This window comes from Poecile atricapillus, chromosome 1 (genome assembly GCF_030490865.1).
Source record: "Poecile atricapillus isolate bPoeAtr1 chromosome 1, bPoeAtr1.hap1, whole genome shotgun sequence".
Lineage (NCBI taxonomy): Eukaryota > Metazoa > Chordata > Aves > Passeriformes > Paridae > Poecile > Poecile atricapillus.
In genome coordinates, this window is record NC_081249.1 from 97,168,267 (window position 1) to 97,290,162 (window position 121,896).

At 40.0% G+C, this 121,896-nt stretch overlaps 1 long non-coding RNA gene across 1 annotated transcript; it reads right to left on the reverse strand.

The window, feature by feature from the left end:
• Positions 1-62,820: 62,820 nt before the first annotated feature.
• Positions 62,821-121,149, reverse strand: LOC131591016 (uncharacterized). The gene is made up of 3 exons (XR_009280231.1): positions 121,006-121,149; positions 117,654-117,709; positions 62,821-63,001 (listed from the first exon to the last, which is right to left on the reverse strand). It is a non-coding gene; the product is annotated as an uncharacterized LOC131591016 (long non-coding RNA).
• Between the last annotated feature and the right edge of the window lie 747 nt (positions 121,150-121,896).

Genomic DNA, 121,896 nt, shown 5'->3' on the forward strand with positions numbered 1-121,896 from the left:
AATCTGCATTTCATTTCACCAGACTTTTTTAATCTATTTTTCTACTCTGCCAAAAGGGGGTTTATCTTCCTCGTTATGTTTTATGAATTCCTCAATTCCCAGCAAGAATCCCAGCAGTACCAAGTGGACACTAATGGTCCTGCAACCCACGGATGCAAAAGCAGTCATCTGCATGGATGTGCTCCCCACGTTGCCCCCAACCCAAAGAAACCACTTCCTGTTCCCACTTATGCAGCTCTGGCTGTATATCCTCCTTTGTAAACCACACCAGCTCTCTCTTACAACTGCAACTGTTAAGGATATTTTTATTGTTGCAGTCCAAAGTAAGTCCTCCACCTCCTGCAGATGTCCCCTTTTTTTTATTCAGTTTTATTATCTGCATTCATCTACAACTTTCAAAAGCCTAATGGTAAACTCACTTTTCCTCTGTCCTACTCACACAGCTAGGTGGTCCTAGAGAGGGAAAAATTTAGATTGGCAACTGATTCCTGAAATGTTTCCTATTATTTTGCTTATCTTCCTGTAAGTGTGTTCAGAGCAAATGTTTAGTACAGATAATGTAGTTACCGATAATGGATCCTTGATGCTGGGGGACTTGCAGTGATTTACCTCCATCAAATTAAATCAGAACAGGTGTTGCCAGCTCAGTTCCCAATCAGAAGGTGAGCAGGTGCCACTAAGTTGCATCTGGCAGTGGAAACAAATCTTTGCCAGAGAGAGAATTGTTGAATGAGATGGTTTTTAATTTAGGTACACAACCTAAGCAATTAGGAGCAGCTTTCCAAGGGTTCTTCTGCACACCCCTCTTGAACCTATTTAAGAAACAGTGGCAGAGGGACACTGTCAGAAAACAGTATTTGGATTGGGGAGCATTGCAAATATTGCCTCTGCCACTTGAGGCATTTTCTCTCTCTTTGGTAGGGAGACAATGTAAATATGCTTCAAAGTAAGTTTCCTGGTGTTGGAAAGGCTGAGGAGGGCAGATGCTAGGGCAGAGAAGGGAGAACATTGTGACAAGTTGCAGTGATTCCACATATTATTGGCTGTGGGTCTGTTTCTACACTGCAAACAGCCCCCCATTAGAATGAAAATTCATTGCAGAAATGGAACATGTTTCTTAGGAATGCTCTGACCCTTCATCATAGCCTGTGGGTGGTTTCAGGGCTAGACCTGAAATGAGACATGTTTCTTCCTCAGAATACCTTGGGCCATTACTTCAGTAATGAGCACAGTGTCTCCATATTTGGATAAAATCAGTGTTTTTGAAAGCATGGATTAAGTTCTCTCCCAGCTGTATGTAAAAGCATTTTTGACTAAGTCATTTTCAACCAAACAGTGTTCAACCAGGGCAGTAAATCACACAAACAATGTTAATCACTTTTCATCATGTTAATGGCCTTAAATCACCTCAGAAATTGCTTCACCTAATTTTATTTCACTGGGGCTCTACAAGGGGGTCCAGCTGCAAGTAACCACTCTCAGAATCAAGACTGAATCACTACAACTGCCTCAGTAAAGGTAAGAAGGCAGATCCTCAGATCATATAAATCGGTGCAGTCCTGCTGATGTCTGTGATGTTCTGGTGATTGATACCAGCAGGGCTGGTAAAGTAAGGTCTGCAGTTTTAAATGCCTGCTGTTAATGGGTCCCATGGTAAATCAGTGGCTGACTTGTTAGTTTTTCTTTAAAATGAACTCAGGAGGTACATTAATGAGAAAAAAAAAAGTAACATCAGCTTAGCAAAGCAGTGGCCAACACAGGTAGCAGAGCAGTCAATAGAGTTCACATTTGCATTTAGACACAGGGCCTGGTTTGTTAGCAGAGCAATGCTTGTGCCAGTACTCCAAGGGTCTCGATAAGGCCTGTCCCCTACACCAGCCCTGTGCTACTCTGAGCTTGACCCAAGCTGAGGATATGACCGTCTCTGACTGGGATCTCCCCTGCATGTCTCTGGACTCTTGAGAATTAAAGGCTGCAATGACTTCCTTTCTACTTTTCAGCCTTCTTAGAGTCAAGAAACAGATGGCCTTGAGCACCCTTCCAGTGAAACTGGCACAAGAACACACAACAGGTTCACTCTACTGGACCTGGATGGGGACGAGCTTCCTCACCCTGTCAGGTTTTTCAAGAATTCCACTATTTTTTCTATGTCTAACCAGGGATGAAAGGTCCTTTTAAAACTTGGATGAAAATTTCCAAAATAAAATCAGGATGGGGCCAAGCTAAATATTTTACTTTAATAATGTTCAAACGGTTTATTTAGATTGAGACCTTTCAAAGCAGTTGCCTCTCTTTAGTACAAAAGGAACGTGGGGTTTTTGCTTGTTTCCTTCAATTAGAAAATAAAACTTTTCACTTTTAAAAATGTCAAAACAGCCATCCTTCATCATTCAATGGTCCTTTTGCAGGTTTTTTTAAGCTGAGAGACTCGTTGAGATCAAACCATTGCTATCAATCAGCTTCAGTTTTGACAGATGACTGAGGTTTTTTCATTGTATGTGAAAGGAAAAGAAAATTTTAGTCCAAAAATTCCTGACCACTGCTGGCAATTCTTACCTCAGTTTTAAAAATCTTCTGCCTTACATAGGTTTCAGCCCAGTTAAATGTGGCTGCAGTGGGCAGTGGAAATGCAGGAAGTGCAATTTTTTTCTTTAGTTCATTTTAAATGAATACTTTAATCTTTTTCTTTTTTTTCTTTTATCAGTGACTAATATGATTTATAGAACCACTAAGTGATTTATATTCTGTTTGCATGATTTAGTGTCCTGCGTGAATGCAGTTTGGTTGAAAATGGCTTAATGAAAAATGGTTTCTTTATGGCATAGATGGAGCTTAATCCATGTTTTCAAAAATCATTCTGATTAAAGCCTTATAAGGATCAGGCCAAGACAGTGTCTGTTGCCAAGGTATCTGCTACAAATATGGTTCCCAGGGAAAAACTTAAAGGCTTTATGTCATGAAAGAAGAAAGAGTTACTTTCTGAAATGTAGTGTTGACGAGAAAACTTTATGGATTTCCAGCTCAGACAGCAACAAAGCAAAGCTTTAAGAGGAAAAAAGGGAAATAAAATCAACCTGATTAAAAAATTAAGAAAGCCTCCTAAGACCAGCTCACCTGATGTTTTATGCCAAGTAAGTTCACTGCCTGTTTCCTAGTTTTTCAAATTCTGTATGCTTGGCCTTGAGGAGATGATGTGAAGCTCCTGACCACAGTTTTCGGCCAGCTGTCCTTGGATGGGTGTGTGAAATTTTCAAATAATTTTGGGTAAGGTTTTATAAAATGGGATACTCATCCAATGACTTTGTCAGGGCATGGCAATTAGTGACACTTTTCACTTACAATTGCCTCATCTTAATTTGAGTATTTGTTTACACCTCTTCTCTGCTAAATGCCACAAATATCAAATAGATCCTTGAAGGCGTTTAAGGCTTCATGAGGTGAAATGGAGTTAGAGTATTTATGGTTTTCCTTCAGTTGGAGGCTGTTCTACGAGGCAGGATTTTCACTCAAATTTACCCTACACTCAATGAAGATTTTACTTTTTCTTGGTAGTACAAGCCAAAGTTTAAGGACAACCGAGCAATTGCACTTCTTCAGCTGTGTCCACTGAGAGCAAGTTGGATGCAGGGGTGTCAGCACAAAGCAGCACTTGATGCTGGCATATTTTGTGATCATCCCCCACGAGCAATGTTTTTTACCTGCTGGCTTCATTTTTGAACACCAACTTAATGATGCAGGTGGGTATTTATTTTGGTTTGAGCTGTTCTATTTTTTCATTGTTTTCAGGTCAAGCACCCACACAAGGATGTTTTAAGTGTGTATCTGATTTTGATACACACAATATAAACTGTAATTCAGCTGATCTCAAATAAAACACATTTCTGTGTATAGATTGATGGCAAAGTAGCAGAATTCTCTACTTAAGGGATGCTGCAGCCTGTCAGCAAGCAAAGCTTCCAGAACCTGGGTCTCCAAAGCAAGAAGAGCAGTATTCCCACAGTATTCCCCATTGGCAGTGGCTGCCCTGCTGCACCGCTTTGGCACAGGCTTTGCAAGCACAGTGGTGCTTCTAATACCAAGGCCTAAATATTCTGATTTCTTCCAGACTTTCCTGAGGAGAACCACAACGCTCTCCTCCCTTCCCACACCACTGGTCAACTTCTGGGCCCTCTGGGTACAGCTCTCTGAACAAGGGTGTGTTGTTCTGACTGCCTATGCCTTTAGAGCTGAGGTGATCTACCTATACACATGAGATCCATGTTTCCAGATGTTCATCAAACATCACAGAGTGTCCAGAAACCACAGAAAAATGGGCCCCATCTGCTTTACCTCAGAGTTTCAAGGTGGAAAACAAGACATAGCAGGGGAAATGAGGAAGAATGGTACCTTGTCCTACTGCAGCCTTCTGCCAAGGTCACACAAAGACAATCTCTGATCAGACTTGCCAGAGCTGTGTCACACGTAACCGGGGTGTGACTGTGTGTCCAAAGACATCAGAGCAGCAACACCAGTGATTCTGCCCAAACCCTGCTACCACTCTGCAAATAAATGCAATGCTCTTGAAGCATCTGTAGGGAGTCAACTGCCCACTAACCTACTCACCTTTAATTATTCAGCTCCAGGTAATTAAGGGCATTCTCCCATCCTTGGAGCACAGATCTTTGCTCCTGCAGCAGTTTGGTGAGGGGGCAGCACTGCCAGCTGCAGAGAGGTGCTCCCCTGCCTGCCAGTCATACCTGCTGCTTTTCCAACCAGCATCTTGCTCACCCAGCTGCAAATCAGAGTGGTTCTGCCAAAGAGCAATGTGCAGCAGGTAACAGGAATAGACCAAGGCTTCATGATTATTGTTTTTTCACAGCCTTATAGCTTGCTTTGCCACGTGCATCTCTGCAAAGTGATTCAGAGCAAAGCTGGCAGAAAGAGTGTTAAGTCTGTGCATTTAATGAGGTGGTGGTGTGAGTGATTATGCAGGGTGCAAGTGGTAGAGAGAGGCTGGAGCTTGTATTTGCACTTGCTTTATGTGGCCTTCTATTGTTTTTACAGTCCCTTACCCTTCAGCAAATGCAGTTGAATGACTCTTGGTGCACAGGAAGGGAAAGTCACAGCTGGACAGTGGAATTGCATCTGAGACATGTTTGTGTGGTCAGGAGAGGACAGTCAGGCACACAGGTGAGATTTCCACAGGTAACCAGGATAAGCAACAAATAGAAAAGATTAAGTGTCAAAGAGGGCATTGTCTCCTAAAATGGCTAGTGAAAAAAATAACTAAGTAGTAAAAGAATTTTAAAGACGTTTATCTTAACATGCAAGGCACAGGCCGCAGTTCAGAGAAACGCCTTTAGTTAAGCTGCACGCCTGCTGATCTCTAAGCACATGTTTAGATGTCATCAGTAAGGATGAACATACCTGCCTCAGTGCTGTCCTGAGGAGAGGCTTAAATAATGAAGGAAATGGTGAGATTATTTTCCCTCTGGCAGCAGAACTTTGATTCACTTTTCACCTTCTTTTTCAACAGTCTGTTTATTTTCATTGAGCACTGGTTTGAATTCTTGTGTTTTGGCAATAACAGTCTTGACCGTTCCTCATTCCTTGTGTTGTTCTCCCCCACCACTGCCACCTCTGAAGTTAAGTCTGTTTTTTGTACTTTCTGTGTTTGGAAGTGGGGGAGTGGAGGAGTTGCTGACAGAGGTAGCCAGTGATGGTTACTAAATGTGTCTGCTTGGTTGAAAGTAAAGAAGCATATGACAAGTATTAAAGGAAACAAAATGGATTATTTGTTATTCCTGGGGGGATTCTACCCTTATAGCAATGCCCCAGAAATCCAGCTGGAATGTTAAATAAAAGCCAAAGGCCCCCCACAAGTGTGTTACAGAGAAAAACTTCTCACAGTGAGGGCCTTTGAAAATTAGAACTCAAAAATAATATTCTATAAAGGAAAAATTCTCCTAAGAAAACAAAAAGCAAGGAAATTTAAGGCATAATAAGGACTGGTCACAGTACTTAGGTTGTGCAGGATCTATCAAGCAAAATGCTGTTGACACAAACCCCTGACTATTTTCATTGTACAAACACACATGCTCACACTTTATCTGGAGTGGCCTTAAGTTTGTCTTGAGATCACCAACTGAGCTTTTAAATTAACACAGGATGCTCACACTGCCATGGGCTATCCTAATGGCCTAACAGAAAACTGCTCTTTGCATACAGAAAAGGATTTGGGAGTGCTTTCTAATTCCCTTTCTGTCTCCCTGAAAGGCACCAAGAAAGTTAAGAAAATATTAGGGAGAGGAAGATGCACCAGTCAATATTCTGAAAAATTATATGTATTAGTTTTTTTGGGTATTTTTCCTATGCTCTTGAGGTTACCCTATCTGCCTTCTCCTCCCAACTGATCTTCATTGTCCTGCATGTCAGAGCACTTCCTTTAGTAAAGAATAATCTTGCTGTGTTGATTTAACACCAGCAAGGCTCTGCCTCATTAAACTCAGTGAGAATTCATTAATAAGATACAAAGGACATGGGTCTTTCCTTTACAGGCCAGAGGATCAGCATGTCCTAAACACAAAGCTGTGGAACGACAGACCTGGAAAGTTATTCTTATTCTAAAAGTAGACAGAGCATTAATGGGAGTTGTACTGACTTATCACTTTGTTGATATGCTTCAAACATCCTCTGTGTGTGAGAAAATGGACCACCTTTGTGTTTGCTGGGTCACAACCTTCTCTTTTGAGATAGTCGCCAATTCAGATGATGTTGTGTCAGTGACCAGACAATTGGATTGGCCATGACATGAAGCTTGTAATGAAGCTTGTCCCAGTGCCCTCAAGTCTTTGAACACAACCTTGTACTGGGCTTTTCTTCTGGATGCAGCTCTCTTTGTAATTATTTTGTCTCAAGCTTCCATGAAAAGCATTCATGCATTTTCAGAGGGCTGCACAGAATGATGGAAGGCACATAAACTACTTGTGTCAGCCTCTGTCAGGTCCCACCGCTGGGAGAAAAAGGGGAGAAAGTGCATTCTTCCCATTATATCGTCTGGTGCCTCCCATCCATGCCTTTTAAAAAGTCTTGTTAGACTAGATTTGGCTCCGTTCCATTAAAAATATCTATTGTACATGTTTGATTTTGAGAGAAAATGAAAAAATCCATAAGTAACTGTGCAGTGGCTGCCAGTGACTGAGTACAGAAGGGGTGCCACATCTGCAGACACACAGATTCTCTTCAGTCTGGAGTGAAATTTGCCCACCAGATGAACCATCATGACAGTGGATTTGTACACATTCCTACCAAGCAGTGAACTGACACTATCAATCCATTTCATGTGAGTCATGAACAAGTCTTCAGATTGAAAGGGATATTTTGTTATGGACCGAATTGAATCAGTTGACAGAGAATTTACAAGACCTACTCTTCATTTCCAACCAGCTGATGGCTAATCTGGATCATTAGACTTTGTAAAGTAATAAATACTTGCATAGTTATGAACTTAGTACCCTCAGTTCAAAATAAACGAGGAGTATGTGTGCTAATTACCTACAAATAAAGCTATAGTAATATATTAGTTCCTCAGACTTGCAAATTAACACAGACATTCCAGAGAAAAAAAGACAGATTTTCTCTCCACTTCATCTTAGCTACTTTTAAGAGCTTTAACCAGGATATTATGGTTGTGCTGTGAGGAAGACACGATACCCCAGAGCCTTAATGACACTTTATATGAAATTAAGTGTACTTCAAACTCTTCTTTTGCATGAGCTCACATCTGTCATAGAACTTGACATGGAAAATATCCTCAGTAGTAAAATACATTCAGTAGTATAAAATTATGGTAGCCATTCAACAACCTTTTAATAGGTCTACAGAAAGAGGCTTTAATCCACTTTTTAGTGTTCAGAACTGAGTTGCTTATGCATGGCTTTTTGTTTATTAATTAAAATTGATGTGTCTTCTTCTGCAGAACTCATAAATGGATCAGAGATTTTATTACAAAATAAGTATTTGGACGGTAGATGTTCCAGGGAATGTTAAAGTTCTTAAAGAAAACTTGTTGGTTATTCAGTGAAATGCATCAATACTCTGCCAAACCTGTAATGAATCAACACCTCAGCATGAGATTAGGAGTATCCATATTCTACTAAACCTGCAGTGTGTTGTCCTTTGGAGTAGGCATAAAATCCATGAACACACTGACTATTGGTCATTAAAGAACCCCAGGAATCTTTAGGCATAAAGACCTTGTAACAGATGGTCTGGGTAAAAAATTCTAACTCATGTCTGATACTCATCTGTTGGTATAAATCAGCACTGTTGCTGTGGCTTTGGTAATACAGCAGAGATTTGCATCAAAAGGCTTCCTGGCCCTGGCTGCCTAAACAGTAACCTGTTCTTTTAATTTGGTATGTTATTTCTTCTCCCTTCCTCTACAGGAAGCAGCTTCCAGTGTCTACATCTATGGATGATGTATCTTTTACAAGGAGTGTATCTTTTAATCGTGTCCTTATTCCTTGTGGTCAGGTTATCTCCCATTTTCTTTATGATGTAGGAACTTTCACAGAGAAAAACTAATACAAATAAAAAGGCATGATCACCCGAGCTTAAAGCAAGTTTTTTTTCTTTATGCATCAGCAGGGAAATAGAGGCCTGAAGTGAATGTCAAGTTCTACGAAATCACAATGTTGGGCATTGTAACACTCAGTCATCCTGGTGTATATAATTCAGCAAATTGCAGAGCAATGCATAGCCAGTCTTCAAGTCTCACTCACTGCTACTGAAAAATTGTCACCCATAAAAAGCTACCTAAGTGCTGGATATTATTCTGGAGTATTTAGGATGTATGGTTAATTTCAGGGTAATGGTTATATACAGCATCTCAGATACTATTGCTGATAACTGAGCTTAACTTTTCAATAGCTGGTACATCTCTGAGGAGGCAATGCCCAACTATACCACTGAGAACCATCTGAAGATAAAGCCACCTGCATGCAATTTGGTGCTAAACCGTAACTTAGCATTAAAAGTGTAGCCTTCTGAGGTTTCAGCAGTGTGGTGTCATCTGGAACTGTCTGCAGTGCAGAAGTTCCTAGAGAGTTTTTGCAGCACTTCCAAGGGGAATAAACAACTTAGAGGCATTACCTACAGCCTAGCTTAGACCTGCTTTGCAGCAGCAAGGGAGCTGACCCTTTCACAAGCATATACAAGTTACAGGTTTGTGAATGCTTATTCTGTCCCTTTTCTCTTGGGTTTGTTGGAACCCTGGGGACCCTTCTTCTAAGGAAGCAGATTTAGACACAGCCATTTAAATCAGTAAGATAAAGCTAGACAGGACTGATGTTTGCCTCTAGGTTCTAGATAGCAATTTACAGTTAAATTAATCATAAGTAATATCAGTAATAGCATCTTAGCACTTCTCAGGATAATGAGTTGGCTCACTTTAAATTACTGATCATTTTATCAAGGCAGCATTTGCAGTGACAGCTGCAGTGGATGCTTCCTATGGTAGTGCCTCTTTTATATGGCCTTTGGTGATTAGGACCAGCACACTGCCTCACAAGGGCTGCTTTCAAACAGGCAGAAATGGGAAAATGATGGTTCCAAAAAATGGAAAATCTGCAAATGCAGTCCTGGACTGTAATGATGCTCTGGCAGTAGCAAATCAGAATGGTACTCTAAGGGGGCATCACACTGGTTTCTCCAGGACATTGCTTGGCAGCAGAAGAGAGCGAAGTTACCACCTTCACTTTATAACATTAATTTTATACCGAATTATTATAAAATCCATCCCAAGAGCTGCATCAGTGGCACAGAAGTTGCTCATGCCATTCTTCTCCTGGTGTATGACACTGTGCTATTAGGGCCAGTGGACCTTCCAGAGGAGAGAGATGAATTTCACCCAAGAACATTTAGCATTAAATAACTTTCACAGTATTATTATTTTTATTACTGTAGTGCATGTAAGTTATAGTAATAGAACAGACCCCCACTGTGCTAGGGACCTTAAAAACAGAGTATAAAAAGACACTGTTTTCCCAAAAGAGTTTCAAATTAATTATCCTTCTTCATTCCGGACACAGTCTCTGTACCTACAGCAAAGAAAAATCTTGTTTGCTTATTTATTTTGCTTGATTCAATTTAGAATAGACAGTTCAGTTTATTTTTCCATTAAAAAGATGATGCCAAGCTGAGTGCTAACATACATGAACTGCAACCCCTTTGTTTTTAATAGGGGAGGAAGGAGGTAAATGCTTGTGATTAATTTGGCTCATCCTGGTTGAAAAACAATAAAGATTTGTCTTAACTGGCCATAAGTAGAGTGGATACTTTAAACACAAGCAAGCTACCTCTCAAGCTGTGGATGATAGATTATCTGGGATATGGTATGAAAAATTAGCCAACACATTTACCATACCCTCTAGGAAGGCCTGTGATTAAATTTAACATAGCTGACCTTGTTGTCCTAAGTCTAATGAGCCAGAATGGATAGAAATGTCCTTGATCCAGCTGGTGGTTTTTAGTGTCAGGCTCTAGTCTTATATAATTTATCCACTTTAACCCTAGCACTGGTGCAATTGCTTAATGCACTGGCCTGTCACCTTTCAAATGGAGTTTTTGGTCTGCTTGATGTAAAGTGAAATTAGACTCAACTGCTTGCTGAGGCAACAATACATGGCTTCAGCCTAAGACAGCAAAGTCAGGGTTTTACTCTGAGACCTGTACTGGTGAAAAGGTGAGGGCTGAGCCCTACCCAATACACTGAAATTTGTTTTAGGAGTGAAGTCTTGAATACAGTTTCTGCAGGAGGTTCCTGTTACAGCAAATACTCACTTGTGCTGGGATAATTCTCTTTTGTGACTGCTCTTTCAGATAATATATCCAATTTCTACAAATTTGTGCATGACTTAACCTAAGTATTGTGCATCATGTATCCAGCACATGCTATCCAAAACAAGCAGAAGCAAAAAATTCTCAAACAAAAGGATTACAAAATGCATTTTTGCTGCCTGAGTTACATTTCCAGTCTAGAGCTGTAGTCTTCAGTCTGTTAAATCTGTCTCTACAACCATGAAACAAGCATGCAACTTTTTGTAGCAAAAATTTTAAGATTTTTCTGGTGTGTCAGATCTTCCACCGTGAAAAGATATTCAACCCTTCCTTGTGCAGATCCTTCCCAGAGTTGCAAGAGATATCTGGCTCTTCCCAGCCAAAACCGGCCAAGGACCCATGGGCTGTGTTTAGGTGAGACTCACAACATTGCACACGTTGGTGCAGCTCAGGGAGGAGCTCTGCAGAACGGTGAGGGAAGGAAATCAAGCCCCAGCAGATACCCAGCCTTTCCTCTGGGCAGGTGGGATGCAGGAAGGGGCATGGAAGCTGCCACTCAAGCCACCAGGAAGTGTCCCATGCTGGCACTTTCTTGTACTCAGGGGCCAACAGACAGCAATGCAGGATGCACTTAACTCACAGTGTGGAGGATATTCCTTCTAACAATAGCATAAATCATACCTGTGTTTTTACAGCCCACAGGGAGCTAATAGAGTGAGGCACAGTACTATCATGGCCACTTATGCAATTTCTTCTGCTTCTTATACTCGAGACCAGCAGAAACCTTTAATGAAACCCTTGGTTTCTGTCTTTTTTCCCTGTCTCTCATACCATGCCTTGATAGGATATTTCCTGAAGAAGGCATGGGTAGTTTTCCAAAAGGCTTGACCCAGGAACCCTTCCATTAGCTAGTGCAAAATTGCAAGGGTTTTTTTCTACCCTAAAGCTGCAGTGAGGATGTCCCTCAGTTCCTTACACTGAAGCAAATTTTAAATGCCTTCTGAAGTTGGGGACATTCATATTTAAAGCTATTCACTTAGTCATAAGAGCAGTTGTAAGTTTTTCAGTGGGGTTGCATTTAAGCCTTGAGCCATCCCCTGGGCACTTTGTACACCAGATGAGTCACAAGAGAAAATTTGACAAACTTTTCAGCAGGGTGAATCAAAGCAACAATAAATCAGCTGGCTACTAGAAATAAATATCGTTTCTGAGTCTACCTCTGCGCTGGAGCACTTCACAAAGCATATGAAATGCTCACGCATCCTTCTTGCTATTCCACATTTTTGGAGTCAGAACTGGCTCAATATTAAAATCAGGTTTTTCCTAATTCTTACACTGTCTGTAATTCAGAATACAGATTCAAATAGGAAAAAAAAAATTTACTAAGATAATAAGTTAGTGTTTTTATAAAAAAATACATTAATTCAAAAGAGTTTAGACATATATTTCCATGCTTTCTTTCCTGCTGCTGATGATGTGATGGTATGTGTATGTATGTGTGTGTGTATGTATATATATATATATATGTGTATATGTGTGTGTATGTGTGGTTGGGTTCTTTTTGCCAACTATTTGGAAACATTCTCTTAGATTTCTACAGAGTATCATTGGCCAGACCAGTGCCTAGATGCATTATTGCACGAAGCAGGGATCAATAACATGGCAGAAGCTACAGGGAGCTGCCCCTGACAGCTGCCAGAGCATGCAGCCAGTATCTGCCCCTGGAGAAGTCCCTCCACACTCAGTCTTCACTGGATGCAATATAAGGCACCCGGTGAAACAGATAATTAAAAGACCACTTTTTTTTTGCCTCAGGAAGTTGTACTATTTGAAAACAAAACAAGGCAGAAGCAGGAGACATCAACATCACAAACCTGAATGGCAAGAGAAACCTCTGAGAAACACCAAGGTGGCACTCTCAAGCAATGAAGGTGATCAATGGCCTAGGATGAAATCCTCATTAATGGTAGAATGGTCAAAAGAATTTCTTTCTTGTCTTGAGGTGATGGTCTTCATAGAGTGAGGTTGAGGCATTTGTAGAACATTTTAAAGATATTTAGGTGTCTGATTTAATTTTTAGATTTAGAAATGGCTCTACATGTCTTTGACCCTGCAGTTTTGAAATCACTGATGTTCAATCATTGACTTAGTGGCATAGAGATTAAAGCTTTGCAGCAGAAGAAAGATGAAGTTTCCAGTATTGATATTAATGTGCTATCTACTCTCCATTGAATCTAAATTACAGCTGCAGAGCAGGATCTTTACTCCTATTCTTTTTTGCATAGTAAAGTTATGGCAGGAACAAGTATGTTGCACAGGTATAAAGGCATAGGTGTATTAGAAGAATTAGTTTTCTGTATTTTTTGGGAATAAAAATACTGTAAGCAGTATCATGTCTAAGAAAGCTTTGGTTTTCAGATAGTCTCAGGCTCTGGTAGCTTAATTTTTCTGTCATTTCTTTTTTAATTATGTTGGTTATGGGAATCCAAGAGTGACTTTTTACTGTTGTTGTTATTCTCATTGTCTTGCCTTGGCTTGTTCATTTTGCTCTTTTGGCAGTCAGTAAGAGTAGTGCACATCTTCCCCGCAGTTTTCTTGAGCCTGGGCTTAGAAAAAGCTTCAAGAGGCTGATCATTTTTGTTCTTTGATCCAAGTGGGGTTTCTGTCTAAAGCTGAAGAGGTTGCTCTTACTCTCCAAGTCAGACTCTGAAACACTGCAGTAGAGTTTCCATTCTCATACATAAATGGCAAAGGACCTTGACAAACCTCCTTAATTCAGCGGAAAGACTCTCTTTGACTTCACCAGATCTGGATCAAAGACAAATTAAGGGGGTGTTTTTCTTGCTAGGTAGCATTTCAGTGTTGATACCGTAACTGTCAGACTGAAGGAGATGATGGAAGGAGGGATACTGAAAGTAAATGTCAAAGGGATAAAATATGGGTAGATTTAATTTAATTTTCCTTCTTTGTTGGGTCAGTTCATTTTATCTTGAAACTGAATACAAGCTCAGCTCACAGATCATTGCAAAATCTTCCAGACATAATGTGATTTGGGAAAATAAGTGGTCCACATTTTCTTGATGTGACAACATATGGGTATTAGCATTTTTTCATTTCTGCAATCAATATAAGTAAAATATGCAGAAGGAAAACAACTCATGCAGTAGGACTTGGATTATTTTTTAATACTGTCAAGATTTTATCAGTCAGCAAATGAGATAAAGAAAGGATAAGTCAATTTGAAATTACATTGGACAGCAGCGAAGCAGACTCCCTCCTCTCAATTTGTGTCAGCTTTTGGATTTCTTTTGTAAAGAAGTCCTAGTATTTTAGTAAGCACATGGAATGGAAAGAGAGAATGAGTCTGCATTGCTTCTCTGCAATCCCTCTGCAAGAGCTGCTCTTTTAATTTCCCAGAGGTTACCAGCATACTAACTTTTTTTTTGTGTGTGTGTGTGCGTTTTAATTTGAATTATGAAGAGTAGGAGCAGAGGGATCATGTTCAAAAATCCTTTTATTTTGCTCCTTGAAAAGGAAATTCTTCACAATTAAGAAATTCTAATTAAAGTCTTTGTGTGTCTGTGTGTGTGCGTGTGTGTTGTTGTTCTTTTTTTTCTTTATTTTTTTCACTTCATACCTCAGTTTCTTTGGCATTGCCACAAAAGATAAAATTTTCTGTGTAATTGGATTATGGCATAGGAAAAAAAGGTAGTGGTCCATATTAACTTACTGTTTTAAATGTTCCCAAGCATTTGTCCACCTGAAATGGTTCAAGCATAGCAGAAGAATTAAGGGACTGTAACTTGACTTTGCTGTAAAGGAAACATTAGGACACTCTCCTGTTCTCCAGCAATCAGTACAAACAACAAGCAGAGGCAAAAAATACTAAGATACAATTAAGGAGATACAATGCATGTATCTCAAACTTGTAGTTAGGGCTGACTTAAACAGAATTTAATATACCAGACACATTGCATTGCAAGTGAATTCTCATTCTGCCAAAACACTAACAGATGTTTAATCAATAAGATGGACCATAAAGGGCAGCACAATTAGTAGGTCTGAGAAATGTTCTCCTGTGATGTTAGAAAGCTGTAATCATGGACCAGATCTCATAAGTGTTTTGCACAGATGACACATAATACCAGTATGCTAGCTTATAGAAAAGGCTGCATGGCACTTTTAATACAATTACAGGCACAAAGACACAACAACCCTGATCTTAGAGAATCTTTTTAAACAAATATCAAAACTGTCTCTGAATTAAGGGAGAAAAAAAAAAAAAACAACTGAAGTCAGCTCCTTTGACCCAGTTCCCTGATGCATTTTTTGGTCACATTTTTGCTGAGATGGGCACAAAAACCAACCCCCACTTTCCTCAACATGCCTCCCCTTATTTCTTATGGTAGAAAGCTCAAAACTCAAAACCTCCTCAGGATGGGAGGTCATGTACAGCTGATGTAAGCCATGGTCTTGCCAGCATGAGACAGGACAGAAGGGTAGCCAAAGACAAACAGACAGAATAGCCAAAGCATCCTGAGAGTGCTCTGATTTTGCTTGAGGGGCAACACTTCTAGGTCTCACCAACATTGTGTTTTTGTATTACATACTCCCATGTGATTGGGACCCCAGCTAATCAGCACCCCACCATAGTCCCCCTACCATCTGTTACTTAGCTTCCATGGTAGGAGGGAGAGGTTCCCTGATCCTGGAGAAGCACAGGAAGGAGAATATTGAAGTGATATTTTGAGTCCTTGAGTCCTTATTTTTTTTGACAGTGAAATCATAATGTTGAGCAGAATGGCAACTGGGACCATCACTGGGTTCATGGCTGTGGTGAGAGGTTTTTTTAACCCATTCTTCCCCTCAAAATTTTCTGCCTTTGTCAGAATATGACTAAAAAACAGTGGAGGAAGTTCAAAAAGACATTATCTTTCTTAAAAAAATAATTAAAGTCCTGGCTGTGAATCTTGGTCTTGGGTTTCTTCAGCAGTAAGAAGCCATTATTTAGACAAACATTCTCCCATCCACACCACATTCAGAAACATAATCCTCCAAATTGCTGGGATTTCAAAAATGTTGCCTTTGTGCATGAATTTGAACTTCCATATTTAATGGTTTAAAGGAGTCAATACAGCAATGTTGAGTAGTCTGGATTTTCCATACTTAACCTGTAATTACAGCTCCTTACTGAAAGTTATAGCTGGGCTGCAGCCCTTCAAATCTTAGATTAATCAGACTCAGCTTAGCGTCCCTGCCTATAAATTCCAGAAAGTTAGATTTATTTCAATATAGTGAATCATGAAGATTTTGGCAACAGCCTGAAGAGTATATTTTTTCCATGGGAAAGTGAAGGAAGAAATATGGTTGGATGGATTATGTAGAGGGGAAAAAAAGACCCCTTCAGAGGCATGTTCTACAACTTAATTAATAAATAGTCCACTGATTGGCTGGTGCAGTGATAGGCTTCATTGTAGCTAATGAAGCTTCATCAATGTATGCCAGATGAGAATCTGAAAAATAAGTCTTCATGTAAGATTTATAAATAGTACAGAGGAAATACGTTGTCAGAAAATGTGAACAGTAGCCCTATTAATGCATCCTTTTAATTTAGTTATTCCCAAGGAGCATACATCTCAGTGCTCTGGGCCTGAAGTAATGGGGGTCATTTTTATCCCGTGATGGATGTTCCAGGCACATCCCATAATGTGTGTCCCATGAAGTGCAGCTGCAGGCTAACCCATAGGCACACACCAGTGGGTCGGTGGGCAGAGGGCTGGGACAGGTACCAGTGCCTGAACCTGCTGGGCACAGCTCCCTGTGGGACTGCACCCTTCTCCCAGCCAGCAAGGACCCCCAGCACTCCCTGGGATGAGCACCTTCATCCCTACCTCTTGTAAGAGTGGCACCTAAAGGAGCGGGGACCGCAGTCATCAAGTGGGTGTCTCTTTGTACCATAAAACAACTGAAACAGCAACAGCTGGAGAGGAGGACTGTGAGGAGAACAGGGAGGATACAGAGTGCCTGTCTTCTGAGAGCAAACTGGGAAAAGCTTGGACTGTTTAGCCTAGCAAAATGAAAGCTGAGATGGGATCTGATTGCTATCTATAAATACATTACGAGGGTAAACACCAGGGAGGGAGGAGAGCAATTTAAGCCAAAGGACAATGTTGGCACGGGAACAAATGTGTCTAAACAGGCAATGAATAATTTTTGGCTATGTAATAGAGAAAAGTTTCTGAGCATTGGAAGAGGGAGACTCTGGAGCAGCCAGAGGGGACAAGCTGGAGCTTAAATCCTTTTGAGACAGCATACTGACATGGCACAGAGATGTGCCAGCTGTGAGCTGGACCTGGTAACCCAAGTCATCACTTTCCACCCTCTGCCTATCCCTTCTCAGTCATCAGCAGGTGGAGGGATCTGCCCCTCAGCTTTGTCTTCTCAGAGTCCTGCTGTTGTTCACTGGGAGTGTCAGCAGCCTTCAGGTGTTAGGCAAGCTTGGTTTGGGTAGGAACTGTGCTGTCTTTTATATGTTCTCTGTAAGTCAGAAATTTAAGTTACCCTGTGAATGAATATATATATTTTTAAACAGGATGCCTTTTTAAATGGTATCAATTTTCTTTAAATTGAAGTAATAAAACAGTTGAAAAACTCAGAAGTTTGAAAAACTGATGAAGAATTTGATGCAATTCTGACGCTGATTTGTTTTCATAAAAGCCTTTTTGGAAGCAGTCAGACTAACTATAAAAATATTTTTGGATTATTCTTGATTGTTTGTTTCATGACCTTGCATTTTTTCTTTCCAGTCAGTATATAAAAACATAATCTAATTTAATGTACTTCATGAGAACAGACTTAAATCCAATTTTCGTGTATGGAAGCATCTTCTAATATTTGAGATGGCATATATTACTTGGGAAAAATAGCTGGGATTTTCTTACCTCTGTTTTGCTCTTTGATAGTCTTTGCTGTTCATACCTATATGTTTGTAATTGCTTATGTGTACATATATGTGTGTCCATACATTCAGTTAGATTTTATGTGTTAATCTTTTTCTGAATGCTTTCAAGGAGACACAAATTCGTCCCCAATTGAATTTCAAATTTTCAACTATCAGCCAAAGATACCAAAAACCAGTTCAGATTTTAGCACATTTTTAAAGCTGTCAGGACCCAGTTTTGTTCAGTAACTCTCTGCTTAGGACATTTACCTGGTAGGATGTAGGCACAGATTAAGCCCCTCTCTGCCCAAGGGCATATTAGGGCCCCTCAGCATCTCTTTTTCCAATAATGTGCCCCAAGGCTTAGATTTGCACCCTGTTGAAAAGTCTGGGGATGGAGAGCTGTTCTCAGCCCTTCCTGTTGGTGTTATTCCATTTTGGATAACCAACTGTTTCCCTGATGTTTTAGCATTCTGACCAGCAGCTGCAGAATCACTTGTGCTCCCTCACCAAATATTTAAATATGCTATTCAAAGTGGAGCAGTTTGAGCAAACCAGCCTGAGGGAGGCCAGCTTCAGTGTGCACTAATAACTTAGCAGTTGAAAGAGAGACTTACTTGAGAAGTAAGAAACCCTAGGTCAAATCATTGCTCTGAATCTGTAAGGTGAAAAATAATAATAAAATTACCTAATTTAATCTGGTCCCTATATTCACCTATGAAAAAACGGTTCTTTATTATTATTATTTAATTAAACCAGTATTTTATTCCCAGCTCAGCTGCCAAACTGAACATTTTCTGCTGATGTGTGATGGGTTCACATGGAATATTTCATGATGCTGCAGTACCATTTTGTCCCATCGATTGCCTAAGCACAGCAGCTCTGTACCACTCCACGCATTGCAAGTCTCAGGACGTGCAGGCAGTACACCACGCTGTACAGTAGGCAGACATTTGAACTGGTTTTAGTTATCTCAGGTATTGAAGCAGAATAGCCACATTAGCATGATACAAAAGTAGAGTAAATTAGCCCTGGAAATGTTGCACCCATTACTGTCACTACCAATTACAATAATTAATGTTATTCATCTCTAGGCAGCGGATTAAAACTGAACTAACCCATTAGTAACTGAATGTCACTGCAACTGGAAGGTTGTTGGATTGCCTGCGTGAAGGTGGTGATTTCATTTCAGTTCCTACTGGCAAATGGCCATGTTCTTTAAATGAATAATAAATGAATACACAACAAGCAAAATCTTGGCTCCCTGGAGCCCTCCATTAACTGAAATGGTGCAGGACGCAAACACATCTGTGTCAATTATTGGAAACTTTATCATGATACCATATATTCTGGGTTTTAATACAGAAAGGAGTCAAGGATAGAATGGATCATGGAGACTGAGGGGCTCTATTTCTCCTTCAGGAGATCCCTCTAGAATTAGGGTGTTCAAGTACTCATTTATAAGTTTTTAGCAGATGAATGAATGCCTGCTCCACTGCTGCTTGTTTGCACTATTTCCTGTTTGTTTATTAAATGATCACTTACAATGAAGCACGGGACACAGTCTGGGCAGAAATCACCCCTCAGTCACAGCACATTGCATTACTATAATAAGATTATTTTATGCATTTCTGTGTAAGCACACACTAATCAGTTCTCCAGGACTGTTCCAAAAAATAAAATAGAGCTTAAGTTTTACAGACCCATTGTAATTTGCCAAGCATGAGAAAGAAAACCTTATATTCAATTCTATAAATAGGTACTGCAATTAGACAATAGTTAAGTTTCTTCAGATTATTTATTTCATTTGTCTGTAGTGTCTTTTCCAAATCTGATGTTTTTTAATCCTTACACTCTTAGCTCCTGTTTAACATATCCATTGGCAAGCTGACATGTTTTGACACCCCACCTCCCCATATGGTTTCCTCTTGCTTGCCCCTTGGTGAATGAGAAACAAGCAAGGAGAATTAAACTGTCAAAGGAAGAAAACAAGACTCATGCAATTTATTAAAGAGAACTATGAACAAGCTCCGTCTGGGGGGAGGTTATTGTTGGGGTGGCTTTTTGGGAAGATTGGGTTGGATTTTTTTTTTGTTGTATTTTTTAACATGACTCTTTCTACGCAATGTACAGGACTATAAATGGGCCAAAATTTTAACCCAAATGTGGAACTGAAAATATCTAGATACTAGTTTGCAGAGAAATAATTATATTTGTGGTGTCTGTTGCTAGAGCCCATAGTGAAGGTGAGAAGTTAATCTTGTGGTCTTGCTAGAAGGGTGCTGAATGGGAAATAGTTACTTCTCTGAGCTACATACAGTATAATTATCATGTTTTGGGTGAACCCAGAGCAGAAACAACTTCCTTTGCATCACACTTATTGGATGCCTTGCATGCAATTCCTTCAGGAGAAGATAAATTCATATGGAAGAAAATGTCATTTTCATTTTCTTTTCAGATGTGGCACCAAATTGCTGTGTTTTTGTCCTCTTTTTTTGAGCTCCTCAGCATATAGCCATGTCCTGTTCCTCTCTAGGCTGTCATGTAAACTGAGCAAGGCACTTTCAGGTGTGGAATTTGAGGGAAAATCAATAATGAAATCATTAGAGCACAAACCTCTCAAATGCTCAAACTTCCAGGTTGTAGTCCATGAACTCCCAGGACAGGATAAAGGTGTAAATAATTATTAGACTGCTACTGCTTCTCAGAAGCTTATCTCTGCATTTTTTCTACAGCATTAAGAGAGACACAGCTTTCTAATTGCATTATATACATTATGTTACATTTCAGTCTTGGTAAAGCAAATTAATCAGCCATGTCTAAAAATAATGACCGTGGATCTTTAAGCTAACTGCATCCCAGCTACCTAAAATCTTACTCCTACGTGGTTTGCAGCATCGCCCATGCTCATAGACAAGCAAGATGTTCATGCTGCAACATTTAGACTCTGTAATTCTTTCAATATGTGAGGTGCTAATCTGCTAAAATGCTCCTGATAATCATTTTTTCTATGCTTTATTTGTCCTTATTAAATTACTGAAACCCCTGGGCTGAGACTTTCAAATATTTGCCTCTGTCCTACACAATCCTCTTTATCTCTAGGACTTTACCCATGGGATGGAGCTTTAGATCACAGTTTTAGTTACTGAGAAAGATTTATCTGTGTCAGCCAAGGTAAGCACCATAGGTCTGTCGAGGAGGCTACGCAAGAGACAAGACTCCACAGCGGGGAGCTGCACAAGTGGCAGGGAACATGATGGTGACAAAGTTACACACATCTCTAGTTCCAGCCAGAGGAAGATGGCTTTAAACTCTTTGTGGGACCTCATTTGTGGATACTGTCAGAATGGAAATGGTTTTTCTTCCATGCACCCTGCATTCATCATCTCTGCACAGGTCCTGCAGACCTTCAAGATCCAGCTGGTAAACAGTGCCTTTGCCTGTGCCAGTAAGAATATATTAGATTGTTGAAGGGGAGATTTGAGCAAAAGGGTATTTTTCTCCCTGTGTTACAAGAAAAGGATATACCCCACACTTTGTGCCAATTGGAGAACTCTCCTGAGACTGCATTTTATAAAGGTGTTTGTTTATTCTCCAGCAGAAGAGTTACCCAGAAGACAAGACTCCTGACTCAGTTGTTCTCTTAGTGCTGCCAATTCAGTGATGCAAGTTTAGTAAGCTGCAGAGAAATCTCACTGGAAAGATGGATAGAGAAAGACAAATTGAGGCTCTGTCAAAGACAGGGAAGGAAGATTTTTGTTCTTAATGCAGCAGTAAATCCCACATTGTAGAAACTGCAAGTAATAACAGCACCCCATATCTCTACAGTGGCACTACCACTGTAGTAGGGAAGCTCTCAGTAATCCTTTCAGCTGCTTTGTTCCCTGAAGACCCCAAAATGTAGCTGAACCCACAAAGTCCTTGTTGGGATTTTCTTTTTCTGTTGCCTCTTTTTACAAGACACAGCTGGCAGTTCTATTCAGCACCCATGAGTACACAGTTGCAGTTCCTTACTGCAATGTTTCTGTCTCCATTGTCACCCTGCTTTCTGTTGTGCTGCTGTAAATGAATCAATTTGTGCAATTAGTGCTGGAGCTGTAAAGTGCCCAATAACAGGGAAAACAGGAGCCTGTGAACTGAGGAAACTAGGTACATAACCAGGCTGGGTGGGGTCATGCTGCATTTTCTTCATGAACAAAAGGAGAATTTACTCATTGCAGCTTCAAGGTATTTGGAAGTATTATAACAGTAAAGAACTCAGCCAGATGATTCTGTAAGTATCTGGAAGTTCCACTGATAGTAAAATTAACATAGATTTTTCAGGGTCTGCCTTTTTACTTTAGTGTGCTGTGCTTGAGAGTCAGCAGAACTGGTGTTTAAAGTGGTCATTGGCTAAAATAAAACTCAAAATAAAATAAAACATAAAACCAAGACTGTCCAAGGACATTTTTACTTAAATAAATGGAAATGTTCAGTCTTTCTTCCAGTAAAATATGGCAGTCTGGGCACTCTGCTGGCACAATGGAAACAGTGTGAGAGAACAGAGTGCAATTTGACTGCTGCTAGGCTTGCATTTGAAGCCTGCAATAGCTGGAACTTATAGGTACCACAAGCTAGATGTAAGTTGTACATGAGTGATACCAACAGCATGTGGCAGAGATCCAAACCTTCAAGAACACATGCAGAAAATGCAGGGCCACAGCTCAAAGTGATGGAACTGTTTTGTGTTGTCCAGTTTGGTGAGGATGAGGAAGCTTGTGCTAAAATGCTATCCTGACCTTTATAGAGGATCTCAGACTGACATATTCATGCACAGCTGTCTGCATTTAAAGGATACAGCAGCAGTACCCACTAAATAAGGTTTTTCATGGTTTTCCATTTAATTCAGTGTAACTGCTCAAGTGTGTAAATGTTACTCAGCTGTATGTATAGTGTCAGGACCTCAGACATGATGGACAAGTTCATTATAAATAGATCAAAATATTGATGAAGCTCAAGTTGCAGTTGTAAATTTTGCATTAGTTTTTAAATATTCAGACTACTCTCACACTTAGAATAATTGCTCTAAGATAACAAAGCAAGTCTAATGTTGATGACACATCTGTTCACTTCTTGACACTGGAGATGGAGATGATGTGATGGATTCTTTTCAAGCACCTATAACCCTTCTTTCTTAATGTTGGTATATTGGAAACCAATATGGATGGAAAGCAAGAATTTCAGGACATCCACTTTAGGGCTACAAGGTTCAGAACCAAACAACCCTGATTCAGTGGTAGGGATACACATGCTCCACACAGTGTGAATAGTTGCTCACTACAGAACTGATATCTAATGCTGTAATACAGGACCTTTTGAGATTTTCTTCGTTCCTCTTTTCCTATTTGTCTTATGCTATCACACAAAATCCATTTAACTAGAGATAATAAGGGTGCATGGGAGGTAGATTCCTGGATTGAGCCGTCATTAATATATCAAACATCCATTCTATTTCAGCTTTTAAGAAGAGAAACAACTTCATGTATTTAGCCTTGTACTGACCCACAGCTGACACACGCTGCCCCTCCCAGCATCACCAGGTTTAAAGATGTTCTGATATTTATGAATGCACAAAATCACATGACTCATTTATCTCCAGACCTGAGGCCCCATTATCATGTCAGCTTGCTTGCTCAACCTGAAATCCTTACAGAGAGAAATTAAAGAAAAAGCTGTAACAGAACAAATATCCCTTAATCAATTGCCCTATGACACCTCTCACTCAGACGCTGGCACTTGCAAAATGAATTAGTGTAATAAGCTCAATATGTACAGCAGATGGCATGGACATTATAATAAAAGTAGATGAAATAAAACCTCAAATAACTTGTAATGATTTATGACTATTGATCCCACTAAAGATTCTTCTTCCTTCAGGGATGGGAGTAAAGAAGGAAACATTAGCTAAGTCCTTTCTTATATATGGTGTATATATTTTTTTCTCTTCATACTGAAGTGTAAAAAGCACTGAATCTAGAACACCTCTAAGCATTCAGGTAAAACCCCTTTTATATAAAAGTTTAAATAAATTTTCTATTTGAAGGAGTTTAAATAGGATTTCAAAGTGATATTTAAAACAAAACTGCTTTATGAAGTGATTTTTGAGTGGGGGGAACAACATCGCTAAATCTCTCAGCTTTATGGGGCATATCCATCTGCATCAGTCACATTGCATTATGTTGTTTCACAAAATGTCATAACATCTCATAGGACATATTTTTTCTGAGAAACATTTTTACCTAAATGGTAGGGTACGCAATTCACAAGGAAAGTGAGATTAGCTGGCAAGGTATGACAATATAGAGCTGAAGGGAAAACAGAAAAGCCAAAGACAAGAAACTTAATTCAACTTTCCCTTAGAAATAACATATTCTGAAGAAAGGGAGGGGAGAAAATCTAAAAAACAGTGCTCCTGCACACATATTAGCAGGCGATAAAAAAATGTCTAAGCCTTGATCTATGCAAGTTCAATCTCAGATCCCAGCTCAGAAAATATTTTCTCCTAATGGGGGCTACACATACGTCATTGTGATTGCTACAGTGAGGAGTTTAATTTCCAAAGCCCAGAAAATGAAAGAAATAACATCTATAAAAAGTGTAACTGAGTTATCTGCTGGTTATGTGCTTCTCAGTACAGGGAACTATTTGCACAGCTTAACTCTGTCTTTAGGCTAGCATTTGTTTAATACAACTGACCTCGAAACTACTTCAGCACAGAGGGAAAGTTACGCACTAAATTAAAGCTGTCATGCAGACTTAGGACCTTGTTAAATTATTTAACCTATTAGCTAAGATGAGAATTAATTTAGGTAGAAGGAATTTACCCCTGTTAATTTACAGACCTTAACAATGGATCATATTCAGCATACAAGTGAGTTACATGTGGGGTTTTTATTCAACCAAACACCACTGATTTACACAAACAGATGTAATTCTTTTAGGAGAAAGCCTTTCAGACCACTTGGACAGGTCCCACTGACAAAAATATGGGATTACTGATTACTGCTGATAAAGGTTTTATAAGATTATGTGATTTGCCATACCATTCAGAACACCATGTGTGAAATTGGGTGGTGACTGAAAATTGACAGAATTGGTATTACTGGGTTTATTAACAGTTTCAACAAGCATCTGAAGTCCCTAACTGAGAAGCAGCACCTTGTTACACTCAGTGCTGTACCAGCCCCTCAGAGGGTCATCTGTTGAAGGGCAGTGCTTGTCTGAAATGTGTTTTACACACCCAGAGGCAAATTAAGGCTGTTTGAAGGAGGGGAGAACCCATTCTTAGGAAATTTTTGTAGCTGTTTCCATCTACCTTGGTAAAGAATGGTCTCGTGTTTTAAAAAAATAAAAGGATCATCAGTATCATTTCATCAGTTTTAATCACAGTGGGATTTGGAATTGTTATAGAACCATTCTGCTTGTTGTGATTAAAGTATTGAGAAAAAATGGCATCTTTTCTCACCTGAAACTACATTAAAAACATTTCTTTAAAAGGTCTTCTTTTCTCCCAAACAAAAAAAAAGAAAAATAAAAAAAGGTATATGACAGGCTGTCATTATAACTGTATAGGAGAGGAAAGTGAATAATCAAAAGAGGCTACAGCACAGGAAGGCTGAGGCTTTGCTGTGTTCACCTCCTGGAAAGCTATTTTTACCTCTTCGCATGCTGTAAGCCTTGTGGTGGGCTGCCATGGTGCTGGGGGGAAGTGAAGGTCCCACACAGGGAAGCAAATCCAGCTGCCAGCACTGCCCCAGAGGGAGGGAATGGTCAGGCTGGGCACAAGTGGGGCAGGACCTGGGGCTGGGTTGAGCAGTTTGTCTTTGGGTGGGTGTCAGGTCCCCACGCTGTGCACACAAAAAGCCATATCAGCACAACCTTGATGGGTGGTGGTGCAGCTGAGCCTCCCAGGCACATACAAGACACAGCTGCTGTTTTATCTTCAGGGTGGTTTGTAAGACACCTTCTACATCTTTATGGGGAACTTTGCAGAACTGTTTATAGTACTCTGCCTGTAGAGATGTTTAGGCGCCTTTATTAGTGTTTAATTTCAGGGATCTGTATGCAACACAGCTTCCAAGCCCAAACACTAAATTCTTCCAGCTATCAACAAAATTTTGTTAATAAATTAAAAACCTGCCCTTCCTTTTATGAAGATGGAGTGAAACCTAATCATGTCTGTCTTTTTTCATGTTCTGATATATAGCATACATATATACATTTATACATTTATACAGACCTCTTTTGCCCTTTCAGTCTCTTACTGGTCCCCAGTCCCTTGTCAGCATCATGTGGCACAAAGATGGCTTTATAGGTAGTGCTCTCAAAAAACATGAATTTGGTTTGGTCAGAGCAAATCTTTACTTCAAATTGAAATACTATTGAGAAATTGCAACATGTCATTTCAGAAAGTAAATTTGGAAATAGCTGGGAGGAAACTTGCTCAAGCTATATCAAGCAGGCCTGTCAGACCAGTCAGCATCCCTTCAGGAGGATTTCCATAGATTTTTAAGGGACTATTTGAGTGAGACCAGGCTACCTCTGTCTTTTAACACAGTCCTGCCTTCCAAGATTGAAGCTGGATTTTGCAAGTAGATTTTTTTCAAGACCTTATAGTGTGCGTTTTTTGATGCATCCCCAGGCAAGCAGCCATATACCTGCTGTCTCATTTGTCATGGTGTAATAGTCAACCATGGCATAGCAGGTTATGCAAGGTTTGCAGTGTGAAGGGGTTGTCCACCTGAAAAGCCTTTGACTTCCAGCAGTTCTATTTATTTAGAAGTCATGGTGTGAATGTAAGGGAGGAAGAGAATAATTTTCTTTCACTTTTGAATTAGAAAAGTAAAAAATTCTAAGCACATAAATTCTGTCCCCAACCCAACAATAAAAAAACAACTATAGATGAATCTCTAAGAGAGTATAACTCTGCTCAAATACTGGATAAAACAGAGACTTTTTCATTTTTCATTGCCATTTTTTTTCCTCTCTTTTATCAAACATTTTAACTACCTTTCCGTCCACATATTTAGCCTTCTTTTCTGTTCTTGAAGGTCTTAAAAAAATTAATGCATTAGAGAAAGGCAAAGAGAACAACAAAAACCCCCACCTTAACATAACCATGTTTAGTCACACTTTATTGAGGCTGAAGGATAGTGGTTTTATGAAAATCCTTGAAGAACGTCTCCTAAGATGTCACTCCAAAGAAACGTGGTGGCTGCAAGTGTGATAACCATTTTGCAATATGATAAAAGCAAAACAGCTTTAGGTTGAGTGCTGGCAGTGCTCCAACTGCATCCTCCTGCCCCACCTGAACTCTCAGCACACCCACTTTCCCACAGGTAAGTTGTACAGTGATTCAAAAGGTAATCACCCTGAGATAATTTCTACTTTTCCAGAATAGGATGAAATAAAAAGCTCCTGTAGCTGAAGTAAATGAGAAAATTGTTTCTGTGCTTTGGGATTCTTAAAGGTTAGGAGAAGCAGAAATCACCGGCAGTTAGGAACACCTGAAAATAAAGCCATTGAAGGAGACAAAAAGAAATAAGGTAAAGAAAGGGAATCATAGCTGGGTCTTGGGTATTGTTTAGCTTCCAACAAGCTTTTATGGCTGTTTTTACAATCTTATTTTTCAGACCTTCCCCTTCCCACTGTGTTAATGAGGCAGGAACTGACCTGCCTACTTATTTTCTGGCTTCATACTTAGCAATGGGGCAACATGCTGAACAGCTGACTGTGTGCATTGTATTGTGGATCAGATCTACGCTCTTTTGTGACTGATGATTGTTATATCTCTGAAAAAGTATACACCAAGTTCCACATTTATATTTGCTTTGGGTAGATAATGGCATTTTCTCCCAAGCAAGCTTTCCTTTCTCCACAGCATGATCACCAGACATCATGCTGAAGTGACATATATTATTCTAATTAACTCCCTTAGATTTAAGGAGAAATGTTTCTGTAACTGCATGGAACTCCATAGAAATTTGCCGTGAGCTCCACACATTTCATTCAGTACTTGAAAGCTATAAGCAGCTCACAAATGTGCCAACTCTGTTTGCAGGGCAGCTCTGCACCCTCTCTTGGGCAAGGAGTTTTCCCCTCACCTCTCTTTCTCTTGCAGCCTGTGGCCCTGGTCTCCTTCCCATTTATGAGTGTTACTGGGAAGCCTCGAGTACAGACTGAGGTGACATTGCCACTGGTGGTACATCTAAGAAAAAATGCTTTGGATGTTGGAGCTGTGAGCTGGCACCACTTATGTGATTCTGTGTCCTCTGCAGGTGATGTTTTTTCTGTCCAGCTCATGTTCATCATGTGTGCTTCAAGAGTAGCCCATGTTTGCCTTTGAAGTATCTCTGAGAATACAGTGAATTGAGATATGTGTGGGACTGCTGGTGTGAGCTGGGGGCAGCTGATGTGGACACAGGGTGAGGTGTGCTTACAAACAGTGTGAGCCAGGAAGAAGGAGAAAGTAAGTAAGAGAGAAAGATGTAACCCTTGGATTTGGAGTGATATTGGATTTTCCCCAGTGTGGACACAACTACATTTTCCTTTTCCTCTCTAACAGAATCCCACAGAGATTCACCTGGAGAGCACAGTAGGCTAGGAAGAAGTAAAGCCTCAGTTGGAAACCAATTGCTTTCCAGTTTATGAGCTTTCCAGCTCCTTCCAAGATCAACACGGTAAAACAATACAGCTGCATACCTGCAGACAATATAATGGCAGAGCAAATTGCTCTCACAGAATAAAAGCTGTGTTGCTGTACCAGAAGACGCTTTCAAAACTCCGTGGGAGAGCTGTGTGGATGGCTTTGACATAGACAGGAAAAGCATTTCTTTGTGCAGAAAGTGAAATGACAGCTTTTAAACTATGAAAGCAGCTACAAGTTACATGTATAAGTTTCCTGAGATGTAACAGGCTTTCAAATCAAGTAACAAGCCTTAAACTGGGGAACATAATCAGACATAGTTGAGACAGGAGCAGAACCTAATGCAGGATTTCTCTCCCTAGTGCATACTAAGTTATGTTTCACATCCACATAGCCTGAAGCTTCAGCATTTTTTAGGAGGAAATGTACGTACATGTGAAGTTCTGGAAGAACACTACTTATTTCAATAATTTTCTTTGAAAATATTAACTATTTCCTGACCAAGTTTTGTCAAAGAATGTGTACTCAGCTGTGCATAAATGCTCAGAGCATCATGTACAAAGCAGAATATACTCTTTCAGCTACATCAGACAGGTTCCTGAAAGTAGTTTCTGTTCCTGTTCTCTTACTTGCCATTTTGTGTCACCTTGCAGAGGGCACTGGACATTTTTATCTCCTCAGAGGTAAAATCCTTGGAGATATTGTGACTAATTCAGGGGCCCTCTGATCTCTCCTGTCACACCACAGTGATGCTCTAAGCTAAGTAACAGCAGCCACATCTTTTAATTAAAAGACCACGCTGAGCCATATGGCACTGCTACACATCAAACTGCTGTCGTGTGTAACTCTGGGTGCTGTGTACCCATGTATGTGCTGCTTCAGCTTTTCAACCTCCACATCCTGAAGTACAGCAAAGTTGATGACTACACTGAATCTTTGTTAAAGACCAGCAGAAAAGATCCCTGAGGAATGCCAACTTCATGTAAAAAATGAAACATCCATTGTGTTAATTTAGTTCAGTTTAACTGCACATTGGGAAGGCATCATTTGGGTTTTTTCCCCAATTAAACGGTGTCATGTGCACTGCACCCAACCAGCCAGGAATTAGGGAGAGCTACCCTGGGACTTCTCACTGACAGTGAAGGCTGCAAACAGTTCTCATTAGCATGCAGCCTACTAAATGAAGTGTAAGTAAGGCTTTGCATTAAGAAAGGAAAGAGTCTGTGTCCCAGAATGCTGATTGCTGTGAACAGCAATGTTACAGTGGAAGGCATTAGACAGGAGAATGTTTTTGAGAGCAGAGTATAAAGAGGGTTTGGCTGTTTCAGGTCAGGCACTTGATTTTAAGAGATTGTTAATCAGTTTATACCCCAAAACTGAGTAAGCACCTTTCTATCTTGGGAATTGCATTTTTCAGGGCAATTCTTTTCAGGACAAGTGTGGTAAAAATCAGGGGTAATCATCAGCTACCAAGATTGTATATCCTAAAACTCAAGCTGAACTTGCCTTGCAAAATCACTTCAGGATTTTGGTGTGGCTCTTTAATGGGGTGGGGACAGAACTCAAGCAAAAGACTGTCTGCAAAGCAGGCATGAGGTTCAGATCTCAGCTTTTTCTCCAGAAGCTCACAGCTTCAGGGGATTACACTCACCTTCCTCACTGATCTCCAAGGGGGCATGACTGTTTTGCTCTCGCTCAATACACAGCTTTCTCATGAAAGCAATCCAGCAAAAAAACAGTCACCACCTCAAACCTGAGAGCTGCAGTCAATAAATACAACAGCATACAAATTGCTTCCCCCCATGCAGTGTGTCCTTGCATCTGTCAGACCTGATGCCTCTCCTCAGGTATTGCTGGAGCTCCCTGGTGCCACCAGCTCCCAAGAGGACTGAAACAAAGGGGAGGGCAGTGGAGGGAGGCATGCTACACACATTCTTACTCTGCTAAGCTCTCAGACTCTCCTACAGCCTCCAGGAGTGTCAGTTGCTTGTTTCAAGACCTGATAGACATTTTGGATAGCACAGTTCAGTGCTGAGTCTCAAAATACATATGTGAATGAGGTAATATATTTGAAGAAGTTGTGATAATGAATTACCTTCTGCGTTGTACTTAGCCCTAAGGTTACTCAGGCAACCTAGATATCAATATGCACATAACCAACTGGGTACTGGAACAATTACTGTTTTCCACACAGCATTTGCAGTCTGTACATTGTTATGAAAGTGATCTTCTGGCACCATCAATCAGTATTTGCCTCGCCTACATAACCCTGTTACTAGAAATAGAGTCTTGTAATTATTACCTAAAAGCATAGGTATTTGAACTACTTTCCCATTGTGAAGCTGGTTTTTAACTGGTGTGGTTTTGGTTCTTATCGACATACTTCTGTAGCAGAGGATTTTCAGGACTTCCTTTGGATGTATTATCTAGAGAAAGCTTTTATAGGAAATTTTTGTATTCAAAAAGGGGAATCTGCAAGTCTTGTCCAGAATTTGTTCTCCATCATTTTCTTTAGCAATGATGCTCAAATGGAAAGGTATGGTCCTTGGAAATGCTCTGTCTCACTCATTTACAAGGAAAAAATTACACATATTATGTGTGGTTGTTCATAGGCCTCCTAGAATTGCCCTCTAAAGCTTTTCTACACACCAGTTTTCCTCAGGGGCCACAAAAAACGTCACAGTGATTGATATTTGAAGATATCTAGCTAACTTTACCCTGGAAGTGGCCTGGTCTGGGATCAGGTAAAATAGGCTGCATTTTTTAGTTTCATAGACTCATAGGATAATGGAATGGTTTGAGTTGGAAAGGAGCTTAAAGATCATCTCGTTACAGCCCATTGCCATGGGCTGGGACACCTTTCATTATCCCAGGTTGCTCAGAGCCCCATCCAACCTGGCCTTGAACATCCAGGGATGTGGCATCCACAACTCCTTTGGGCAACCACTTCCAGTGCCTCGCCTCTCTCACAGTAAATAATTTCTTCTGTATAAACCTAAATTTCCCCTGTTTTAGCTTGAACCCACTACTCTTTATCCTATTGCTACAGCTCTTGGTGAAGAGTCCCTCTCCACCTTCCTCACAGGCCCCCTTCAAACACTGAAAGGTTGCTACGAGGTCCCCACACAACCTTCCTCTCTCCAGGCTCAACACCCTCAGCTTTCTCAGCCTATCAGAACATTTTGTTTTTCTCTGACTGAGAAAGTGCAATAAAAATGTAATAAAGGAGAGTGCCTGTGCAGTCTGAGGTGCAAAAGGCAGCTGCAGACACAGCAGCTCAGAAAGTGACACCTTCAGCTGTCATCAGAGATGGGGTCTGTGTTTTGTTCAGCCCTAGAAGAAACAGCAGAATGGAATGTCCCATTGCCAGAAGGGGTAAGGGCTGCCTACCCATGCCAGAAGTCCTGTGCTTCTCCATCTGTGCTCCAGGGGAAACAAGGTGCATTAATGGCACCTAGGTGTATTAGTTAATCTGGAGTACCTTACTTGCCTTTCTTTCCCTCCAGAATTCAATGAGAAGAGACAGGTTTATAAGAATTATCACTGAACCCTGCTTGTGCACATTTGCAAATCTCTCTGGGTGTCTATTTTGAGCAAAATATGGTAAGATAGTGAAACCTTGTCCCAGCTCATTTTCAGGACACGCTTGATTTTATGCACATGAGTAGTCTTACTGTGTTCAGTGGAAGTACAGAATTCTTTAAATGAAGCATTGAGATGGCTTTCATTACAGAATCTGGCCCAGAAACCTGTGAAATCTGACCTGTGATACTATGACTGCTAATTATCAAGATTTTCTTTCCCTGTTATCAAAAAAAAAAAAGAAAAAACAAAAAAACCCCAAAAAACAGGAACACCTGTTTAAGAAAAACAACAACCATAAAATCTAAACTATTCTAGTATTGAGAAGAGGAAAAATACTATTCTATATATAATACTATTCTATATAATACTATTCTAGTATTTTTAAAGAGGATTGATAATGTTTCGTTGTCATAGATTAGGTTGGTCAACGCATAGATAATTTCTTAACCCTCTATATCTCAGTGCAGAAACAAAGCTGTAGCTTAGTATAACCTGGTTTCTTTATTTATTCAGTTTTTGCAACACAATGATTTGCAATTAGGACAGTCTGAAGACTCTTTGTAAGCCACCATTAGAGTGCATAGCTGATAAATGGCTTTGGAGGTGACAGGTTTTTCAGTCTAACAATATCTTTGAGCAGACTGATTTTCAGATGGCTGGTAGCTTCTTAACGCTTTCCAAAACTGGAGCTCCATCAGTAGGGATTTTAGGGAGTCTCCAGATGGACAGTGTGGAGCATCAGGGCTTTCCTCACTACAGATAGAGCTGCAAATTGAAACAGATGAGAGACAGCTAGAGACAGTACCATTTTTCAGCTATATTTATCTTCAGACACTTCTTAGATATTGCCATCTTAAAATATTCCTGGTCCTAGCACCATTAAGACAGTTTTTGCCTTGATTAAACCACATGAATAAAGAAATATAAATGTACAAGGAATGATCAAAAAGAGACACCATGCTTTCATGCATCACATTTTTTCAGTCTTAAAATTAGCTGGGATTGAGTACTCAGGTTTCGTTCACAGCTGTTAAATCACAAGGAAAGCAGTGAAAAACAAAGCAGAGCAACAAAAAGTAGTAATGTGGAGAAGCAGGTAGGATTGTTGGGAGAGAACTGTTTGATACATTGAATTGTTTGGTTCTGAGCTGTGCAGGGCACTGTGCTGAACAGCCAAGATGGTGCTACAGGAGGGCTCTGCTGGTCTCAGTTGTCAGCAAGAGGTGGTCAGGACCACTTATCAGAGCCAATGTTTGTACAATTGATTACAACTATCCACTACCAATGCTGCTTGCTGTATACCCTTTCCATCAACCTTTTTCTAGCAGTAACAGAGGAAATTATTGCCCCTTTAGTTTTGTACACATGCTGTGGCAGTCACTTGAGAAAGGGACAAAAACCTATAAAGTCTGGCTGACTCAGTACTGTGCATTCAGGGTTTGGGGTTTACCCTTCTGAAGCTGACAAGGCTGAGTTGCCTTGTGTCTTTAAATGTTCAGAATGTGCATAAAAATCAGAATTTGTTGCTGATAAATTTTCCTAGAACTGGTCAAAAGAGTAGTCTCTATCAGTTACCCACACAGGAAATTACCTAATCTTTTGTAATTTATATCTCATACTCCACTAATATAATACTAATACTAATACTAATACTAATACTAATACTAATACTAATACTAATACTAATACTAATACTAATAATTTATGCAAATAAATATCATTCTATGCCATCTGATTTTAATTGCTCACCACTTGCTAATATTTTTTACAAAGTACAAGCATCTAAATCACATCCTATTCTTTTTGTTTCCTTATTGGACACCTAGAAATCTATAAAACTTTGTGGATTTGGTCTGAATTTTTAGGCTAATCAGCATAAATGCCCATAATATGGATATTTCAAATGTTTTACAAACATTTCCAGAAAAAGTATTAGAAACTTAGAAAATCTGAAGTACTGTGACTATAGCAGCTGAATTAATGTTGTAGGAGGTTCTGAAAGAGTGAAAGGTTTGTTCTTATTTTGGAATGAAAATCAAAATATATACAATTGCTGAATGAGTAGCTAACACAAAGTATCTCATCTGAGAATTTTTAATTATGGAAATGAATAATAAGCACATCTTTACTTGTGTTGTAATCTTGGCCATACTGAAAGATTAAAGAGCAGCCTGAAAAGCCCACAGAGTAAAGTGAAGTGGCAAAGTGATCTGGAAATCTGAGACATGACTGCAGTTTTCTAGGCTTCCAAAATTTCTTCCACAAAGTCAAAAAGTCAAGAGTTTTCTGAAAGCTTTGGCTGAGTAAAGACTGATTGAAGTGTCACTGATTTCAGCTGTGTTTTGTATTCCAAAGTTACACATGCTTTACTCCATTTAAGCAAAACAATACCAAGAGACAGAGATGACAGGATAAAGGTCAATGGTCAAAGATGTGAGCTCTTTAGTGAAATTGACTGCAACAAGAAAAATTACTGATTACATCTCTGTGCTTCTCTTTCATTTATTTATTTTTTAAGCAGAGGAAAATATTCTACCGCAACAAGAAAAATTGCTGATTACATCTCTGTGCTTCTCTTCCATTTATTTATTTCTTAAGAAGAGTAAAATATCCTGGAAAAAGGAAGTTTCTTTGCAATGTTGCTTGGTACTATTTGGCAGAGCCCTGAGATAACTGGCTTTCTAGCTGTTCAACAGCTCAGCGAAACTAAGCTATTTCTGCAAGCATTTAATTTTCAAGTGACATGACATTTTTTTCTTTAAAGAAAACATTGAAATTGTATTGAAAATATCTGATAAACTCTGATAAGTGATGTCGATCCATAAATAACTATAGATAAAAGCTTTATGTTGACTTGCATAAATATTGACTGTCAGTGTAATGAAAAGTTCTAGTTTTTAATGTGCATTTTAAATTGTATTTGATTGATTTCTACAGGTTCTTTAGAATTTCTGCTGCACATTTCAAACTGTATTCTTCTTTTTGTGTGGGGAAACAACATATTTTCTCCAGTAAAAGAGAATGCCCTTTGCAAAAGATCCATTTTCACTTCTTGAGGTAAGGTGAATGAGTGTACTGTTTAATTATTTAGGAAGTGAAAGCTAATGGACTTCCTATAATGTAGGTTCTTATAATTTCCTAGAGCATCCTTCCCTGTATACCTGTCCATACATCTCTGTCCTCGTAAATCAAGTCTCATGACCAATTGCAGGAATATTTGGGAAAGAGAATGCAATGTTTTGAAGAAATTTCTTTGTGCCAGGATATCATTCACTTCATTTAAAAAAAAATAAGTAAATGAAAGAGAAGCACAGAAATATAAACAGTATTTTTTTTCTATCACAGTAAACTTCACTAAAGAGCTCACATCTTTGACTATTGACCTTTATCCTGTCATCTCTGTTTCTTGGGATTGTTTTGCTTAAATTGAGTAGAGCATGTGTAACTGCAATGCAAAACACAGCTGAAATCACTGACACTTCAATCAGTCTTTATTGTGCTGAAGTCGCGGTAGGATATCCCTTACTTAAACTGTAGTGTCACAATAAAGCAGACTTGATTTCAGCACAAGAAAGAAATGGCAATCGTATGCAAATATATAAATGTCAGTGCAAACAAAGGGCAATATGCAAACAGACTTGCTCTTGGCAGAATTTGTTTTAATTTTCAAATGTAATAAAATAGAGTAGATGAAAAGAAACACAGAAAAGTGTCACCTCCTGGCTGAAGTCTTCAAAGTCCTGCTGTTCAGAGCATTGACATCAGTTACCTGAAAAGTGTGAATGCTGCAGCAGAGCTTATGTTAAGCTTTCTCAAGACATTTAGAAAACATATTTAATCCTAAATGTTCCTGATCCAAATGTTACACAACTGAGTGCAGATCTGTGATGTGAAAACAGTGTGCTGGCTTCCATCCACAAAAGAAATTAATGTTCAAACAAATCACGATGTTGTCTAAAAGGTATGTTACAAAAGTAAGTAGCAGGTGACATTAAAGTACTCCACAAATGTATGTGATCAAATAATTTCAGAGGAAGCCTGCAAGCACCTCAAAAAAATGTTAAATTAGCAGCATGATATAAAAATATACAATGAAAGAAGAAAGGAAAATGTGAACATAGTCACAGTCCAAAAATGGCAAAATTTAAATAGTATAAACTTGTGGAGAGGGCTCAGCTAGGAGTTCAGTGGATTATTCTCGGATTACTTTTAAATCTATGTTCAAATCCTCATTTTTACTGCAACTGAAATAAGCAACTGATGACGTGAAATTTGTCTGCAATGGAAAGTAATCCACGTGCTAAAGACTTCAAGAGTCAGAAGAGGTTCTTCATGTTTCTAGATGACATACAGCAGTCAGAGTCTACATCCATGTGCAGGCCCAGATCCTCCATCTGTCTTTTGACATATAATTTCACCTCAGTATATAGGCAAACCTGACAATTTTTACTTACTTACAGCATATCTGTGGGAGAAAAAAATCTGTAGAAACTGAAAAGAATTTTCATATAACCTGGACAATAATACAGAGTCTGTGAGGATGTTGACTTTCAGATTTAAAGGGTGATCCAAGGTGTGATATTTACATGCAGTTTCTTAGGTCAAAATGGATGCTGTGTCAGTGAAGCATGGAGAGAATGCATCCACACACATACCCATGGATACACAGTCTCCAGACTTTCAGAGAAACTGTGGATTAAGAGTTTTTCATCTCTGAAATGAGTGTACATCCAGCAGTTGAGCTGCTGCTGTGCATTGGCAGTGATAACACACGGGAGGCCCAGTCCATGTTATGGGATCAATCTCAGTCCAGCCCTGGGGCCATTCTCATTGGAACCACACTGGCATCCACACTGCTCACAGGCAGAGGTGTCTTAGAGCTTACATTCCAAGAAGTGAAAAGTCTCTTTCAACCAAGTACATTTCCATTTCACCCCACCATTTCATCAGGATGAGACTCACCCTCTTCCAGGGAGATGCCACCATTTTCTGTGTGTGATATCTTGACCCACCCAAGTGTCAGAGTTTCTGTGAGCGCTGTGGTGCATCAGCCATGAGGCTGGTGGGCTGGTGGCTTGGTGGCTCCTGCACTACATGCCCTGCAAGCCACTTCTGGCCTCAGCAGAGCCTCCCTCAGCCACCCTAAGGCCACTCTTTCCTCCCTTCCCTGCCTCTGGACAAGTAAGCATAACACTCCCTGAGCATTGAACAGGCCTCCAAATGTATTTACCTCAGGGGATTTCCTGACCCTGGTGTTGTTTGCTTGTAACTCCCAGCAGATCTAAACTCCAGTGGCTTCTCTCATATGTGTCCTTGGAATCACGTCAAGTTTTGCATCCACAGACACGTTTGCCTCCTTAGCACTGTGGCTGTTGTGTTTTCACCCTCAGCTGTGACTGCTTCTTTTGATTTGTTTTCTCCTGACATTTTTCTGTGACCCAGCACAGGTTAGAAGCTGTAACAGGAACATAATTAAACAGAAAGCTTACATGTACTGACAAGGAGTGGTGGAAGTTCCGAATCCTTCATAAAAGTTATCCGAGGCCAAGAGGTACAAGATCATGTAACCTCAGCTGAATTTGGCTTAATATTTGATAGAGTCCATTCAAAACAGTGTAATAAACTCAGAACATCTGCTTTTCATTGTCACTATTAATGTGGATTTTATATGTGACAGGCTCATAAAGAAAAAGTTTCTGCTCTGAGGTGTTGTTTGTTCAGCATTGAGCTGATGCACGTGCCAGGTTTTCTACCCCCCCGATGCAACAAGAGCCTGACTCCTTTGCAATGTAGTATTTGAAACTTAAGCAATATTTGTTTATAAGTGCTCACCCAACCGTCAGCGTTTCCTAGCATCTTAAAAGTTACACAATTTCAAGGTTTTCTGTTTTCTGTAAAAATTATGCAAGTGCATGGTTCTTTTTCATCTTTTTGCTACATTGAGTCAATCATTACATAGTTATTATTTCTTTTAAATTTGCTTTCAAAAGCACTTTGCTTCTTTCTTTCAAGAAGAATTTCTTCACTGAAGGTCTTGTCAAGCATTGAAACTAGGGAAGTGATGGAGTCACCATTCATGAAAGCATTCAAGAAACTACCTGAAAAGAGCAAAAAGTGCCACGGTTTTGTTGACATCATGGTGTTCATTCCAACACTGAACTCAATGATCTTGGAGGTCTTTTCAAACTTTAATGATTCTGTGATTCTATTCTATGATCCCCTGTCTCTTTTCTTGAGCTCTTACTCCCAAATCATGCCAGGGGTCAATATTTTGTCTCATTCTCATCAACAAGCTCTACCTTCAGCATTCAGCCCAGCCTCTCTTATCAGCTTTCATGTCAAACTCCTGTGTAGATGCCTGACAAAAACAGAGGACTTCATGTTTTTAAAATGAAGATGGTTCTTAAGACAACTATTTGTAGCCTCCATTTCCACCCCTCCCATTTTGCAGAGGGAGACTTCCTGTTGCCTTCTCTGAACATTTCACACCTGCTGCCCCCGCTCTCTCCTTCCCCCATCAGTACATCCCTTTTACCTCCAGGGTGGTCTTGGCACAATATCAGTTCATGCACAAGTAAAAATAAGCAAGCAGTGTGACAGAAGAGACTCGTGGCTGTATGTCAATTTTATTTTGTTGTTTGCTTTCCTATTCTTTCAGAGGGAAAGGGAGTCAGAATTACCCTAGCCAGGAATGTGGGGTTAAAAAAGCACTTGCTTTTCAGAGGGACATAGCTATTCCTGTATAGTTTATGGCTTTGCCATTGCTCTAGAAGCACTCTGGCAACACAGCCTTCCCTTGTTCATGCCCCTTGTTCCATATCTGCATACTTTAGGCCTTTCAGCACGCATCATGTGTGAATTACCAATCTAGCAGCAGAAGTTCACAGAAGGGACAGTGTGTCTTAGCAAAACTCCTCTCTTTATTCCCTCTTGTAAAAAACATATCTAGCTAAATCCTATCCAATATCCTTTTCAACATGGCATGCATACCACGTAGAGAAAGCTAGGCCATTCCTTGGGTGAACAGGATTTTATGGAACAGAGCTAGATGATTCTTACAAATCAGAAAGAGTAATAAGATGAAAAAAAAATGAAGTCCTATTTAAGTTATCTGTTGGGAAGAAAAGAGAGAGTCAACATTGACAATGTATTCATCTTAATGAGGACAAATATTTATACCAAACAAAATTAACATATCAGAAAATGCAAGAGAGGCATATAATTAACAAAAGGCAAGGGAATTGGCATAACACTGATAAATTCTTCATTAATAAAATAACTGTTTTAAAATGTCAAAATGAGTATATTTTATTCATCAAATGTGTAGAATTTAATACACTAATTAAAGACATAGGCTCCACAGATATTTACATGGCAATTAAATCCACAATGCCAGTGACCCAGCCAAATTAATGTTGGCCCCAACTTAAAAGTAGACAGTATAAATAAATAATTCACACCATCACTAGAGTCTTTGCTTAACCAAACAGTTCAGTGTAGAAAATTCTGGGAATTATGAATGACTTTGATGTGCATTAAAAAAACACAACAAAATAAAATGCAAAATAAAACAGTCAAATGTTTTATTAGAGACTCAGATTCCAATCTAAGTTATATCAACAGTGATGGGAAGAACACAAGCACAGCAGGTGATAAGAGTCCAGCTGTCTTTTTAAAGCAACTAAATCTGCTTTACAGATCCTTAGGCAGCAGAAGGTCGGTGCTTACAGTTCCACACAAGAGTTCTCCAGATCCACGGGCATTGTCATCGGTTTTGGCTGGGCCATTTATCACATAGGAGTTATCAGGCTTGTGCCTTGCCCTAACTCTTGTTCCTAGGAAGAAAGGGAAAAGTCACAACCAGCATGCTAAGAGCATGAAGAGAAAGGAATAGGCAGATTTTAAATTACCATTTGATGGTGTATGTCCATGTGGTGGCATGTGGAGTTCTGTTTTTCCAGGAATTCAAAATTTGACTGTTGGCAAGGAACAGCAACATACAAAGGAGCTGTATAAAAGTAACTTGATTACAGCTTCCTTGAAAATAAAATCCCACAAGGAGATAACCCTGGCAATGTTCCTGGAGCATCAGCCGCTTGCTTTTAGAGTTGGAGGCAAAGGAGGGCACTGCTTCATCCTTGGTCAGATTGAGAAAGAGGGAACAGTGTTAACCAAAGTCCTGGCATGGCCTGTGCACCCAAAGGTAGAACTGCTGTATGCTGATGTTACCTGCCTATGTTTAATAAGAACCTCAGGCAGAATCACTAGAAGATGAGACTGACTAACCAAAGGAAGAATATAAGGAGAATGTTCTGCCAAACACAGGTCCCAGAGGCAGGTCAGGATGAGTTCAAGGTGATAGAGAAAAGGAGGGGCCTGTAGGGATGTTTGTGTTATATTCTTCCCATAACAATATCCTGTCTTGGTCCTTCCTGGTGCCTGATGTAAACCAAACCCCACAGGAAACATACTACAAAAGAGGGAAGAAAAGCACTATAAAACTGAATTAAAAAATCAGCTTTATTATATGCTGTGACCTACTTGCACAGAGGTGACTAACTTTTGTAATTATTAGGGGTAAACATACTGTCAGTGTAAAGCATGCAATCCATTCTCAGAACACCTCCCACCTCAAAATGAAATTTAGGTATCAAGCAGTTTATCTGCACAGAAATGAATCTCACCACTATATCTATTCAGTACCCAATTTAAAAATTGGACTAGAAAATATGATGAAGCATTTATAATTCCCACAGGTCAAAAAGGCTGCAGAAGACAGTGAAGCAGGTCCAGTTTGCTTTGAGCATCAGGGTTTTTTTCCCTAGCTATGTCCCACGAGACACACAGTGTGGTTATGCACAACATACAGAACAGACCACCAACATCTTATGGCTTGGGGTTACTGGAATGTAGCTTGTTTAATTTTTTGCAATTACTTATAGGACTTAATAAGTCAAAGTCCTTCTGAAGTAACAATTCTCCTTAAACACTGGATATAATCCTAGGTTCTTCTATTCCAGGAAGATATTGATAGGTTGGAAGATGTTCAGAGGAAAGTAACAGATGTGTTTAAGGCACTGGAGGGACTGATTTATGGAAGGAAATTGCCAGAAAAGAAATGAACATTATATTGAAGTTTTGACCATCCCAGAATGAAATGGGGGTTCAATGTGACGACAATGTATAGGGTTTTTGAAAGGTACAAGGTTCATTAATGGGAAGGAATTTGTAAGCAGGTCATCCAAGGGCTAAGACAGTAGGATGTAAAATCGTGGGTAGAAGTATCAGGAAAGAAAAAAAATACAAATGATTAGCTAGCAGAGTTGTATCCCATGAGCAGCCACTGAATTATTTTAAACAAGCTTTGGTAATACCCTGGAGGCTGTACCATAAGGGAAAAGCCCTACATAATCAGGGAGAGAGATTTAATAATGTTTTCTCTTTCTAATTTCAGTGACTCAGCACCTCACTTCATAATTTCTGCTGTCACAATTATCCTTTTCTTTTGCTTTTTTTTTTTTTCAGATTTTTTTTTTTTTACTCACACATGCCACTCAGCCAGTAGTTACAAAAGTTTCATACATTATTCAGCAAATGGCTTCACATCTCCTACACATAAATGTCCTATCTGCATGCCAGTTATCTGTCACAGCAGTCCCTTGACCATGAGGAGTTACACTGAGTCTCTGGGGAGAGTGCCTGCAGTCAGATCCACCTCTCCCCATCCAAGCTCTCCTCTGCAAGTTTATTTGAGGTTGTCTCAGCCTCTGGACCCACACCATTGAAATGCTGAGTGTGCTTGGTTTGGGTTCATCCTTCAGGGCTGGCACTTCTGGCCATAGTTCAGTACAAAGGACATGTCACTAAATCATAATATATCACGTCTGGTACTGAATTTGTTCCATAAGAAGCTCTTCCTGATACAACTCTGCTGATCTTGTCTCAGTCTCTCTTGGGTTTCAGTACTTTATCTGCATGATTGAAAGCTCTCATTTTTGGGGCAGAATTTCCAGGATAGGAAAGTGATCCTGATATTGGCTCCTTCTCTGCTTTCAAGCCATTGCTGCATGCAATTTTTCTTGTAATGTACTTTTCCAGTAATGGATTCAAGCAAACATCACTTCAGCCAAGGTCATAATTTTGGACTGAGCAAGGTAACAGATCTGTTTATATGCAATTCCAACAAAAGCTCTTACAAAGACAGCAGTTTCTGGTAAGTATTAGCAGAGCCAGTTGTGACCTGATCTTGCAAGCTCATCCAGACTCTATGACTTTGTCTGGAGTTTTTAATACACAAGGGAATATTTCACTTCACAGTCCCAGTTAAAATGAGGATCCAGTTCCTGAATGGATATTTTGAACATTCTTCCAGGAGTAAAACATCAGTAACAGTTTCAAACTCAATTCTTTATATAAGCTTTATAAAAACACTTTAGAGAATAAATTAATATCACTGCTTCTATATCCCCTTAAGAATTCCACTTCTTGTCCTGAATGAAAGACCAGTGGTATTTTTTCCTTCATCACACGTATTTTGTAACATGTCCCTAAAGACCTCTAACAAAACTCATCTCCAGGAAATCTATTCTGTCATTTTAGTACTCTCAAATTTAAAACTTTTCTAAATTACATCTAACCTGAATATTTCTGGTCATAATGTAAGCCTGTCACTGCCTGTCTGCCTTGTTGGGGGCTTTGAAGAGTCAGCCATGCCTTTGCTCTCTGCTACAATCAGAACTCATTCAATCTACTGCCAGAGATTTTGCTTTTCTAATTTTTTTTTTCATGAACTCCACTGATTTCCTTTTTATTGATCCCTACATTTCTTGAGGTGTTCTGCCCAAAGCTGGACAGTTGTTCTAATATTCATCTGAAGCTATATGGAATTCTGAATAGAGGTCAAAGTCTATTTCACTTATTCCTATTTATACCTTCTGATACAGCACTGAACTTTTAAAAAATAGCATGAAAATACTGACTTTTGTTGAGCATTTAGGTCCCCAGATCTGTTCTGTAGAAATGCTACCTATAGTGTTCTTTTTGAGCCTGAGTTTATTCATGGTGATGATTCCTGTCCATGTACTTTCTACCTGTCCCTACTGAATTAAAGTCTCTTTTTATAAACCCAGCTCTATCCCCCTTCTAGGGCATTCCAGATGTATACTGTCTTCTGAAACACTTGCAGGTCCACTTAGGTCATCATCTCCAGATTTTAATAATCAACCTCTTTTTTCCATCCTAGTAGTCATTGATGAAAATATTAAATATCACTGCATCTTTTAAGTATCAGTGCACTTTTAAAACTCCAGAATCACAGTATATCTTGTCCAAAAAACACTCATGTTTTCTCTCCAAATACAGCTTTCCTTCCAGCTTTATTAATCCCCTGTGATATATTCATCCATTCTGTACTCCCCTAGGTTCTTCATGCGGTCTTCCTGAGATACCCCACAAAAAAAAAGTGTTAAAATTAAATTACACGAGGTGTATGTTTTCCCTAACCACAAAGGAAAAACATGCTATCATCTTCCTGAAATGAATGAGTTGTTTGGTATGGTTTCACTCTAACAAATACTCACTGGCTGTTGGCTCATCTTGTTTTCTTTCGTGCATTTACAACTCGGCTGTGGGCTTCCTTCTTTCAATAATTTTCCTTCCTTCCCTTTCTATAGTATTATATGCTTTGTTTGCCCTTCTCCTGTCATTTGCATATATTGTTTTCTGTGAATCATTCCTTCCTACAATCTCTTTTGTGAGCTCCTGTACGTTTTTTTTTTTATCAGAAGATGTGATTTGTTGTGTATAGACAAGCAGAGATGTTGTATGACTTGAAGCATGTTCTGTATTGAATCAATTTCTGCATAATTTTGAATAAGTAACCTTAATGTAGAAGGCATCACAAAGCTGATTTGCCAGGATCATTCTGATTTTCCTGATATTTTTATACACTGGCTGAAATAGAAGCATTTAAAAATCATGATCTTTTAAGCCACAAGCATAATACTTCCAGATTATGCTCAAGCATAGCTAAGACTCTCTTAGAGTTCTGGTATATCTTGGTTCTTTCATGTCTGAAACAAAGACAATGATTGTTTCCAGGAAAATGTAGACTCTATATTAAGGAAAACTTTCTGCTACATTTTGCTTCCAATAGTTCATTAATTTCTAGGGAGGAAATAAAAAATCCAGTAAATTGTAATAAAGCACTGCCCTTTCGACAATGAAAGTTGTCATTTCACCCCCAATGTTACTTTTATAGTTTCAAAACTTGTTCTTGGCTACACTTCAAATATTTATAGCTCTCATATAATGTGTCTCAAGCAAATAGCCAGTCTTGCCAACTCTTGCACATGTGCTAAACTCTGCTATGTGAGGTAGTTAAGCATGGGAGTGTTAGCAACAGCAGAGCCCCAGCATAAGACTAAGACTTAAATCACACTGACAGACCAAAGCAACTGCTGCATGTTTCACAGACACATATGGAGATCTGTGCAGGACAGGAACATTTACAAGGTGAGAAGAAAGGGAGATAATGCAAGACCACATGGAAGAAGTCCAGCATAAAGCTGGGACACTGGATAAAGTGACTTCACAAATTAGTTCATGCAGTCTGTACTTACGTTGCTGTTTATTTTCCATTTTTTACAAGGCAAGTTTGTCCTCTCAGCATCATAAGGCACTCAGAGGCAAACTCCATTTCTCATAAGTCACTGAGGACTTACTTTGGAACTGACATTCAGGACAGTCATATCTCTGAAACAGAGAAAAAAAACCAAATAAATACATTTTTCTTTTTTATACATTTGTGACATTTCAAAATTGAAGTCTTTTCAGCAATCCTGGTAGTTGCAAAAAAAAGGAAAACAAGCAAATGGTGACAATTTGCTTCCTGTTGATCTGGGGTGAGTTTGAGGAAGGGTAGCTGGCTGTCTCAGCTCAATGGGCTTGATGAGAGTAGAGCTGGGTGCCTGGACTGTCCCTGTCTCAGAGGTCTCAGTGATGAAGTTACTGCTGCCTTCAGCATTGAAGAATCAGATCTGCGTGGCTGACTGTGACTCCATCATTTGGGGGATCTAATCCTTCCTGGCAAACACACTGAGCAGTTCACCACCCCATTAACCTTGCCACGACCCCTGGCTGTGGTCTTGCTCATTGATCCATTCTGTTGACCATTTTGTCCAAACAGCTGCTGCCTTCTCTTGGGATGTGGTGCAGCTTGGCGTGAAGGCTGGACACATCATCCTCTTTTGGCCTGGAGGTGTGTAAGCAATTTTCCATAATGGGTTTACTTCATGACTGCCCAGCTCAGTGGAAGGTAAGACTTCATCCCAGCTTTGGACCTCATTTTTCTGGCCCTTTACACGCCTGCACCGTCCCCTGTGTTTCCTGTGTTACCCACCTCCTTCTCTGCTGCCACCATGTCCCCTACCGTACACCTTGGTGTGCTCTGCTGCTGCACACCTGCCTCCCTACCTCCCTGCAGCTTTGTCACAGCCTCTCCTGCCTCCTGTTCATGGGCAGCCTTGTCTGAGATCACGGGCACTGCAGGCTGCAAGCAGGGCTGGTAGCCAGGCTGAGCAGGAGAGCCTCCAAGCCAGCCTGAGACATCTCTGCTCCCGACTGCCTGTCAGGCTGTGAGACATGCTGCCACTCAGCTGCTAACACACCATCTCCAGACCAGATGTTCCACGGGTCTGCTTTAATTTCATCAGAGCTGTGGTGCAAGCTTTATTTTTGTGTCTATTTTTCAAGAGCTTCCTTGTCCATCTTTGTGATTTTTATACACCAGTTTCTGTTTTAACCCTTAATCTACCGGTGACTGCTCTTCACGTACACTGAAGACTCCTGCAAACACTCTTACCACACCATTTTCCTGCATGCTGATGCTTTCCTTTCTGTTAGTTTAATGTCACTGTATAACAAATTTCCATTTGCTTTTCAAATCCTGTCAGAGTAAAAGCAATTCCTGTAAATTTTTAAGGCACTTTAGTTATATAGAAGACTAAGCATCCCTTAGATGCCCGGGGACTTGAGTGAATTTAGATGAGAAAAAGGAGTTAGCTGCTTAAGGCCAAAAGTCTTCAAGATGTGTAAATAACTTTTGACTAGACTGAAAAAGAGTTTTTTAAACCCATACCTTGCATCACCTACAAAAGTTCCAGTAGATATTCTTAATCCCACTAGGCATTCATTTTTATGTATCAACCTTCATTTATGAACCCTTCAGTTTTAAATGATCCCAGGATACTTCTGAAAATCTTTTCCTTTTACTTTTTTTTACCCAATGTTTGAAGCATGACTTTTTTTCCACCCCAGTTTGTGGCCTCTACAGATGTTTAATATTTCTTTGGTGGTAGAAGACTGACAAGTCAGATAACAGCAGGCTCTAAACTAGTTATTAAATGTTAACCTCTTGAGGTTAAACAATTTCTTCTGCTATCATTAAAAATGCCCCAGGAATCCTAATGTACAGTCCTCACATTTGCATCACTTGTTTAAGGAGAAAAATATTGTAGTTCCTCCCACTCCAGCCACCTTTTGCAGAGCAGTCAGACAAGAAGTCTTTGTGCCCTCAATTCATTTTTTCATCCTGTCCTGACAGGACCCCCTGCCAGAAAAACTCCCCAAACCATCAAGTTTGCAGTTTGCAGGGATTTGAAGGTATGAGTCCTGGAGGGCTTAGTGTGAAACACCATAAAGCAACCTCCTTTTAGCAACACTTAGTTAAGAAAATCAGGGCCACTTTCAATCTTTCTGCCAACAATCCCATACCAAGGTGTGCTCCATCTCTGAACAGTTAACCCCCTCAGAGATCTTGGAAGAGCTGCACCCTGCAATGTCAAGAAGCAATACAGCTCCTTGGGCTTTATGACTGCTGAGCCATTTATTTATGTGCCCGCACTCAGATTTGTGTGTCTCACTCAGATAGGAACAATTTACCTTGTTACTCACCCTCCCCAAAATGATACGTCTGCAGACTGACATTTAATGGTACATTCACCCAGTAGAACAGATGAGATGTCCAAAGCAGTTAAAGGAAGAGACATTTTCATTTCTAATAGCAGTCAGGATATTGGGAACGGATGACGCATCCATCAGCTAGGTCAGAGTGCTGGATTTTCCTGTTGCAGTACAGCCTTCTATTATAGCCTCATTGATAGTGTTCAGTAATCTCTCAATGAAGTGCCCTGTATACAGTAATTGATGTGTAACCTTTCTTCAGGATGAAAATGAAGTCTGTGAATAAAAGCTGGGGTATAGGTCTGGGGTATAGTTTCTCTGTCTCTCATTTCTCTGGTGCACGCAAAGAGGGGACACCTGCAACTGCTTGGCAGGAAGGTTTTGTGACTAAGATGTACTTTTCATGAAGGTGAGAAGCATCTGACTTAAAAAAAATTACTTTTGCCCTTGTGTAAGGATCCCTCAATGGACTGGCATCATGTGTAGTGCTTTGGTTTGCACTGGGGTCCTTTCCTATCACACAGTGGTGTCACTGCTCTTTTTCTCCCATCATGGCATCATGCCAGAGCCAAGGCAATGGAAGGGCACATTTCCATGCCTGAGTACATGAAGGTGTCACTGGAACCTCTGAGAGAATTTTGGGCCTAGACAGTTTAGTCTCACTCACCTTGCTTCTGTACTAATATGTAACACACATTGTCTACTTCAAATCTGCAGGACCTGAATTAGCCTTGACATGCTGCAAAATTTGGCTTGAATTCCTTCCCTGGGATTTTCTCATTGTTCCTTTTTTAATCATGGGTGGCTTTTGTCTGTTTTTCACTCAAAAAGAGTGTTGCAAACTGCAGGCATCATAGCTGGGAAGAGGACTGTAACAGAAACGTGCTTTTTGACCAAATGTTTGTAAGTTTGGGAGTGCAAAAAGTACTGCAGAAGTGTTGCTTGGCTGTCTGACAGAGAAAGTGATCACTTTTTAGTGTTGCTGCAAAATTGCCATATAAGGTTACTTTAAAGTTGTGTACTACATCTAACTTTCTCCTTAAATAAGCAGGACATAGGGAGAGGAAAGCTAGAGGGTGGGGAGACTGCACCAAGGCTGTCTGTAATAACATGTTTGATGATGTTTACTTTTTGCTTTTGAAAGAGGAATGAAGCACCTTCTCCTTAGGGAGAGGCAAGAAAACACTTCTTTCTAAAGTACCTGGGGCCAGGATCAACTTCTGTTCACAGACACTGACACACCATTTCCCTTGTCTTCAACAGGAGCTGCTCATGCATCTGAAGAGAACCCTTAGGCTCTACAGGTTTGATAACTTCCCAGCCAAAGAGTGCATGCTTCTCCCTTCTCAGTGTTTATCATTCACTCACTATCCTCCAGACACATCCTTTGTTAAACTGAAAGCCTTGAGAGAAAGCACCCGTCTCTCCAAGCCCCTGCTCATATCTGTAAAAGGCAATTATGATTCTTCCATGTGGAAGATTTTAATAGCCATCTTCTGCCTACAGCTTGATTTGTACCCTTTGCTTGCCTACCTGAGAAGCCCAGAAATGGAGATGCACAGCTGTGATTGTGCTCCTGCATGGGTCTGTGCATGGGGGTCAGCACGCTGTGGAGCAGAGTCCATGCTCAGCACCGTCAGTCTCTGTTTCTAAGGGACCTTTTCCCCCCCTTTGCCCTTGCAGCTCTCTGCTACCTAACCTCTGAATAACCATTAGCAACAGCCAGACCTTTGAATTTTCAGTAGGGTATTTCTCTCACTTGACAACTTTAAAGGCTTCTTGCATGTCAAAGGTCTTTCTGCCAGAACCATTTGTGTGAAGGGTGGGATCCACTGAGAGACTGGGGTCTTCTTCTACAGCAAAGCCCCAGAATTACCTGACATTAACGTGGCACTGACGTTTTACTTCTTGCCACAGGTACAAATACACCTCTTTTGACAGTGCTGCAGAGTTTATCACCTACCCTGCAGCTGTGCCCTGGTAGATATACGTGAGATGTTCCTCTGTTTAACCCTCGTGCCAGTCAGTAATGTGGGAACTGCTCTTTAAACTCCCAGCATGAAAAGTCCTTCACTGCAGGCCATCCTGTCTATCCTCCTTGAATACAAGAGAGAAAAATTATGATCTTCATGACTGAGAGTTAAGCGCTGTAAATCATTAATGAAACCACACATAAATCTTAGGAAACACCAAGATTTAAGATGCACCTTAGCTTTCCCTGGTTGTCTTTCTTAAAATGTTTTCTGCTCAATCTTCTGCACGTCTCAGACCCTGCTGTGTGGTGCAGAATTCTCCCTGTGCACATTCAAAGTCCCTAGTTTGGACATCACAGAGCCTAGAGGTGCTGGAGGGAACTGGAGGTGTCTGGATATGATTAACAACATTGGTGTTGCTTTTCCAAGTTTCTGAACACAAAGCATTCATTGTGGCATTAATACTATATATCCTTGTATGCAGTATGGGCCTGTACAAGTCCATACTGTTCTTAGAGTGAAGACACAGGCTAGTTTTTCAGTCTTACCACAATAATGTGTGTTTCAGCATACTTTAATACCTTCAAAATTTTGTCATCATTTCCTAGCTGGGGGATCTTTTCTGCTTCACTTGTTATCCATATGACAGTAAAATAAATAGTCCGTTGGAAGTACACAAAGAAATTTTAGACTTAAAAGCTGGAATGTAGAGTTGTTTTTTTGTTGTTTTTTTTTTTCTTTAAGGGAACACTTGAATTTTGTCTTAGGAGATGTGAGGTTTTGCCAATTTCTTGTTCATATTCATAAGGTATGAAGTCTGAGTAATACATGAAAAATGCAAGTATCCATGTAGCTAGGAACTGCGAGCCGAGAGTCATAGATAAGAATATGAATAAGGATCCCAGTAAAATGTTTCCATCTTGTTTAAACTCTGGCATTAAGTTACTTCGAGTGAAAGATGCTGCAAACTGAAGTTTTCCAATTTTTGGAAGAAATAGACACAACACAGTCAGTGACAAAATAAACCTCCCACAGATTTTTCTTTCAGGCTGCCTTCACCAGCTGTAAAAGACTAAAAAGATATGGAGCTGAAAATCCTGTTAGCCCATCGAGGCCCTTTCCCACCATTTCTGACAGTAGTGGCAATTGTGATTCTGGATCCAAAGAGCTGAAGAAAGTATTTCTTGCACGTTGGCTTATGAACAACCACCATTAACATCTACCAATATCCCATCTACTGCAGAATCCAGATTGAGAGCCTGGTCATGTGTAAATGTGTTCAATAAACATGTAGCAAATCATGCACTTTTTTTCTTTTTTCCCAGTGAACATTTTGTCAAGGATGATTACAGATCTACCTCAGACAAAAAGGTCTATAGAGTAAGCATGGCAAAGATTCCACTCCAAATATTTTCATATTTGTTTCAAAGCAATAGTATCATTTTGGGGTGCTCAAAGCAGCCAGCATCAGAGTGTTCACTGAAAGCTACAACAATTATGAATAAATACAAAATCTCTTGGCTTTGAGGGAAGTTTGTCTGTAACCCAGGCAAGCTGGAAGTTGCTTAGACCTAATGCAGGAAAATGGATTTTCTTTCAAAAATCATCCCATAAGTAATATGACATTATTTTTTATTCTTTCTATAATAAAAAAATTATAAATTAGTATTTTTGTTATTTTTAGATATTACTAAATCCTTTCTGTAGCCTTTTATTTTTCCCTCAGTTTTGCTGAGGTTAACAAATATAGAAATTTTCTCTTTTATCAGTCTGACAGTTATTACTTTTTTATTTAAGATAAAGCCAAAAAGAGAGAGCTTCTGACCTTTGTAGAACCATCCAGTACTTTGTATGCTCCTATCTGCATGGCTGCAAGGGCTAACAAATGCCTAGTTAAAAATATTTATTTTTCATTGCTATAAAGGCAAACATCAGTCACACTTAATGTGGATATTACATGGAAAAGTGATTCTGGTGGAACATGGGCATCAACTGAAAGAAGCTCAATGAGTTTCTTGCTCTGAATTAATTTATTTGAATGCTGCTAGAAGAGCATTATCAGTATCATGTGTCTGAACAAGGTCTTTTAAGCTTGTACTTCATTTCTAGAGGTGTAGGAAAGAGTTGTCCCTTTAACTGGTTGACATCCAGCTGTAGTTTTATCCATTGTCAGCATGTCCTGTTCTGCAAGTATTTTTTAAAAGACACACCCTCAACTGTAGCATTTTCCCATTCCTCTGAAGTATGACATTCTTAGGAAAAAAAAAAAAAAGATTACTTCAAAACTATTAGAGAACACCCAGCTGGAATATATGATAAAAATGATTCTGCAAAGATAATATATCCATTAATACTGTCCCAGATTGATCCTTCTAGAAGCAAACTATTTTTCTTCCAAGATTTGTTTTTAAATTTCTCTGAGCTTTCTCGATCACAGTTTACTCATCTGTCTCTCACCAAAAAAAGTCAGACACTCAGTGTCTACAAATGCCAATGACTTTCAGAAGCTGTTTTCTTGTGGGTGCCATGAAATATTCACTGGACAGCTCAAGCTAGTTTCCAAATATAAATATCTGTCTGTGGATTGCTTCCAGAGGCAGATGGAGCACAACTCAAAATCCATATGAATCTTATAAAAAAAAAAAATAGCTTTATAACAAAGGAGCTTGTTTGTATGACTTACAGAATAGATAAAGGTAGTTATCACTGCAAATGAAGCACTCATTAAATTAAATATTTTTCAATTATTAAGAGAAACCCATGTTAATCTACAAGGGAAAAGCTATGTGCACAGGCACCAATGGCATTGATTTATGCAAAATTGGATATAAAAAAGCAAAATAACATTGAGCTTTCAGACATAAAAATGTATCTTAAGAACAAACTGAAGGTTTCTTGGACATTTTTACAGACTAACAATAGTCAGTGCCCTGACATTTAATCTTTAAATCATAATATCAAAGGATGCAGTCTGCTGCCTCAAGCTTCAGGAATCCAGAAACATGGCACATAGCCCACACTTACCAAGGAAAAAAAATGTGGGCATTTCCAGAGGATAATTATTGCTTGTATTTGAGACTTCTGTAATGGGGTGGAAGAAGGCAGCTGCCTTTTCTTCGGCTCAGGAATGCTGAATGGTTACGCTGGATTACTCAGTGGCAGCACTTCTAGTTCATGATGGAGTAGCAGAGAGAGGCAGTGCATCAATGAAAACATGGGTATATTCTGAGTATTGGGACATCTCAATTTTACTGTTCAGGAGGGAGGTGAGAGTTTTGGAGCAGGGGGAAAGGGTGGGCCCTGTGCAATGCCAGATGGGCCTGGTATTGGTCTAGGAAGCTAGGAGAGCTTGTGTTAACAAGTACCAGTTCATGATGTTCTGGTGAAAAAAGGATTACCCTTTAAGGAAATCTAATCTGTGCTTATGGGTGTCTATGTTGTGTTTAGAAGAATATGGGTGGTCCAGAGCCATCAAGAGCTGCACTAAATGTTGAGCTGTGAACACCAGAACTAGTGAACACTGAACCCAGCTTCAGTTTCTCTAGATCCCCTCTGCTCCACTCTACAGCAAGAGGAGAATAGGATGGGTGGATGTGAGGCTATAGGCAAAGCATCAAGCAGCTAGGAGTGAAAAATTTGAATTTGTTAATCTAATAAGTACAGCCTCCAGAATAATCCTGTATATCAATAGGAACATAGCTGGTATCCTGCTCTCAGATTAGAACTATTTTACCATGCTTTCATAAATTCATCCCCTTGAGAGGATATGGATACTGGGTGACAGTATCCTGGGTACTCAGATAAGGGTACAGGGTGATAGTGGATGGGCTCCGTTGTCTGAAGCAAAATGCCTACCACAGGCATTTTTATCTTGTTTAAATTATGAGAGATAATGGTAAGAATACATCCTCAGTTATTTATCCTCTACACCTTTTTCCCAAAGCTTGCATTATCCAATTTCAGAGCCATTTTCACTTGCTTTTTAGTCCAGACATGTTCAGGGCACATCTTTGGAAAGCAAAATCATAGATAGTTTTATAAAAGCAATTCTTGCCAGTGCGACACAAGAAAGCATCCCAATTTCTGAGCTATTGCCTCACAGGGAGGTAACCTTTTTCTTCCCTTTGCCGTTGAAACTGTTTGTAGCACATACCACCAAACTCTATCCAACTGTGCAGCATACGAGAAGAGTTATAGAATGAGCTGGCAGAAGAGATGTATCTTTACTCACGATGAAAGATTGGAATGAACAAAAAGAAGTATAAAGCATCAGAAATACAGTTAAATTTCCCTACCTTTTGAAGCCTGGGCCAGTGTGTCAAGGCTGAGAGACATGAAGATCTCCTCACATCCTATCCATACCATGCATCTTGGGTATATCCTGCCTGCAGGTGTCTGGGTGTCAGATCGATGTGTGCCACATATCTCATAACTTCTGGTTTCCTGTGGAGGGAAGATTTGGTCTGCAGGCAGTCAGAAAGCCGTGATGTTTCCACATCTGGATGGCCAGTGAAGCCAGACTGAGAGCGCTCCCAAGCTCACCAGCCCTGACTGCCAGGTGGAGCTGTGTCTCCTGAGGGTGCAGGGGGCTGTACTTCCACATGCCCGCTCCCATTCACTGCTGTTCTCTGGATCCATACCAGGAAATGCATCCACTGGCACTGAGTGAGAGCTCAGGGACGAGGCCTCAGTCTGCATCAGTGCCCATCGTGCCAGGCATTTTCCTGATACATAAGGAAAGCTTTCCCACACGACACTGAGTGCGTATCAGGACTCCTCTGTGGATCTACCACTAGAAGGTAGATACCTAGTTAGGACTTTTGACTCTAAGATTAAACATCTTTTTAAGGCCATCTGTAGCCTCAGCCAAAATGTGGCTTCAGCCAGCTGAGAAAAGCTCTGGATAGAGCTTTTTGATCAGTTTATGTGGTAAGTCAAAAGTGACTGGTTTTGGTGACAACTTTGTTATTTTCTAGCTGCAGAAGTTGGTTCAACTTAAGTAAAACATACTTCACATTGGCCTTAAATAAGCAGGACTCCAACTTCCATTGAAAAATCCCTAGAAGATGAAGACCTTCTTACTTTGCTCCTATTCTTTACATTGATTACAGTGGCCTTTGGTTAAGGCCCTGAGTGAATTTTATGTTAACATGTGCATGCTCAGTACACATTTGCACAGCCAAAGGTTAGGGGGCTCAGAAAGCTGAAGTTCTTGCTTTTGTCTGAACCAAAAGGAAAGACTTTGTTTCTTCAGACAGTACTTGTGGATTTTAACTCTGGCTTTGGATAGTCTGGCTGAAGAGCACAAAAATCCTCCCCAGGATTTTTTTACAGTTCCCTCTGAACTGTACACAGCCCATCCACTCACAATAAGCTGGTAGGGGGTTTGTGCTGTTTTCCTTAAGTAGGTAAGCACTGGCTGTGCTCCTCTCTGCCTGTGGGAACTCTGTGCTGGTGCATGCCAAGTAACTCGAACTGGCTATTTTTGCTGCCAGCAGTAGAAGCCTTGCTGATGGTTACCTCAGCTGGTGTGAACATCCTTAGCATCCTTGCTTAGCTTGTGCAGCCCAGGTTAAATACATGGTGCAAAACCTTCAGCATTGTTAGCCAGCTCAGGTTAAAACTACTCAAAAGTCAGTATTACTGCCTGTTGCAGGGCAGGCAAATGTCAAGGTTTCCTGGGCTATTCGTGCTTACTCCTTGGCAGTACTTCACTGTAAAAGTGCAATGATTCTCCCCTCCCTTTTAATACAATCTTTTCTTCAGTCATGCTAATCTCCAAAGACTCTGTATCTAAAGAGCAGCTTCATTGAATTGCCAGCTAGATCAAGATACAGGAGGGGGAGAAAAAAGGCTGGAAGCAAATGTAGACTAGATTGAATAGCTATGCAAAGGATGCATATATATTCAGTATTAAAATGTGAAGAGTAAGTTTATGGCATAATGTCAGCATCACTGGTGGTACAGCTAGAAAGGTTAAAAATAAATAAATCCTTTCTGAGTATAATCTGCTTCATTTGGGTATTGTGTGAGCTATGAAGATTACCTTTTGCAGAGTTTGAAAAACCTCAGACATGCCTGTGACCATCACAGAGCACAACAGTACTTTTCAGCCTGCAGAAGGGACTTGGTATCTCCAAAAGTCTTTCTTGTTCCTCTCATTATTTAGTACCTGCCAGCCACTAGCTTAAACACTGGTGACTTTAGGATGAATAACCAGAAATGGGCTATTTTTCTGGGTAAAGAGGGAAAGAGTGGAAGGGATTTGCCTGCACAGTTTTCCTAACCTGCTTTCCACCATCTCAGTGATTGGGTATATGATGTTTACAAATATTGTTTCAACCAAAGGGAATGATAAAAGGAAAATGAAAGCATAATTCATGGATGGGAACTGACTAGAAGAAGCCTGAATAAACATATGTCAAGACCTGTGGCTGGGGGAGTACAGATCAACTTCTCAAATGAAATGGTTCCTCCACCTACCAGTCATGATTAGAAAGCGAAGGAGAGATCAGAGGCCTCCTAAATGAAAATTATAAATGCTTTATTATGCCTCAATACAAAGACTGTTCAGGTCATACTTACCTATCTATCAGTCTTTCTTAAGGAAAAAAGTTTTATATATATATATTATTAATATACCTTTTCTTTGCTCGGTTGGTTGGTTGGGTTATTTTGTTTTTTTCTTTGAAAGGGATAATTGCACCAGATTTCATCACAGTCCTCCTGTGGCGGCTTTCTTTGAAGCTGAGCAGATAAACAGTGTCTTCAGGGACTCCATCTAAACTCTTTACACACATTTGTTCGAAATGAAAATGTGAGCTGGCAGCAAGCCAGACTTTCCCCCTCTTCTCCCGCTTTCTTTCTGACCCCCACGAGACACCATGGATGTGTACACACTGCACGTGGGCTTTTCTGCCCAGAATTCTGATCATCTCAGAGCTGGGCTATTGCTAGAGACAGAGAGCCTAGGTCCTCAGCTAATCCCAGGATGGTTTTACATTTTATGGCTACTAAATTTATTCAGAACTCACCTTTCCTTTCCTAACTGCGTGGCAACGTAAGCCGGTACATTTTAGGGGGTTATGTACATCGCCTTCAGAGGCGATTTGCACAGCTTCTGTTTCCTGTCATTTGCTTTACCTGTAGAGCTTGGTACAAATCCCTGCTGCAGGTCCACTCAATTAATGTGGAAGAGTAACTGAGCAGGCAGAGGCAGGAAAACTAGGACATCAATAAAAACAATAAAAATTCAGTAGAACTTTTGATGCCCTCTGCAAATCATTGACATTGTTCTCTTAGATGTCAAACTAAAATGTGTTACCATTTACAAGATAAGCTTAAAGAACAGCTAAAAATCAAACAGAAATTTCTTAGCTGCCTCCTTGTCAGCTGAGAGCATCACCAAGACTGTTGTTACCAGCATATCTAGTCAGCTTGCTGCATGCAAATAGCACTTGATTTATTTCACAAGCTCCCAGATAAACCCAGTGATCATTTGAATTGCTGTTAGCCTGAAGCATACTACAGAAGCATGGGGAGTACTCAGGAAACAAAAACTCAGGGAAATATGTGTGAAATGTAATCCTGTTACCATTTGCCACATACTGAATGCATGTGTCATCAGCACAGGAAATGAATAAGCTATAGATCAGGAATATCCCCTGGACCTAGGAGACAAGCTGTAGATGACTTTTCATTGAGCTAACCTCATAATCTAGACAAGCTTTCAAAATGTGCAGACACTGCTCTCCTCATCCTAGCAATACTGCCCACATCTCTTTCCTTGCTTCATGTTTATTATTGTGCTTAATTGGCCAAAATGATTGACATGTTTCTGCTTCAATACAAATTCTCCTGGGTCTAGAGTTGGGGCTTAGCTAGGGGATTAAAAATAGGCCTTACTTGATATTAATGGATTCCTGTCTAGTACAAAGCAAGCAAGGATGAAAAAAATAATGCTACATTTTTTCAGTGGAATCATTCCTGCTTCTTTTGTATAGTTCCCAAATTTAAAAATATTCTTTATATTTCCATTTTTGATGTGGCATTAAATCATGACCATTAATGTTTGCTGTGATGCAGTTTATAATCAGTTTATTCATTATATAATGGTGGACTTATTGCTTTTACCTCCATTCATACCTAGGAAACCATTTTTATGTTTAATTTTTAGTTTCTGAAGATATAATTGATATAAGCATGTGGTGCACAAAGCGAAAAAACAGATGGGGTTGTCACCTGTGAAGAGATTGAGAACAAGATTTATTTCCCGCAAGGAATCCTCTGTCTGTATGCCACTATCATGAAAATGTCCATTTTCTGGCTCAAAGCTCAAGCCAATGAAGTCCCTGCCAAGCAATTACCTGCCTGTTTCGGAATTGACTGCCTGCTTTCTGTCTCAGAGCTGTACATTCCTGGAGGTGGGACAGGAAGTTCACAGGTGGGGATTATCTAGGTGGCTGACAAAACCAACACTGTGATGGAACTTCTTGCTGCCATTATTTCTCCTTAGCAATTAAAGGTGTGACCCTCCCTCAATTCTTAAAGGGGAAACTCCAATGGCACTACCTGCTACAGCTGCAGTACTAAATCCACTCTTGCTAAAAGTCATCCTTGTGCTGAGGGTGGCTGACTCTATGGGGCTTGAAGTGTAGAATTTAGTTATCAAAGAAATCTGTATCTACTATGATTATCACCAAAACCACTGTCCTAGTTCTGCTCGCTACTGTTTCCTGCCCCTGCTACAGGTGCATGAGTACAGAGGTGAAGGTCTGCTACTTAAAAAGATGCCTCAAATCTTCTGAGATCTCATAATGACTACAAACTCAAAATGTCTGATTTTACCATGCTTTTGAGAATCCTGCTGTTGTATTTGAAATTCAGGTGAAATTCTCTTTGGGCGTCTTGAGTCTGCACACATCATGTGCCAAGCGGCAACGGATGCTCAGAAAAGCTGGAATTTAATTTTGGCATACAGTGTTATCCTAGGTCAGAAATTTCAAAACACTCAAAAAGGAGTTTAAAGCCCTTTTTTAGTGTTTGGCACATCTTTTTCTGAAGTTCACAGTGTCAAAATCACATATGTGGAAGTGTCCCCTTCCCCCCTCCTTCTGGTCATTCTTCCTCTGGCTGCCACAGAGCTCTCAGACAATAGTCAGCTACCTCGCCCTGCAGTCCAGACTCCCAGCTATGGATAAGAGCTCTGACCTTTAATTCAGAGCCTAAGGTGTCTCTGTAGTAATAACAGCTCTTTAGGGAAGGTAAACCATAGGTAGGGTGATCCTGCCTCTGCTCCACAGGCAAGCTGCAGCCTGAGCAAGAGCTCTGTGGCATGAGCATCGTCCCTTCTAAAGGAGGAAGATTTGGCTGAAGAAATCCAGAGCGTACCCTTCCCTTGCTGTAGTTTTCTCCTCTGCTGACTTTTTTTTTCTTGTGTTATCATGAAAATTGTTCATGGGGCCTACATAACTGAGTCAGAACATTAGGGCAGCCAGAATTTAATCTGACTGAGGATGGCATGTATATCTGTTCTCTCTTCTTGTTTAAACTGTGCTGAATCATTTGTGATTAATAGCTCTAATGGCCCTGCAGATCAACTATACTGCTGGGTTTTGGCGTTCCAGGAAGGTAGGGTTAGGATTATTGAGGCTTTACAGAAGAGATTAAGTGTAACCCACACTGAAGGTATAGTAAAGAGAACAGAAGGAAAAGAGAAAAAAAAAAAAAATCAAAACACAAAACAAATAATGCCAAACCAAAATCCTTAAAGAAAAATTATTGTGAAAAAAAAAAAAAGGTTGGATTATTTCTTTTCATTTTGTGACTCAGGAGTGCTTAGAAAAAATACACCTTAAGATTATACATTTTACTTCTCATTGGCAGCAAGACTAGAAACTCTCTGGAAAATGTCTGTGGCCTGAACTTTGCAAAACACACCAAAAAGGTGACCCAAAAGGACACACAGTACTTGACCAATTTAAAATTTGTTGCTTGTGACTGAACTTTTGTGTCACTTGATATGTCACACCTGACATGCATTTTCTTTTGCCCTGGTCTCTACATTAAAGTTCAACTTGCAAGCAGGGGGAATGGAGGCAGAGATTAAGGCAAACAGCCAGGAGTCCTCATCTTTGAAATAACCCTCCCAAGAGCTTTAAGTGAAAACATGTGTAGATTTTTAAAAAATGTAAATAAATCCTTCACAATTGTTCTAGAATTCTTACCCTTTTTGTTCAGCTTTGCTTCTAGCCAAGAAACTGTCTACATTCTTAGTCTAAACACATCCTCCTTGTCTTTAATTTTTCATAATTAAACACATTTTCCATAGTGTGTAATCCAACTGGGGCAAGACTAGATGATTGCTTTCCATGTTGTTATAAATGGAGGCCCTTGCTGCAGAAAGAGGGGAGAATTCTCTGAGCATGCCCAAGTAAAACATGAACAAACACAAGGCCCAAAACAGATTTAAATGTCTCTGCAGTTCGCCAACTCCTTTTCTGACCCCACAGCCCCTGGCTGTAACAATAAACAAGCGCAGGCACGTCTGCTGCATTTGCTGCAGTCCTGCATGTGCCTGGAGGAGGTGCATTGCTTGCAGGTTGTGAGCAGCCCTGATGGCTGCAGTTCATATCTCTTCATTTTGAGATATGTGTGAGTGCTCCTAGAACGTCCCAAAAGAGAATGGTGGCTTGCAGATTCACCCTCAGTTTTTCCTGTGTGATGTCAGCAATGATGCAGCTTTCTCCTACATTTAACTGGCAGCCTGTATATGTCAGAACTTCCTAATAGTCTGTGAGAGACTCATCCCAATTGCCAAGGCATTTCTTGTAACTCAGGAACAGCAGAGCAAGGGTCCCCAAGACTGAGGTAAAGGAAGATTAGGATGAGAAACCTTCATTTGTCTGCTTTAAAGAACTGACTTTGCTCATTGACCATGACTTGAATATGAGTGGATTTCTGCTTGAGATTTGGAAACATGCAGCACAGACCCTTAAAATCCTGCCAGTAGCCAATGAGAGTTGCCCTTTGCAGTTAGATAACTTCAGTGTTTAAAAATATTCAAGGAATTTCCTGTAGTAAGTAGAGAAAAGTACAAATTATACTGAAAACTTGGACACAGCTGTATTTGCTTATCTTAAGTAAAACTGAGAAGTTTTCAAAAGGTGCTGTTCTTTGTGCCTCTTTACATCTGGTCACCTAAACACAAAAGTTGCAAAATAAAGATTTCCACCAAAATCAAAAAGGAATGTTAGCAGCATTTCAGTGTTGTCTGAAAGCAGATCAGTTCTACGACAAGAATTTCAGAAATATCAGAAGAATTGAATATCTATATCATTTTCAAAAGTCTCTCTAGTTCAAAAAGGACCCTTGTCTTGGATCTGTTTATCTTCAATTGAACAGATTCTCTGCACTGCTTTTATCCCCCTTGCTATTTAACTCACTCTTTTTTTAAACTTAATTACTTTGCTGACATAGAAGATGATCTTGTGAATTAAGAGGTCTGTGACCCATTCCCAAGTAGTTTCTCATTTTAGATGCTCCTTCTTCAAAATCATGAGATGTACAGTTTGTTGGGTCATAGTCCTCTGAGGAAAACAATGCCAGGAAATGCTCAGCACCTCAATCCTGCTAACAGACTGAGCAACATCCTTCAAGGGTCCTGACACATGGAACTCTCGGGGTTGTGACATCAATAACAGGGTCCTTTTCTTTTAGGACTGAGAGTGACGAGACAGAGACTGTCTTCTCATGTTTGGACTTGGTAGATTATTCTTTCCTTTTCTATATTACATATATACAGAGTACAAGAAGCTATATGCAGTAAGATAGAGAGGTGCAAAATGGCTAATGAAGAACCTCTTCAAGGTCTTTTATATGTTCATTTATCCAATTAACAAATGCCAAGCAAATTATTTTTCTTAGTGACCCAGTGGCCTGTCACCTGTGTGCTGCACTGCAGCATCTTCTATCCAATAACTTATTATTTATTACCCAAAAATCCCTAGAAGAAGAAGATGAAGAAGGAAGAAGGGACAACAGCCTAAATCCTCCACTTGTCTTTTGTTTTCTAAAATAGCTTAAACCATAAACTCTAACTTTCTCACCCACTGACTTAAGAAAACTCTAACTTACACACTGACATTCCCAGTTTTTCTATTTAACTGTTGTCTCCATGGTGTTATGTGAAATTCAGCTCTCTTGGATGTCAGAGCCAGGTATCATAGATAAGGGCACACACTCTGTGCCTCTGACCCCAGCATGGAACCAGAGCTCTACTGGGCAAAGTCATATGAGGGACAGAGAAAACTTAGCCAAAACCTGCTTTCTCAAGCCTTTCACTTGTTTAGGACAGGCACAACAGCAGGTCTTCGTGTATATTTGCTGTGTGCTTTGATAGCACCTGCTCGCCCCCCCTACATGACTGAAGAGCCCTGTGACCAGTGTTACAGTCACTGAAGCAACTTAGTACAAATCATGTACTCAGACCACCATCCTTTAGAGATTATTCCCGTTTTCATTTCTTATGTCTTTTACAGATGGTCTGTCCCCTGATATTTTCTTTGATTCTTAGTTTACATCTGGAGTTTTACAGAGATTAATTTTCCTGCTGACATTTCTTGATTATTTGTCCCGGTCTAACTTCACCATGATTCAGCCTTTCTCTTGTTCTGCTTCTGTGGAAGTTACATGGTATATAGCCTATTTCTAATATTTACCAGGCATGTCTCCAGAGTGAAGGACTTTGCCTTCTAAATTTTGGATTATTTATGTTCTTGCTTGCTTCTCATATGTCTTCTATGGTTTCTTTAGGAAAAAAGAAAAAGCATCCATGAGGTACAGTTTGGCACGCTGTGGACAAATGCTGGGTATAATCAGGGATTAAATGACGCAGTGTTTCGAATTGAAAAAAATTTAAAAAAAGAACTTTGTGACTGGAAAATTTACCATCCATCATGAGGTCTCTGAACAACTGCAGATGTTATGTTAGTCCTATCAGCAACGCTAACATCCAGCAAGGTAGAGGTCATCTCTCTCTCACACTTGTCAGACTTGAGACCATATTTGAGAAATGGCTTATATTTGATGTCCCTGTTTGCATTGATTTCAAAATTTTCAGTGCAAACACAAGCTACAATAAGTGCCTTTCTTTACATGCAGCTCCCCTTTTTACCCGACCGTGCTGCTAAGAAACCAAACAGCCACTCCTTGCCCCGTGAAAGGGGAAAAGGCTGTTCGAGCAGCCTGCAGCTGCGTGAGAGCAAACAGGAATGACTCACCCACTGGCCTGGGTGTGCTGTGGCAGAGGGGATGTAATCCCAATTTGACACCAGGTGATGGATTTGAGAGAGTGGACCTTTGTAGATCCCTAAGTCATTTCACAAACAAGCAGAGCAGGTTCCACCCTTGGCGTGAGCTAAGCATGCACCTAAGTGTGCTGAAACCCAGGGGGCTTCTGCTTAGATCTCAGCACTGATCTAGATTCCTTTCATCAGTGGCTGTTAAACTGAGCACAGTCTCCAGTGCAGGAAGTTCCTACACTGCTCAATGGCAGCAGAGAGAAGTGAACACCAGAGGAAGGGATGCTGTGTTGTGCCCTTCTTCTCACGGGTTTTCAACAAACTGATCTAGCATCAATGGTGTGACACAGGGCAGGATCTAATATGCCATTCCTAAAATTCATTAAACCAAACTACATGAATTAGGTGATAGAATAGTCCTCTTGGCCTCTGTAACTCTGGTTCTACCAGCATAAGGAGACAGAGTGAAAAATCAGGTCCACGGATCAATATTTAACTTGGTTTGCTGATCCAATAAGACAATAGGAAAAACAAGTTTAATGTAAAGGTGGAGAACAAACAGAAACTCAAGACAAATGGACATGAATAGAATATTTTCCAGTCCATCTTTGTCTCTGCAGGTGTTGGGTGTTCCCAGTTTTCATTGTGACATGCAAACAGAAGAGTTCCCACCTCCAGCTCCACGATTGCTTCATGCTCTGTGCAGTGTCCTGGTCCCATAAAGAACCCTAAAAGAAGCCTGAAAAACAGAGTCTGAGGTCAACATTTGAGAAACTGGCTGATGATGTCAACAGGCAGTACTAGCTTTCCAGCCCAGAAGGAAATGTAGAAAGATGAATGAAAAAAATCAGATAAATACAGCACAAAGACAAAGAGGGGGAAAACCCCAAACAAACCAAATAACCAACCCACACAACAGACAAACAAGGAGAAAACAAAAACACAGAAGAAGGTGCCTGAAATCTGAAAGGCTCTAAAAGTGATCTTTAGTTAGAGATATAAACTATGATTCTGTTTTCTTTCTTCTTCAGAAAGAGAAACTAAGCAAAATCTTAAAAACTTTAAAAAATTTCTCCCCTTTCAAAAAAATTACCCATAAGTTTCAAAAGAACCCACTCTGCGTTTTCTCTCTTTTTCATTTCATTTGTTTGCTGTAGCTTTCTATGTCCTTTAATTTACCTAAATCTTGTTTTTTCAAGCCAAATTTACTGGATTGACCTTGTTGGTCAGATAGCAAAGTTTAACTCCAAGATAAGCCTCACAAGGGGATTTATGTGAAAAATAACTTTTCTACCTCCAGAGCCTCCTCCAGCTCTGACTTAGTCATGGAGAGTCCATACCAGCTGACCTGAAGGCCATCCTGGCTTGATGCCTGGCTATAACTCAAATATTTCTGAGCAGTGGCCAAAGGAGTCTGTCAGAAAGCAAAACATATGGAAGCTGTTTTTCTCTGAACTGTGGGGCCTGAATATTGAAGAGGTCCAGCAAGCAGCAATATGGCTCCTCTTCAAAGTAGGAAAGGAATAGTGTCTCATCATGCCTGAGAAATGCTGTGGTAGCAATTATGTAGAGAGTAAGCATCAGGAACTCTGTGATTCATTGGTATCAGGGTGGTTTCTCCACTCAAAAGACCAAGCTTCTGAAATGAAGGTGGCTATGAGTGAATGAAAGCTTATTTGTGTCTTGATTATGATGGAAATGGGGGTTAGTGTTCCTCATGGTGAACTGCAATTGTTTTGCCTAGATCTGTTGTGAGCTCTGAGTGGGTGGCAACCCAAAACTGCATCACAAGCCAAAGTAACATAGGATGGACATTGAAGAAAGAGCTCTCACAAAGACCAGAAGCAGAAACACACAATTATGTGGGTATGTGAATTGCATTTTTTAGCATATGAAACATCCCTGAAGATCCCTGAGTTCCAGTGCTCTGTTATGTCATGACAGGGCAGCCCACAGATGCTGGTGTCAGAGAACTGGCCAATATTCTGGCTGCAGATGGTCTGATTAAAATGGTGTCTGCTTAAAATTGGTAAATTTTGTAATGGGAAGGAAGCATGATGACCTGCCGTTCTGCCCAACTCCAGCATTCAGAAACCCTCAATAACACCTTCCTTTCCTGACACCCTCTCCTTTCTCAATCAATCACAGGACTGACTTAACACCATGAAAGCAGACAATTTCATTTTACAGTCTTTTTATGTGTGTTCTGGTGCTGGAGCATTTAGAACTTTCATTTCCAGGCACTGTGGGTGAGAAACATACTCCTTTAAAAATAAAGTGAGATTTTCAGGCAGTAATCTCTGTGTGGCAGCTATAGTTTCCAGAAAAAAAAATGTTCAGACTAAAAGTGCAAAGCCTGCGACTGCTCATAGACTCCCTGTCTGCACCGGTCCTTATGCAATAAAGCCCCAGTCTGGCTGAGACCCCAAAACATTCACAAATTTTAAGTTATAATATGATAAAGATATAATGTATTTTTTTCTCTCTCCTGTTCAAGATAAGCCTGCATAAGCAAGTTACCCAGCTAAAAAGATCTGTCTTTGAAACCAGTTAGAAAAGACACTGACTCTCCTGGACACCAGTTGCTAACTGGCATGTTTCCAGGCTTGCTTTCTTTCACCAGTTAACAGAGCAATAAATAAGAGATATTTAAGATTTTAATTTCTGCTAAAACCTGACCATGTGGGAGATAGTCCTATTTTTTCTGTGATATATTCTTTTTATGTGAAAAAGTAAGATCCAGCTAGTGCTGAAATATTTGCAAGATGAGTGTTCACTGGTGAGCAATTCATATTTGCAATATCTGCATGATACAAAAATACCATTAAAATATACCTCCTTAAAAAGAGCAATTGCCAAATGCTGTCTTACACATTGCCTTTGAGCCCAACCACTTTATTTAGTTTTTTTGTAAATGTTGTCTATGGTTTGGTCTATGCTGCTGCCACAATCCCATTTGGCTGTCACTGTCACTTTAGAGGATGATGGCCTGAGATGTCTTATTGCAGCTGACCTGAACTTCTCAAGGGGTTGTGCTCAGAGCCACATCCAAGTGTGCTCACCTAGGAGCTGTGTTCCCCCTGGGCAGCCATGGACAGTGCTCCTCCTCTTGGCAAATCCAAGCCTGCCTTAAGAAGAAAATTCACAGCTGGTTTGAAGTCTTAACTCTCAAGAATTAGGGGTGGAATTTGTCTACCACTGTGACTGGCTGGACATTCAGGAAGTGCCTCCAGGAAAGGCCAGGCTGTGGGCATCTGATCCATGCGCAGATATTTTCTTTCCCAGCATATCCATCCACATAAGGTACACGGTGCAAAAGTTACACAAGGTTTCAGAGTTGGGGGTTTAGCTATTGATGCTGAGTCTTGCCTGGTTTTCTGTAGACCTACTGAACTGATAAAGACAGGCTGAAAGGTCTGTCTGTCTCTTCCAAGAGTGGTGTGTGTGTGCATGTATTTTACAGCCAGGAACTTTCTGCGGTGTTTCTCATTTACTTTTGTGATGGGCACTAGGCCAGGATGACTGTCTGCCTCCAACCTTAATGGGTTTATAACTTTATCAAGCATTTTTCACTGATGCTTTGGGGATGAAGAAAGTGGACAGGCTGTGCAACTCCAGAGACCTCCAGAGAAGTGATGACTTGGGCAGCTCTGAGTGCCTGTATGGGCTATTTGCAGGCCATATATATATAGGATTGATTACTGGTTTTTCAGTGTGACAAACTTACAAGAGCAATTTTAAGAACATTTATATGTTCCTTTGATGGGGGAAAGATTGAGTATGACTTAGTTTCTCAATTTTCCTTCCATGCCTGAAGCAGCCCTATGGCCAGTTGCACCATTTCCCCAAACAGAAATTTTAATTTATAATGTTGTCCACAGGTCCTGACAACAGGGCTAGTAGACTGCATCACTAAATTAAACAAGGCCTGTTCCCCAGCAGGAAAATTGATTAATAAAGAAAAGGGCACAGAAGAGTAAAAGTACATAGGAATCTTGCTCTCTACTCTTTGCTATTTCTTCCGGCACAGGTAGGTCCCCTGTACAGCAATTTAATTTTAACAAGGCATCCACTTCAGCTTGACTCTAGACCTACATCATTCACAAATATATAACCATCTCCAGAATGAGTTCCTGTACCTTCTCATACAGTAAATACAAAATAAAAGACATTTAAGAAGATATTAAAGACCTGATTGAAGTAAAAAAAAGTAGGAAAAGTTGAAGATAATGAGCCTATACTTATTTCACCTAGAGATCCAGAAGATTATAGAGATCATTTATGGTATCCACTATTGCTGTGCAACATGCTACAATAAAAGAGGACACAAGATGCATTGAGTAGTGGCAATGGATTGATTTAATGAAAAAGTCTCAGCATTTACTCTGAATTTCATTCCTTTTGGTAATTTATAGCAAGAACACAGCCAGCTTCTCCCTCTCTGCTGTGTGTACAGAGCCGAGGCTGTCTCTTATGCATCATGCATTTTAAACATCAGATGTCTGCCTACCTGTCTGCTCAGGACTGCCATACCCAAGCACCTATATAAAAGGTGTGGACTCTTTTTGGTTCACACATTCCCCATAAAGACAACCAAGATATTAGGTTAATGATCGCAAGGGTTTATCATTAACACTCTCGATTGGCTCTCAGTCTCCAGCACCCATGTCAGAGGCTTCTCTCTGAGACCTGAAGTACTTGTAATTTGCTTTGAGAAAAAAGAGAGGTGAGCTGAATTTCCCAGGAAAATTCTCCCACAGCTGAAGACTAAGGAGAACTCCAAACATCGTGGAAAGTCTGGGCAGGCATGCTGCAAGCTTCCAAGGAAGCCCAATGGAAGAAACAAGTGGCATGTGTCTATACAAACAACTTCTCTCCTTGCCCCCTGTAGAGCTCTGACTTTTTGTTTTTTAATCAAAAACTAGAAAAAAACCAACCTACCAACAAAAAAAAAATAAAAATAAAAATAAAAGGAATATAAAAAATATGTCCCGCTTTTTTATGTTGAAAGCGTAACAGCAGGCAAAACTATTAGTGCCATGGGGAAAACAATCTGACCACACAAAAATCTCTCATGTGCTAAATGTTTAAAAGGCCTTTGTGGATTTGAATGGGGTGTGTCGAGGGAAGTGAGAAAAAGGAAATTTCAGGTGCAAATGACTCTTGTGCTACTACATTTCCAGTCTATTAAAAATAAGATATTTTTCTTTCACTTCAGAAACTTAAAAGCAAGACAGCACTAATATAATGGCACGTTTTAACACAGGGAGTGAAAAATAGGATCATATTTGATGAAAAGTCGCATTTTAAAATCCTTAGCTTATTTCCACTAAATTGAAAGTAAGGAAGGAAGTTAACATCTGATTTGGGTTGACAGCTTTGCAGCCAATACAATTTCCCTTTCTGCTACTATTTTCTAACATATCTTTTGCCCCTGAGAGTCTTTCTGTAGCAGAATGCTGGCAGCAGCAGAACCCAGAAGAAGGAACTTGGCTGTTTGCAGCAAAGGATCATTCTCATTAGGAGATGTCAGCTGCCGGCTGGCTGCTGAGATTTACAAGAGCTGGTTCCAAAACTCAGATGCTAAGTGCCTCTTTCTTCTCCATCCTACTTCATGCTGGAGCAAGGAAAGTTAAGAATTAAAATGGAGGAAGAAAACTCTTCCAGTATTGATTTGTCAAATAGAGCTGAAAGCATAAGCATAAACAGACAAGCATGCTTTGTCCTGTCTGGTAGCATCAAATAAAACATTCACTAAATATCCCCTTTCACAATGAAAGTCACTACTGTCCTCACTAATGAGTGCTGCTCCAGGAGCCACAGCTACAAAAATGTATGTTTAGTTGTGATCTTGTGGCCTCTGCAAGTCTGGTTGTGGCCAGAACGACTCATTCTATGAAATTACATTTCTTTTTAGGCCACTGAAGGAACAGGGTTAAGGTCAATTATATTGAACAATTATCACAAGGAAATCATTCCAAGGGGATATGGAAGCAGAGCCTCAATGACACTTAGTATTTATCCCCAAAAATATCTGCCAGTTTTTCTCTCCTGAAATCAAGTCACTTTTGAGGACCAGAACTGAATGGCTAAGTGCTACTGGTGATGCTTTTGTGATATATGCATTGCAGTGTGTCTGTCAAGCTTTCAGTGAGACTGCAGCTCTGCCTGGGGATGAGCCAGCTACTATATTCCAGACTTATGCTCTTTGGGGTTTTTCTGGCTCAGAGGCACACAAAGTGCATCCTGGGGCTATTTCTAAAATTATTACTTATAATTTCCCTTCCCTCTGGGTCCTGTAATTGGACTGATGCTAGTAAAGTGTCTGGTTTTTCAGGAAAATACTTTAGAAGAAAAATCCTAACAATAATTTTAGAATGTGTTTTTAATTATATTCTGTTTTATTACACATCACCACGACCCCATGAAGCAGAGGTTGAGCGTTTGGCAAAAGAATTTTGTCCTGACTTGACAGTGAGTTTATTATATGTCAGGTAAAAGGAAAAGACTGAATTTTTATACAGATCATTTGAATGTCAGATCACCAAACATACATAAACAGAGACATATAAATAAGTTTATTTCCTGTACTGCACATACCATATGCATGTGTATGTGCATTTTCAGGCAGATATTCTGCCCTGCTAATCTCCCTCTACATACAAAACCCAGTGTCTCCTATTGAATTCAGTGGACAGACCCAAAGGCATATAGATTTTCTTTCTGCTCCCCTCCTCAAATGATTTCTGGTACCTTTTGAAAATACAAAAAAATACCCTGGAAATAGTTATATAAAATAACCAGTCACTTCTGTATTCAATAAAAATATAAATAAGCCCAGAAAAGGGAGGCCTGTCTAGCCTGGGCTCCCAGGTACTCTGCTATGGTATTGTGTTTTTGTGTGACCCTACATCCATTAGCCACAAGAGGTATTTTCCCCAAACAAATCATGCTAAATCCTTTTTCCCCAAAATCATCATGCAGAACTTCCATGCTTCCCAACAGCTGCTGAAGATATTTCTGAGGGCCAGGTTTCTCTGGTGGTGAAAATCCTGCTGCTGGAGATCCCCAGTGTGGCTTTGCATGAAGCTGCCAACACCTCAGCAGTACAAAGGGCTGAAATGAAGCTCTGTGGCCCTGTCTTTCCCTGCCATCCTCCTCTCCTTTTCCTAAACATGCAGGGTGTGGCAGGGGAAGTCTAGTATCATGGGCATTGGCAACAAAGGAATATGCTGTACAGGAAACTGAAGCACAGACAGAAATGTTCATCCCAGGTTCACCACCTGGGTTTCAGCTCTCTTGGCTGAGGGAACTGACTAATCAGCAATGGGACGCCAGCTTTTACAACTCCACACGCATTTCCTACAGCTGAGAGGCACAAGACACGTACAGCACACTTTGGTGAACCAAGAGAGGAGGTCCACTGGTATTGTTGTCTCCTCAGGGACCCACCCTCCCAAGAGAGGATGGAAGTGGTCCAGGCCTGCAGCGCTGAGTGCCTGGGCAAGCTGGAGCGGGGTCCCTTGGGAGCCTCTGATAACTCTTTCCCTCTCCCTGCCAGGTATACAGATTAAGCAGCATCCACTGTTGGGAGTGGACCTGGCAGTGTTAGGTTAATAGCTGAACTTGGTAATCTTAGAGGTCTTTTCCAACCTTAATGAATCTATTATGATCCTACAAGTCCTGTGGCTTCATAATGTGATGAGGTCAGACCTAGTGCTACATTAGAACTGTTCAAGCACTCAAAATTGGTAACATCCCTCATCATTTCCACTTCCCCCTGGCTGCATTTCCAAATTTTGGATCTAGTTGCTAAAGGAGTGATGGAGGAATTGTCCTTTATCTCACAGAGTTGTTCTGAGTACCCAGAAGATTGTGAGGCATTCCGATAAGAGCACAATGGCAAGATAAATAGCTAGGAATCAACATAAGCACTGCCAAACCCTCATGATATGGTGGAAGAACACTGCTCCCAAGGTCCTCATTTCTTTATCAAACACTATTCTAGTACCTAAAATTGCCTGGAAATTTAGGGAGGGGGGGATGGGTGATGGAGGGAGAAAGGATGTCTGTTTTGGGAAAGGAAGGGAAACTCTTCTTTGATGGATAGCTTGAAAAATGACAGCTATATGACAAGACCAAGATGTCTGGGATATTTGAGTCGAGCAGGGAAGATGGATTATTGGTCAGGGTTTGATGAGCCAGCTAGGAGTGCTTGACAGATTTCTGAACTATATGATGAAAAATGTATACTTTACACATTTTTTGGATTAGGTTTTCATACAAATAAATATGGGGAAGGGGCTTTTGAAAATTTCTCTAAATATTAATATCGTGGTCAACTATCAGTCCAGTCAATTTCACTGTGAAATTTCTACCATACAACACTAGTTGCACTTGGGTTGAACTTAATTAGAGATGTTCAGCAAAAACTTTCATGTGCTTTTCCACCATTTTTGAAATAAGGACGTAAATAATAACAATGTTATAAATAAGTTTAAAGTTGAGTCTTTCCAAATTTGAAGCAGTATTTGTCCTTTAAAGGGCATCTTAATGGATATGGCTCTGAAACCTGATCTATACAGCTCAGGGAATCTGTAGTCTTTAGTTTAGCTTCTTTTATAACTGCAGTTTTTAAAGTTATCACCAGATGTACATAATTACTCAGAGTTGCTGTAAAATCAGTCTCAGGGAAAGGAATCTATTATTATGACTGTAATTCTTTTTACAAGATATGGAAACAAAATTATGCTTGTAAGGTTCTATTCTTTGATTAAACTCATTGCTGACCTATTAAAGAAATTTACCTTTTTTTGTTTACATTAGGAGTTTGATCGTGTTTGCTTAAGCCAGGGCCTCAAACATTAGATTTTGCCAGTTTATTCACTTGGATGGCATTGCGTGATTGAGGTCATGGTTTTCTTTCCTCACACTCAGCTCACTGGCCCTACCCAATGATTAAGCTGTTGTACTTTGTCTCAAAAACCTAATGGAATGAATTCCTTTATAGTGGGTTTGGTGAGGAGGTTGCATATTTTTATTCCTCCATCTAAGTTTTACAGTTAGACCAGTGGGTCTTAATTGTAGAAGACTGGAAAATACATGGTTTGAACATCTTTTCTTATCTAAGTTTTTCTTGATAATACCTGAAGTTGTTACACATATAGCTCTGCTCTAAAGCATTTTCCTGGAGCACTTGGAGGGTTTTCAAAGGCACTTAGAGTGGAAGGGGATAAGATATTACCAAGAGCTATTAAAAATATCCAGACATGATTATCTAAAGAGTTTCACTTGCACTAAAACGAGATTCTCAGTATGACTATACTTCATGAACAGTTATTCACACACAAGATAAATATTACTGTACACATGTTTTCCCACTTTCCCTGGAAAAGCTCAACCTAAAGGCATGACAGGGTCTCAAATGCTCCACAGTTTTATTGCTCAGGCTGTATGAAACAATAAAATATCAACAGAACAAAAATGCTAAAAGAATGCTCTGTATTTTGCCTCCACTTCACATACGCTGTTTCTCTTTGACTTTCTCCTACCTTGCTGTAAAGTTCTCAGGAATCTGCATTTCATTATCACATCCCTATGAGTTTGGCATTAAAATACACACACTTTTGAATTGTTGTGCTACACACAAACCAGACAGTATCTCTCCCATAGATCTGAAGAAAGTAAGCAGCATGTTTTACATATTAAAGATCACTTATCGACTCATACACATTTCCCCTTTCTATTTAACACTCTAGAGTTTAATATATGGCATAAAGGCCAAATGCATTGCTTTCCTTTTCAGATCAGAAGAGATAACACAAAACTTATAAAGAATGCATGAAGCTCTAAATATAGAACTGGATTTCAGCTAGTTTAATGCTGCTTCCTGTGCAATAGAAGTGTGTTTTACCTCTGGTATGCAAAAGCAATATGTACCCAGGGCCGAGATACCGCATTTAAGGGCCAACAACTAAATGCCAGGCACTGGAAAAGCATGGAAGCACTTCACAAAGGTGTTAGCTTGGCTGTTAATGGCAGCTTTACTGTTGGCTTTGACCAATATAAAAATAAAGTAGATCTCCGTGGAATATTGCAGTCAAGCGTTCAGAATCTGGTGCACTTAGAGACTATTTTAATAAAATGACGACAATAATGAACTGTGGTTTGACACAGTGTAGGCAATAAACTCAATGGAGTCTGAAGCAAGCTCCCAGAAATGAGGCAGCCAGAGTAAAATATAGTGACTAACTGTTACATGGCCAAAGCACAGGAAATACCCAGGGAGTAGATTCCAGCACACTCAGCAATGGGAATAATTCTGGATAGAAAGGATTTTCTCATTCAAATGCCGGTGAACAGACCCAGGTATCTGCTGCAAATCAGAGAAAAACAGAAGCAGATACAAACCCATAAGTGAAAAGTATACAAAAACAATATAGAGGACAGAAAGCCAAATGGGAACAGCTGGACAGTCTGTGGGAAGAATCCAAAACTAGATTTTTAGGGGCTATTTTTCCCTGGGTTCCACAGGCTGGACCATAGACCTGTGGACAATGGGTGAAATGCAAATGAAATCCTGAAGGCAGAGTAACAGTAAAAGTGAGGATGGCAAAACACGAGACCCATCAAGGTGCTACCCAGTTAGTGAAAACTGTCAGTTTTCATGCTGGAAATAGGCATAGGAAAATACACCTTCTACACCTGGATAAAAGCATGACTTTTATTCCCCAAACAAGCTCACTTTCTAGATAATAAATCCAAAGCACATAAGAGGAAGAGAATCTCAACATTTCAGAAGGCCACTTACAGGGGAAAAAAGGGACTGTGTGATGCATCAGCATCCTAAGACAATGAGCTAAGCATCATCACCCAGACAGACTTTGTCATTTTAATTCAGTACCTGGAAATTTCAGACACAGAAATTGGGGCCTGGACTCTGGACATTGTATTCTGGCAGCTAAATGGATTTATTGTGCATAGGAAGCCCCAGAGCTGTATTCCTTTTCATATCATTTTATGGGGACAAGGCAGTGGCTGGACCTTTGCGAACAGAAAAGGACAAAATAGGACATTTCACTTAAATTTCACTCTTTGCAAGCAATGCCAGCATGCCACAAAAAATTGAGATACCAAAATTAAGTACCAAACTTCATTCTTAACCCATTTTTGGTTTAACTATCTTCCCTCAACAAGGACCAGCTCTGCTCATTGTGTTACTACAATGCCCTTTTCTTGTGTTTTTCTATTCTTTTAAGGAATTGTGTCTCATGAAATAACTCCCTCCCTATGAATTGTCACAGGCATCAGACGGCCACAGCCTCTTTCTCTGAAAACAATTTTGTATCTGAATAATCTTATGTGTGTTAAAGCCAGCTTAGCCAGGACTCAGAAGGAGTTAGCAAATCTAAGCACAAGGGCAGGCAAATTAAAAAATTGATCAACCAACTGAAAATCTTTAGGAAAATCTGAATAGGAAAGGGGAGTAACTGAAAGGGCTTCAGACAGCAAATACTTCATGAGGGTTGTCTGCGAGGGTTGGGTGCCTACACAGATATCCATCTACCTAGAAATCAATATTTGACTTTTACAAAGAGCACCTATGAGACCTGCTGAGCATGATGAAAGAATTATTTCATGCACCTGAGAATATTTGTGTCTTATTTCCTGGGGCTGCCTTGTCCTGCTGACAGCATTACTTGGGAGGCCCAGTAAGCAAAGGCTGCTTGGAGGCGTTATTCCACTGTGACTCAAAACAAGGAAGGACAATGCTTTCCCTCCTAACTCTACTTTCTTTTTTTTCCAGAAAGGAAAGAAATACAGCCTTGATTTAAGGTGCTGGATATTTCCATCAGAAAGGGAAGTCTAAAAGTAAAAGAGATGCCAACAGTGGAGTTCAAAGGAGCCAAACTCCAAGAGTCAAGAGACGACCTCCAACTATACATAATGCAGTGTCTTTCTATAGAACCCTGCTACTTCTGACCCCTCAGTAAACGTCATTCTAGCACAGAGGTGTGTGCTGGGCAGCATAAGAGCTACCTAGCACAGCAACAGCAGTTACACTCTACTGCTTTGTCTCTAACTGAAAAATAAAATAGTGAGCAGACCTCTTCATTTCAGAACTGGAGTGTTTATACCAATCCTGTATTTCAGTATTTTTAGATAGCATTTGGGAAATTAAAGGTGCTTTTCAAGAAAAAAGACCTTGCATACAGAACTGACTGTGGCAGGGAAGAAGCATCTCCAGCTGACCCATTTTCCCATCAGTTTTCTGCCCCCCATATTCCTAGAAAGGTGTGTGCTCTTGGACCACATGCCATGACCTAGCAAAGAAGAGGTTAAACACCAGCTCAGCCTAGCAACACACAATCAAAGTAACAAAAGTCTCTCAGATTAGTAAGACTCTGTGGATGAGTGATGATGATGAACATAATTGGCAGCAGGAACCTGATTTCCTGCAAGGAAAGCATGTAAGTGAGCAACAGGGAAGGTATTCAAGTCCTGGAGCCATAAACTGCTCTTCTGGATCAAGTGAAGGCTATTCTTGGTATAGACTTCAGGATAAGACAGAAATTGTATCCCACTTTCTTCCATGTCCCCAGTCTTTAGATTAGATTTGGCTGCTAGCAGCAATTGAGGGTGGCTGGAGATTTCTTGGCTGAAATATTGCATTGCTTGTTAAAGGAGAAATAATGGATCTGATAATTGTATCCTGCATTCTTTTCCAGACCTAAGAACAAGTGGTTTGTTTCTTATCTTTACAGTGACACTAACTAAGGATCAGGGTATGATTTCAATTTCAACTTTGGGGTTTTTTTGCACAAAATATTTTCAAAAGGTCATTCAGGTATTTTGACACATATTTTCCCTGAACTGGGCCATAACATAAAATCCTTCCTATTTTTGCAAATTTTGTCAATGTTATTTATTATTTTAAAGATAAAGATGTATTTTGGCACTGCTGACTACAAGGCTTTGTTTAAAATAGATTTAATTGGCTTGTGGTTCATTTCTGTACTCAATCATGGAGGTGATAGGGAAAATTTTGGCAGCTCTTTACACTGAGACAACATTAAGTGCAATCAAGAAGTGTTTGTATTCTTTTCAGTTGCATGAAAAATTTCATCTTCTCCTAATCCCCTTCCTAAAAATACGAAGCTTTTTTATAAAAATCAGCTCCTTTCATGAATATATAAACTAGCTGAAAATCCTGGTTTCTGTCAGTAAAGTGACAAAAAAGTTTTGAGCAGACCTAAGCTTTGCCTTTCTTTAAAGTGTGCCCAAAAGTTTGTTCTTGCCCTTCTTTTTCACCCACGGTCTTCCCCTGCTTTCAAGAAAGCACATGTGTTCAAGCAGCAGTTTCCCTTCCCACAATAATGTGATGAGCTGTGGTTGCAAACACCTGGAGCCCCCTGTGCCAGCACAGGAGGTGGATGCGGGCCCAGAGCTGCAGGGCACAGCCCTAGGGCTGCATGACCTCAACAAACGGTGGACAAAGCTCAGCAGAAAGCACATTGCCTCTGTCATCACTTTTGGACAACCTTCCTTTGATATCTTCAGTCCTCCTTCACGAAGCCCTCTCTCCTTGGGTTATATGCAAAACAGCTGAGCCTCTTCACCTCCCTCTGTTCTGTTTTTCAGGAATAGATGCAGGCAGCATGCTCAACTCCTTTGGCTCCTGACATGGCATTGCATTCCTGTCAAGCTGCTCCTCTGAATTCCTGCTCACTAGTCTTTCATCAGCAGTGACCTCTGCACTGCTTGAGTCAGCTAACACCTCATTTGCTTTCATGGGAGGTGCCTCCTGGGCGGAGGATATTGCCAGTGGCAGGAGGGTGAACTCCTGCTCATCACTGGTGTGCTCAGGCTGTCATCCTGCCATACCTGCCCCCACCCCACAGCCCCTACATCTGACTCATTTTCAGGGTCTGGGCTGTGCCTGTGAGAAAATGCCTGGTAGATGTGTGCACAGTATAGTCTTGAGTAGAAAGAGGTTTTCTCACACTGACTTTGAAGAGCTCCTTCAGCTCTGCGTATCTGGACCGTGTCACTGTGCCTTTTGAGATCCTCAGACTAAGCTTGTCTTTTTTTGTCCCTCAGATCTCTCCTTTTCTACTTCTTTCCCTATGCTTCCTCTCTTTTTAGATGTGTGCTTTAGTATATAAATGCACAAGGCACAAAATTCAGTCATTTCACTCATTGAAACACATCATTGGGCACATCAACGTTTGGAGAGTTTGCATTTTTCCTCTTTCATTTGACTTCAGCGAGGCCTGAGTTTAATGGCTCTTTTATTATTTTCTGCTAGGTAGAACAGCCTGGTGGTTTGTAGCCTTAGGACATACATTGTGGAATATTTGCCACATTCACATGGTCTCTAATATCTATATTTTTAAATAATCTCTTAAACCTCATTGAGAGCCTGAGGATGCCTAGAGACAAAGATTTCAATAGGGCTGTGTCTCAAACAACTTAGAACAGTGCTCTGAAAATTATTTCTTAATTATATAATTTGTTTGGGACTGCAGCTTGCTCTCTGGAGGTGACTGAACTTTCTATTTCAGTGGACTGGGAAAGTACAGGTAGTCAGCTCTGCTGAGGGAAAAATGAATATCCAGATGATAAGGGGCAATGTACTAACTTGATTGATAGCAGCCAGATCAGAATATGTTGGCGTTCTCTGCTACTGCTTCTGCTCCTGTCTTTGTATTTTCTTCTTTCATTTTAGTCCCTGAAGATTGTAACTGCTGTCCTCTGGAGGGGTGTTTCCTGTGGAATTCAGAATATGCAGCATTTGTTTGACCTCTGCCTCCTGTTGTAGATGGTCATGCCTCACATTTCTTGTCAGCCTTTCTTCATGGCTAATAAATTCAAATACTAAAGAAAACTATTCTTCCTTTCTTCCAGCTGGTCTTGCTTTATGCAAAGACGTTTGTGATGCCCCAAGGATTGTGCTTGCATGAGTAATGCCACAGGTTTCTTGTTGGTCTCATCCTAAGTATTTCCTAAACTATAAAGAACTGGCCTGCAGTTTAACACTAGTCTGGCACTTCTTGAGTGTATCACACTCACACACAGACACCCACAGACACAGAGCCCTGTTTGCTGAGCATTACTGCTATCTGAACTAGTTTTTTTGTACTGTCTCTAGGTCAGATTGATGTCGTGTTCAATATCTTCCACTTATATCTCAGCTTGCTGGATTATGCATCTCTAATTGTGTGGCTCTCAGACATAACAAAATTATTCCCTTTTTTCCCTCATGTGCATTTCTTCCCACTTCCACGTGTGAATACATGAATGTTTAAGGAGTCCTCTCTCTCTGTTTCTTATCTGCTAGGCTACTCTGAGATACCTTGATTTTTTTTTGGTCAAAACCACATAGACTCAAGTTTTTTGATGGCTCATGGCCAACATTACAAGCTCACCTGTCATGTACTTATAATATCACTTACAAAGGCCTGATGTAGTACAGTATTTTGGGCAAATAAACTGCTGGGTTTGACTTAAAGAGAAAATTAATCAGGGCATTTTTCCTTGGATGCCTAGATGCATGTGGAAGTCTGTACCATAATTAGTTTTCTAATATTTTTAACAATAATAATAAAAATAATAATGAATTAGTTTGTTAATGTATGCCCTTTTATAAATATGACAGTCTTTTTGAATAAACTGGCTGCTGAATTTAGCAGATTGTGGAAAAAATGAAACTTCATAAGCAGCACAAAGCATGAAACCTGCCTTTCTCTGGCTTTGTTTCTCAGGGCACACTGCATCAGTACAGACTCGCTGGTGCCTGATATGGTTTGTGCTCACAGTGCAACAAGAAGACATTAGCAGGGAGCTCTCTATCAAACTGTCTGTATGCAGTAATTGTGTAGGAAGAGAGCATATCTGAGACCTCTGTCCCTTTGTCAAAAATCACTAGTTGATTTTAAAGGCAAGCCATGATACCAAAAAATAAGTAGACAATCTGATTGTTTAAACAACATTTTGTTGGGAAATCCAGCTTAAAAACAAGACCAAGAGAAAACACCACTGCTAAGTTTAATCTTTCATCTGAGATCAAAAATATGCTTTAAAGTAACATCTCTTGCTGGAGATTTTCACTCAGCTGGGCTAACTTGTTCATTGAACTCCCCTATATGGATAACTTCTCTTTCACTTCTTGTCCGACTCATATTTGACAAATTGCTCAGTCTTTTAGGTAATTGACAATATGTCTATTCTGTGTCCTACAAACATCAAAATGATCAACTTCCATCTGGTCTGCTTTTAAGAAACATTTCCCGCTTCAAAGTCCACTAGCAGCTTTTTTCCCATGTTGTCAACAGATTGCTCTCTCATTTAACTTCTGACCCTTCCTGTTGCTCTAAAGTGATGCTAAAAAATAAATTGTCCTCAAAAAAAATTCAAGAAAGAGTTTTTTCTCTGACTGCCAGCCTAAAGGTATGCCTATGTCTGGTCTTCCACTAGCCTTCCTGATATTAGTTCTGGCAGCTGTGTCTAAAAGAGGCTGATATATTCAGGGTGCTGGAGGTAGGCTGCATTAAACAGAGGTGTCATACAGCTAGCAGGACATAAAGGAATGTGGCATTGCCACCTTATTCCCAGTTTGGATGACTGTTGGTTGTAAAAAACATCCAAGAAAAGCAGTAAAAACTTTGCTTTCCTTCTCACCATAGACCTCAGCATAGCATTAATACTGTCACTCACGTGGAGCTGTTAAATGCTATCATTATCTGTAAAGCAGAACCGCTTTTACTACTTTTTAACCCTTTTAAATACAGGAAAATTAATTTTTTAAATGTATCAGTGTAATGGATTTAAATCAGGGGTTCTCAGAGAATTGAAATAGAACCCCTTGATCTTTCCTGTTGTAGTTTATATTCTAAATATATTTAAGGGTATAACTAGGAAAAAATATAGACTGGAATACAGGAATATAGGAACCTGATTAGACTCAGTGGAAAGCAATGTAGTTGGGTTTTTTCCTTTCTTTCCTTCATTTTTAACAGGAATAAACCACACCTTAGAAGCACTGAGTCCTGCATGTGCAACATGCATGTGCAACATGTCCTCTCGGGACAAGGCATGATGGAGCAGAAGGGGTCTGTTAAGTGCTTAGTTCCTATCACATTTCCATGGGATTTGGGCATCTCGCTGAGATTTTCTCCACACAGAGGTGACCTGACACTTGTCCCTTTCTGCAAACACTCTGCTGCCCACTGCTAGGAAAGGCTGGCTCACCAAGGGCTCTTGGCAGTGGATAAGGAGCTTGTACAATTATATTTATAGCATAAGCACAGCTGTCAGAGGACAGCTTGCACTCTACACCTCCAGGAACCACATATCGAAAGAGGCTGGCTGGACAAGGAGTACGTGAGTGAAGGGGTGCACCCACTTTCTTCTGGGAACCCCAGGTAACAGAGAGTTCTTCCAGCAGGCTGTGCAGGTGAAGGGAAGTAACCTATGAGAAACACTGACAGAAGTATGGCTGTCCTCGTATTGGAAAGGAGGTGATACATTTGTTTGCGCTTCAAAATATATTTCTTTTCTTCTTGACCTAAAACTAGTGGCTTTGCTGATCCATTCGGTTGGCTAGAACACCTAGGAATAAGTCTTGTTTTGAAATAAAAGAGGAGAAAACCACCTCTTGCAGCTCGAGAATACAAATTCCTCCCCACTTGCCACTGGAGAACACATGACTCATTCTTGCAGCTCTCCTGAGTCTATTGCTGCTGCACAGCTGTCAAGATCCAGAGCACTTCTAACCTTACCTGAAAGCAGAATAGATAGTGAAAAATCCCTGTAATGGTACTATCTGTAAATGAGAGAACTGGGGGTATAAATCAAAGGCTTTTGACTCTCATTTCGGTGAAGCGGAAAATAGAATTGTCCAACTTGAAAACAGAGAAAAAGAAGAACAGAGCATTGGGTATAGAGAAGATGGACAATAGATTAGCTTAAGGATTTTAAGAATCACTGCAGGAGCTCACACATAAGGCTTTTCAGTACACCTGTGTGTGCTTGGAGTTATATCCTTCTCCACAAGTATTCCCTGTCCCAAGACTTCAATAGAGCAAGGATGAAAATAATAAAGGGTTCAGCTATGAAGACAAAAAGATAACACCAAGAGAAGAAAATAATATTCTCTCACAATACTAATTTCTTCTGCTGCTTTTCTATCAGTCAAGAAACAGACGCTTTGTACAGATTTTACCTCATTAAAAACCAGTATTGTATGAAGAATATCAAATGTGCACTTCACATTTAAAAAGTGTGAGAACAAAATCTTTCTTTTATATTACATCAACATTGATATTAGCTTTTAAAACCCTCTGGAAAAGCTGAGAAGTTCTGCAAAAGCTACTTTAATACAGTTATACTATAATACAGTTGTTCTTACATACATAGCAGGAACTATGATATAGATTCAAATGCCATTAAGATTACATAAAAGAGGTATTTTTCTTTGGCCCAGCAATAGCCATCTGATGGGCTTGTGGTAGATTATAATTAATGCATAATAAGTCCTATCTTCACCTACATACACTCATGATAAGAGTTTTTTTGGATCATATTTCAGAACCTCCCAAAGAAGAATAGACAGTAAGACATGAAGTCTGCCTATGCCTCCTTTGGCTTCTGAGCTCATGCTTTCACATCATGTATTTTGAGTGTTATAAATCTGCCTGGCAGGAGTTGTCTTCCTTAACCCTTCAAGATAAGTGAGAATATACATTATTAATTGGTTGTATCAGGGTCATTCACTTAATCAGTGCAGGTGTGTGAATATATTCTTACATTCTTTTTGCCCTGAGGTAAAAAAAAAAAAAATAAAAAATACAAGGAGTATGGAACAAAACTCCAATATATTTAGGCATGTATGCATTAGTCAAGACTTTAAGCTCAGCTGTCCCCAAAGCCAAGGCATATCCTTATAGATGTTGTGGTAAAGATATCCAAGAAAAAAGATACACAAGTGTCTGAACAAACTCAGGCAGAATTTCTTTCCCTTCAAAATTTATCTTTCTCAAGCATCACTTATCGCCAGTGAAATATTACTTATGACTATTAAATCTGCAGAGTACTTTGAATCTCCATTGTCAGCATGAGTCATGTTTCATCAGGAAAATAGCTCTGTTCTTAATAACTGCTCAATTTGTTCCCTCATTTTTCCTTCCATTTAGAGGTTGTAGCAATACTTCTCATGAAGTCCATGCATTGAGGACACAGATGGTGGAAGGGTTCCAGTACCATGACTTTAAAATTAATTACAGGGTTCAAGATATCAGTTCTTGTAGCCAGATTACTCTATGCCTCCCTCACATGATCCAGGGCATTCCTTAAAAATTTAAGGATTTCACATTTGTGAAAAAACTTAGAGGAAATTATTTATGTCTAGCCTAAATTCTCACAAGCTTCAAAAAAAAAAAAAAAAAAAAGAATAAATTAAAGCAATGGAAAATGAGGACACAAAATTGTCTGTCTTAAGGAATTTTCATTACATTTTGAAAGAGTGTACAAGGCAAAAGAGACTCTAAGTATCAAGCTGCCCCTTCTTAGAACCACAGAATCATTTAGGATAGAAAAGTCTTCTAAGATTGAGTTCAGCCATTGATCTTGATCTGACCCAGCTTTGGATCTGGCCCATAATATCCTACTAAGTTATGGTGAAGGAATTTCAACTGGACATACAAGACGATAACAAAAACAGACTATAGTTGAGTACATAAGATTACCTACAGACATCAGATTTTGCCTTCTTGAATATCAATGAACAAGATAAGGGACTTTCTCTCTTGTGAAATAAATGTTTAAGATGCTTATTGTGCCATTTGAATTTTTCTCCTGCAATTAAAAGAGATGCTCATGATTCTCAGACTGATAAGCAAACATAGTGAATGCTTCCAAAATATGTTTGATAATCATTAAGCTTCACTATCTATTCAAGGAGAACAATATTTCCAGCACACAACACAATTTTTATACTGCCTAATATCAGTGTAGGATGTTCTAGGATAGCTTTTTATATTCAGTCTCTGAGGGACTGAGCTAGAAGGGCTTTTCTGTCTCAAATGTCAATACAATGGTGCTCAACCATGCTATAATGCATCTAGGGATTAATTTATTGCCATTAACAGATCCATGAGGGAAACACAGGTGGCTAGGAACAAAAATTACCTATCAGAAAAGGAGGAGTATTAAAACCTTTCTGAGTAAAGAAAGGAGAAAATAGATTGTAAGTGAAAATGACAATACTGCTAGAGAAGACTGTTATGGGTGACTGCTGACAAGCAGTAGTGTGATCCAGCCAGTGGTGAAGGAAAACCAGATTTATATCTCTGATTTAAGGGATGAAATAGTCATAACACAAGAAATCTCTAGGGAGAGTAAATTTGGCTATACTGGAGTGACTTCAACTTGTGTAACCATAAGTAAACTAAATTTAAGCTAACAAGGGCAGGTATTTGTAGTAGTGTAACCATGGCAGCAAAGAACCTAGACTAAAAAAGGCTCCACCTGCTCAAGGACTTGCATAAATACTTGCCATTTGGCCCCACAGGGCCCTCAACTACCATAATTACACCTCTAATAATATCCAAGCTAGATATGCTGCATATAATAACCACAATATAGATGCTTCCTCAGACTAAGACTCCCTTAAAAGGACCCAAAGCTGTTCGGTGTCCCTAGCAGACTTTCCATTGATTTCAGTGAACTTTGTCTCAGGCCTTTTAATGTTAAAGATGAATGTAATGTATTAAATTATTGAACAGAGTATTTGGTCTTAATAAGAGCAAATTATTTTTTCAGGGTAATAAAACTGATTCAGCTGTAGTGGGATAAGAGAAAACAGACTCAGGGAAAACTAATTAAAGCATTTTGAGTATTAGAACTAAGTTTCTCCCTCCTTGACATAAGAAATTATTTTCAGAACTTTTATAAAACATTTATTCTCATATAAAGAAGGTAATAAAAGTGATATACTGTAGCCTTCTTCCCTAGCCAACATCAAACTACCTACTTTCTTTGAAATGGAGAAAATTTCCCAGAGTGTGCCTCTTGAACACAGAAAAATAATTTTGCTATTGAAATGCGAAAGTCTAAGAAGTGTTGGGCTGGGATTGCTTTCCAATTAGCTTTTACAAAGTTCTAAGGAAAAAAGAAAGGAAAGGTGGATCCCCAGCTTGTGAGACAGTTATTAGATTTCTGCACAATCCAGGGTCACCAGATGACTGTGCTTTGTTCCATCATCTAGACATTTTTCTATTAAGGAGAAAAGGATTTCTAGGAGGAATCGAAGGGCAGTGCTAGAGAAGGTGAGTTGTTCTTTAATTAGTAAAAGCCATTGCCGGCATTATTGAAGGTCAGCACTCCCCAGCAATGGACACAGACCATCTCAGTAAATATGTGTGGGTACCAAGGAGGTGATTGAAGGGGTTGAGTGGGGATGTTTAAATGGAGATGGATGAATTTGAGCCAAAGAAGCTTTGGAGCCTGAACTGAACCAGGGCACCGTGTGGCAAGTCAAACAAGGCCATAGAAAGCGAAAAGTAACACGTTTACACGATCAACAGAAATATGAAACAAGGCCCTCCCTTACAGTGACTACTGTGGGTACTTCAAGCCTTGATAGATAGGGGCTAGATCTAAATAATCATTTATGCTGATATTTAACTGCAGATATGTGAGAAGCCCTGCTGACATCACCAAGCCAATTTCAAAGAGAAGAACAGATTTAAGTGCTTTGCTGGATGAGGGCCAGAGGCAGCTGAAGTTAGCACTAAGATCACTTTGGAGAGTTCTTTTTATTTCTGAATTCTCAGAGCACCCAGACCTCTTCCTGGATAGTCTTGGGAAGGATTACCAAGGTAGAGCAGATTTAAAACATGCGGATTTTAAAACATCTGGAACAGACCTTGAGACACTAGCTGAACCCTTTTCCACAGACAGGAGACAACTTCCTTTAGATTTTAAGCAAAAATTTTGTATTAGGCTTTCCATCAACTTTAGGGCCTGTTTGTTGATTTAGAGGTTATTTGTTGATTGAGCCTTTTAAAACAAAATATCCAGGTAAATTTTATTTCCATCATTGGAATTACTTTATAATCTTCCCAATCTTATTTTTCAGGTCAGAAAAAGGACTGTGTCCAAAAACATTTCCTTAAAAACTGGATTGTAACAATAAATGCCAGCCAGGTATACCAAAGAGCCTTTTTTTGGATGCCATTCCTTGTTTTCAAAATGTATTTGAAATCAATTTTCACACTGGGAAGGACTGTAAATATGGGCTTCTATTCAACAGAACTGGCTTCTGTGTTTTCTAATCCCTGGAAGAGACATTTTCTCTGTTTTTGCAAAACTTTCTTTCAGACTGTGCTATATGCTTCCAGTTGTTTTAGACAACCAAGGAAATCCCACTCCAGACATGGCTGACTACAAAAGTTCTACTAAATTCACAGGAGTCCAGAATTTTTTCCAGTAGAGTTATTTCCTAACCGCTGGGTAGAACTAATAGAAAAGGACAAATTCTCAAACTCTAACATGGTCTAAATTGTTATGGACAAACCCGTGAGAACCAGAGGCCCTTTCATCCATTCAGATTTGGAATGATGCACATTTCCAGTCTACTAACTATTGCAACTTGAGGATAAAATGCAGTGCTAGAATATCTTTCTACCACTCATATTTACTTGAAATTGTGTCAGGTTTTACTTGGTTGGAAGCAAAGACTTTGCCTTTTTTCCTTCCATTTCTTAAAAAATAAGCTTCCACAGGTTCTTACTGAAAATAAAGTATTCAATTCAAACTTCACAAATCAATTTTGTTCAAGACTTAAAGACAAGCAGAGGAGCTGGAGGACTGTTTCAACACTGTAATGCAGCACTCTGTTTACTCCTGTAGTTTATAAAGAGTTCAGGATATGGATGGTTCATATGCTCAAAACAAACTCTTGCACAGAGGAAAATGTAGTATTCCTGTTCTCTGATACAGATTTAGAATATGTTGAAGTCTATTCTCCATCACTGCTTAGCTGGCACTTCAGGAATTTTTAGCTAATTGACAGTGATGATTGGAAAGAATAACATTATCTCATGTTGAGGGGAGCTACAAAGTTCCAGCCTCAGCATTCCTGTGACATCTGTGTGAGAAAACAGGGACAACAGATGAAGATGGCTCTGGGAACCTGCTCTGAATATTTGTATTCAGGGGAAAGGTTTTCACTTGGGTTTATCTTTGTGTCATGATGAAAAGCTGCATGATTAGGGTGGTATTCTTACTGACACACTATTTTTAGTTGTTTGCTGCTGCAGAAAACGTTCAGTGGCCCAACAGTAGCACATTTCAGTTGCTCAAAGGGATAGAAGTTGTTTTTTTTTTAATTGGGTGAATTTCCACAGGTGTAAAAAAAAAAAGTCGATTTAGATGAACTACCCAATATGTCAAGACATTAAAGTTAGATAAATCTTCTTGCCACAATTGTATTAATGGGGTTTTACATTAACAATTAAGTTCTAAAAGAAAGAATTTGTTCTGAAGAGGTGTCCCTTTGGCACACAAAACACTGCATCCTGCCAAAGATCCCAGTTGCAGATACACTGAAACTCATATTCCTTCCTGACTTCTGAAGCTTGGCCATGATTTATCCCCAAGGGGCTTGGAACCTGCCAGTATCTCTTATTGCCTTGCAAATTACAATTTTTTGACAAACATTCTTTCCTCCTTTTGAAATCTGTAAACACTATACTATATGGACATTTATTTTAATTAGTATTTTTAACGCTCCATTTTCAATTAATTTGTTGTGTTACTTGGTTAGTATTTTCAGTGACTTTCCTTTAAAAGTGTTCATTTGGAATATTTTGTTCCTCTGGAGTGAGCTTTTCCCTTCACCCCTGTGGCTCCCAGCTCATATCTATGGGTAACCACAGTGCATGTACATGTTCTCAACACCTTGGGAGGTGAGCTTACACAACTGTCTTTTATCACCTGGATCAGTGCTCCAACTGGGGTTTCTAAATGTATTCAGTCTCCAGCATTTCCTTCCTCACAGAGCTTCTCCAGGCCTGAATCACTTCAGTGTTTATTCTCTCTAAAAATAAGAGATTTTTTTATTTTTTTTTTTAATTATCAAAGTTTTGGTTGAAAGTGAGCACTGTGCTTAATACAGAGTTTGAAATAGTGCAGTCATTTTTGTGAGGTGTTGTGCCCTACAGTGAGGCATCACCTTTAAAAATATTAAAAATCTTCTTAATTTTCAGAAGTTCAGAGCACTCCTGGATTCCAGCAGCTTTGGTGGGAATATTGCATCAGCTCTGGCCCTCCCTGCAGTCAGGAAGATTTTTATCACAGAGTGAGTTTGGCCTATACATTTAAGCAGTATGATCAAATCACGTTCTTTTTGAGCCCAGGTAAGGATTTCAGTTCCTCGGTTTAATGCACTCCCGTCTGAAACATTTGCTCTTAACAACTGTGAAAAAAAAGAAATGTTCAGGAGAGAGTTGTGCTTTATGCTGGAGTTGAACTTGAAGTGATCTCCTGAGATATCTTTTATTTGTATGTTAAACAGAATGCACATTTATGGTGCTTTATAAATAATAATAATAATGCTATCATCTCTCTGTATTCTGTTTATTGTAATCTGTTTATTCTGCAAAACTCAGCAATGAAAGTAAAAATAGCCTCACTATGTGTTTTCAGTGAAGATCCATAGCTATTTTTATTTCATACAAACTTGTTCTTCCCCAGTTATAAGGCACTTTGTATTAAAAGCTATCAAAGGAAAACAAAACCAAAAAAAAAAATCCCAAAAACAAATGTTCTGACATCATTAAGTAACTCAGCTCTATAAAAATCATGTGGCCTTATAATCCAGTAATGTTCTTAAGTACTCCACAATCAAATCAGTGAAGAGTTCTACCTAAAAATCAGTGGTGGTTGATGGCTAAAGGAATTTAAAAAATTAAGTGGAACCAGACAACTTGAGGAATTAGTTATGAGACAAGGAATCTTTTTACCTATAAATCAGTGTGAAGCCATCTCAGTTTCAGTAAGTAGCCACACTAGTTAGGGATTGATGGTCTATAGGGATCAACATTAAAAGGCAATAGCTACCACATTGTGGTATATGAGATATTAAAGCTATTTCCCGTACCCAACAGAGGAAATCAAGAAAGCATTCAGATATTAATGTCAACCAGCATTTGTGAAATGAATAGTCTTGACCTCAGTCCCCCCTCTTTTCCAGCAAAAACGAGAAGCTGCAAAAAGTGCCTCCTTATTTGTGACCTTGAAATTACCAATTCTGTGAATGACTAACTTAGTGCAGGAGGCAGACAAGAACACTGGAAAAAGGAAGAAACACAGAGCTGTGCAAAACTTACGGCTCATAACACACTTTCCATGGATAAACAGTTTTTTCAAGCTCTTAGGCTGCTACTCCTGCTCTTTTATCACCTGTAAATATAGTAATGGCATGTAAAAAAACCCTTCTGAAATAATTCAGGGAGAAAACATGAACTGACACTCTGGGCATTAATCACAGTATTTTATATTACTCTAGGAGGGAAGTCACCACCTTTTGATACTTTCATTTATCACGCTTCCCTGTTTAAGCCATTCATAGACAATTTGCAACAGTTCCCTCATTCCAAGTATAGGAAATTGCTACAAATGCAACAATCAACATTGGAAACCCCCAACATAACAATTTTAAAAGCAAGAACTGTGTACTCCTGCAGGAGATTTTGGTGTGATTTAATGTTGACAAACATCAGCCTTTCACTGAGCAACATGTTCAAGAGCCGGGGAACGGAAGTTTACTCTGTGAAGAGATGGGGATCACATGTTTTTAAATCTGGCCATATTGATAACTGATCTCGTCCAAAACAAAACACAGCAAACTATGATGCATTAACACCTCATTTGCATAGGGATGGATCCTAAAGGCTAGATGCAAAGAGAGCTTAGCTGAAGGCATGACATCCCCATCCGATGCAGCAACAATCCTAATGACTCCAGGAAAATTAAATTGATGTCCATCCTTGAACAGCAAAAGCCCTAAGACATCTCTCAGGATACTTCAGCTGTGGCTTGGGGACATGGAATTGCCTGAATGTTCACCTCTCTGGCTGATGGTCAGATGAGATATTGGCTTATGCTGGGCTACATCTCAGCAGACCCCCCTGGCTAACCCCACTTCAAAATTACCCTTCTTAGCCATAAAAGTTTCTTTATTGGTCAACAATGCTCCTGAGAACACAGCACAAATGCTGAAACAGAGTTAGTCCAGCATGGAGGGTATCTGGGTGTCAGAGAGCAGTGTGTGTAGTGCCTTATGAGCCAGTTCCAAGCCATCATTCCCAACTTCTGCTCCCTGGATGGCTCTAAAAACAGATTGCATTTCCATGGGACTAAGGGAGGTGCCACTCCTCTCCTGCCACTGTGCTTTCCATCCAGCTGCCTCTCCAGGGTGATGGAAGAAGCTGGGTGACACCTCCTTTTGGGTGGCAGCTTCTGTGTGGTCAGTCTCACACAGTGCTGGCCCTTCCAAGGTGCCACAGATTTTGGGGAGGCAATGGGCTATCTGCATGAGGGGTTACGCCTCACAAGCCCTGCTTGCATGTAATGCAACTGCTGACCTGCAGTGTCTGTCATCCCTCCCCTTAACTTTGTTAGCTAAACATAGCAAGACCACATCCCCCCACGTGACCAGGGCTGCTTACTGCATCTTGTAGCATCTATCCAAATTCAATACCTGCATCACTTCTGACAGCTTTTGCTGCAAAGACCTCTCAAGCCTTTTTGTCCCATTTAAGACCTGTCAGTCCTTTGTTTGTTAGCCCTTCCTGGTCCTGGGTTGAAGTACATTATTGAAAATTCCTTACAGACCTATATTAGTATAAATTAAGAGGTAGAGGACATTATCCTGCGTAGAGTGTGAATTTTTATTTAAATAATTCTATTAGCATAATTATCTTTTTCAGAAATTAAATGAACATTATTACACTTGATGTGCTACAAATTATAAAAGCAAAATTTCACTTGTAAGGTTGCACAGTTCTCAAGCAATTAGCCATATTGCACCCAGCAAACCAAAATTAAACACATAAATTAAACCAGCGGGGGGGATAATAATGTTAGAAAGGGGGTATAGACTTTATGTGGTTTGTTCATTCTGAAGCTCCAACTAAAGATAGCTCTGACAGGAGCAGGTCAGACAAGTGGGGTTAACAGGTTCCCCCACACTTTTCTAACTTGCAGTGTAAAAATCTTACTTGACAGAACAATTATGTGGACTGCTTTCACTAGAGATAATAACATAATCTAAACAAGTAATTTCCTCGTGCGCTCCATGTATAATCTTGCAATCTGTCCCTATTTTTTACCATACATAGCTGTTATTGGCACTTTAATCAATAGGCACATTGGATCTGAACTCAGCATTCACACTTCTTATTATGATTGTCAAATGTCTGTGGTTGCATTTATGTTCAGCTACCTACACAAAAATATACAGCAATTTATAGGCACACCTTTTATTCTGCAGGTGTTAATTCTTACAACTGCCAAAATTTATCAACATAAAGAAATATTTCTGGGATTGCTAAAGCATTTAGATGATAGCAGTAAATTAAATAGCTTGGAGAGACATGTGAATGCTACTGAATGGTCTCTAAAGGTGTCTCACACTCACAGAGTTTGCTGAAATTCTTCTACACCAGCTTCAATATAGAAAATGTCCTGTGTTTGAAAAATGCACATTTGTTTTACCAAACTTAGAGTTATGCCAGCCCCTCAGCTGAGGCACCCACTCTGCCCCTTGCTGAGCTAGTTCTCACCATGATGATGTGGAGGAGCACTCCTCCTCTGCTGTCTGGCAGATCACAGTCAACAGGGATCAAGAGCGCTTACAGCATGCTCTGCTCTCTCCATCAAATGAAAACTTCCTTTGAGGCCAAGCCTGGAGTGCTGCAGTGGATGGCTATAAACTATTCAGGAGGGACAGCTGTTAGCCTGGAGAAGACTGAGACAGGACCTCATCAATGTCTGAAGGCAGGGTGTCAGGAAGATGGATCCAGGCTGTGCCAGGTGGTGCAGAGCAATGGGACAAGAGGCAAAGGGCAGGAAGTGATGCACAGGAGGTTCCACCTGGACATGAGGATGAGCTGTTTCACAGGTGACTCTGCATTGTTGCAGGTTGCCCAGAGAGACTGTGGAGTCTCCCTCATTGGAGATACTCAAAAGTTGTCTGGACACATTTCTGAGTAGTGTGCTTGAGCAGGGAGGTTGGACTAGATGGCATTTGGTGATCCCTTCCAACCTTAACCATCCTGTGATTCTGTGATAGGCAAGGAGAGAGGGGTGGAGGGGTAGCCTTGTGTTTTGTTTGGTTAGAGATGAATCATGGTGGACATAAGCCTTGTGTTTTGTTTGGTTAGAGATGAATCATGGTGGACATAAGCCTTGTGTTTTGTTTGGTTAGAGATGAATCATGGTGGACATAGGGCTGAATGTTTATGAGCAGGAACCAGAAGGAAGGACAAGAAGGCAGAAGTCAGGTTGGGATTCTGTTTTAGACCACCTACCCAGGATGAAGAGGCAGACAGAATGTTTTATACACAGCTGACACAGCTGGTGACTGAGCCAGCTAGGGAAGGCATCCCACTGGACCTGCCATCTGGGAATGGGGAAGGGCTGGTGCTTGGGGCCTCTCTTGGGCACAGTAATCACAATCTTGATTCTTGGAGAGGAGTTAGCAATTGACTTGGATTTCTGAAGGGCAGCCTTTGGCCTCTCTAGAAAACTGCTTGCAGAGTCCCTTGGGAAGCAGTCCCAAAAAGGGAAGGAGTCCAGAAAGGAGGGACACTATTCAAGAAGGAAATCTTAAAGGCACAGGAGCAGGCTGTCCCCGTGTCCCAAATGGCAAGGCTGACTAAACAGGAAGTTTTATCTGGAACTCAGGAAAAAAATGCACTTTCAAAGAAGGGACTAGTGCACTTTAAAAGAAAGAGCAGGGAACATGGGAGGACTACAGAACGTTATGAGATTATACCAGGAGAAAATTAGAAGGATCAAACACCAAGTAGAACTGAATCTGACTACTGTTGTTGGAGACAATTTTTAAAGTTTCTATAAATACATTAACAAAAAATGGAGGACTAAGTATAATCTCTATCCTTTATTGGCTGCAGGGAAAACTTAGTGACAAAAGCTGAGGAACAGGCTGGGGAGCTTCATGCCTTCTTTGCTTTTTTTCCCTGATTTATTAATGTATTAAGGACCAGTTGTTCTTCAGGTACCCAGCCCCCTGAGCTGGAAGAGAGGGAAAGGCAACAGAATGAAGACTCCTTAATCCAAGAGGAAACGGTCAGCTACTTAATATGCCACTTAGGCAGGCACAAACCTATGAGGCCAGTTGGCATCCACCCAGGAGTACTGAAGGTGCTGCTTGAAAAGCCACTTTCTGTCATTTACCAGCAGGCCTGGCTAACTGGGGAGGTCCAAGTTCACTAGAAGTTAGTAAATGTAGTACTCATCTACAAGAAGGACTGGAAGGAAGACCTGGGGAACTACAGGGCTATCCATCAACCTTGGTGCTGGGGAGGATCATGGAGCAGATCTTGAGTGCCATCACATACTTATATGGGACAACCAGAGGATTAGGCCCAGCCAGCACAGGTTTATGAAAGGCAGGTGCTCCTTGACTGATATATCTCCTTCTGTGACAGGGTGACCCACCTGACAGATAAGGGAAAGGCTGTGGATGTTGTGTTCCTGAGCTCCAACAAAGGCTTTGACTCCATTTTGCATTCTCCCAGAGAAGCTGGCTGCTCAGGGCTTGGATGGGCGTGCTCTTCTCTGAGTAAATGTTTGTCTGGCTGGGCTCAGAGAAGGGCATGAATGGTGCTGCCTTCAGCTGGCAGGCAGTCACAAGCAGTGTCCCCCAGGGATCAGTATTGGGGCCAGTCCTGTTTAATATCTTTATCAATGATCTGGACTAGGGGATTGAGGGCACCCTCAGTGAGTTCACAGACACCAAGCTGGATGGGAATGTTGATGTGCTGGACAGCAGGAAGGCTCTGCAGAAGGGTCTGCATAGGCTGAAGCCAATTGTATAAGGTGCAATAAGGCCAAGTGCTGCATTCTGCATTTGGGTCACAACAGCTCCAGGAAGGGCTACAGGAGAAGGACCTGGACGTGCTGGTCAACAGCAGCTGACCATGAGCCAGCACGGGCTCAGGTGGCCAAGAAAGCCAGAAGGCACCCTGGACTGTATCAAAAATGACATGGCCAGCAGGACCAGGACAATGGAGCTGGAGCACAATTCCAATGAGGAGCTGCAAAAGGAGCTGTGGCTGTTTAACCTGGAGAAAAGGAGGCTCAGGGAAGACCTGGTTGTTGTCTACAACTACCAGAAAGGAGGTTGTAGTCAGGTGGGGGATAGGTATTTTCTCACAGGTAACAAGTGACAACATAAGAGGAAACAGCTGCAGGCTGCACCAGGGGAGATTTAGATTGGATATTAAGAAAAAATCATTTGCAGAAAGGGTTTCCAAGCACTGGAACAGGCTGCCCAGGGAAGTGGAGGAGTCACCATGCCTGTAAATACTTTAAAGATGTGCAGAAGTGGTGCTCAGGGACATGGTTTAGCGGTGGACTTGGCAGTCCATGGCATGATTGTAATGATTGTACTTGATGATCTTAAAGGTCTTTTTTATTCTAAAAGATTCTATAATTATCAAATACATTTTATACAGTTCTTCCCTGAAAAAAGGGTAATATTTCCCTCCTTTTCTTGCCTGTTTCATAGTGCTTTGAGGAGGAAGCAGATGATGTGCTTACCATGAAATGTTCTGGGGTTTGGATAGTTTTCTAGCAGAAGCCAGGTTATTTGCTTTGGCCTGAAATATACTGAATTGTTTGGAGGCTGACTGCTTTAGGGAGCATATGTCTCCTCGTGGCTCTGCAATACCATACTGATATAGAAATGATTTGCCAGTTAGGAGAGATTTCAGGAGAGAGGGTTTTGATTTGTTTTCTCCTCACTCCTCTGTCTTTTAGCATGCCAGAATTTTTGTTTATTTAGGTTCTTATGTCACACACTCTCTTTATTTTCTTTTCTCTTTGTTGGAGTGCCTGTTCTAATATCCAAGAAGGATTTGATTTATAGGGAATATTTTCCACATAAAGACTATGTTGTGAGTATTTGTCTAGTCCATACTAAATGGATGGAGTTCTGTATATATTTGGAAATGCATCTGAAAGAAGAGAAACTTCTGATAAAATAAATGCAAGTGCATCTAAAATAGGTTAAGTATTTTTGCTATAATTGTTTGGTGAAAGAGAAAAAATTAGTTCTTTGCAGTGTCAAAACTGAGCACAGGGAGAAAGGAAAAGGAAAAGTAATTCAGAATTTCTTTTAGGTTTCTCTAAATGACATTAAATCCAAAATTACACAAAGTAATTGAAACAAATTGATCCAATCACTTTTACATTGCTTCTGTTTTCCAGCATGATTTTGCAGAAGAATAAATGAATATTTCATTTAACCATACAGGTGTAAAGCCTTCTGGGCAAAGAGCAGTAAGATTAGTAAGACTGGCCTCAGTCAGGTCACAGGGCCTGTGCAAGAGAAATGCTCAGGGAGCTCAGAATATGCCATCATTTCAAATCCCACTGAATCACTGTCGTGACAAATATGAGCATTTGCAGCATCTGCACTGACTGATCTTTGTGTTTACTCAGTGATCTACTTCTGCCTCAGGAGTGTTCCAATAAGAAGAAGTGAGAGGAGATAATAAATTTGGCCTGAAAAGGAACTTTTGTAAAGCCAGGAGAAAGATGTTGAGTCTCATTGGTGTGGTGATTCCTGAAGTGCTGTATAAAGGGAATGGCAATAGGGGTGCAATTTGGTTCTGACTACCCCAATTTGTCCATATCCTGAGTACATCCACTTCTAAAAGAATTAATTTAGTCCTTTTCCTTTGTATTGGTGTAGAAGGGGGATGATGTAGTTGTTGTGTCTACAATAGTTTATCACCTACAACACTATTCTTCTACCCTCCATCTACCCAGTATCAGAGATGGTGATGCATCCACTCACATCTATCAGTCCCTCTCTTCAGCAGTGATGTGCATTTCACTTTCTCAGTGGCAGCAACACCTGCCTTGACTAATAATAGTAATAATAATAGTAGTACTACCTCCTATCAATGTCCTTCCATGCCTGCCTCATGAAATTAATAATTAAAAAAATAAAAAAAATTAAAAAAAAGAAATAGAACAAAGAAAGAGCAGTAGTATGAAGTCAGAGGCGGTGCAATTTTTCTAGAGAGTCACATACATCCAGAAAAATTATCAGAAATGCTCAAATCAGTCCTACAATTTTCACTTTTCTGCAGTATTTTATGCAGATAAAACTTGAAGACCTTTGCACATTTTTTACAAAGAATTCGGTGCAATGCTGTTGTTTGATCTATGCATTGATGAACATCAGTTTGAATGTACGAGGGTTTGTATTCTCATTATTTGGAGAAGACCTCCTCAAAATAAGTCTGAAAACTATATATCCACTTTGTTTTTGATGATTAAAGCATTAATGGGACCAGGTACCACTGGTTCAATAAATCAGGATTTCTGTGTTCCTCTAGTGTTTTTATATGTTTTAAATGTTTTTTATTTATCGGGTACAATGGAGAAAGAAAAACAGTTAATGAATGGTGATTTTGTTCTGAAATCATGCAAGGGAACTCACCAAAACCATGAGTCCAAGTCATATAATTAGTATTCAGCAGCCATAATAAGGTAATGAAGAAGGGGAAAATAATGCATACCACATATAAATGCTTCACAACACCTTGTCAGGTATAAATCTTACCTTACATATAAAGAAGCTGTGATACAGAGCTTATATGATATTCTGAGGGAATTTTTGTCAGATGCAGCTATTCCTGCCTTCTATTATATTGCTTTAACCACTAGACTATGCTAAGTTAAAGATGATCATAGTCTACTGAGATTTAACTGGGCTTTTTCCAATTTTTTTTCAATTTTTTTTCAATTTTTTTTAATTTTTCTTTTTTTATAAATAAGTTACGGGTATTAGCGATACGTTAATGGAGTTGTTGCCCAGGGCAGCTGGAACTGGAGCAGGAACCAAGAGAGAATTTTAGAGTAAAGATAGAGGTGAGATGAAAATATTAAAACCAAAAGCCTTAGATAATCATATAGTTTTTAAAATATCAGGAGAGTTGGGGAGAAGGGGAAGGTCTTCTAAAAGGTCACCTTTAGTGGCTCCATCACCCAATGCTGGATTATTGTCCTTATATTGACCCTGTGAGGGGAAGCCAGACACACTGGGCTGGATTTGCAAATGCCCCTTGGGGTGTCACAGTGGCTTTTTTTGACCCATGAGGATCTGCTTCTTTTCTCAGAGCTTTTCAAACTTGGGAAGGTGACTGAGCTATAAAGATTTAACAAGTTTGGCTGAAGGTCCTGAGGAGAAGGTACAAGGTATACAAAATATAAGGAACCAACTGGCACAATCTTGTTTAAAAAATTGCCTTCACTACGCATTCTCCCTCAGGCGCTAATTTTAGCGAGGAGAAGTGTGATATCCTATAGTATTGCATCTGTAATTTCAGAGCAAATTGTGTTTTTATAGGAATGAAATACTGTCTTTGACATACCCATCTTTCTTTGCCAGTTTTTGGCATCAGTTTAGATTTGGACAGGAGTGAAGTGATTAAAAGCAGCAAGTGGTCTAATCATCCTTCACTCAACCTTCTTAATGCAATTCACTACTAAGACTACATTTGAAGATCATTTCATTATTTTTCAACACTGCTGAGAAGATGGCAGAAGCATAAGTTTGTCTGAAAGAGCTAGAAGAGAGTAAAACACTGCCTGTAGCCTGAAAAAAGTTATCTTAAAAGTATTTTTGGCCGTTTTCTCAATATATAGATTCAAAGAACTTGTAAAATTAGTATCTCCAAAACAATGAAAATCAATATTATATGAATGATGGTACTCCTTTATTAGCTAATTATCGTTCCTGTAATTAACTCAGAGCAAGTAATCACACTGATACATCTTTTGAATAATTGACTGATTGAGGTAATGACTAGCTTTCAAACGTATTTGTCACTAATTTGTAATTCACATAGGTAGAAATGTGTGGTAAAGTTGATGGCTGCTTGGAATCTGAAGTAAGAGAACAATCCTCTGTTCATGTCTGTGTCACACTGCTGTGATGAGGCAGCTTTTTAAGTGCTCCTTGAGGGAGTTTGCACATTGGCCATTTTGTCATTAGTACACTCAACTCTCTTCCCTCACAGGAGATGGACTAAGGTGTGGTCAGCATCCTAAAAGGGGAAGATGCTCCTCTGTTTATCTGGCATGTTATTCATATGCTCTCTGAATTCCCCTCTGGTAAAAGATGCCAGCCTGAGAAACTGGAATTTGTGTTTGTCCAAAGATGATGGGAAAAACAGAAGCTATCTGCTTTATTCTATAGTTGGCTTTAACTTGAATATTTTGACAGCAGACTGGTAACTTTGTTAGAAAACAGTGTTCCAAGGCAGCAAAAAAACCTTCACAAGTTTTATCAAATACTGCAAATAATTATAGCCAGAAAAATAGAGGGAAATGCAGCAAAATGGAATATTGTATATCAATATTTTTTAACTATCAGAGTTAGTATTTCATTTGACCAAAATGTGACAAAAGGATGAGAAAAGAGAAGATAGCTGGCATGAAAGACAGAAGCCTGTTCATGTTCAGGTGAAATTAGGGTGCTCACCAGCACTGAGTGTTCATAAGCCTCAACATAACTAACCCAGAAAGACAACTCCTCCAGGAGGTGACTCAAATTTCAGGTGCCCCTGAAAAAGCATCTCTGCTTCCACTGATTGCTCAGTAGGCCTATGTAGACAGGCCAGCTAAATTAGACATGTCTCAGCTGTCTGAAATTCAATGGTGTGACCTCTAAAACCGTGTCACTCTACTTAAATTAATTATTGTACGCTAATAGGAAAAAAAAAAAAGGGAAGGATGAGCTGTCTCACTGAAATTGAAAAAGTATTTCTGTCCAACTCTTTTTTTTTTTTGAAAGAGAAGAGAGAGAAAGAGAGAGAGAAAGAGAGCAATAGAAAGAGAGAGAGGAAGGGAGGGAGGAAGGGAGGGAGGAAGGGAGGGAGGGAGGGAGGAAGGCAGGAAGGCAGGAAGGCAGGAAGGCAGGCAGGAAGGCAGGAAGGCAGGAAGGCAGGCAGGAAGGCAGGAAGGCAGGAAGGCAGGAAGGCAGGAAGGCAGGAAGGCAGGAAGGAAGGAAGGAAGGAAGGAAGGAAGGAAGGAAGGAAGGAAGGAAGGAAGGAAGGAAGGAAGGAAGGAAGGAAGGAAGGAAGGAAGGAAGGAAGGAAGGAAGGAAGGAAGGAAGGAAGGAAGGAAGGAAGGAAGGAAGGAAGGAAGGAAGGAAGGAAGGAAGGAAGGAAGGAAGGAAGGAAGGAAGGAAGGAAGGAAGGAAGGAAGGAAGGAAGGAAGGAAGGAAGGAAGGAAGGAAGGAAGGAAGGAAGGAAGGAAGGAAGGAAGGAAGGAAGGAAGGAAGGAAGGAAGGGAGGAAGGAAGGGAGGGAGGGAGGGAGGGAGGGAGGGAGGGAGGGAGGGAGGGAGGGGGGGAGGGAGGGGGGGAGGGGGGGAGGGAGGGGGAGGGAGGGAGGGGGGGGGAGGGAGGGAGAAAGAAAAGAAAGAAAAGAAAGAAAAGAAAGAAAAGAAAGAATGGTACTTAACAGCATAGTTACATAGATACATAGTACAGTATTGTAATTTTCCCACCCACATCCAGGTTGACACCACTGACTGTTTTACCAAAACCAGAACAGATGATGGCTGCAACATTTTCATCACCATTGGCCTATCATGGATATTTTCAAGTAATTAAACCTCACGGATGGAAGCATATTTTATTGTTCAAATCATGCAACATGGAACTTCACTACAGGGCAGCCACTGTCTGGTGGGGATCTTGTGATAGATTTCAGATTTGGATTTGCAACTACGAAGTTAGAGACTAGTCTTCTATGGGAATAGGGAAAGAAAAAGTGGGATAAATATGGGGTTATTATTAATCTAGAGAGAAAACCAAGCATTAACCAGGAATTACTTAAGAGGCGGTTTCATCATTTTGGGATGTCACTCCAAATTCACAACAGAAACACTACTTGAGAAATGTTTTCCAAAGCTGGGTGAAGAAAAAAGGCAGTAATAATAAATCTGAGACACAGATAATTCTCACCACCCCTCTGACTCAAATGGTATGACTGTGAACGACTAAGATTTGACCTTGAAACAGTTTTCCTGTCTGCATGGAATGCTGTGATTTGGGACTGCAGATGCACAACCTGGCCAGATGTCAGGCTGGATGGTGTGAGTGTTGATTTGCTCCTCCCTGTCTGCAGTTACCAGAGTGGTTCCTGTGCACAGTCTCAGGGTCATGGTCAGCACTGCAGCATGGCAGGGATGCAGACACAGAGGCTCCTGGTGAAATCAAAAGCCAATAGCCCAAAAGCTGACACAGAGCCCTGATCACCTCTGGCTGGTGGGACCTGCAGCCAAGGACAGACACCTCTGACTACTCACTCACCCAGACAGGACATACTGAGCCTAGACTTGGTATGGTCTAGACTTCATATATCATTTCTCACTCCTCGAGGCAAGTGCAGTTTAGACCTCACCACCCTTGTGCATTTTGCCTGCCTTTGTAACACTGAAATAGTGCAACCTCTCTCAAGCCTGGTTTGAGCAGTCTGACCAGGTGTCAAATCAGTTTTCAACACACAATATCCAACTTTAAGGGATCAGAGAAAAATAATAAAACCCCATCTGTCTAACCAGACACCAATCATGGTGTTATCTGAGTGCCTCACAAATAAAGCTTGTCATACAGAACATTTGTTGCCATTTATCTCAGGAATGGTGTTTGCATATCAGCCTTTATCTCAGGATTTTGCAAATTACCTAAAGGCATTTGAGTCAAGGCAGAGAACAAGGTGAGTAGTAATTGCAGTCATCCAGACCTCATGACACATTTCACAACTGTCAAATAACAAAGTTAACTAATGAGATAGCCCACACCTGTGAAAAGATTCATAAAGAAAAAGGACCTTATCTCCTCTTCCTACACTGACCAGTTAATTGCCAAGAGGTTCCAGCTGACCATCACAGAAAGTCAATTCTACGCATATAAGGGAATCTAAAGCAAAAAAATTCCAACCTTCCATGGAGACAATGTATAAATTCACAAGAGAGTTGAAGAGCATGGCTCTTGGTCTAACCCAAAGTAGGGCTCAAAAGCCCCACACCATCCTCAGTCCTGTAACAACCCTGCACCCAGAGAAAACCAATATTCCACTTTTTCCTCCACATCTCTACAAAGAAAATGGAGATAACAGCATTTGTTTTACTCCCTTCGGCATTGAGAATTTTTTTTTTAAAAATTACTTTCAGAAACTTGGTAAAAGACATTTCTGAGTTTTAATTGATCAGAAGCACTTTTTTTCAGACAAAAGGACAATAATAATGCAAAAGCAATAGCTGACAGAAAAAGTTTCAAGTTTGGATTAAGGGTACAAAATTTGGATTAAAAGTGTGCAAGACATAGATCATTGGGATGAGCCCTCCTGCGGGAGGTATTGCAGAAACACTTCCCCTTCCAGGGAACACACTGTACTACCGCAGAAAATTTCAGTCCTTGCTCAAACACTGACCTTTTTTCATCTCTCTCCCCCTCAGTTGCACCCCAAGGGGCCAGAAGTCTAAGTGTTTTTTCAAGCCGTTATACCTGATTACATAGTGATGCAGAGTGCCATAAAATGAATGAGTGAAGGCATTTGCAAAGAAGTGCTCTTATGATCCTTGTGATGGTGTACAATGGAACATTTTATCCACACTCAATCTCCATATTTCCTAAATTTACATTATACATCATAGTCGTACTATAGGCAATACAATCTGTTGAAGTATGCATTAATTAACTTGGCTTTTCTTCTAAACAGAGGTCATATAATTAATTATTAAGCAGTCAAAGGAGTCAGAGAGGTCCTTTTTATCATGTTCTGCTCCATAATCTTCATAGTGCAATATCTTCTGGGGAGGGTGGAAGGACTAGTCTTAGAGGAAGAGAATAGGCATATTGTTATTCTCTGGAAGTTACCATTGAGGTAGCTCTTGCAGCTGTGAGCCAAAGTCTAAATTAAACAAGTTCCGTATCTTCAGGGACTCTGAAGGTGTCCCATCTATTCAAAAGGGGCAAGTTTTTATGGTATTGATGACACTTTATACGGTGATACTGTTGAGCCCTGCAAAGGAAGGACAAAGGATTGGAGGTATCATCATGCAAAGAGATACATTACTTATGCTGAAGGCTTGGCTACTCACTGAAGTAGGAAGGATAAGAAAGGATATTAATTTATATTGCCTGACCTACCTCACATTAACTGCAAAGCCACATTTTCTTGTTTGTGGTAAATGCAAGGTAATCTTTTCCTGCTTATAAATTTATATTCCATCATAACCAATGGAATCCTGTTTGTAACGATTCCCCAAAAGCCTGTTCCTTAGAGAATCCTCTCACTCCTCATGGTAAACTGCCAGGGGCTGAGACTCTTTCTGGGGATTCTTCTGCACCCCAAAGATATGCAGATTTTAATACATTAGGAAAAAAATCCCACTATAGACAGAAAATGTATGTTTAGTTCAGAAAATAAAAGAAACAAAAAAAACAAATCAACAACTGATTCACAATTTATGACTTGCTAAACATTTTGCTTCATGCCCACAATCTGTTTACATGAATTGCTTTAGTGTAAAAGTCAGAAAGTTAATTGTTCAGTTGCAGGAACCTTAGATAAAAGCTGGTTCAGTAACTATAATTCACTGCAGCCTACCAGAAGTCTGGAAATAAATAACTTTACACCAAAGTAATTCTACTGTTCTCTGATGCTTCACAAGGAGCAGAAGGGGTTTGAACCAAAAAGAGCTTGTTTTACGAAAGATAATGTTCCTGATTATTGTAATTTATTCCAATCAAAGCTCCCAAGTAGCATAATTTCTGAGCTCTTTATTTCTCTGAGTGTCCATTTCAAGAACATCCTAAAGCTCACATCAGGGTTTTCAGAAAAAAGTGCCTGTGCTGGTCTGCTCCCCAGCCAGATTCAGCAGTGATATACTTTAAATGCCACTACCTCACTTCTGACAGTCTACATTTTTCTACATTCCACTGGAGTCCAGGAGCCTTTAAGATAATATCCAGAAGTGATTACATCATGTCCTTCTTTTTGCTTCCCATAAAGTGAAATGTCATCTCTATAAACTTCTACTCCCTTTTAGGCCCTCTGGGCAGCATCTCACTCACTTCCCTTCAGATCAAGGGTCTGCAGAAGCATTAACTCCTCAGCAGCCCTCTGCCCTTTGTCAGCTGCTGTTGCCAAAGTGGACAAGGACTTTGTGGAAGCTGCAGGATGCATCCCACACGAGCTGTATTGATGCAGGAGGCAGCATGGAGATAGAGTCCAAGCCCAAGCAGACTTTCTGCCCTCCCTGTTGCAAATTTAGGACCTTTTTTCTTCTCTGTCCAAGAACAGCCTTTTGTGGGGAGCTGTGGGGTTGCTGACTGCACAGGGTGCTTTACAGCTTCCACCGCAGCCTGCCCTTGAAGCATTCACTTCTCACAAAGCCGAGGCCCAAGGGCCTCCCTGTACCTGCAACAGCTGGTGGAGGGGCCTTGGATTTCCACGTTACAAAGATGTCACTCACATCTTCTTTGGCTTTGTAGCATGTTTGAATGGATCTAGACAATTGAGTTGTCACCTTGAGCTGGTGCACTTTTGTCCCTTTACAAATCCCAGTCACCTCTGCCTTGGCATCAATGTGATGTGCAATAACTGTATTGCAGACCTTAAAAATAAAAGTCTAGGCTTGTTCATGAATGCCTCTTATGGATATTGAACTCAGAAAATAGGTAACTCGCACTTGTATTTGTCCTTTCTCCCTGGCTTCTTTACTTTGACAGACATATTTCCAATATCCTATTATCTTGTATGTTTGTACTACAGTAAGTAGGCATAACTGATTTACCTTTTCTCTAGCACTCACTGCTTTCTATACTACCATCCTGCCCCTTCTTATTCATCTTTTCTTCTGAATGGAACAAAGACACTTGTTTAAAAAACAAAGAACAAGATTACCACTGAAAATTATTGTGAATCTTTCTTCCCTTCAATGTACAGCCTGCACTGATAAACCTTTCCTCAGCTACCTACATCCCGTTTGAAGAAACCTTCCTAGCCTGGCCATTTTCCTTTCTCTTCCCCAACATCAGCTCCCTGGGAACACAGAGCCACACAACTTTCCAGCACCTTCATCTTCACAGCAGCATCCCACACCAGCCCTGTCCCTGGTTCAATGGCCTTGGGCCAAGCGGGATCAACAAACAGCAAACAGCATTGTAACAAATAATTGTTCATTAAATGCTTTCATCTTTTTAATGCACTTTGACAACCAAAAACCCTGAAAAATGCCCATACCAAGTCACCAGCAAGGTCTGACAAACTGTATGTGCCCCATCCAAAATCATAAACTGACTGGGAGGCCGCAGGTTTAAGGAGGCGCATGTCAGTGATACTGTCACAATGCTCATGACTCTTCCTTCTTGTGAAAGAGATCTTTTCCTTGGACTTCTCTAAAGATGAAAAATTATCAAGCAGGAAGTGATGAGCCTTAAGTGATACAGAAGGTTATAATTATAGAATTAGTACCACCACAGATGTCTCCAAGAGCAATTGTACTTTGGAAAAGAGTTACTCAGTGAGCATATGAATCCTTGCTAACTCAAGAATATAATTCACTAGGTACCCACTGGCTGTCGATGACTACTGTCTGTTTGTTCTCAATTTTTATTTATTTCTTTTGACTCAGATAAATAAATCTTGTTTCGACCCTAATGCATGACTCAGTGTTCAGTACAAAAAGCAGGTTAGTAGCAGCAGTAGCCTCAGCTGGGAAGTACCAGGCACCTCTCTCTATCTCTCACCCCTTTTGTTGCAGTAACTACTTGGTGTGGTGAAGATAAGAGAAATGCTATTCAAGAGTTCAGATGTTCCCACTGAAACTAAAAATTAGTGCTGAAAACAGCCCCAAATTGAAGACTAGATGTCAAAAAGTCCCCTTCAAACCATAGGAGGGGGTAGAAAAGAAGCAGAGGAAATGAGAGATAGGAGGATGACCTGTTCTTTCTGTGCTTTTTCCCTGAATGATTCCAATAAACCTAAAGCTTTCTTTTTTTGAAAGTAAATAGAAAGTTACTTCAATGGAGGCCATCCCCTACAGCCACAGCCTTAATTCCCTTTAAAAAAAAAAATTAAAAAGTTACATCTTCCTTTTGCCAGTCTATAAAGGTAAAGGAAATTAAAGTTACAGGGATTAAGCTTGCTGTGACATCTAGGCATTCATTCATTCATCTCCTGGCTGAACTTCAGCCATGTTTCAGGGCATGGCTCAGCATGAAATTGTGAACCTATTTGAGAAAGGGACAAAGTGGTTTCCCAACTTATTTCCTGTGGGTTAAAAAGGCCTTCATCACTGCTCACAGTGACCAAAGCTGTAAATGTTAAAACCTGAGGGTGTTGGTGAAGATTATGTTGGCCACAACTTGGTTGTTTGCTGAGAAGCTGAGGTTTAGCAGCCCCAGCTAGACCCCAACAATCTCACTGGACACACGTGATCCGCTGTGAAAGCGCTGCCCCCCGACTGCTCATGTTCACAAATGGCAATGTTAGGAGAGGAGTGAGAGGGGATATGATGGTTCCTGACACTACATTTCAGCTTCCCTGCAGTGACACTGGTTCTGCAGGGACCCCCACTCTAGAAGAGAGGTCTAGTATAGATTTCAGCATCAACCGCAATCAACATTCAACTGAGGAAATAATATTTATGTCACTGCATTTATTGAAGGGTGAAAAACCTTCATAGATTTAAAGTTGGTTTGGTTAATGATGGAAATCTGTCTACACTAATGTGTTCCTCAGGTAAAAGTGCCTTCTCTTAGTTTAGTGCAACTGCTTCTTCATGCATGTGCTTGTGTGTGTGTTTGTGTGTGTGTGTATGCTTATGAATACATAACTAAAGTAAATTGCACTCATACAGAAATAACATGTCCCCTGCCCTCACAGAAGCTTAAAACCATTCTACTGGTTGAGAGAAAATGAGCAAGGAATCAATAGGGTACAACTTAACAGGTATGCAATCTTTTGTATTTTCAGACCTTTAAACTACATCGTTATTGGCACTGCACTTTGAAATTTCTGAAATCCATTTATGGATAGAAAAATTCTTAAGGAGTTTTCTTATTTTCATTTGATCCACAGTACTGCATACAGAAAGAGAATATGCAGAAATGTTTCTGTGAGAGCAAGGAGATGCTTCAGGCTGTGCTTTTCACTGCAGAGAACCACAGCTGAGGCAGGTTTAGATTTGTCATTCTTTTCTGGCTGTGCTTTTCCTGCTTGCTGTATCTTTATCATGGAAAGTAATTTGCAGAAAGATTCCTAAAAAACCCCTTGTCTTAGGTGACTTGGAGATCACAATATATCTTAAGACTCTTCTCAACACTAGGTAGTACCTGTATTGCTTATTTGAGGTTAAGGTTATTTTTTTCCCTGATTTTTTTGGGTTTGTGTTTGGGATTTTTTTGTTTGGTTGTTGTTGCTGTTGTTGTTGTTTTGATTTGGTTTGGGGTTTTTTTTGTTTGTTTTTTTGGCACCTTCACCTAATCTCAATTTGAAAAATACCTGCATCCTCCTATTTTAAAGAAACTGTGGTCCTCATGTCAGGAATGTAATTTTCCTCTACCCACAGATAAAATTCCCAAATTTCACCTTATTGTAGCCCATTGCAAGAGAAGAAGAGAATCTTTCAATTCATATGCACAGGGAAAATTTAAGTAAATGCCAAATGCCCACCCTACTGGACATGAGCCAGTCCAGAATTAAAGTGTGATTCTTGCAGTTCAGTTTCTGAAAAAGTACTGTGGTTCAGATGTTAAAAGAACACAGAAAAATCTTAGATGAGTTGTTTTTTGGGGGAAAACATGTTTTTGAAATAGTGTGGTGATGAAACTGCAGGGTAATTCTGAGGGAAAGACACCAGGAATTTCCTTAGTCCAAACTCCTGCTGAAAGCAGAGTCACTCCAGAATTCAGATCAAGCTTATCAGGGCTATATCCATTCAAACTCCTTCAAAACTTCCAAGGATGTAGCCTGCTCAGCCTCTCTCAGCAACCACAACCTGCCTGTTCTCACTGGGAAACATTTTTTCTTATATCCAGGCTGATATCTGTCTCCTTTCACTAAATCCCCTGCCCCATTCAGCAATGGGTCCACGTTTTTCTTGTTCATCCTTTTACTGCTAAGTAGCACAGAAGCTTCTATTGTTTTCCTTTATATCCCTCAAAAATATCAACTCCAGCTGAGCACTGCTTTTCTAACACCATGCCTACCCAGCCAGACAAAATTTCTAAATCCCTCCTTCAAACCCCTTCTTGCTGTCCCCCCTTTGAATTCTGCCTTTTGCTTTGCCTGGTCATCTCATGGCCATGCCTGACCCTGGTTCTCCTCATTGTGCCTGAGAGGAGACAGGGCAGCAGCCAGGGACAGGGAGAAAGAATGGATTGGACAATAAATCAGGAACAGCAAAAAAGTAAAGTTTCTCTAAGCATAAAGAAATTCTCTGTGTTTTATATTCTGGGTATCTGACTTCACACTCTGGAGCCTGATTTCCTGAAATGCTGAGTATTCCAGCTGCAACTGAGCTCAACAGGACCTGAACTCTGCTTTAACAGACAAAACTGAGCACACTGGAAAAATCTGGCCATAGGTGCCTCAGACTGAAAAAAGAGAATTTTGTCTGTGAATCTGTAAAATAGGGCTAATAATATCTCTCATTCTCACAAGGGTCTTGTATAAATAAATGCATTCATTGCAAAGTGCTCAGATACCACAGAGATGAGCTCAATAGAAAAGCCCAGGAGGTGACTGAAAATTCTGTCTTTAGAGAAGGGTTTGAATAGTGTGCAGCAAATTGAGTCCTCTCATCTGTGTAATATGGAGTAAACAAGAGACTGAATAACTGCTGATTAAGTGAGCAGCATCCATCCTGCATGATGAATGAGGTATGGTCCTTTGGAAAAAATCTATATGCAACTGAGTCATTAAAAACTGTGCCATGATACATAGGTGCAGTGGAGTGGACATTTATCTCCTGATAATCATTGTAATTCTGACACTTCCTGATTTTTTGGTAAAGTGACTCTGCAATCTTAAAACTGTTCTTTTAACATAATTTCTGCACACACTTTTACTTATGTTTGTTTAAAATATTGTGGTTTAATACAGCTTCAAACCAGTCTATTTTTGGCATGCAGACTTATTCCAATAATTTTGAGAAATCAAGGAATACTGTCACAGTTTACATTTTCTATTTGTTGCACTAGGTCCTCCTAGTGTACACAAATCCTTCTAGCCTATCAGTGACTGAAAATTAGTTTCTTCTGAGGTTTGGTAGTTTCCATATTTAATCCATTGCATCAATAATTGCATTACAAATGTGTGTGTTAAGTGTGTATCTCACATAAAACAGGAAATCCCATTACTTAGAGAGGAGATATTCATGTCTGCAAACACAGAAAAATCCTGGATTATGTGTTTGTCATAAACACTTGTAATGAGAAAGGAAAATTGGGTTGTGGGCTGCTAGGAGTTTAAATAAATTGCTTTATTGCTATAGAAAATTTCTAAAAATAAGATGTCTTCTAAAGCAAGGTGCAGTACAGATCTCAGAAAGTAATTTTGCTTCCTTTAAGCCAAAAAATATATATATTTTTTACTTCCATTCCAGTTTGGTCAGGCGGCCACATTCAAAATGTGTCTTACTATACAAACAGAGTAATTTTTGGGTTACTTGCAGTCTGGCTAGGCTTACTATTAGCTTTTGTTTGCAATAGCACAGTACTACCCTTCTACAACTTTCTGTTAAAACACAACCCACTGCAGAGGATTTACCCATCAGTTCTTGGGGCAGTTGCTCTAAGCACCTCAGCCAGTTTGCAGCAAGACTTTTTACCCATTCCTATTCATAGCTGCCAAAATTAAATGGTCTTTGTTCTGTTTACCACTTGGGAACAAGGCAAAAGCACTGCCAAACCTGCAGGAGAGCACACTACTGCACCTGAGAACTAGCATCAGGCTCCACCAAAACCCTTCCAGAAAGATTTAAAAAACCAGCTCCTCGTGTCTGCTGCTGCTGCTGGCAATTGCCACATCATTAAAGCAAATTGATTTCTACAAAAAAACAAAAAAAATTAAAAAAAATCAGAAGTATGTTTACATGAAGGTAAAATGTCTGAAGACACAAATAAGTGTCATCTACAATAAGGGCTTTAAAGTTCATACCCGGTCAAGTCTAGCATAAAGAAGAGCAGATGGTATGTCAGCACCAGAAACAGCAGCAATATTTTGGGATTAACCTGGCTTTTCTGTAACCAACAAAGTGCAGGGATTATCAGCTTTCAAGATTTTGTTTTCCTTCCTGTGCTTTAGTGTCACACAATTTCACAGCAGCTACATATGGCAGACAACGCTGCTATTCCTCCCTTGGATTTGATACTGGAAAGTTATTGGAAAATTCAAGAAAGAGATGAATATGGCTGTCACCCTAGGACAATGGCTTAAGCTTTCCACACCATCCTTGTTATCAGACCAAGAACTTGTGCAGGGACATGGGCGAAACAAACATTACATTGATGGGGGAACAAGTATATTAATATTTTGCTGTCCTGTAACTTTTGTTCCTTGGGAGGTTTTAAGGATCTTGCCACACATTTACTGTCAGGTTGAAGTCCTGCTGCTGAAATGATCTCTGCTGTGTCATTGTCCACTCTGTCACCTCCTGAAAGCTGTTGTCCCTGTAACTGAGGTGACTGGGTGGATTTTGAGCCACCTCTTGACCATCACATTGTGTGGGGCTATATGTTGCCATGAATCAAAGCAGATTAAAATCTCCTTTAATAAGCCTGGCAGTTAACTGCACAGATTTAGGAGAAGTCCCACAGCCCATATTACAGGGGCAGACGTTTCCCAGAAAAGGGCAAGGCAGGAGCTAGAGAGGGAAACTGACTGCCACAGTTCAATCTGCTTCTGAATGTACATCAAAGTCTTTGGTGGAATATGATGGAAACATAAAAAAGAGATGAGGAACCTACACAGAATAATAAGATTCATGTGATAACTCAAGACTAATATAACCTAACCTACAAGATCCCATCTCTCCCAAGAATTATGTCGCTTTTCCCAATGACACGAATCACATAAGAAATCATTGCTTTTGTGAACAAGGAAATGTCATTTAAATCTAAGCATTTAGCCTGTTGAGAGGAGCTTCCTAGGGACTGGTAGAAATTAAAACGAGGATAAAAGTGTTGAAGGATTTTGTTTCATTAAAACTATAATTTATACTGGATAGTATAAATATTAATTTCCAATATTAAATTAGAAATTTAAACAACAAACAAGAGACAAACCGAGGAAGTGAACCGACCCCAGATAACATCTTTACTCAGTCCCTTGTCTTCAGTCTGGATCAAGGTGCAGAAAAAGAGGAGAAATATTTAAGCTAATAGGAGACAATTATAGCAGTCAAGCTTTTTCACACCCACCTTTCATTCCCTTCCTGAAATGTATTTGCCACCCAGACAATAGCAGGCAAGATATGCCATCCATTGTTTCAGTAATAATAAAGGTGGGTGGAACAGGGGCTGCTCGCATGATCCCATGACAGAGAAAAATTCCCTGTCACTACAGTGTGCTGGAAACCTTATGTCTCACAACCTGTCTTGTGCCATCCCTTCCTGAAGCCTCTCCCAGGTGGGGGGAAGTGGGCTCCCACTAGGGCAGCACTGAAATTTAGACAGGGAGCAAGGCTCTCTCTGGGGCTTGTGGATGTGTTTCTAAGACCAAATCCCCTCCTGTTGCCAGGCCCAGACTGCTCTCCTCTGTGCTGGTTTGAAACCTTCAGCATGAGACCTTTCTCTCCCAAACATAATCCTGAGATGTGAAAATACTTTAAATTCTGCAGTCCTTTGCATGATCCAGGATCCCCGGGCTTAGCTGAAAAGGGATGAGAATCTTCCAACCAGAGCTTGCACATGCTCCAAATTCCACACAGGGTTTGCTGTAATTTGTAATCATCACTAGCGCACCAAGGCAATGCCTGAGCCCCGACAGCCCTTTAGCCACATCCCACCGCCTGGACTGCAGCAAGGAGCCCCTGTTTGCACTGCAAGGACAGCTTTGGAGGGCTGGGGACAGCCACATCCTCTGCTGCTGGGGCACCCAACCATTTGGGGAAGCTGTGCGCTGACCAGGCTGCGCTATCGCCGAGAGCAGCCACCTGCCAGGAACAGTTCCGCGTGCCTTAGCACAGGCTACTGAGATACGTGCCAGGGAAACCTTGGAATCGTGAGGGAAGGCAGCAAAAATCTGTAGAATAATGAATAGATGGTTTCAGCTTTGTTTTCTCAAGCTGTATATTCTCCTGCCCCATGAAATCTAGGCAATGGAAAGTAATTGGTGACTACTAGATAGAGGTTTTTTAAAAATGCATATATCTTAGAAAAGCCTAAGTACTCCCATTGACATCTTACTCTAAAAACCTGTACCCTTTCTCCCCTGGCACAGTAGAGGATTGGAACAAGCAATCCTCTTATCAGATACATTAATTCTAAAATAAGGAACACATATAGCTATAGAATTGAATACAGTTAATGGAATGGAAAATGGCACTTCTAGAAAATATGTATCTTTGTTGTTGCCAGTCTGTAATACAAAACTGCATCTGGAACCCCTGTTTTTGTGGCAATGTCTAAAAGGAAATTTTATTTCTGTGATAATGAAAGACAAAGCCATGTAGTTTGCAAGATGCTTCATATTTTGCATTCCCTGTGCAGAAGTTGCTTTTAGAAGGCACTTCACCTATACCAAATGCTGCCACAGAGCAACAGCATAATGGAAATTTTACGTTCTCTGCCCTTTGCAGGACCTTTCTGGCTTCTCAGCACACAGTTCACTAAGCAAAGATACAAACTAATAACAAAAGAGAAAATGCTTTTATTTATTTTTCTCTGATCTCTAAGGTGTCGGTGACACTCAGAACATACTTCCCAAATGAATAATTTCAGTCTTTATGCCTCATTCAATTTCAGTTTGCACACTGCGTTTTATCCAGCTTGGGCTCTGTCAGTATAATGCAAAAGATAGCCATTCAAGATACAGGGTTTCTATTCTCCATATATGTAACTTTGGCCAGAATTCAAGCCCAGAGACATAACAGAGGCTTTTGTGCAGATATTTTTGGCTGATATTAGGAACTGCTACAATAAAGAGGGATGGAAGCCATCTGCAGAAAACATACACACACAGACAAAAGCAGTTTTACTGGTCAAGGAATCCAGGATCAATGCTTTGCTTCAGCTCTGGATGTTATCAGAGCTATGCAGGAGCCAGAATTTCTGTCTCAGAGGTAGTCCAGGATTTTGAATCTTTCCATATTAGATCAGAACAGAATGTTTATTTTCAGAATCTTCCCTAAAAATGTTTTTAATTAAAATGTTACTTTCTGTTTTGACATTTGTCAGTTATAATTTTTCATTTAAAAGGAAAATTTGCAGTGAAAACCACTCCAAAATGGAGCCAAGGGGTTCCAGTCTGATCAGCTTGTCATTTCAAAACATTAGAGAAATGATGCCTCACAGAAAGTGAGAAGGTGGCTTCATTACTTTCCATTTTGTTCAAAGTGAAATATCATTATAATCAATATTTCCTGCAAAATGTCCCAGTTATAACAAGCTGATGCTATCAAATATAAAGCTGCTTCCACCAACCATTTTTGACCATATTTGCTAAAAGTACTTATCTACACAGGAGGAATTCAGATACCTGATATCTTTTCTGTGCAATTGTTCTTGCTTCTGCCTCCCTCAGCCTCATTTCTTATTAAAGTCTCAGGAGGAAACGAACTAGAAAAGCTGTAGGAGAGAGGAAAAAGACCAAGCAGGAGAAGTAACAGCTCACACAAAAGAAGGAAATGCCTTATTAGGGACACCACTAAAGCTAGCACCCTGTCCCTTGCATATTCCTCGCCCCCAATGAGCTGGGGTGGCAAGTGCTGTCTTAGAGGCATCAGCTGAGCTGAGCTGATCTGGAAAGCTGAGCCAAACTAAGCTGAGCTGAGTTTGTCATCTCATTCATGCAGGCTATGTTCAAGGGCTCTGGAGCCAGTCTGGCGGAGCCCTGAACTTGGTTCAAATGAAATATTTAGTAGGAGAGCCAGGAGGATCATCTCTGCACCAGGCACAGACCCTGGCATTTAGCTCATCTCTGTGCTCGCTGTGCTCTGGCAGAAGTGGAAGCAGAGGCACAGTGCTGATAACACATCCCGCAGGACATGTCCAGCCAGGCTCCCCGAGACATGGCAGGGAGGCCCTTCCCTGGCACGAAGCATCAGCTTTCAGCTCAACAAGGGCTCTCCCAGCTGCCTCACAGTAATTCTGTCAGCTTCTCTCTGCCCAGCATCACCAGCAGCGATGCTGAAAGGGTCAGATGTTGAGAAAATACTGTTTAAAATTGAAATGCAGGCTCAAGCCCTCACAAGAAGCATGGGGGAAAAATAGGCACTACAAAATGCCCTACAAAAAAGAAAACATGCTGAAGTGGTCCACCTGCATATTTAGAACTGGAAAGTTAATATAGGCAAAAAAAACAAAGTATTACTTTTAGAAGCAATTATTTACAGAATTATTTATGTTCTAGTGAAGCAAAAGACTTAGTCTCTCTCTAAATCTTGAGGATTTATGCACAGCTTCCCTTCTGCCACTTTGTAACCTCCTTCCTGGCCCCATCTGCACCCCTGGCCAGGCTGCCCTGAGGGGCTGGAGAGATCAAGGGTCTAGAGGACAAAGTCCAGCACTTCTTTCCTTGCTCATGGTACAAGCTCTGCCTGCCTCTGTGTCCAGTTGTGTACATCTGGATGGAGACTTAAGTCATGGTTGGATGGCAGAGTTTGTAGCTGCTTCCAGGCTTCTTTCCCTTTTCTTCCCACTGCAGGAGGACTCCATAGTGTGGCTCCTATATGCAGCACCATTTTTCCATCAGCTGCAGTGAGGTGATGCCAGCTCGGTGACGCCTCTTGCTGCAGCAGTGCATGTCTACAGCAGAGCAGCACTGGCAGTTTGATTCAGACCCTTACGATGTAATTACTGCTTATGTTTCACAACTCTGTGAGTTGGTGCTGCTCTATAGTGAACTTTGAGAAATTCAGGGCAGACTTACAATTTTTCCAACTGAAGATCCCACAGTCAGGATTTGAGATTTGGCATTGCACTGCACAAGGGCAGTCTGACCTTAACTCTCAATTCATGCCACAAGTGCGTCAGCCTTTCAAAGCAGGGTCTCTCTGGTGTTCCTTCAGAGCATGCTTAGTGCTTCTTGGGAGGATAAAAAGAGCAAATTGTCAGCAAAATGGAGAATACAGTGGAATATTGTCTTTGGCTTTCTTTACTTTCAAATGAAATATTTCTGCTTCCTTTTAAAACAAAACACGAAGACTGTTTCCTCCCTGTTTGGGTTTGTTTTACAGTGTTTCAGCTCAGACTGGGACTTGTATGGTATATTATTAATACAATTTATTAATAGGAGTTAATAATGGAAGCACAGTTACTTTGGGGAATAAGATCACCACAATTAAGAATAAGAGGAGCCTACACACTAAAATGAAATCTTACATTGCTTAAACAGTTTTAATAATAACTACTGAGTTTCCACTCATTAAGTAATCTGCATCAGAGAGATGGTCAAAGAAAATATATTTAGAGAAAAACAGAAGAATAAAACAGGGCAATAAATGGAGAATGAGGTCACACTTCTTTCCAAATATGCAAATAGATAAACATCAGAACAATAGATTTTCTTCTGTTCTGTTCACAAAGGTGCAGTTTCCTTATCTGAGGCTAGTAAGAACACAAGACTTAATACAAAATCTCCCAGAGAAGACAAATTTGGCCAGGCTGGCTTTATTGTACTAGAACCCTTTGCATACCTACACATATACACAATATATGTGTGTGCATAGGTAAAACAAACTACACTTATTTTTCACTCTACTTGCTGTTCCCTATACAGAAATATAATTACACCGTTAGAAGAGATGGGAAAACAATAATTTCTTTCCTTTTGCCTAATGGGATGTATTAGTGTGTATGTATATGTATAGGGATGTTGTCTGTATGACATGCAGAATTACTTCTAGAGACCTACTTCAGTCCTCAAGTAGCTTTCATGTGTCATCTTACCTGTGGTGATGATAAGTCCATATTTCTTTGCAAATCTAACAGTAGTAACTGCTGTCAGTAATTAAACCCCAGACAGAAAGAACATCCATCTCTTGCAGGATTGAAACTCATTTCCCCCCTCTAATATATATGCCTCTCTCACCAGTCCCACACAGCCTATAAGTAGAAAAATAAATTATCTCCTCCCAAACATGTCAACCATCTACTGTGGTTTGGCAAGGAGGCCTGAAACCATGTTGTTGTGGGAGATATTTGATAGAGGATTGTATTCCCAGGCTTTTATTTTGGCTGACAATACTTCAAAACCTGAACCATGAGCCGGCTGATTGGAGCTTTCACTTTCCTCCCCAGCTACTCTCCACTCCATTGTCATCCTACTCAGAATAGAAAACTGTCTGTAAGCTTTGTCCAAGTTTACTGCAGTCCTGGGTCTCTTTCCTCTTGGTTTGGAGGGCATGGTTTAGACATTGAACCTGTATGGAAAAAACTCCAGCAGCATCACATAAGAAGATTGCTAGAGATGACAGAAGGTTTTACAGCCAAGGTATTCCCATGATCTTGTGTGACCTTGCCAAGGGATCAGAACCTTCTGTCCCAAGTAAAGAGTAGGGAATTGCATGACCATGCATGCTCAGCACTTTTCACAACTGAAGTCTAAGGTGCTTTGTTTTTGTTAAAACCTGTCCAGGCAGAAGCAGAGCCTTCTCTGCATGACATACACCTCAGGATAGCATCATTCACTGCCTCTGAACACGGGGGTAAAAGAACACTGGGAATGGCCCGGCCATTCGGAAATCCTGTCTTTTATTCATGATTAGTTACAGCTTCTCCTCCACCTGTAATTTTGTCCAGGACCCAAGCAGTGAAGACAAGGTGACATGAGCTTTGCTGTGAGCTGGACAAAGTTTCCAGGACACATTTAGTGCTGAGGTCTGGACTACCACATCTCCTCTGCATTTCTTCCTGTACTAGCTAGACCAAAGTCTGAGCAAGTGCACCTGCCCATTCTGGGGTCATTCCTTAAGTTACAACATATAAAATTCACAGAATTATGATCCCAAGCTTCCCATTTGGTTTAATGAGATGGGACAAATGGACCTTTCATTATACCCCTTCCATGCAAAGTTTACTTTAGAAATTTTTCATAGTGCATACCAAATTCATTCAGAGCCTGAAAAAACATAACAAACAACCACACAGCAAATTTGTGGTTTTAAACCCTTTTAAAACCATGTTTAAATCTACGCTGCCATCCAGATGCTAAAGGCAGGATTATTATCCACCCTTCTGCCTCCCTCATTACACTAGCTTTGCTAACAAGAGCAGGGAATCAAAGGAAGCTACAGTACAAAACAGCATGTCAAGCTTTTCAAAACAGAAAAAAAAAAAGTCTTTCAGATTTTTATTATATTTTACCACCATTAACTAAATCTCTTTCTGAGACAGATGTATTTTATCATCCAATTTCTTTAATGAAGGGTTCAAATTCACAGATTGTGCTAGTGTCAGGGACTAGAATGGGAACTTATGACTCTGTGTCTGTTTGACAAAAGCTAATTCATAGGAGTCATCTGTGTGGAAAAACAAATGCAATAGTATTCATAAAACATATTGTCCATGAAGAAACTCATGGCAAATGTAGCCTGAATAAGTTTTCACCACTGCTGTTTCCTTAGAAATATATATCATTCCTTGAGAGGTACACGTGGTGATTCTGAGAGCTGCAGTGCAAATGCAGACTGGGTACCAACAGCTCTACCAAAAAACATTCCCCAGATAAAAGAGAAGTTGTCATCCAGAAACACACAGTCAGTATAGATACAAAAAAAATTGGTTTAATGAGGAAATCAGTGTCAGTAGAAAACAGTGATAAAAAATGAGCAAAAACATAGATACATATGTGGAAAATGTGTATTACATCATTCTGTGTTACTGAAGTAATGATACAGTCACAGGGGTAATAAAACGGTCAGAATGACCAAGAGGGGAGAATTGTGTTCAACTTTAAAATGTCAGTAGTGAAAAAGAGGCATAAAAATCTGAGCCTGAAGGGACCTACATAAATGAGTGCTTGATATTTCATCCATATGCTTTTTTTTCCTGTAGATATCTTTATCCTTTGTGCTAATTAAAATCTTCGTTTACATGTACTTTGTCTCCCTCTTTCTCTTTGGTACTTCACTCTATTCTGTTTCTTCTCTTCTCATCATCTTTTATCTTCAGATACTTCCTAATTAATTTTTTCCTTAAGGTCATTTTTTTTCTATCTAATGCAGAATTAATTGTCATTTGCTCTTTCTTCTTTTCCTGTCTTACCTTTTTTCTTTCTCTATTTTTCCCCAGTGTTTTTCAATACTTCTCTCTCTTTTTAAAGAACTCTTTTTCTACTCTCATGTTCCCATTTTGTGGCTCCCTGTGCTTACTCTCTCTCTACCTCACTTCACTCTCTTTCTTATCCTATATTCTTTATTACCGAACTTCTCACATAATCCCTTTCCATAGCCTCAGAAATGCTGATCCCTGCCTCCTCTCAGACACACTCTCCTTTCTTGGCAGCCTTTTCTTCTCTAAACATGCAAAACTCTCTCCAAGGTATCACTGCTTTGTCCCAGAAGCTACTCCCAGTTGCAAACTCCCTTTCCACCAAATTTACTCATGCTCAGACTTGTACTTTTCCCTACTGTCTAGAGACAGGAAAAGGTATTAAATGCCCTATCTTCTGCTATTTTAATTCCAGAATTCCAGAGCCAGGCTAGGTCCTTAGAACAGAAGATTTCCATTCTGATCATCTTAGCATCTGCTGCCTGGGCTACGAGCTCCAGAGCTGTTAGTCAGGACATGAGGGCCATGTGCCTCTGTCTTCCCCTGAGAGACAGGCACTGATCCGATGCCACAGGAGCTGTGGATAGACAGGTCCTACCTGTGTTGCTGTGTCTATGAGTCTTATCATCCAAGCCCTTTGAAGGCCTCATAATCTTTGATACACATTTCTTGGCCCAATAAGTCCACAAAATAAGGACATCAGAAGTGGCAAAGTAATGAGAAGACTGAACAATGTATCTTGGGCCATGCCAAGAGATTATAAGAGAGCCAGGAACTGAGTTTACCTCTGTTACTTTGCCCTGCTGTCTTTTCTTAGCCTCCCATTCTAGGCCATTCAAACCTTCCCCAGCTCTCACCTTCAAGGTCACTCATGACCTTCAAACACATATAATGTTGCCTGCTTTTTTCAGAAGGACATGTACACTCCTCAAACACACAGACTCCTCCTCTTGTTCCTATACACCCCCCTCTTACAAGAACTCTTCCCTACCTCTTATCCTGTTCTGTATTCATATTCCTCCACCTTTTTGTGTGCCACCCCAAAATCACTCACCCTTTCTCACCTCCAGGTTTCTTGTACTAACTCTAGCATCTAGAAACTGTAAAGGGAGCTCAATATCAGGCCAAAAAGAAAAGCACGGCTTGTCCTAATCTTTTGGGCATTGTGACCTCAGTAAAATTGGGCAGCTTTCTGGTAATTGCCACTTACAAGGAGAGGTGATTCAAAGGAAGAAGTGGAAAAAACTCACAAAAGTGGAGATTTGGTTTAGAGTTTTTTTCTACTGACTTGGGTAAGGCTGAAAGCAGCAATATCATCAGGTTCACGAAAAATACAAGGAAGATAGGAGCATCCCTGTGTCAGTATCAGTAAATGCTCCTTGTGCAGGTACCATGTGTTGAGGTCAGGTCAGCACTCCCTGGCACCAGCATGCTCTCAGAACGACCTGTTCTTTTCTGCATGGCTTTCTGCACCATTTAAATATACATTCTTATGTAGCACAGCACCATTGAGTCTGTTTTCAACCAGCTGCTTTGTAATCTAGAATCTGTTGAATACTCAGTGTGCAATACTTTTGTGTATTTTCTTGACCCACCTCTACTCACTTACTTACCTTATGCAGATATTAGGAAGTGCTCAGCTGCTGAAAATATGTATGAAACCAAAGACCTGGAAATCCAAGGGAGTGATTAAGAAAATCTGTGACAGTTTCTAGCATACCTTTATTACCTCAGTAATGAATTTTGATTGATTTGATGCAAGCAGGCAATTATGAGTGGTTTTAAATCAATTTACAGCTCAGAAATACTCGTGGAGTTGGCACAATGACAGTGCATCATGGAACCACGTGAGGCAGCGGTGCCTGGATGCACCACATGGTCATGCTGATGTCTCACACTACATTTTTGGGTGGTGGCTGCTCCCTGCCAGCTGGCTGCAGGAACAGTTGCATGCAATCAGAAAGACCTATGTCTATTTTAAATGTGAAAATAATCCTATTCCCACTTTCGTAATGCTGTTAGCTTCAAGCTTTGAATAGATGTTAGGATAAGACAGGCATTTTAACTGGCTAGGTAACACCAACATTTGCTTTCCTTGCTGCTTTTCTCTCCTTGGTGCTTTGATCTGTAGAGGACTAGTTTGCTTAATTTTAAATACCAACAGCTAAATGATCACCATGGTTTCTGGCTAATAAACATCTGAGTCAACCAACTGATTTAGTATGTTGTTTCACATGTCTTTTTTACATTCTGTTTGTCTCCATTTTTTTTCTTCTTTTTTTTTTTTTTTTCTTTTTCTTTTCCCCTCCCAAATTCATGGGTACAAGGTTAATTCCAGCTGCACATTTCCTCAATAGAAATCTTCTTCATCTACAGCAATAGATCTGGAAAGATGAGGGGAAACAAAAAGAGAGTCCTGATGCAGTACATGAACCTGGACATTGGCAAACCAGGCAGGATTTGTTTATTCTTTCTTGCTGGCATTCTTTCCCTGCTAGTTCAATACGAAATTTTAGCTGACTCTTCCTTTTGAGAGGAGGCCCTCAAAGCCTTCTCTGCTGCCAGTGTCACATTGCTGTTCTAGCTTTTTCACCTCTACTTATCTAGGCTACTTTTCAAAAGGTTTCAAAGGGCTCAACAACCCTCAAAGTCACACCTGTCACATGCGCTATCTTCATGTTCATTTACACCTAAAAGCTATCCTTAAGGAGAAGAGGAAATATTTGTTAGCTCAGGAAAAACATATATATGTATGAAAGCAGTCTAAGTGCTAAATGGAACCTGGCCACAAGGGAATTGAAAGTGTGGAGGCATGCTGCTGCCTACACTAAAGCAAATTCATACTTGCTTCTTTCTTACTTTTTCTGCTTATGGTTATTCTTTTTTGCTATTCCTTATTTACACTCTGGCAGCATCTAAAATCCAGACCAAGATACAGGCAACTTCTGTGCAAGACTTTTGCAGTCAAAATACTAGACTTACTAGTAAATAACCTGAGGAACACATGATGGTGCCTTAAACTTGTTCTGAGGAAAAGCTTTGAGTTTGGAAAAACCCTTTTTTTGACACAGTAAAATTACAGGTTTTATTTTTTTTCTATAAATAATTGCTTTGAGACTGGGTTTCAAAGAAAGTTCATCTTTTAAAATATATTACATAACATTATATGCTAGAAAAGTGTAACACGAGATAAAATAAAAGGGCCCAAATTCCTGCCCAGTGCTTCTGTTTTAGAAATAAGAATAGTGTCATGCTTAACTTAACAATGAACTTTGTGTAAGTGTCCCTTTTCACAGGGGGTTTTGAATTTTCAGCTCTTTACTACAGCTTGTAATCAAATTATAAAAATTAAAGCTTTCAGATATAGGGATGTAAAGTTTCTATATTTTAGGAAGTGGAAAATAATATGTGTTCTTGAGTGGCATTTATGTGTCAGGAGAAGACTATTACAGAGTTATAATGTAGCCAGTTACTAACAGACTGATGTGCTATCTCTTGTTTTGTTTGTGGGATTAATATTTTTCTCAGATGCCTGTATTTGATTGGAAGAATTCCCTGTGCTGGAGATTTCATAATTACTCAGATATAAAGATTCAGCTTAAAAAAAAAAAAAAAAAAAAAAAAAAAAAAGACTTTTTTAATACTCAGTCACATCCAGCCAGCCACAGGGAACACTGCCCCTAGAAATATTTCACTATTCAGTAGATAAGGGCAGAAACTCACAGCTTCTGTATTTTTCATATTTTAATTTCCAGTCTGTATTTCAGTGACTTTGAGAGTAACAGTCAGGACAAAACAAACACAAGCAACAGCTCCTTGACACTGCTCCCTAATAAAAGGAAATGTACCGCTTGCTATTGCCTGGACCTTTTGCAATGAGATGTAATTAAGTGACATGAAGAGAAGGAGGCATGCAGCTACTGAATTTACACTTGAAAGACTTTATTGAAATGCTCAATTGACATCTCTAATTTCTTTCTAAACAACATGTTTGCTGAGGTCAATGTAAGATGGTCTCTTCACTTCAATAAGTTTTGGTGAGGCTCTTTAAAATTATTGCTACCTACTACCTGAGTACCATCTGTATCTAATGCTGAATAAATACTGAAAATGGATGATTGCAGTGGCTTATGTGAAAATAAAGAGTGTGACACTTGCAAAAATATGAAATTAAAGACAGAAGCCAAAAAGCAAAATCTAGATATTTGATGTTATTTTTATATAAAAAAAATCCTGTTTAAGTCTACACAATGCTATTGTATTTTAGCTGAATTTAACAATCAATGTGACCAAAATACTTGTTAATCTGTATTTCTCATTTTGTCTATTGTTAACAGTACCCAGAGTCTAGATCTATTTAACAGCAGACAGAGTTATTGATTGATTTTGTTTTGCATTTAACACAAAAAGAAAAACCAGCGTTTAGAGTTCTTTAGCAGAATATGCAACTATTAATGAGTGCATAAAAGGTAAGAAAAAGGAAAGTGAAAATCTAGTCTAGACACCTTAGAAATAGAGACACTTTCCTGTCTAAACAGCTTTTGGCAAATAACTCTTCTGCTGCTGCTCTTGTCTTTGATGTTCTTGCTGCTGCTGTTCTTGACAGTTTGATGACAGTTTGTAGTAAATCAAACAGTTCAAAAATAAAAAAAAATCACTTAATATAATGTTTCATTTTACCCAAACCAGAATTCTTAAATTCCAGTTTGAGAACTTTATAAAAGACTGTTATTCCTTCTACATAAATCAGAAAAATATTTCCAAATTAATATTTAATGGAAATTTACATTTTAAAAGATTCTTTTAATAGTAAAGGTTTATTAAAAATGTCACATATAAATGTCTAGTTTTTTCCAGTATGCTTGTTTTCTGTTAATAAAATGAAAAAAATATTTTCACAAATTTTGATGTCATAAAATGAGCCTCCCTTGTTACAAAGGAAAAAAAAAGGGAAATATTACATACCTCAGCAAAGTAGTCAAGTCAGCTATCAGCTGAGAAAAGTCATGGTACTGATGGGTGTCTTCATACTCTCACATGTAGCATGGATGTAGAGGTCAACCTTAATTACCTTCATATTCATGGCCCTGTTATCTGCAAGTTTTCTGCAGAAATGTTCAGCTGCCATTCATAGGGATTACTGCTTCTCTTGTATCTTCACAGCTGAGGTGCCTGTAGTGGCCAGATAACAGGGGGTGTGTTGGGCAAACAAGTGGGAATATGGTCAAGTACGAAAGTGTATCGCCATTGCTAAGTCCTTACAGAAAAGTCTCTAAAATTACACAGAAATCCTACAGGATCAGAGGATCTGCACACAAAATGAGGATTCATACAGAGAAACCTAAGCCCTTTTTTTTTCAGGGGCACAGCTCTGTGACCTTCAGGTGCTAAATGAGACTCCTCGACCTTTAGGTTCTTCATGTTCCAAATGACCTGAGGTAGCTGGGATGACTCTGGAGGTCAAGGTCATCACTGCCATGCACTAGTGCAAATAAGCTAAGGTCATTGTTGAATTCAAGACAAGGCAGAAAAACAGAGGAATGGTACAAAGGTGCTCATTTCTATAAGTTTCCCTATTTCCTTCCTTTGGGATGGATGTACAGTGAATACCTGTACTGATGTCTCTACTGTGCAGTGAATATTCAAATAGGAGATTACCTATGGTGGCTAAAATGGCTGTAAGAAATATCCAGCTTGGTACCATATAAAAGCAGTTTTCCCTTGGATTGTTTCTGAGCTCCAACATTGCAAATAGGTCCCAGAAATAATTTTAAATGATCTCCAAATTTTATATGGAGTGTTTTAATAGGTTTTCAAACTATTTGAATAGGCGGTAATTTAAAAATAGTTCCTCTA